The following is a 144,179-nucleotide window of genomic DNA, read 5'->3' as shown; positions in this document are numbered from 1 at the left end:
AAAAAAACAACAACATACATTTAAGCCAAGAGTTAGTTGTTTAATGGGGTCTTTAACCCTTTTTGTGTCATGAATTCCTCAGGTAGTCTCATGAAAACTGTAGATCCCTTCTCAGAATATTGTTTTTTAGATGCATAAAATAAAATACTTATAGAGAACAAAGGAAGAGAATAATCATTCTTTAAGCATCTACTATTTGCCAGACACTTTGCAGAGTACTTCATAAGTATTATCTCTTGATCCCCACAACAAAACGAGAGAAGTGCTATTATTATTTCCATTTTATAGTTGAGGAAAGTAAAGTAACTTCCCCAGGTTTCACAACTAGCAAATTTTTGAGATTAGATTTGAACTCATCTGCCCAACTCTAAGCCTAATACTCTATTTACTGTACCAGCTAGTTGCTTATAGGTTTACAGAGGAAGTCAGTTCTCCTGACATACAGTTTTTAAAGCTCATGAATCATAAAGAATCTCTACGAGGTACTTTCCCAAAAGGATAAAAGATAAAGGCACGGTCTACATGTTATTTGATATAGTGCTTGAAGTAATAACCATAGCAATATAAAAGAAAAAAAGAAGCCAAGAGGAGGAAGAAAACCCTATGTTATAATTGACATGAAAATTTACTTATTGAATTCTAGGAATTCAACCCAAGAATAATCAAAACATTAGTAAGCTCAGTAAAGTATCAGAATACAAATGAACTCACAGAAATCATCAATCTTTTTGTAATAGTAATACCAACAAAATCCAGCAGGAGAGTATAGAAAGAGAAAATGTATTCCAAATGACTACTCAAGCAGACTATTGAGATAATAAAATAAAGAGGAAAGTTAGGTGTTAATTTATCTGAAGCTAAATGGGTCTAGCCTGGCTTCGGGAAACTAGGACAGAATTTGCTCCTGATCTCAGATTTTAAGCTGAATTCTACTGGAACTTTATCTGAACTCACAGGATTTTGTGCAGCAATGATTGTAAGGATTGTAGATAGAAAGCATCAAGCCCAACTAGAAGGAGATCTCAAGCAATAAATATGTTCTGATTATTCTGAGAAACATTTGCAAAAGAGTTAGGCTTCTGTGGGCTGCATGAGGGCCATCTATATTGGACCCTGATCAATAAGAACTTGAATTTCCTTAAGGGGAGTCATGAGTGTTAGCACACAAAATATTAAAATGTTTTATGTGATTTCACGTGTATAACCTATATTAGATTGTTTACCATCCTGGGGAGGGAAGGATGGACCAAAGGAAGACATAGCATTAGGAATGCAAAACTTAAAAAAAAAAATTAAAATGGTTTTTACACGTAGTTGGGGGAAAATAAAATATTTTTATAAGTATAAAGTATGTATACCTATGTAATTCTTCCAGTTCTATGTAAAACAAATTTTTTACATTTGTTTTTTTAAAACTTTGAGTTCTAGATTCTCTCCCTTCCATCCCACTCCATTGAGAAGGCACATATGACGATATGCAAAAGACACATTGGAAAAGAAAACATACTCATCCTCCTAAAAAACCTGAAGAAAAATAAAGTTTTTAAAAAGTATGCTTCAATGTATTCAGGCATAATCAGCACTTTCTCTGGGGGGGGATATCATAATAAAATATTATTTAAAAAATTAAAATTAAGACTTGTGAACCCTGAAAAAAATACTATTTTACTTTTAAAGCCCTTTATAAGGGAAACTTACTCCTACCTTTCTAATCTCCTTATATCTCTCACCCCTCCCCACATATTCTGTGATCCTGTGATACTGGCTTTCTGGCTCTTCTTTCATACAAGCCCTTCCATGTATTTTCATTTCTGTCCTTTATGTTTTCCCTTCCTCATCTCTGTTTCATGATATCCCTGTATTTCCTCAAATACTAGCCAAAATCTCTCTCTCTTAATGTTGGTACCTTTCTTTGGGCAATCATTTACAATTTACCCTGTCCATTGCTTGTTTGTATGTGGTTTCCCTCATTAGAAGGTAAGCTCCTGGAGACTGAAGACTATGTTTTTGTTTTTGTTTTTGTTTTGTTGTTGTTTTTTGTTTGTTTGTTTGTTTGTTTTGTCGGGTTTTTTTTTTTTTTTAATTTGTATGCTCAGCACTCAGCACAGAGCCTGGCACCTAGTAGAAGATTATTAATTGCTCATTAGTTGACTTGACACTGTAGCTCTGACCCATCAGCACTGATCAGGGCAATTCTAAATATTGCCAGAATTACTATGAGCAGTGACCTGGGTCTCAATAGTCACACCCTGTGACAATCCATGGCAGAGAGGGAGACAGGAAACAGTGCTGACAGTAAATGTAGAAAGACATTTTCTTCTCTGCTTTGACAGTAAATCTGGAGAATTCAAGCTAGCCACTCTCAGACACTTGATGAATAGAAGGATCATTTATGAAAGAAACTCATTTCAAAGACGGGAATTGCTGTATGAGTGGGATGTGACATGTGCTCAAGGAGTAACAAATTTCTTCTATTGATCTTTTCATGAATCATCTTGAAAGTTTTCCCCTATTTGAGTGGAAAAACCTTGGGGATGATCTGAAGGAATTGTTAATTAGTGGAAAAATCATGGAGCCATATGTCTCTTCCACAATGGTTCCATATCACCATAACACAGAACAAGAGAACTAAAGTGGATCAATGCACTAAATTGTGAATATTAATTAATGAAATCAACATTGGATATTCCTTGGCTTCCCTCAACAGTCAACTCAAATCTCATCTTCTACCAAGAGACCTTTCCCACTCCAACCACTCCCAGCCACCACTAATTCCCTGTCTCTTACATCTATTTTGTTCTCATATCTTGGATATACATAATTATTTGAATATTGTCTCCTGCATTAATATGTAAAATCCTTAAAGACAGGAAACTTTTTTTGTCTCTGTATTCTCACCATTTAGCCCAGGGCGAGACTCATAGTAAGTAGTTATTGAATTATTTATTGTTGATGCTACTGAGAATCAATCTACAATCTTGATCTCCCTATTTGTTGAAGTTTAGGTAAGAATAACAGTTATCTTTGTACTTTGAAGACTTAGAAGATGGAAAAATCATAGAGACTCAGCCAGTGCATCTCAAAATTGAAGCTGGCTCTGAAGGCCTCTCATCTAGTATGGGCTAATAAATATTTAACAACCAACTCTTTGGGAGAGGAAAAAAACCCATTTTTAAGTTTAATCTTAATTATTACATCCAAGAACCAAAAATAGATTTTATGTTTTAGAATAAAATAAAAATAAATTTTATTTGTCAATAAATATGAATTGTATATGTCAAGGGGCATATAGAAATAAGATGTGGATTGAATTGGACCCTAGGACTAGAAATCCCTATCTCCTAGCCAATCAACAAAACAATAAACCAAGCCCTGATCTGTGGCATTTGCTGATTTCCAAGTTATAAATGTTCACACTGAAAGCTTAACAATCAGTTCTTTTAAACCAATTAGAACTGTTCCTGTCTCCATCTCAAAAAAACTGTAAAAAAGCAACTGATGACATGTTGCTCAAGTTCAGTGCCAAGAACTATAGTGGGATAATGTCTTGCTTTGGGGACATTCAGTGCAATAGCCCAATGGTAAGCCATTCTAACCCATATTGGTTGGTTGGTTGGTTGTCCTTCACTCTTAAAGAGGACTGAAATGGCATCCCTATGTTAGTCATGTTACAGAGTATCTGATTGTGGCCGATCCGATCAATATGAGTTTGGAATGCTCACCTGTAGATCAGGCACAAATAGTCCCTGTGAACACCTGGGATGGATTCTCTAAATTTGCCCATCTCACATTTCTTTTGAGTTATTTCAATTCTTTGCTCAGAGAGCACAGCACATTCTCTGACAAGGACGCATCATGCTGAGTTGTCGTGTGCCAGAGTCTCCCATATTACACAATCAATTCTGAAGTTAAGAGACCTTGAGTCCTGTTATCGGTTTTTCTGACCACCTTGTGAGTGATTGCTCTAGTAATTCTCCACAAAATCATCTTTTTGGCAAGTTTACATTTAATATTCAAACAACATGGCCAATCCATTGGAGTTGTGCTCTCTGCAGTAGAGTTAGAATGCTCATCAGTTCAATTCAAGAAAGAACCTCAGTTTCTGGTATCTCATCCCACCAAGTGATCTTCAGAATCTTCCTAAGACAATTCACATAGAAATGATTCCGTTTTCTGGCATGACACTGGTTTCACAAGCAAACAGTAAGGACAGCACAATTGTGCTGTAGACCTTCAGTTTGGTAGTCAGTCTCATACCTCTTCTCTCACACACTTCCTTTTGGAGCCTCCCAAATATTGAGCTAGCTCTGGTAACCTCATTATCAATGTGTACATCTTTGGGAAGTACACTGCCAAGGTAGGTGAATTTATCCACAGCATTCAAAACTTCTCCATTTGCAATACCTGATGGTTACATATATGTTGTGATCCTGGCTGGGTGGAGCACCTGTGTAAATAATTGAAAGCTGGAATAATTTGCCAATTTATAAATTCACTCCAGAGAGTGCTCAGGAAAATATAAAAACAATACATTGCAACTATCTCTTGCCCTTTGAGTAGTTAGTCAGACTTCCTGGTGAATGAGAGGAAATGATGGAGAATCAGACAAGTGGAATACATGAAGAAGAGCCCGTGCACTAGATAGTGATGGACTAACAGAACTAAACATGGAAGTACCCAGTATTGCAAGTGAGTGGGGAGAAATGAGTGATTTGATTAGTGGATACTTTCAAAAACACCTCTTGATTCAGAATTAAGATTCAGGACCAGCAAGGTAGTGGTGGAACCCATGGGTGAAAGGTAACCAGATGTTCTGAGATCCTAACAGAAAGGCAACTTGGCTTGGTTGACACCCATATTGCCCTCTGGTGTTGGACACAGAGTAGGTAAGAAAGAACGTGGACAAGAATTCCAAGATATGAGAAACTGTGGATATGTTTCAGACTGACCTGAGGGATGGAGTGCCCACATTGATGAGATCACAGATTCATTAAATTATCAGCATATTGAAATAAAAGAGCTATTTAAGATTTAACCCAATAGCTTAATGGTTCTGCCAAAGAAATGTTTCCCTCAAAGCTTCAAAAGGCAATTGTTTCTTAGTGTGGGGTTTGCCAGTATAGTTTGTGTGTGGTTTCCTCTGGGCCTGGTAATAAGGCTCCTTTGGAATGTGTGCAGAAAGCTGGGTTTGGAGTGTCACCAATCAGGCTAGAACTGGTTCAGTAGGAATACTGTTAGCTCTCCAAAGGAAGGTCCCAATGGATACTCTGGGTAATTGGACACATGCAAGTTGTTTATTTCATCCATAAAGAAATGACCTCTCTCTAAGGAGAATTATCATGTAAGAGAAAAAATTCTGCTCTTCATTTAATTCCTGACTATGCCAGCTATAGACTTAGTTCCTAGCATTTCAAATAAACAGTTCTATGTGTGCCCAGTCAACCTTGAAAGAAAGGAATTAGGAAAATGGAGGTGTTATTGAATCTAAAATAAATATGCATTTATGAGCACAAAAGTTCTCTCTTGAATCAAGAAGTGGCTTATCATAGAGTCACATAATTTTAGTTCTGAAAGGATCATTGAGATAATCCAGTATAACCCTTCCATTTCATAGATGAGGAAATGGTTATAGACTTATTTAAGCTTACATAACTAGGTGATGGAAGACTTTATTTCCTAGTCTCTCAGTTCATAGCTTTTTCTACTATGTGAGACAGTATATTGTGAAGAGTACTCTGCCTATATGATGATCAATTCTGATGGACGTGGCCATTTTCAACAATGAGATGAACCAAATCAGTTCCAAAAGAGCAGTAATGAACTGAACCAGCTACACTCAGCGAAAGAACTCTGGGAGATGACTATGAACCACTACATAGAATTCCCAATCCCTCTAATTTTGTCCACCTGCATTTTGGATTTCCTTCACAGGCTAATTGTACATTATTTCAAAGTCTGATTCTTTTTGTGCAGCAAAATAACTGTATGGACATGTATACAAATATTGTATTTAATTTATATTTTAACATATTTAATATGTATTGGTCAACCTGCCATCCTGGGGGAAGGGGTGGGGGGAAGGAGGGGAAAAATTGTAACAAAAGGTTTGGCTATTATCAATGCTGTAAAATTACCCATGCTCATATCTGGTAAATAAAAAGCTATTAAAAAAAGAGTACTCTGCTTGGAGTCACTGTATCAAGATATAAATCTAGATTTAGATACATAATAGATGAGAAAATTGAGAATCCAAAAGCTTAAAAGTTCCTTTCTAATAGTCACTCATTTATAAGATGGGAATAATAATAGTTCCACTACTTACTTGTGAGAATGTCTTGCAAACCACAAAATATCTTTTTAAAAAAAGAAAAGTGAGTTATTGTGTACATGTTAATTATATTTATAATTATCAATAAAGAATTATAAAGCAATAACTTTTAGGGTAATTAGAGAAGGCCTGATACATATGTAGGATTTAGATAGGGGAAAGGGAAATGATGAGCAAGAACATAGATGAAGGAATGAATATGACATGATTAGGAGAAAGTGGGAAAATTGATAAAAACAACTGGAAGATATATGTTTGGAAGTATTAGGCTGGATCCTAGAAATGAGGATAGATTACAAAGAACCTGAAAATAATGTAGAAATATAGATTTGATGAGACAAGCACAAAGCTACTATAATTGAACAAAAAATAGTGATATAATGATAAATGCAATATTTAAGGAAAATCAGATGAATAAGCTAGAAGAAATCCTGGAGTAAAAAATGTTAACTAGAAGGCTATTTCAGTGACTAAGATATGAAATGATTAGCATGATATTAAGATAATTAGCATGTTACTAATTGGAATAAAAAGCAATAGCTTTAGTTTTTCTTGGCTTCTTGGGGAAGAAATAGAACCAATGAATGAATATTATGGTTCCATTTTTGCTGACTATATGGAAAAATTTACTAGTAAATAGATTTACTAGTAAATAGTCCAAAATAGAGTGGGCTGTCTTTGAAGTAGCAAGTGTCATGTGACTAGATTTCTTTGAGAAAAGACCAAATGGTTAGGGATGCTTCAGAGAGGATTTGTATAGAAAATTCTTTCTGATCCTTTTTGGATACAAGATCTACTTTAAAGTACAAAATCGTAAGACTTCTCAATTGACTATAGCTAAAGTAGAATGAGTCACATATGACATATGTGCTTCACAAAAGTCACTTAATAAGAATTATTTGTTTAGAGTACTGTTGAGCAATTAGAACTGGCTGTTTTGATAAGATCTAAATCATTTCTTTCTGGAGCTCCTCCATACTTTTCTAATAATTTCCTAATGTTTATTGAATTGAATTGACTTCATCTGCAAATCTAATAAAAAAAAAACCCAAAACATCAAAGTACAAAAGTTAACAAAAATAAAAAATGATCGGGGTAAGAAAAGAAAAAAAGAACCTAATATAAAACAGCTTCTTGAAAGATGTGTTGTCCTTTGCAGCTGGTATATTAGAGCATTAACAGGCAGTTTTATCCCACATATCACCAAATACACAATTTCCTAGATAAGCTATGTATCCCATTGTGGGCTTTATTAAGGATATGCAAGTGAGAACTCTCCATTTTTTCTTATTAAAGTAAATTTTACTGATCTTTTGTTTTTGAATTACCTACATTTTCCTCTGTGTTTCTACCTCTTCTTCCTACTGGAGAGGCATCCCATCTCACACACACACACACACACACACATATGAAAAAAAGATAGGAAGAGACAAAAATCAGCCAAAAAAATCAATACATTCCCAATGTCAATGTTTTATACTCATGGACCCCCTAGCCTACCATTCTCTCATCCTCTGAAAAAGTATAGAAATAGATATTTTAGGACACATTTTAAAAATTGTAACATTCATTTTTTATAATAATAGCTTTTTATTTTTCAAAATACATGCAATAGTTTTCAACATTCACCCTTGCAAAACTTTGCGTTTCAATTCTTTTTTCTCTCCTTCCCCATCTTTTCCTAAACAGCAAGTAATCCAATATAAGTTAAACATATGCAATTTTTCTACCATACTGCCACATTTGTAAGTAACATTCAATTTTAATAATTATTTTTATAGTTTTTGTTTGTTAATATTGTTGTAGTCATTGAATATAAAAACTGGAACTCTCTTATTACAACATAGAGATCAGAAATTACCAAAAAAAATTTTTGCTAGGTTAAAGATGCTGAAGTCCTTTGCTTTTAGGAATGTATTATTCCACTCCTCTCTGCAGTTTCTGGTGGGTACAGAATAATCTTATATTAGTTCAATCTCCTTTTTTAGGTCTTTTTGGAAGGTCTTTCAGTCACTTATGAAAATTCATATTTGTCATTAGGATTGTTAAATTTTACCTTTTTATGATTTTGGAGTTTGATGGATAGAAATTTTTTTCTGGAGGTAATCTTTTGATTGGTGTTTTGTTTTCTGTATTCAAAAGTTTGGGGCAGTTTTCTTCTATTTCTTATATTACGGTGTTGAGGTTTTTGGTTTTTTACTTGTGTTCTTTCTGGGGCCACTAGATGGCGTAGCGGACAGAACACCAAGAAGACGAGTTCAAATGTTCTGCAAGGTCTATGATCATTAAAAAGTTCTCAAGATCAACATGCTTTGTTTGTCTAGATAGATTGTGTATTCTTTTAAAATTATTGCTTTTACATAATTTAACATATATTGGATTACTTGCCTCTAGGGGAGAGGGTAGAAGGAAGGGAGAGAAAAACATTTTGGAACACAAGGTTTTACAAGGATGAATGTTGAAAATTATCTCTGCATATATTTTGAAAATAAAAGGCTTTAAAGAAATACTGAGGAGGGGAAAGGGACCTGTATGTGCCAAAATGTTTGTAGCAGCTCTTTTCATAGTGGCTAGAAGCTGGAAGTTGAATGGATGTCCATCAATTGGAGAATGGTTGGGTAAATTATGGTATATGAAGGTTATGGAATATTATTGCTCTGTAAGAAATGACCAGCAGGAGGAATACAGAGAGGCCTGGAGAGACTTACATCAACTGATGCTGAGTGAAAAGAACAGAACCAGGAGATCTCTATACACTTCAACAACAATACTGTATTAATATGTATTCTGATGGAAGTGGAAATCTTCAACATAAAGAAGATCCAACTCACTTCCAGTTGATCAATGATGGACAGAAATAACTATACCCAGAGAAGGAACACTGGGAAGCGAATGTAAATTGTTAGCACTACTGTCTATCTACCCAGGTTACTTATACCTTTGGAAGCTAATAATTAACATGCAACAAGAAAATTGGATTTACACACATATATTGTATCTAGGTTATACTGTAACACATGTAAAATGTATGGGATTGCCTGTCATCGGGGGGAGGGAGTGGAGGTAGGGGGGGATAATTTGGAAAAATGAATACAAGGGATAATATTATTAAAAAATTACTCATGCATATATAATGTCAAAAAAATTATAAATAAAATTTAAAAAAAAGAAAAGAAAAGGCTTTAATAAAAAATATTGCACATGTTTAAAAATAAATTAAAATAAAATTATTGCTTCCTGGGGTTATATTCTTTTGCATAGTTATTCACTAGTTATATTTGCATTCTATCTGTAGTTTCCTCTTTTGTTTCTTGGGAGAGACTTGCCATTGTGAATTTTTCTGTTCTTCCCAGGATTTCTGCTGGAAAGCTCACGAATGCTTTCATTTGTTTCTATCTAAATACTTCTTAGAGCCCTTCCATGCTCTACAGAGTTCTTCAGGTGTTACTTCAATTTCCTTTGTTTTGCAATATTTATTTTGTTCTATTTACAGTCTTTTAGGTATCTTAGCAGCCCTTTTCTCTTTTCATTTTTGTTGATTTATCTATTTATTTCATAGGCTTTTAATTGAATTTTATTCCCCTTGAGATCTTTGGTGATTTTAATTTTTTCCTCCTGTATTCCTCCATCACTCTCTTTATGACTCATTTCCCCTTTGTCTATGGACTTCAAAACAGTCTTAGTCTTCTCATGAGGTGGAGAACTCCCTTTTCACTGGCCTCTGTCCTTGTAACTGCTCTCAATCATGTACCAATCTCCTTCCCTTTAGACGTGGTGCTGCCCTGCATGATGGCGCCATGCTCCAACTCCCTCGGTTCTTTAGTTCTCTAGCAGTTGGACTGCGCTGGCTAGGCTTTTTGCAGACTTGATTGGGGAAGATAGTGTACATTCTGGGCAGAGCTGGTGATCTCTATTGTAGCGGCTGCCTCAGAAAGAGTAAGATTCTGTATTCCACACAGAGCTGAGATCTCCTTTTTTCCTCAGAGAATGCTGGGATACGGGTAAGAATAATACTTGCCAGGAGAGACTGTACAGAAAAGGCTTGCAGATCACAAAACAAGTTTCTGAAAAATTGAAAATGAATAAACTATGAAAGTATAGAGTGAGCCGTCTGCAACATTTAACCATGTTAAATGGGAGATAACAAAAATATGATTGGAAAAGAAAATGAACTTTAGTCACATGACAAGGGCAAGGGATCACTCAAGGAATGGGCCAATATTGTCATAATGTCAGGTAGTTGTTGTGATGTTCAGTTGTGTTGGACTTTTTGAGTGTGATTTGCCATTTCCTTTACAGATGAATAAACTGAAGCAGAGTTAAGTGACTTGCTCAGGGTCACACAGCTAGTAAGTGTCTAAGACTGGATTTGAACTCAGAAGATTAGTCATCCTGACTCTAAGCCCAGCACTACATACCAGCTGAATGATGTGAGAAGAAAGCCAAAAAAACCTCAAGCACATTGTTTGGACCCCACTGTGGCAGCCAGGTGGTCCGGTGCACAGAGTGCCAGACCTGAGTTCAAATGTGGTCTCAGACACTCACTAGCTGTGCGACCCTGGGCAAGTTACTTAATCCTATTTGCTTCAGTTTCCTCCTTTGTAAAATGAACTGGGGAAGAAAATTGCAAAAACCACTCTGGTATCTTTTCCAGGAAAGTCACAAATGGGGTCACAGAATCAGACATGGCTTCAACAAATGACCAAATGAGAAAGGAGTCATATGGGATAGGAAGGGATGAATAGGCTGAGATCTGCATCAGTGGAGAAAAGATGAAATCAGTGAGATCATAGATACATTTGTGAATGTGAGTAAGAACAAGGTGACTCCAAAAAATAGGTTCTTGGTAGTAGTGCTTACTTGCTACACTGGAAAACATCAGTAGTTCCTCAGAATTAATATAATGCAGGAAGCACTGAAAAAGAAGAATGATCTACTTGTTTCATAATCTTGAAAAAATGTAAGTACTATTGTTACTAAGTTTTCTCTCTATATATATATCTGCTTCTGTCTATATATCTCTGTCTGTCTCTCCCCTTCCTTCCCTCCCTCCTCTTTTCCTTTCCTTCTTTTATCCTCTCTCTCCATCTTGTTTGTTATGCTACCTCCATTTTTTCTTATATCACTCAAGAATCAGCAAGAAAGATGTCAAAAGGAAGATAGTGTAGATTTTCTAATGGAAAAAAAGCACCTGAAATAGCTTAGATAAACTTTTAGATCTTACTACTACTAGGTAACAAGAGGTTTTCCTTGTCCCTGATATCTAGAACTAAAGGAACTGAGAATAGTTGGTTCAGGATTACAAAGCTAAATTTTTGTTCACTGTTATTGAAAGAGGAAATGTGCTATAGTGGATAGAAAGCTGGCCAGGAAGACCTGGGTCTGTGTCCTGCCTCTGACACATATTGGCTGTGTGATCACTTAACTCCTCAGTATCCTAGGCAACTCTCTACAGCAGGAAAGAAAGAAAGAAAGAAAGAAAGAAAGAAAGAAAGAAAGAAAGAAAGAAAGAAAGAAAGAAAGAAAGAAAGAAAGAAAGAAAGAAAGAAAGAAAGAAAGAAAGAAAGAAAGAAAGAAAGAAAGAAAGAAAGAAAGAAAGAAAGAAAGAAAGAAAGAAAGAAAGAAAGAAAGAAAGAAGTATGCTGGCCTGCATTAGTCAAATGCTTTCTGGGAAGGAGTTATATTGATACATTATCAATGTAATCAAAGTTCCAATCTCTTTCCCTATGTTATTGAGAAGTCCCTAATAAATATAAGCTTCCTTTACACAATTTTACTAGTCTTCTGAACTTAGAAGTATTTAGTTTTTACAACAGTGTTTCTTGGAAGACTGCATCTAACTCCTATGATCTCAAAGATCTTTTGTAAATCATAAATTTATTAAGTATAGAAAAGTAGAGAAATTTAACATATACATTAATCATGGAAAAGTCATTGGAAAAATGCTTGTAGACAAGTATATTAACTGTTATTTATCATAATAAGAGTTAATATAATTAGATAACTTCATTAGAAACTTTGCCTTAACAAATTACAATAGTAAATTACACAGGTCATCATTAAACAGAGAACACATATACAGAAGGGCTAAGATTTATGAGAGAAAATATACAAACATACACTCATGCACACTCAGATACACAGTATTGCATATAGATATGGAACCTTCAATTTTCACTGAAAATAACTTCTAGGAAGACAGGACAGAGCAACAATTCTCTTCCCTAGGATTCTATTGAACCATTCTTTCTGAAATATAGTAGACTATCTAGTTTAGAAGAAAAAGCAAGAAAGTTTCTGAAATTCACAGTCTCCTGAAAAAAATGAAAGAACCTCAAAAAAGGGGAGTGAGTCAGAAAGGAGTCAAACATATTTGAGCTTTTCTTCAAGACAAAGGAAGAAGAACCACAAGATTGACCCCAACCTCCTCCTCCAACAGACCATATCAACAAGAGAAAGAACAAATTTTTTTTAAAAAGCTCTGATTTACACTCACATATGCATATGTATATATATATATATATATATATATATATATATATATATATATATGTATGTGTAAATATATATATATATGTATGTGTAAATATATATATATGCAAATGTTCATGGGAATATATGTAGAGTTAATATATGTAGCTTAGGAGTATAATTGGGATATAGGGTTTTCAGGAAAAAGTTGTACCTCTGATGTGAAGATTGTCAAGGCTACTTGACAACTTTGGTTTCCACCTGATTAGCCCAACTCTCACTTGCTCTGAGAAGCTGTAACATGCATTTTAGCAGATAGACTAAACCAGGCTGAAGGTAACTAAGGGGTCTCAAACTCATTAGTGAATTAGGGAATGGTCTGGCCAAAGCATGTGAAGACTTCTCCAGGCATAATGGGCAGATAAGAACCATTTGTTCCACAGCCATTAAGGCTAAAGTAGGCATTGTGGAGTACATAGAGCTTGGTTAGACATCAAAAACTCCAGCATCTTCTACTGCATCCTGAGCCATCATTAGTTTTCTTGACTTTTGTCTTGCTATTGAACTTCAGCGATTGTGAAAAGAGACCCCTTTCTCTTTAAATGCCTTGGGACAACTTTGCCTCATTTAAATGCAGTTTATGAACTAGTCAAAAGATATCCCCCATACAATTTTACCACTTCTTTACCTCTCTCAAAGTTCTGTGGTGACAGGCAAGTGAGGATGCAGACACACTGGGAGTTGTAGCCACAACCTTGCTGGACTGAAGCAACCGTGGGATCTGCCAGTTCTTTGGGTGTCTGAGTTTTTTTTTTTTTATAAGGATCATACTACTCACTTTCTTTTTTTTTTTTTTTAATTAAATTTTTTATTTTATTTTATAATTATAACATTTTTTTGACAGTACATATGCATGGGTAATGTTTTACAACATTATCCCTTGCACTTACTTCTATTCAGATTTTTTCCCTTCCTCCCCCAACCCCCTCCCCCAGATGGCAAGCAGTCTTATATATGTTAAATATATTACAGTATAATTTAGATACAATATATGTGTGTAGAACCGAATTTTTTGTTGCACAGGAAGAATTGGATTCAGAAGGTAAAAATAACAGTTTACATTCATTTCCCAGTGTTCCTTTTCTGGATGTAGCTGGTTCTGTCCATCATTAATCAATTGGAATTGGATTAGCTCTTCTCTGTGTTGAAGAAATCCACTTCCATCAGCATACATCCTCGTACAGTATCATTGTTGAAGTGTATAATGATCTTCTGGTTCTGCTCATTTCACTCAGCACATACTACTCACTTTCTGAGGAAAGTGCCCTAAAAATTGTCTGCTTCATTCAACTCTGATGTGTTTATTGCAGTAGGTAGGTAATATCTCTTTGGTCAAAACACACACACACAAACACACACACACACACACACACACACACAAACAAACATACAACTTTTAAAAATTTTTTATTTTTTCAATTACATGCAAAGATAGTTTTCAACATTTATTTTTGTAACATTTTGAGTTCCAAGTTTTTTTCTTCCTCCCTCCTTTATTTCCCCCCTCCCCAAGACAGCAAGTAATCTAAAAATAGGTCATACATGTACAGTGATTTCTAGTATGTTTTTACATTTGCCATGTTGGGAAAGAAAAATCAGAACAAAAGGGAAAAATCACAAGAAAGAAAAAAAAGAAAAGAAAACCCCAAAAAATGGGAAAATAGGATGCTTCAATCTGCATTCAGTCTTTCATTTTTTCTCTAGATGTGGATGGCATTTTCCATCCCATTATTGGAATTGTCTTCGATCACCGTATTGCTAAGAAAACCTAAGTCTGTCATAGTTTATCATCACATAATCTTAGTTACTATGTACAATGTTCTCCTGGATCTTCTCATCTCACTCAGCATTAGTTCATGTAAGTTTTTCATGTAAGGCTTTTCTAAAATTAACCTGCTCATCATTTCTTATAGAACAATAGTATTACATTACATTCATATACCATAATTTATTCAGGCATTCCCCCAATTGATGGGCATCCACTCAGTCTCCAGTTCCTTGCCACTACAAAAAGAGATGCTACAAACATTTTAGTGCATGTGAGTTCTTTCCCCTCTTTTATGATTTCTTTGGGATACAGGCCCAGTAGAGACACTACTGGATCAAAGGGTATGCACAGTTTGATAGACCTTTGGGTATAGTTCCAAGCTGCTCTCCAGAACTCTTTAGTTCACAACTCCACCAGTAATGCATTAATGTCCCAGTTTTTCAATATCCCCTCCAACATTTATCATTTTTGGTCATCTTAGCTAATCTATTCACTTTTTTGTTGTTTGTTTGCATTTTGTTTTCTTTCTCATTTTTTCCTTTTTGATATGATTTGTCTTGTGCAACATAATATTTGTGAAAATATGTGTAGAAGAACAACATATATTGGATTATTTGATTCTAGGAGAGAAAATAGGGGGAAGGGAGGGAAAAAAATTGGGATACTAGTTTTTGCAAGGGGAATGTTGAAAATTATCCATGCATATGTTTTTTATTTTCATTTTTTATTATAGCTTTTTATATTCAAAACATATGCATGGGTAATTTTTCAACATTGACCCTTGCAAAAACTTCTGTTTCAACTTTTCCCCTCCTTCCCTTCAACCCCTTCCCCTAGATGGCAAGTAATCCCATACATGTTAAATATGTTAAAGTATATGTATCTTTGCATACATATTTATACAATTATCTTGTTGCACAAGAAAGATTGGATTTAGAAATAAGGTAAAAATAACCCGAAAAGAAAAAACAAAAATGCAAGCAAACAAAAACAAAAAGAGTGAAAATGTTATGTTGTGGTCCATACTCATTTCCCAGTGTTCTTTCTCTGGGTGTAGCTGGTTCTGTTCATTAAAGATTAATTAGAATTGATTTGGATCCTCTCATTGTTGAAGAGGGCCACGTCCATCAGAATCGATCAACATGTAGTATTGTTGTTAAAGTATATAATGATCTCCTGGTTCTGCTCATTTCATTTAGCATCAATTCATGTAAGTCTCTCTAAGCCTCTATGTATTCATCCTGCTGGTCATTTCTTATAGAACAATAATATTCCATAACATTCATATACCACAATTTATTCACTTGGTGGGCATCCCTTCAACTTTCAGTTTCTAGCCACTATGAAAAGGGCTGCCACATTTTTCATGCATATGTTTTGAAAATAAAAAAAAAACTTTAATAAAAAAGAAGGCAGATGAAATTCAGTTTTATGCTGATAATAACAACCTGAAGCAATTTTGTGATGCCCTGTTATGCTCTTTATGGGCCAAAGATATATGAAACATCTCAAGTACCCAGTGCTAATAGAACTGATTATTGATAAGGACATGATCCTGGAGAGTTGGGCTGAATGCTATTATGGTGTTTTCACCAAACTGTCATCAATCAACCTCTGAATTCCTAAGGTTGAAGTCAATCCTTCTTTAGCTGACTGAATACCATAACACTCCTCTCCTGTGGCAAGGTGTCTGGTGTTGATTCCATTCCAGATGGGATTTATAAGGCAGGAGGTCCACTGTTCATATAAAAGATGATGGAAATTTTCTGATTTATATGTCATGAGGAGATTAGCCCTCTAGAAGTTTAAAGATGTCTCAAGTGTCCATCTCAATAAAGGAAAAAGAAACAGATTGTCCTGTGACAATAATGGGGAGTGAAGGGAGGATCCTCTTTCTTAGTCATTGCTGGCAAGATTTTTTCCAGTCTTCCTTAATAGACTGATCTTTTACTTAGTGGTCATCTCTTGAGAGCTAATCTGGTTTTAGAAAGGGCCAAGGTATTGTTGATGTGATGCTTTATGCCTGATAGCTCCATGACAAATTCCAGCAGCAGAATAGTGGTGTGTATACAATCTTTGTAGAACTGACAAAGGTCTTTTGATGCTGTCAGTAGTGAAAGCTTGTGGAAAATCATAGAAAAATTTGATTGCTGGAGAAGCAATATTGTAATGATATTGTGTGTGAGTTTCATGAAGACATGCTTGCACAGGTTCTGGATAATGGATGCTGCTCTCCTAGTTACTAATGGAGTGAAGCAAGGCTGTGTGCTTGCTCTTGTGCTTTTCAACATGATGTTTTCAGAAATGTTGTCAGATGCCTTCAACAAGGATGAAAAAGCACATCAACATCAGCCATAGCATTGATGGTAAATTATTTAAACTTGAAAAGAATACAATCCAAGACTAAAATGAAGGGAGAACTGGTGCACGGGTTTTTTGTTTGTTGATTGATGGCGCAGCCTTTGAGGCTGAGATGCAACAAAGTGTGGAATGATTTTCTACTGCTTGTGCTAATTTTGTCCCAACAATTAACATCAAGAAAACACAGGTCCTCCATCAGCCAGCACTACTCCATCCATATGGGTAACCATCATTTATAGCAAATGGTAAAATTTTGAATGTTGTGGATAAGTTCACTTTCCTTGGCAGTATACTTTCCAGGGATATACAGATGGATGATGAGATTGACAAGTTACCTCAGTGTTTTGGGAGGCTCTAAAGGAAAGTGTGGAGGAGAAGAGATCTTAGATTACCTACAAAATTGAAGGTCTATAGAGCCATTGTGCTGACCTCATCATTGTAAGCCTGTCAAATCTGGACAGTATATTAGTGCCATGACAGAAAATTGAATCACTTCCATTTGAATCCTCTTAGGGAGATTATGAAGATCATCCAACAAGTTAAGGTACTGGACAGTAAGGATTCTTCCAAGCTGAACTGCCAAGTATTTAAACTCTACTATGGAGAGCACAACTCTGAAGGACTGGCTATGTTGTTTGAATCCCTTAAAGACTATTTTATGGGGAATTCACATAAATCGAGCACTCACATAGACACCAGAAGAAGCAATATTGAGACACTCTTAAGGTCTCTCTGAAGAACTCTGGAATCTGTTTAGAAACATGGAAGACATTAGCACAGGACCACCCAACAGTGCATGCCCATATCCAAGAAGATGTTGTGCCCTATGAGCAAAGCAGAATTAGAGTAGCTCAAAGAAAACATGCTAATTCAGAGACATCTCCACTCCAGTTAATCCAAATAGTACAGATGGATTATCCATGTATGACCTGTGGTAGAGCCTTCTGAATTTGTATAGATCTAATCAGTCAAAGTGGGGCACATAGAACCTTACCCTCAATACAGTAATGTCATTTTAGTCCTCTTTGAAAACAACAACAACAACAACAAAAATAGTTTAGTGGCTTGGCAGATATTGACAAATTGCCTCCTAGATTGGTTTGGATAATTCACAGTTCAACTGCAATACTTTAATATTCCTGTCCTCCTGAAGAATCTTCAACAATTGTCATTTTCTACTTAAAAAATAATTTTGGTGATATAATGTGTATGAAGCATATTTAGAGTTGTTTAATTGGCATTTTTCTTATTAAAGGTTTGATGTGTTTTTCCCATATGGTTATTGATAGCTTACATTTTTTTTTTCCTTGAGAAATGACAATTCAGGGGAGGTAGAGCCAAGATGGCAGAGAGTAGACAGGTATTTGTCTGAGCTCTTCTTGGCTTCCCTAAGAATAAACACCAGATCAAGTGTCTGAATAGATTTTGGAATGACAGAACCCACAAATATTTGGAGTGGAACAAATTTCCAGCAGAAGATATTTTGGAGAAACTTCAGGAAAAGACTGTCTCAAGCAGGTGAGGGGGATGTCCAGTGCAAGTAAATCACAGGGAGGACCAGGAGGGACAGGCCTCCATGCACCAGGGGAATCTAGTAGAAGGCACTTAGCCAAAATATAGCAGCATTGGCTACTCTGTCCTGGTTCAGAAGCCAGTGGGACCTCAGACTAGTTATGAAACCTCCAACACAAGTACAGAAGGCAAATAGTGAGCCCCTGAAGCCCAGCATAACATGTGGGATTTGGCTATGCCCAGCCAGCATGGGAAGGAAGCTGGCAGCATTACCCCAGGTCAGTGTGAGGCCATTGTTGCCTCTAGAGGAATCTTGAGACAATCTCTCCTTTGTCCCAAAAGCAGACCTCAACCTTTAAAAATGAGCAAAAATGCAAAAAGACTCTGACCACAGATAGATATTATGGAGACAGGAAAAAACAGATCTCCAACCCTGAGGACACTAAAGACAAAATGTCTCCATATGAAACCCCAAAGAGTGATATGAGTTGGTCTCGGACTCAAAAGGCCCTCTTTGAAGTATTTACAAAAGATCTTAAAAGAGAATTAGAAGACAAATGGGGAAAGGAAATGAGAGCTTTGAAAAAGGAAACACAGTTTTCTGAAAAAAAACAAAAACAAAAAAAACACTCCTTGAAAAAATAGATTTAGTAAAATGGAAAAAGAAAAAACTCATTGAAAAACAGAATTGGTGAAATGAAAACAGAGAATAACTCCCTAAAAATAGAATTGGTGAAATGAGGGGAAAAGTCCAATGAACAAAACAACTCATTTAAACATTCAATTGGCCAAATTCAAAAGGATATTTAAAAACTAACTGAAGAAAATGATTCACTCAAAATTAGATTTGACTAAATAGATATGAATAACTCAATGAAACATCAATAATTAGTCAAACAAAACAAACAAAAAGAAAAAAATAGAAGAAAATGTAAAATACCTCATTGGAAAAATAACTGATCTGGAAAATAGATTCAGGAGAAATATTCTAAGAATTATTGGGCTACCTGAATACCATGATGAAAAAAAAGAGTCTAGACAATATCTTTCAAGAAATCATTAAGTGAAACTGCCCCGATGTCCTAGAACTAGAGAGTAAAATGGCTATTGAAAGGATCCAGAGATCAGCTCCTAAAGAGACCCCAAAATGAAAACTTCAAGGAATAGTGTAGCTAAATTCCAGAATTATCAGATCAAGGAGAAAAGAAACAATTCAAATATCAAGGAGCCACAATCAAGATTATCCAGAACCTAGCAGTTTCCACTTTAAAAGATCAAAGGGCCTGGGAATATGATATTTTGGAGGGCAAAGGAGGTTGGACAGCAGCCAAGAATTAACTATCCAGGAAAACTAAGACTTATCTTTCAGGAGAAAAGATGAACATTCAATGAAATAGGGAATTTTCATTTATTTTTGATGAAAAGATCAGAGCTGAACAGAAAATTTGTTCTTCAAATACAGAGAAGCATAATAAGGTAAAAAGGGAAGAAGGAAAAAAAAAACTATTTTGTTTTTGTTTTTTTTTTTTTTTTTAAGGTTAAATTTTTACATCCCTATCAGGTTGAGGGCATATAATTGAGCAAAATAGTTTTAATAATTAACTTGACTTCTTTCACATTTGTTGTGAATTTTCCTTTAGCTATTTTTATATTGGCAATTTTATTTTCTTGTCTTTTAAAATTTGCTTAGCTAAGACTGGTTGTTAATTCATTGGAATTTTTTAAAAATATAGTTTTATGAATTCATTTTGTTAAAAAAGTTTGTTTTTATTGATTTTAATAATTTTGTATTCATTGAGGATTATTATTTGTTGTGTTTTTTTCTGATTTTTATTGCTGTATGTCCAGTTCATTGATGTGTTCTTTCTCTCTTTTGTTGATGGAAGTATTTAGAAATATAAATTTGCCCTTCAGGATTTTTTTTGACTAAATCCCAATTTTGGTATTTTGTCTTTTTATTGTTTTATTTATGACATTGTCTATAGAGCATGATTTTTTTCCTTGCCTCACCAATATTTTTGGATTAATTTATTTAGTCTCTTTTTAAGTTTGAATCACTTATTTAAAGGACATTAATTGATTGTGATTTTTTTCTGTGTTGTGGTTAGTAAAGGATACATTTAACATTTCTGCTTTTCAGAGTTTATGAAGATTTTATGACTTCACTATGATCAATTTTTGTAAATGCAAACGTGAGAAATATTCATATTCTTTTCAAAATTTCTATTCTATATTAACCACAGATCTATCATATCTTTTATAAAATTCTAAGTAGTACTCCTTTTTATTTGTATTTTTGTTTAATTTGTCTCCAACAATTTGAGTTTTACTGTCTTGTAATTTGACAGTTTTTTCTTACATAGATTCTGTCATTTAGTGTGTGTGTGTTTATATGTGTATATGTGTGTGCATGTATGGGTGCATGTGTATGTGTGTGTATGTAGATAGATAACTATATGATTTCTTTAAGGATTTTTGTTTCCTTGCTTATTCCTTTTAAACATGTCTATTTTTATTATTGTTTTGTCTGAAATCACGATTGCTTTTTTTAATCCATCTTTTTTTAGCTTGCCTGAAGCATAATATTAAGTTCCTACTATGTGTCTAAATTTAATTTTGTATGAATCTTTATGTTTCAAACATGCTTCTATATAAGAAATATATTGAGTTTTGCTTTCTATTCTATCTCATCTAATACTATACCTTTCTATTTTATGGATGATTTTATCCCATTCATGCCTATAGTTATGATTCCTAATTTTATATTTCCTTCCATTATATTCTCTTATGGGTTTTTCCTTTTTCTTTTCTCTTCTCCCCTTATATAGAAGAAAGTAGAGGAAAGAAGGAAATCTGACAGGTAAAGAAATCTGCAAATAAAGTGTCTTTTCCTATTTCTTTATCTCTCTTCTCTTTACCAAGTCTGGATATAACCTGATTGCTACTTCTTATACAATACTCTGTCTTTTTAACAATCCTTTTTATGAATAACTTTCAAAACTAAAATTTGTTTTTCTTCTGAATATTTATTTCTTAACTCTACTCTCCCTCTTATATTTCCTCTCTCTTTTGGTTCTGACAAATCATTATTGAGTTTAATGCATTTTTATATTACTCTTTTGTGAATGTCAGTCTGTTCAACCCTTCTTTATTTAGTTCGTGTGAGGTCTTGAAACAGCTATTCCCTTCAATTTTCCTCCATGTTTTCTCATACCCCATTGAAGTGAGATAATAAGCATCTCTTTCTTCTTTCACATTTCTCCTCTAGTGTATTACTTTTCACCTTACTTTTTCTTTTCTCTCAAAACTAACAAAACAGAAGAAAGCCACCCTCAGTGTTATTTGTCTAACTTCCATTTTGACCCTTAAAGACATTAGGATTCTGTAGAGGTAATTGTCTCTTCTCCTCTACTAGAACATATTTCCATTATTATTATTTTTTCACTTCCAATTATTCAACTGTATCTATCTAGTTTTCTCTAGTTATGGATTCGCATTTTAATGTACCCCCAACTCCAAGTACTATATATATTTTTTCATGGTAAGTTATTCTTACTTGTAAATATGTTGCTTTTTTTTTTTTTTTTTTTTTTTTGCCTTTTGTAATGTTGTATCATGAGATTTTCTCTCTTCTAATAATAGTTTCTATAGTTATGTATTAATACTGAAACTGTAGTTTGCTTTTGGCTACTTGTATAATTTCTTTGAAAACTCTGGTTTCAGGCTATGAACACCCTGAGTATTTTTAGTTTGGGAGTTTTTTCAGAAGGTAACGTTGATTCTTTCTGTTTTGCTTTGGGAAATAGGATGTTTAGATTTTTATTTTATTTTATTTTGGTGAAGGGGAAGAGTCCTGTCATGGTTTCCAGGAAGTCTTGATTCTTAGATTATCTCTCCTTGACATTTTTTTTTCTCCAGGAGAGAAAATCAATTGCATGCTATATGTTTTCCAAGTCAGTTATTTTTAATAGACACCTTACATTTTCTTCTATCATTTCAATCTTTTGACTTTGTTCTAAAACTTTTTGGCTTTTGGAGAATAAGTGTACCCTCAAAGTCACTGAGTCCTATTTGCTTCATTCAATCTTCAGAGTTCACTACATAAGTTAGATAGTTCATGTTCTGTTCAAAGCTATTTATTCTGCTTTCAATTTTTTTCCCCATTGAACTCTCCTTTTATTTGTAATTTCTTCTTCTCTCTTGCATCATTTCTCCTCTCTACTATTATGGTCTTTGCAAACAAGCCTTTTTTTTCTGCCAAAGTTCCTAATTTCTGCTAAGGCTCATAAATTATTATGAATACACTTTCATCTTAATTCATGTATGATTTTCCCTTTATAATAAGGATAGCATTTTTTTCTATGTATTTTACTTTCTCCTATTTACTGGGTTTGTTCTCAAGCCAATCCTTGGCTTCATCAATAGTTTGGATAGGACTAATTTGGATCTGCACGCTGTTGCCAACCTTGGTTTCTGTCTCAGCTCCTTAGTGGTCCTTGGTAAATTTTGACCTTAGATGAAATCTGTCTTCTTGTATGACCAATTGGAAGTTGGTTCCATCTCTTGCTGTGGCTCTGACTGGCCTCAGTGGCTTGCTGGTCTCAGACCTCCTGCTTACCCAGTCACTAAATTGGTCTTGTTACCTGCTGTGCTCTAAGGAGTGCATGGAAGAGCCGTGTCTCTCTTTGCAATGATCAACAGAGATAAATTCCAACCAGGTTTCTATTCTACCTTGTCTCTGTTGCCAACTGTAGAGTCTGGCTAAAGGACCTCAATTATTTGAGCTCACAATAGCTTACATTCCTCTCTTAGAGTGCTAGTTGGCTTCAAGTTTGTTAGAGAAAGCTTACAATGGCTTCCTAGAAAGAGTTAATCTCCTTGGTTCTGCTGGCCTCCATTTTCCTGGCACATGTCCCATAATTATGCCAGCCTTATTGGTGGAGAGATCCTTCTGCCCATTTTTTGTACATCTTTTTGTGCAATTCTGAATGGGATAATAAAGTATAAAGTATACTTCCTTTTTTCCCTTCAGTTTTTTTTTTTTTATCACTTTTTTACATTTACTTTCACTTTATCATATTTACTATGGTTTTTTTTTTTTTTTTTAAAGAGCTAGACTCTGTGTGACCTTTTACATTATCACCTTAATTAGAAATCTTCATCTTGATCTTAATTCCTGGCAAAATTCTTGAATGTGTCATTAAAAGAATAGCATGCAAGAACTAAGAAAGGGAAATGGTGATCTGAAATCCATCATAGCTTCTTCAAGAACAAGTCATCCCAAACTAACTTCGTTTCCTTTTTTAGATAGGGTTATAGGTTAGTAGACCAGAGAGATGCCTTAGTCAAAAGTTTATCTAAATTCCCACTAGATATTTCACAAACTTTCCTGTGGTATACCTGAGCACAAGACAAAGAGATGTGGACTGGATGATAGAACAATTATTCATCTTTCAAACTAGTTGAATGACTGGATTTGAAGGGTAATCATTAATGGCCTAATATCAATCTGGAACTTCTCTAGTTTATTTTCTCAGGCATCTGCACTAGGTTCTGTGATATGGAAAGCTTTGTTCACTGATTCAGATGGTTTAGACATAGACAAGATATTTACCAAGCTTGAGAATGATAATCAACAAAAATTTATTAATGACATGCTATTCACTATAGAAGAAAAAGCAAAAATGAAAATCTCTGCCCACAGTTTATACTTTGATGTGGTGATAACATTGTATATACATATAAATGTATTTTTTTAAAAAACAACCTACATTTGGTGGGGAAGGCACTCTCAGCTGAGTGGATCAATGAGTAGAAGATATTTGAGCTGACTTTAAAGGAAAAGGGATCACAAGAGGTACAGAAGAGGAAGAAGTCCATAATAATTTTGGTGAACAGATGAACAGGAATGAGAGATGGATTATTATGTGCAAGGAACAACAAAAAAGCAATTTGGCAGGACAATAGAGTATGTGAAGCAGAATACTGCCTAATAGGGTTAGTGAGAGTAAGTTGAAGGGATTTAAATACCAAACAGAGGAGTTTTTATTTCATCCTAGAAGTAATAGAGAGACCCTGAGTTTATTGAATTGGGCATTGATATGGTTAAACCTGTGCTTTAGGACTCTCATTTTGTCAGTTACATGGAGAATAATGGAAAGGTAGAAACTGAGAGTAGGAAGGCCAATTAGAAAACTATTGCAATAGTGCAGGTAAGTAGGGATGACAGATTGAACTGGAGTGAGCAAGTGATTAGAGAGAAGGGTGTGATTTATGGAGCTGGACTAGACAAGACTTGGCAGTTGATTGGATTTGTGGCATTAAAATAGAGTGAGGAATCAAATATGACTCTGGGGATAAAAACCTCAGTGAGTGAAAGCATGAGAGTACCTGTGAAAGAAATAAGGAAGTTTATAAGAGGGATAGATTTTGGGAGAAAAATAATTGAGCTCTGCTGTGAATACATATAATACCTGAAGTTTGAAATGTCCTAAATAATACAAAAGTGGGAGAAAATAGCCAACAATTTTGGGGGAAAATATATATATAAAGGTCAAAATGATGGCCTTGATCTAATAAGTTAGATTTTAATAGGGATAAATGGATTTATACTGGGCTCAAAAAAATTAGTTGCACAAGTAAGTATAGGCTAGGGATGGTATAGCAATCGGGGGTTCTCAAACTATGGCCTGAGGGTCAGATGTGGCCACTGAGGACATTTATGTGGCTTATGTGGTGCCAGGTTATGGCAAATGGGCTGAGGGGCGGAGACAAGAGTGTGAGGTTTTGTTTTTACTATACTCTGGCCCTCCAGCAGTCTGAGGGACAGTGAACTGGCTCCCTATTTTAAAAAGTTTGAAGACCATTAGACTATAGCTAAACAATAGTTCCTGTTTATTAGGCTCCATAGTCACATAGGTTTTAGATTTAAGTACTTTTATAATCAATTAATAAACATTTATTAACTACCTACTATGTGCCAGGCACTGGGCTAAGTCCTGGAAAAATTATTTTATCCTTACAATTTACCCTGAAGTAAATGTTATTATCTCCATTTAATGGATCAGGACACTAAAGTGACACAATAGTTAAGTGACAACTAGTAAAAGGCCATATTTGAACTCAAATTTCACAAACCCCAAATCTAGTGTTCTACTCAGTGAGCTTCCTAGCACCTCTGAATAATCATCTGAAATAGCCACTAATAAAAACTGATGAGAGGGACTTTAGGCTGGATAGAAGGGGAGTCCAAAACACAAACAAAAGAAACAATAGTCCCTCATTATTCTGCTCTGGTCAGACCTGTATTGAATTCTGGGAATCACATTTTCAGAAGGATGTTTGAAAAAGTGGAGTAAGTCCCAAGGAGGGCAAGAAAGGTTGTTAGGGGACTGAGGGAAATGCCCTTAGGTTGAAGGAATTGAAGGTGTTTAGCCAGCAGAAGAAAAAAAATTGTGAGGAAATAATTGTCTTCAAGTATTGAATTGGGGTAGATCAGTTTTGCTAGGCTAAAACATAGGCAGGACCAGGAGCAATGGGTGGAAGTTTAAAAGAGTAAAATTTGATAAAAAGAAAACCTTCTTAAGAAAGGTTCCCAAAATGGAAAATGGTGTCTTAGGACATATCATGAGTTCTCTGTAATTAAGAGTTGCATTGAAACTAGATCATCATTTCTTCTGGATCTTTTGGAGCAATTCTTGTTTAGGTACATGTTTAATTAGATGACAGTGAGAGATGCCTTCTACTTCTGGGATTTTATGAGCTTAGGATTGAATGATTATTTTTCCGAAGGCTATTCAGTAGTATTTGGGCTACCTGTAATTCATATAGTCACAGGATCATAAGATTTAGAGTGGATTTAGAAGGGAGCTTAGATCTTCTAATCCAGAGGCTCTTGTGACAGTCTGGTGCCTAGAGACTCCCTACTAATATAAGTTTTAAAATGCTTATAATACTATACATGAGATTTTAATGAAAACCCATTATATTGAAATTAGTCAACCCTTATTAAAAAAAAAGTTTATGAACTCCCCGTTAAGGAACCTCTGAGCTAGTCTTTTATACACAAGAAAACTTTAGACTAACTAGAGAGATTAAACACTTGACTTGTCCAAGGTCACATAGTTACTAAATTCAATATAAATTGCCTTTCAGAAGTAGGATCTATTTCTGGCACTTCTCATTTCTGTAAGATTACCGTCCACTATCATGTTCAGCCTCTATCAGATGAATCTATATGCTTAGGTGCGTTAGGATTTTGGCCTATCCACTGCTTACTTTTATTTAAGTTTAATGCCCTGATTCAAGGCTTACTATTTAGTAAGGGATCTCAAAGCTTGGTGGAAAGAAGTGAATAAATATTCCTGGATGATATAGTTAAGTGGCTAAATGATCAAACATATAGTGCTTTTGTCATGGTTTTTCCAAGAATATTTGTGAAAGGGCTGAATTGTCTTTATTTCTCATTAACAAAGGAGACTTTAGCTGGTATTGTTAAATACAGTAAGTCCCCAAATTAGGGAAATTAAACAGAGATCAGATTTAGGATAACAAGAAGGCTGGGTTATGTAGCAGGCCTTTCTTTTTTAAACTTCAAAAAAAAAAAAAAAAAAAAAGGAAGGGCCTGAGTTTTGATATGGATGATATCATAGCACCTGCCAATTACCTGCCAAATTCTTCTGTATAGAGTTAGAACTAATTGTTAGTTCTAATTCACTGAAATATGACAGCTGACCACTGTTGGCTGAATTTTAACACCTAAATTCATTTACTTATTAGTAAAGTTCAAAGACAGAATACATTTCCTAATAAAAATGACCAATCTAGAGTTTTTTGGGGTTTTTTTAAGTGAAGCCTTATATTTCAATCTTCAACAAATTACAATTAGAGAAAAACTTAGAAGTTTTTTCTCTTTCTACTTCTTTTTGAAGGGTCACACTCTTAAAGAAACACAAAAGAAATCTGATCATGGAATATACGTAGATCAGGAAGTGGAGAAGAAACTGTTTCTAAGCACCAGACAGCAAAGATGCAAGAACAGATGGCAAGATACTTAAGCTGGTTTGAGAATAAGACAAAGGTATTATCCAAATCAGGCCAGAAGTGGAGTTATATGTTACATATGTACCAGACACTATAGAAATGAGACTAAGACTCAGTGGCATAAAAGAAAATGATCTAAAGGATAAAATAGAATTGTGGATTTTAAGAAAAATGGGAAAATAACACTGACTCTAAGAAGGCAGAGAGAAGAGAAACAGAAAAACTGAAGGGGAAGGTTAGGCTAAAGACACTTAGGTTCACAATGATTCCTGTGTTGTAGGACTTAATAGAGGTTTTAAAAATAATATCAATTAAAGTGGAAAAATGTTAAAGCTCCTGAGTAGTACTGAGAAAAGGAGTAGCACGCCAGTGAAGTAGGGTCAGCTAAATAACTCTGGTTAAAAAAAAAAAAAAACTCTCTAAGAAGTCTTGGTGCTTGTGCAGCTAAATTAAATGTCTGAAAATATCTGGTGTTATTCCTTTGGTTCCAGGGCTTGAACCATTAGGCAACAAAGGTGCTATTTCTGGTACTGAGGCTTTGAATGTATCCAATCACACCTAACCTTTGATGCAGGACAACATTTCACAATCTGTTAAATTAGGGCAAATTTTTGGTGATTTTATTTTAAGCTAAGTATTGATTATGCATTTATTTTTGAAAAAATAAGTGAAATAAGAAACACTGTATTATAATTAGGTGTTACATCCTTCCTGTTGCCCATTAGTTAGAACTGTTAAAAGAGAATAGGCTCTCTTTTCAGTAAGTCACTGTATGATCATTTGTTAAGAATAGGAATGGAAGACCTCTTTCTGAGGTCTCTCTAAGTCAATGACAAGAATAATAAAAACCCATCTTTCAATAGGCCTTTATGTTTTACAAAACACTTTCCTCACAACTGTCTGAAATGGGTAGTATTACACAAATAATATTGTATCAGTTTTACAGAGAAGGAAGCTGAGGAGGCTCAGGGAGATGAAGTGACTTGATTATGTTTATAAAACTAGTTGACTGTCTGAATTAGGATCCAAATTTAGCTCTGCCGGTGTATACCTAAACTTTGATGTAGAATAAAATATTGAGACATATTTGTATTAATCTCACATTACGTCAAATTAAGATAAATTCCTAGTATTTTCATTTTAACCTGAGTATTGATTATGCTTTTATTTTTTACAAATAAATAGAATGAAAAACACTGTGTTAGTTATGTATATGTTGCATCCTCCTATTCAAATTGTAAACTTTATAAGAGCAAGATACCATGTCTAATTCAACTACTACATCTCTCCTACTACTGCAAAATTGTGGATCCTTAATAAGCACTGAAGTTTATTATTTAATGTCTCAATGAATTCTTTCTCTAATAATTACTTTCTTTAAATTATTTAGCAATTTCTAAATTACTCATTCAATTCAATAAGCATTAAGTGCCTTATGAGTGCAGAACACTGTTCTAAGGGCTGGAGGAGATACAAAATTTAGCAAAATTTTGCTCTTATGGAACTTATAGTTTTATGAGAGGGAGGAAAATAATTCAAATACAGATAAAAATAATAAAAAACAAAACAAGTGTATTAGATAGGGGGCAAAATAAAGTGCTTTGTGAGAATGATTTTAAAGACTAGAGTAGGGAGGGTCAAGGAAACAAATTTCACAGAGATAGTATTTGAGTTGCACTTTAAAAGAAGTAGAAATTCAAAACTTGAATAAGAAAAGACAAGAAATTACAGACATGGAACAGTTTGAGAAAAGTAAAGAGGCAAAAAAGTGCAAGACTGAGAAACAAAGAGTAGGTCAGACTGGTTGGAGAGTAAAGCAGGTGGAAGGATCTGCGTTTGAGGTTAGGCTATCACTACAGCATCTGGTGGTACAGAGTGATGGGACCAGACTATGGCTGGCCTCGATTGCCAGGAAAATGAACCCCAATATGGAAACAATGAGAATTGACCATAGAGAAGTGTTTGAAGGACCACATTTACATTAAGAAGATTAAATTGGCTGTAGTGTTAAGGATGGATCATATAGAATAGGAGGTGAAGGCAAGAGGAGTTATTAGAACACAATTTATATGATCAGATATGCAATTAAGTATAAATTATATTAGGGAGAGAATGGAAGCAAGAAAAACTGCTAGGAGACTATTACAATGGTCCAACAAAAGTCATCAATGGAGCATTTGCCTAATCAAGCAAATTGTCAGACTATTCTTTAATTACACTGATATGACACTTATGTGAACTAGAGTATAAATAATAAGAATATAAATATTTAGTATCTATGAATACAATATTTTTAATGAGAACACAGACTACATAAATTTTTTCAATGTAGTAACTGTGCGGAAATAAATCAGATTAAATACCAAAGAAATACATTGGGAACATCACAAACTAAATAATAATATATTAAGTAATTTAAAAAACAAGACTCAGAAGAAAATACCAATAAAAAACATAGTTTTAAACATGATGACAACTGCTTAAACAATTATTGATCTAATCAAGGACCTCTAAAATTACCACCCAAATGCACTACAATACTCTTTTATTTAGTTTACAGAAGGATTTTATCAGTACAGGTTGCAGAAAGAAAATGTTTAGTACTATTTACAATTTGTTTTAAAACTCTGCTCTATACAAATTTAATTCTGATCAGTATGAACAATACTTTTGTAGATCTACTGCATATAAAGCCTTTTCATCAAAGCAATAACAATGAATAAAATAACCTGATTACATTTAAATGATGTTGACCATCTGGAAACATTTACCTGTATGTTTAAGGGCTGTGGACACTTATTAAATACAGAACACAATGTCCGCCTGTGACTTTAATTTGTGTGAAAGCTAAAGCTATTTATATGGAATATTGTTCTATTATACTACACGCCAATCTATATTTAAATTCTATAGTTAAGTATTTTATAAGATTTTTATTAAATATATTCTACACATATTTGTAATTTCACCCAGGAAGAATTTCTTCCCAGTGAAAAAATATAAAATCTTTTATATTTTTACAGATTTAGATGAAACTAGCTCATGCTTTAGTGCTGTGCAAATTTCTTGAGCATATCAAGTTTTAAATTATTGGTATGAAACAAAAAAAATGGCATCCTTTTAAATCATGTATGCCTTAAAAATCAGCTTTTGATTTTAATACAATTGCAAGCACTAATACCAAATGCAGATTACATAAACAAAACTAGTACTATGTCAAAGAGGGTTTTTTTTTTTTTTAAATATTAAGAATTTGTTTGAAATGTCTAATGAGTAAGCATGACATTGGACACTAAGGTACAGATGAGAAAAAATTACTGGAAAAAAACCATCAATTTGCTGATATTCAAATACATAAAACTGATCAGTAGATGAGGTTTTCTAATAGTTATGCACAATAATAAAAGCCTATGGACTACAGGAAATTACCCCTCCCATATTAAGGCTAGAAAACACTCTTTGCCCTAATTGTGCTGTATGAACAAGCACTCGACTATTGTATGACCAAAGAGTGCACATCATTAATGAAAACAATTAAACAGCTCTCTGCAGAGTGCTTTAATTAACAGGCACATTGTTTTTTCATTTGTTGCAGTTAAAATAGAGTCACACTCAGTTTAGTAAATATCCTATGCCAGTGTTGCTACCAAGGTTAACTTTGGTAGAATTCACTGAACAGTTTAGTTTAATTTCCATTTTTCTCCTGCCCTTTCTCCTTAAAAAAAAAAAAAAAAAAAGTTGGCCATTTATGAACATTATTAATTGATGAATGTTTTTCCAGTATGGAATTTATAGTAGATTATTTCTAGGTGTCATGAACAGAGTTACAAATTCTGTTGATGAAAATAATGAAATAATGTCAACCAGTTTTAGTGCAAATTGCATTTAGAACACTTGATTTATTAGTTCTCTGGATGAAAATTTTTATGGCAGCAAAATGGTTTCTGCTGTGGAAGATAACATGTTATAACCTCTTCTCCTGGATTGACTGCATTCAAAAACCAATGAATTATAAGATTGCTCAACATAAAAATAACTAGAAATAAAAAGTCAAAGTGAAAATGTTCTTGAATCTCTTCTTGCAAGAGAAAATGCAACAACAGTGTTCATGTAATATTTTCAGTTCCATGGATTTACAGACTGTTCCTAAGCATGTCTGAAGCAATGTTGGATCTCTTCTATCCCAGCAGCATGAAAGACAAAGACTTATATGACACCACACTTAGCAGAAACATCAGCATTTTACAGGATCACACAACAATTGCTTTCTCCAGTCTTTTCACGGTTCCTCTGACCTGTGGAAAATAAACAAAAATAACAATTTATATGCTAGAAACTTTCTTTTTAAAGATCCTATTGAAGGAAAGTATAGAAATCAACCTAACACAACTTTTAAATTCCTTATTTATTTGTGTTAAGCAGGTAGGTGACACAGTAGCTAGTGTCAGGCCTGGAGTCATGAAGATATCTTTCTCAGTTTAAATCTAGCCTCAGCCATTTACTAGCTTTGTGATTTGAGGCAAATCACTTAATCCTGTTTGCTTTAGTTTCCTCAGTTGTAAAATGAGCAGGAGAAGAAAATGGCAAATCACTTTAGTACCTTTGCTAAGAAAACCCCAAATGCAATCACAAAGAGTCAGACATGACTAAAGATGAACAACAGTGATTTACATATGTTAAAGAATTATAATACATACTTTTAAAAACTATTAAATCCCAGAGTGGTTGATTATTTGTTTAATAAGAAACTTTCACAAACTGAAGATTTCCTGTGGAAAGTTGAAGAAAAGCCTTGACACATTTGAACGTTTGCTCATGTGCCTCTAGATGGACAGCTTACCTTGAGAGTTTGGTTCTGGTAATGTCTCTCTAGCCACCAAATGCATCACTGTTGTTTTGCCAAAAGGAAGTTTTAATGCTGTAGGAAATACAGTAATTTGTTAAAAAATACATCAACTTTTTTTTAGCTACAGAGAATTGAAATCATTTTTTAACTGGATTAGCACATTTTACTGAGCTTTAATAAGGTGACTACATCCACACAAAAAAAAATTTCATATTTTAAAAAATCACAATTTAAAAATGAAATATATCCTCATGACCAACAAATATATTAACTGACTCACTTGCTTATTCTTAACAAATATTTACTTAATACCTATTTGTGTACAAGGCATTGTATGAGCACCGTGTGGGTGTTTTGAAGAAGAGTAAGCCACTGGCCTTTTTTCCTGTGGAGCTGATAAGTCTATTCTTAAAAGGATGATATCTCATTATTTTGAAAATTATAAGGTGTCAAACAACAGTCTCACATGTTAATAATTCCATGCCTGATTTTCAAATTACAATACCTAGGTGATATCTATCTTTTGATAACTACTAGTTAATCTTGTGAGATTTTTACTTAAAAGAATTAAAAAAAAAAAAAAAAAAAACAAACAAACCAAACAACTATGGAATCATGTCATTTTTTTTTTATCATCAGCACCCTTACATTTACATAATGCTTTACATTAAAAAAAAAAACCAACTATTTATTTCAAATAAATTAGGGAAAATGTTGAGGCATTGTAATTGGGATATATTTGTTTCTCTGATCGTATGTTAAAAATGTGATACAATCAACTATACCAAACAAATTTCTAGAAACCAAAATAAAAATGATGCAGAAATTTCATTTTGAGCTTTCTTTCCTGCATTCTAATTTCTATATCAAGAAGACAACCATTTTTCTAAGAGGGTTAGTTTAAAAGAATTATTGTCTTGGCATTGTTCATAAAAACTTTTGCAGTTTCTTCAAGTTTCCAAAGAAAATTACTTTGTAATTCTGCGGACATGACAAACATCGAGTAAATCTGGCTTTCTTCACTGATGTTTCAACAGTCATAACACTTATTTAGTTCTACTACCATTCAGTTTCTGATTTCATTATCTATGAATAAGGTTAAAAATCATTATTCAGTAATAAAACTTGATTATCTGCTATTATGATCATTGGCTTATGGAATACAGAATTTAAAAAAAAAAAGCTCCAGTTTTCTTCAACATTTTTCATAAAGGTCAATGCCCATCTTGCTTAAGGGGAGAATTGTTTTAGATTTGTTTCTTTTTATACCCTTCAAATTTTGAACATGGGGCAATGATGACTTCAATGAAGTGAGAAAAAAAATTGTTCAAGGGAATCTAAATTAACTTCTTGTATTGCATTTGTATTGTGTCTTTCCTTCACTGGCAGGACTGGCCATTTTTTCATACCTTTTCTGGTGTTAGAGAGCTGCCTGGCACACTGAGAAGAAAGTGACTTGTTTAGTATTACAATAGCAGCATGTGTTGGAGGTAGGACATGACCCTTGCTCAGCTCATACTGACTCCTGGGATGGCTCCATACTCATATAAGCATGCCTCTGCGTATGTATGTGTGTGTGTGATAAAAACACATTTCGATGATCACAATTGTTTCACTTAACATCAAAATATAAATTGGACTTTCATTATATAACCTTTCCAAATTGTTTTTGAAAAAAAAACTGATATATTACTTCTACATCCTAACTGGATTAAAAATGAACTTGAATATAAAACCTATACTAACTATAATAGGCTGATCACTTGTAGATGAACTTTTTGGTAGTGGCGATGCATTAACAGAGAAATAAGAAATGAACCATAATATTCTATTATAAGCAGATTCTACATTATGATGGAAAGGCTTAGAATAACGATAGATTTAAAGCCTATTGAACTTAAGTTTGGGCCTGTACTTTTGAGTAAATTTGATTTCTTAAGGTTTTATACTTTTGTGCATGTTATAAATAAAGTAACCTTATCAATTTAGAATAGATTCTGTGTTTAAAACAGTTAAATCACTATGATGCTAAAGGTCGCAGAAAGAATAAAATAACTTTTTGGGACAAAATTATTATGTGATGTTGACATAATATATAGAATGAATTATGCTACAAGAATAATAATTCTAAGGAGGTCTTTGGAGATTACAGAAGGAGAGTAGAAATTCAGAAAGAACATTTGTATCACTGTCCACATAGTACTAATACTAGTAGGTGAAAAATAAAAATTTCTAGTAATCCACTTTTTAAAAAACAAATCTACACATTGCCAACAGTTTAATGTTTTTATTTTAATTGAATCAGTCAATTATATAAGTATTACATAGACAACCTCAGAAACTGAAGATAATCTTTCTCACTTGGGCCATAGTCTGGTTGCAGAGTTTTAATCAAAGAGTTTAAATAGGGCTTTTGCCCCAAGCATAAACAAATTCTGAAGATAACAAACTGTTAACACAGAACCAGGCATCACCTTTTCCCTCAGGCCAAGACAAGAAGGGCAGTGATATGGGGAAGACTGGCAGGCTGTCCCCAATCTTAGAGGTTTCACTGGGAAGTTGGGAAAAGGGGGAAGGAATATGAAGTTTTCCTATCTCCAACCCAGAGATTCCAATGGGTTCTCAAATATCCATTATCCTAAATATAAAGGTCTGCCCAAGCTGGGACTTATCTCTTATATAAGATGTTGGACAGGAGCCAGGACTAAAGGATCCCCTAATTAGCACCAGGATTGGGGGAGGAAGATCTTGTTATCATAAATTCCTAATTCTTCCCATGTTGAAGATAATCCTCCTGCTGCTGCACCTCCCTAAGTGTCAGAAGATGCAACAGGTGCTGGGATTTGGTTAGATAATTTACCTTCTTTCTACAGCAAAAGATTCTGCCTTTTTACCTAGAGTCAGGTCTCATTAGTTAATTCAATGGCCAGTCTAGGACATCAGGTACGGCAGGAGAAGGATCCAATACCACTATTCCTGTTTAAATGTCCAAGAAACAACACAGAGTACCAATATCTCCCTCTTTTTGCTAAAGGTAGGGCAAGGCTTAGTCTCAAGCAAAAAGCCAAGACCCTTTTGCCTACCCTGAGGAAAAAAAAGAGATGCAAATCAGTGCCCCATGTTTCATGGGCATTTAGACAGAGATAGTGGTAAAAGGAAAGGTGGGTAGGTAAAGAGAGGCAGTAGATCTTTCTCCTCCCATACCTGCTATTCTGGATTAGCCATGCATGGATTAATTAGCATTCAGTTAGCATTCAGTAATTATTTAATTCATTACTTATTACTGAGTTAAATAAAAATTTAATTATGTGATAATCATATAATAAATTTATTATTAATAAATACATTTATCATATTCATCACCTAAACAAACTTTTAATAAATAATTAGTGTTGGGTTGGGCATTCAGTAATTATTTAAAACAGGAAGAAATCTTTCCATTGCTCTCCTTTCTTTGACCAAAAGATATCTATAGTCCTTGTTTATATTTCTGAACACACTTCTTTCTCCAAATTATCCTTCTCAATTTCCTTTGCTCCAGACTCAAATCTATATACCCAGACTTCATACCTGTCCTGAGGGAAGACCAATTTTAATCAAAGAGTATGAGTGAGGGAGTACTGTCCATGAGACTGGAAAAACAAGTTGAGGCTAAGTTATAAAAGGCTCAAGAAAGCAAAAGGAGTTTTACCTTCTACCATTGAGGCAAGAGGAGGCTGCTGGACTTGCCTGAGTAGAAAGTCACATGGTCAGACCCATATTTAAGGAAAATTATTTTAGCACAAACATTTAAAGAAAAACTGGTGTGACCAGAGGAGGCAGGGACCAATTTAAAGGCTGTTTCGATAATCAAGGTGAGATATAATGAAGATATAAACTTCAGTTAAAGCTATATAAATGGAGAGAATGAGTCACAAGTGAGAAATAATGTAGAGATAGAAAAGACAATTTTGCAATTGAAGGAAGAATGAAGATTCAAAGGTAATGGCAGGGTTATGGGCCTGGAGAATCCAAAGATGGTGGTTCCTTTGACAGAAACAGGGAAATCTGCAAGAGGTGAGTGTTTAGGCATAAAGATCATGAGCTTGGTTTGGAACACATTAAATATAAGATGCCCATAGAACATCCAGTTTGAAAAATCTTTGGCAACTGGGCGGGGGGGGGGGTGGGGTGGGGGGGTGGGGGGGGGGGAGGAACTAAAGCTTGGGGGAGAGACCAAGGCTGAATATATAGAGACTACTGATCTGGAAATCATCTACATAGATGACAGTTAAACTGATGGGAGATAATGAATTAACTAAAAGAGTATGGCAGAAGTCAAGAAGACAACCTAGCCCAGAGCCTTGATATTGATGATGAGTCAATAGAGAAGAATAAGGGAAGATCAGTATGAGATTGAAGGAGAACCAAAAGAGTACCCAAAAGGTCCAACTTGGAAAAATGCAGGAAAAAATTCACATTGCTTCCCCCACCCCCCATCTTTCTACTAATCCATGCATATTGCAGATTTATGGCTGACTTGAGGGAGTTTAGAAGCATATCTTCTTTCCTAAATAATTCACTTTCTCAATTAAAATGTAAGCACATTGAAAAGTTAATTTTGTTCATTTTGTCTTTGCATCTTTGCTGCCTATCATGGTGCCTTGCACATAGTGAATTCATATATATATATATATATATATATATATATATATATATATACACACACACACACACACACACACATACCTTCTTATACATGGCTTATACATGTTTATATTCTTATGACATAGAAATCCTACAGCTAAAAACAAATTATCAATATGTCTAATATATTACTGGGAAGTAGCATCTTATCACCTACTATTCATGACTTTGAGAAAGTCAAAATACTTCTCAAAAGATCAGTTTTCTAATCCGTAAAATGAGAGAAATGGATGGATGATCACTAAGGTTCCTTCCAGCTCTAAAATTAAATTATTTGATGATTCCAATATTTAAAACAAAAAGAAAAAAGAAACTTAATTACAGAAAACTACCCACAAGGGGGCGCCCTTAAGCTGCATTTATATAAACATTTTTGCAAAAACCCATTTATTTTTATTCCTCACATGACTAGCAACTCTACTCTAGAGACAGATTAGCCTTACTTTATTGTTTCTTATCATATAACCACAATTATATTCCAACAAATTATCAAAAAATACTACAACAAAACCAGTTAGGCCTGAGAAACAATTAAAAAATGTGTTCCTCTCAAAGGACCATCTTCCAACTATGTCATAACAGCCTAACTACAACAGAAAAGAATCTGATTGGCCAATTCCAATGGAAAGAGAGAGCCATCTACATGCAAAAAAAGGACTGTTCGGACTGAATGTGGATCACAACAGATTTTTCACCTTTTTTGTTGCTGTTTGCTTATTTTTTGCTTTCTTTCTCGCTTTTTTTCCTTTTTTATCTGATTTTTCTTGTGTAGCATGATAAATGTAGAAATGTGTATAGAAGAAATGTACAGGTTTAACATATATTGGATTACTTGCTGTTTAAGGGAGGAAGTGGGGGGGAAAGGAAGGAAAAAAATTTGGAACGCAAGGTTTTATAAAGATGAATGCTGAAAACTATTTGCATATATTTTGAAAATAACAAGTTATTGTTTTGAAAAAATAAAAATAAAGAAAAGAGTCTGATTCATAAAAGATTTAATACTTTAGGTTTTATAAAATATTAAGAAGATAACCTAAAAGAACCCACAAACAAATCCTATTATTCAATAATTAATTCTTCCTACAAAAATGACTTTATTACCTCCTAGTGTCACATTTCCATGTAGAAATCGTCCTTGATAAATAAGTCGAAGAATGTTTGGACTGCTAACCTGTTCTTCTTCCCAGTCTGAAAAGAAATGAGACAATTAGTTATATCAATTCCAAAAGATAGGTAGGGAGTAATATATTTTTCTAATCTAGTCATAAGCTTGGCAAGATGCAACATTTGAAACTTAGCTTCATTTGAAACTCTGCAGTGACTATCATAATATTCTAGGAGTCACTCATATTCTTACTTGAAAAGGGGATTTAAGACAAATTTTAGCTTCAATGGAACAAATAGAAAATATTGAGATGGCAAAAGAGGGTTTATCAAAAAAAATTTTTTTTGATAATTACTTTAATTTACATCAACTGTATATAAGAGGTTAAGATTTAATGGTTTGAATTTTAAAAATTTATGTCTCTTTTGGTTGTCAATTCAATTCAACAGACACATATATGCTAATGCATTTATATACACACATACATAGGTAAATGCTTCCATGCTGTGTCCTTCTGTTCACAATTCAAAAAACCTCCAGAGATTTAACTTCTTGTAAGTCTGAGCATGCATGTTTCACCCAACACCAAACAAAAATTCCTCCTTGGATACCAATAGTAGTATGGAACATCTTTATTACCCTTTTAAATTGTGAGATATTTTTTAGAGGAAAGGGGTGGGGGTGAATGGAGAATATCTCTGGAATAAAGTGTCCAAAAACAACTAAGAACTGCAGTGAATTAGAAAAGAAAGCAAAAATTATGAATGTAAGTTAACTTTCCTTACCAGTCACTTAAACAAAAACAAAAACAAAAACAAACAAACAAAAAATACAGTAAAATATCAAGAATATAACTAATTTTACCATTAAGGAATGGTAAAAGATTTTGTTTAGATTAAGAATGGGGAACCTCTAAATATGGTAAATTTGCTAATACAAATTTAAATTAAAGTGTCTATTCCCCCTTTAGTTAATTTATTTAACAACTATTTAAATATACTAAGTACTGTACTAGGTCCTAGAGATCCAAAGAAAAACAAAATCATCTGTGCCTTATTGATGCACATTCTACTTACTGAAAGGAGACATCATGTACATAACTAAATAAACACAAAAATATACAAAATGCTGGAGAGAAAGGGGAAGGGAAGGAGACGAAGAAAGGAAAGAAGGACTAGTACAACTTTGGGGAAGGACCTCTCTTAGGAAATGACACTTGAGCTGAGCCTTGAAAGAAGTCAGGGATTCCATTAGGTAGGAGTGAGAGGATGTGTACCAGGTATGGGGTGGGGGGCAGTTTTTGTAAAAGAGTATAATGTTATGCAAAATGTAACATTAACAATAAAAGAAATATAGATAATCAGGACATTTTAGCTTAAACTCAGTAAATTGGAAAAGAGATGACAAAGGACAGAAATATTAAAGTCTAGAGGGGCTACAGGAAGACAAGCAAACTAGTACACTGATGATTGAAACAGGAATTGATCCAACCAATTTGGAAAACAATTTGGAATTATGTGAGAAAAGTAAATACATTGTATGACTCTCAGAGAGATCAAAGACATGGTAGGAAGGGAAGAGATGAAGAGAGTCCACAACATATAAAAATATTCATAGCAGCAGCATCTTTTAAAACAGAAAAATAAAGAAGGTATCCATTGATTATGATGTAGCTGAATAAATCGTGATACAGGAGCATAATGGAAAAATTACCACTGTAAGAAAAAAAAATGTATTTCTAATGGTTCTGAGCTTTTAAATAACTGATCTGGATTTTGACCTAAGAAAGTCAGTTTCTATTTTGTCCCATATAGATTTACTCTAGAAAATCTTCAAACATAAAGAAGGTATACCTCAAGTATAGGTTTTTAACATGGGTAAAAAGGATTCCCAGCTTCATACTAGAATATTATTGGGTGGCAATGCAGAATGATGCAGAAGAGACCAAAATAAAACAACACACACAAAAAGACCCTCCTCTACACATGCACACACGCACACACACAAACAAAACAAACACCCTCACAGAAGTCTACAGACAGACAGGAAATCTTCAGCTCTTTATTGGAGTTTATATGCAGACTCAGAAAGTAAAGCCAAGGACTTGCCCGAGCTCTGCCCCAAACTGCCCCTGAAGGGGCAGGTCAATTCTCCTTGAGCCTCTATAGATGTGGATCATAACATCTGAAGGAGTTGCAGGGCAGCCTTACTGACATGGGTGTTGCTTGTGGACTGGGAATGAGATAAACTGGAGGCAGAGGGAAGAGAGAGAGGTCAGACAACGAAGCTGTCTCTGTCTCCTTGTAGCATTATCATCCTCTCACATGAAGAGATCCATTCTACAGGTCTGAGTTAGACCTCCAGCAGCCACTGGCAGTATCACAAAAAAATTCCTTTAAATAATGACTCTAAACAAATTTTTAGAGCATCAGAACTCACAAAAAGATGGAGTTAAAAAATCTTCCAGCTGAAGACTACTTAAGAGGAGGACAACAAAGATCTGTTGCACCAAGGTGGAAGTATAGCACAGTCCTAGTCCCAGTCCCAGGAAACCTGAAGCAGGCCTTGGGGTCTGTGAATCAGTGAAAGCACTGGAGGTGTTCTCAGCCCAGGGGCACCACAGGCAACTTGGAAGGTCAGCAAAAAAGGTTTGTCTCACTAGGGTGAGAGGGGAATCCCAGCAAACCAGGAGAGGATCTTGAGAGCCATTAAGCTGGCAGTGGCCCCCGCTGGAGTAGCAGCAGCAGCTTCCAGGGACTCAGCCTATATATAAATCCTCAGAAGGAGGACTCTTTTACTAGCGCTGAGGAAGCACACTGTGGCTGTAGCACATTAGAACTTAGTAATACCCACAGTAGAGCAGGGACCTTCCTCACAATTCCAGGTCAAAAAGAGTGCTTGGGGTCACTCAAACACATTCTCTTCAGATCATAATCTCTTGGAAGAATTGAAAACTTACAGGCCCTTAAGGGGAAAACAGCTGCACAAAACCCCTGAAGGTTGGGACAATGTATTCTCCATCCTGGAAACAGAACCTTATTTTAACAAAGTGTTAAAAGCAGAGTAATAGGCTAGAAAATGAGCAGACAACAGAAAAAGTTTCTGATCTTTGAAAGTTATGGTGAAAAGGAAGAACAAAACACACATTCAGAAGAAGCTAACAAAGTCAAAACTCCTATATCCAAAGACTCCAAGAAAAATAAGAATTTGTCTCAAGTCATGGAAGAACTCAAAAGGGATTTTGAAATTAAGTAAGAGAGGTAGGAGAAAAATTGGGAAGATAAATGAGAGTGATACAAAAGAAAACAAAAAGCTAACGAGGAGAAGAATGCCCTAAAAAACAAAATTGGCCAAATGGGAGAGGAGATACAAAAGCTCATTGAGGAAAATAATTCCCTAAAAATTAGAATTGAGCAAATGGAAACTAATAACTTTATGAAGTCAAGAAACAATTAAACGAAACCAAAAGAATGAAAAAAAGAAACAATGTGAAATATCTCACTGGAAAAACAATTGGGTTGGAAAATAGATCCAGGGGAGGTAATTTGAAAATTATTGATTTACCTGAAAACCATGATTAAAAGAAGAGCCTAGACGTCATCTTTCAAGAAATTATCAAGGAAAACTGTCCTGATATTTTAGAACCAGAGGGTAAAATAGAAATTGAAAGAATCCACCAATCCCTTTCTGAAAGGGATTCCAAAATGAAAACTTCCAGGAATATTATAGCCAAATTCTGGAACTCTCAGATCAAGTAGAAAATACTGTAATCATCCAGAAAGAAATAATTAAGTGGAGCCACAGTCAGGATAATACAAGATTTAACCGCTTCTACATTAAAGGACCAGAGGGCTTGGAATATAATATTCCAAAGAGCAGTGGAGTCAAGATTACAATCAAGAATCACCTACCTAGAAAAATTGAATATAATCCTTTGGGGGAAAAGGCAATATAGAATGTGACAAATGCAAAAAGAGAGAAATAGATAATAGTAATAATTTTTGTTGTTCAGTTATTCCATTCATGTTTATTTGTGATTTAATTTGGATTTTATTGGGTTTCTGGATTTGTTTGTTTGTTTTTTGAGGGGAGCAGCAGGAGGGATTGGAGTTTGGTAAAATATCCTGAACTGGTTTGTCATGTCCTTTCCTAACTTATTTTACAGATGAAGAACATTAAAGTGTTTGAGGTGAGATCGGAACTTAGGAAGATAAGTAACCCTGACTCCAGACCTAACACTAGCGACCCAAAATATAATAATAATAGCTCACAATTATACAGTATAATTCACGACTCATATAGTTATTAGGGCCTCACAATGTCATTTGAGGTAAGTAGAAAGAAGTAATCTTTTCTTTCTTTGAAGAGAACATTTTTGCCTAGGATGAATCTGGATTAGAGAAAATTTCATAGAAGCTAGAACTTGAAATAAGTCTTGAAAGTTATCAATGGCAAGAGATTTAGGAAGAAGATGATGACATTTCAAACAAAAGTAAAAGTCTAGTCACAGCTGCTCCTTTGAATAAGAGGATACTGAAAAAGTTAAAGCTAGAAAGGCAGGTTTAGGACCAATCTGGGGAAACTTCTGAATTTCAGGCTATGTGTAAATTTTATCTTGTTAGGCAATATGGAGCCATGGAAGGTATCTAAAAAAGTTAATGCTTTGATCACAACTGTACTTTAGTAAAACTCCTTTAGCAGCAGAATGGATCAGAAGAAAGAAGATATCAAGTTGGTACAATAGGCTTGAAAAAAGCTAGGAAGGGTCTAGATGAACATTTCATAGGCTGAATAGACAAATATGTTAATCTGGATATTGGGATCAGGGAGAAGATTTGAGGAAATAATGTTGACACTAACAGAAATTTTAAAAAGTAAAAGACAAAAGCAGGTTTTTAGAGAAGATATTTAAATTCATTTAGGAATAAGTTACATACACATGTCCAAGCAATTATACAAGGAACCCTTGTGTTAAATGGCTGGACAGACTTTGAAAAGGATAGCACAGTATTTTCCTAAGTCTCTTCTTCATACTTTAAGTGATTCTTTTTTATTTAGTTTTCTTTTAATTTCCCTCAGCCTCATTCTTTCAAAACCTCATTGGCTCCAATTCTACATACTTTCCCAATCACATATATTCTCCTTCCCCAGCCTTTTGAAAGCTCCAGTCTTAAAATTGCTTTAGTGAGTAGCAAATTCTAACAGGTCCAGGCTCAGATAAAACTGCATGAATTCAGAGACCATCATTCATCTATAGATTACAGGAAGAGGGACAAAAGTAGTGATTAATTTTTATATACAGAAGTGATTCTGCATTAAAAGTTTCCCCCTTAAAATCCTATTTTTCAAGTTCAAAATTTCATAACTTATGAAACTAAAATAAATTAGCTTTAAAAAGTCAGTCTCTCATATAAAAAGGGCTTTAAAAAGTCCAGAAGAAAAGAGGCTATTCAGATTAGAGACACGTTACACAGAGAATTTCAGAAAGGTAAAGATCTTATACAGAAAAAGTTTAATAGAAAATGGAATTTTTGTGTCAAAGTAGGTTTTTTTTTAAGAAGTAGGTTGCTTCAAACTGGCTCTTTAAAAACACTAAAAAGAAACTAATATTCCTGATCTCATAACTATTCAGAGTAGAAAGGTCTTACTAACCTGTAATTATAAATGGCCTTTGTAAAAAGGAATTTGCTACAATTTTAAAAAACACATCCTGTTTGTATTTAAATTTTTTGCTGTTTTAGTATTTTTTGTTAAAGTGATAGCTATCTTTATGGCCTTATTTGCAGGGAGAGAAGAAAGGGGCACAGATGTACAGATTTAATAAATATTTATGTTTTCTTTAAATAGAAAATCCAGGTAGAATGCTAAAGGTTTCTTAGTTTATAGTTCTAAAGCTGAACTATATTGTTACTTATTCTAGTTATACTACTATAACCAATAACATCAACAAGACAAAGTAGAATTAAATAAAAATGACAAACTTCAAAGATCTGCTGGGACTTGCTTCAACTCCTAAAAATTTATTGGCTTTAGTTAGCCAGTAATTTAGGACCTCTGTCTAGGTTAAAGGCTGCAGCCTAAAACTGATTTTTATTATATAACAAAGTTACAGATACAATCAAGGTAAGAGAATTCCAAATAAAGGTTTTTTATAACCTCCATTTTTACTACTAATTACATTGTGAAGCTCTTAGCAGGGCTTATCAGAAAAGAGAAATTCTACAATTATAGCAAGTGGCCATCACTGTTATATCAGTTCCCTTAATGTGACAATACTCTTGAAAATGAACATAGAATCCTCTTACTTAGCACTGTAAAGAACTTTGGAAATCAGCTCCTCCAGCATAAGCCTTATGACCCTGCTTATTCTAAGTTACAAAAAACAAGTAACTTAATGACACATATCATGACAAAAGACTACTTACCCATTGGCCAATTGTCATACACATGCTTTGCAATATCTGCTGCTGAATCGTTAGGAGAAAACAGGAATTCTTTAGTTTTTCCACTCACTAAGATGAGTCGTAAATTTATCTGAAAGGGAAAAAAAACCAAAACTATTAAAAAAAAAAAATAAAGGCTTACTATTTTATAGGAAAGTAATTATGTAATGTCTTAATTTAATCATGTGATAAAATTTAGGTACTACAACCATTTTGTGACAATTTTTATTTACCAAAAGCAAAAAAACTGACATTTAAGACTTTTTTTAAAGAGCAAAATTATAGTATTCTTATTAGACTCATTTTAAATCTATTTCATAAAGTGATACATTTTAAAGGTATATATTTCTTTTCACATATCATATTTTAAAATTCACCTACCCTTCTAGAAAAAGAATTACTTCCCAAAAGATTTGATTTTTTTGATGCCATTTTACTCTTATCAGTAAATAAAACAATTCTATAAAGACTGTCAATCAATATTTTTTAATAGAATTTTTTTTTAACTAAAGCTTTTTTTTATTTTCAAAACATATGCATGGATAATTTTTCAACATTGACCCTTGGATAGTCTTCCAAATTTTCTCCTCCTTCCCCTCAACCCCACCCCAGATGGCAAGCAATCCAATATGTTATACATGTTAAAATATATGTTAAATCCAATATATGAAAATATATTTATAAAATTCTCTGCTGCACAAGAAAAATCAAATCAAAAAGGAAAGAAAATTAATAAGAAAACAAAATGCAAGCGAAAAACAACAAAAAGAGTGAGAATGTTATATTGTGTTCCACACTCAGTTCCCATGGTCCTCTCTCTGGCTGTAGATGACTCTCTTCATCACAAGATGACTGGAACTGGCATCAGTCATCTCACTGTTGAAAAGAGCTACATCCTTCATAGTTGATCATCACACAATCTTCTTGTTGCCATGTATAATGATCTCCTGGTTCTGCTTATTTCACTTAGCATCAGTTCATGTAAATCTCTCCAGGCCTTTCTGAAATCATCCTGCTGGTCATTTCTTATAGAACAAATCCATAGCATTCATATATCATAACTTATTTAGCCATTTTTCCAAATGATAGGTATCCATTCAGTTTCCAGTTTTTAGTCACTACTAAAAGGGCACATCTGGGTCCCTTTCCCTCCTATTAGATCACTTTGTCAATCAGTCTTAACACTACATTTTAGAAAGAGGCACATATACATATATAACTTAGAGATGAACCAATATAATTGGACATAGCTGAAAAAAGTTCCAAGTATTATTCAATTATAGATTCTATAAGAAGCATCTTTAGTCTGAATAGTTTTGTTACTTAAACAAACAAACAAAAAAAAACTAATTAGAACCATACTAATTAAATTATTAATATATTGCTTTCTCCTCAACAGTATGGGCAGTTATTTAATTATTTGGGGGAAGGGGGTAATAAAAAAGTTCACTGTGGAAGTCTTGAGGGATGGAAGAGGAGAATAATAGGATATAAAGACCGCAGTTTTAGCACATATTTTCAATTCACTGTACATTTATTTAACGAAAGAAATTAATTTACCAATTATCAGCCCCTCTTCCCTTGATCTGTAGAGAAAGAATGAAAAATGCTCTGAGATTTGACTAAACACTGAATTGAAAAACATTAATATAAAAGAAATCTAGAAATAAGGCAGATCACCAATATTTTATGTGGAAAAGTGCTATATAATGTTTGAGTTTGAATATTGAATAAACTGCTATCTACACAATTTATAATATAATGAGGCAATGAAATTCTTACTGAAAAGCACTTTTCATATACTTGTAGTTTTCCTAGAGACTTGCTAGTCTAGAATAGGCATTATAATCTCATTTCATATATGAGATCTGATGAAATATTATCTTAATGGTGTGACTGTAAAGGAGTAATATAACAATATTAAGTGATGAGAAAGGTAAATGTTGAAACAGTGAATAGAAAGCAGTCCCAGAATAGTATGACCTGGATTCAAATTCTGTCTCTGACATACTTTTAGTGTGTCCTAAGTAAAATTAACCGCTCAAAGTACTGGGCTATTAAGTTGCAGAAAAGGAGCTGAGCTACATAGATAAGAAGGAAAAAGTCATAAATATACTCTCAATTGCCTATTAAGTGATGTGGCTCACAGAATTAAGAGTCAACTGGGATCCAGTTAAATCCATATCCAAAAGGATTCCCAGGATAGCATACCTGAAAAGATTATCACTCAAACAAGTATTTTTTAGAGCCAACTATATTAGCTAGTATAGATATTGGACTAAATACTGGGCATACATATACAAATACAAAAATAAAATAGTCCTTCTACCCATAAGGAACTTATATAATATATGTGGACAAATTATATAATATATGTGGACAAGTTAAATAAAAGATAATTAGGGAAGGATAGAAAGGAAGGAAGCAATTAAACTAGGGAGAATATAGCCTTTGTTGATCTCAAGCTGGGAAGGTGGTGCTGGAACTGACCATTGAAAGAAATGAAGGATTCTAAAAGGTAGAAGTGAGAAGGAGTACTTTCCAACCACAGGAGATAGCTTGTAGGGAAATCAGTGACAGGAAATTGTTATACTATATGTGAAGGCCACAAGTAAGCCATTTTGGAGAGACCACAGAAAGATGGATTTTATTGACATGTAGAGGGTGGCTGAGAAGTAAGGAAGATTGGAAGTAGGAAGATCAATTACAAAACTTTTATGATAGTCCAGTTTTTAAAGTTAATTTGGGAACCAAGCCAGAGTGATTGTGATGAGAAAAGATGGGGGGGGGGGTGGCCAATGGCGGAGAAGTTGTATAGGTAGAACAATATTTGGCAACTGGTTAGGTATGAAGAGTGACTGAGAGTTAAAAATTTTAAGATCTTTAGATTAAAAAACTGCATCCAGAGGATAGCACCATCATATATAAACAGGAAAGTTATGAAAAGGGGAGATGCTTTTGGGGGGAAAGAATGATGATCTTAGTACAGGATATATTGAGTCTGAGGTGCCTATAGCATAGTTTTTCTTAAATTTGACATATTTACATGATATAAAGAAAAGAGATATAAATTAACATGCAAACTTCATACTACTTGAGGTGTAGAGAATAGAAGACTACATATTTTAAATAAAGAACAAAAAAAGAACCCATTAATGTGGTCATTTATTCATAATAAGGCTTGAGAAATTAAAGAAATTTGATTGGAATACATGTCCAATTTTCTCACTTGCCATCAAATTTTAGGATCTTATTGCTTCCTGGTTTTATTTTCTAAGCCCAAAAAATATTCCTTACAAAATAATCCACATCTTAAAATTCCACTGCTACCAAAATTATAAAGATATTTTAGAAATCTGACTAAAAGAAAACAATTTTGTTTGTTGCCAAACTTTCCTTCCACACTTAAAAAAAACAAAAACAAAAAAAAATAAACAACTTCATTCAGAATCTATCTTACTATCTGGGTTAATGTTTACAAAATTATTAGCATTTTATGTAACAAAACTGATCCATGATATATATATATATATTTTTTTTTACTTTATTAGCTTGACACCTCCCTTTCTACATTTCAAAATCAAGAATCCATTACAATTTAGATGGCATATCAGTCCAGGAGATCAAAAGTGGCTTTGGGCTAAACAATAAAATCCAGGACAGTTTACAAAAGCTTCAAAAATTACTCACTTAAAGATACAATTTGAGAGTAAGAAATAGGTCCTGGGGAAGGGGGAATAAATTAATTTCCAGTAGAGCTTACCATTCTGATGAGTATTAAATTGAAAATAGCTAAGTGGGAGAATTTTTTTCAGTCTGCATTTTCTACAGACTTCAAGCCTGCAATTTAAAATAAAACACAAATCCTAACTTGCTGAATGCAGATTGTGTACCAGCTGCCTGAAACATGTCAAGGCAATATTTCTTTCAGTTTCTTTGATCTCAAAAATGCAATTCCAAATGTGTCTGGAGAATAGAGAGAGTAGTTCTTTTAAAAATAGAGACACTTTATTCTTGTGTTCTTTGCCATTCTTCTTGTCTTTCACACAGAAAAAACACAGGTGAAGACATAAATTCAAAGAAATATTGAGAATTTTTTGCAATTTAATTGTAATAACAAAAATATCAACTTGTGGGTATATCGCTCTTAATAAGAAAAGGTTAAGCTCACTCCTGGGCTTATATCCCAAAGGGAAATTAGAAGGAAAAAAGACCTGTAATGCATAAAAACATTTGTGGCAGCTCTTTTTGTATTCCAATAGATTTGGGATGGAAAATGCCATCTGCGTCCAGAAAGAGATATTTGTGGCAACTAGAAACTGGAAACTGAATGGATGCCCATCAATTGGAGAATGGCTGAATAAATTGTGGTATATGAATATTATGGAATATTATTTTTCTGTAAGAAATGACCAGCAGGATGATTTCAGAAAGGCCTGGAGAGACTTGCATGAACTGATGCTGAGTGAGATGAGCAGAACCAGGAGATCATTATACACAGCAACAACAATACTGTATGAGAATCAATTCTGAAGGACGTGGCTCTCTTCAACAATGAGAGGATCTGAATCAATTCCAATTGATCAGTAATGAACAGAATCAGCTACACCCAGTGAAAGAATACTGGGAAATGAGTGTGGACCATACTATAGCATTTACAATCCTCTGTTGTTTGCTTGCATTTTTGTTTTTCTTCCCAGGTTATTTTTACCTTATTTCTAAATCTGATTTTTCTTGTGTAGCAAGATAACTGTATAAACATGTATCCATATATTGTATTTAACATATATTTTAGCATATTTAACATGTATGAGACTACCTGCCATCTAGGGGAGAGGGTGGAGGGAAGGAGGGGAAAAGTTGGAACAGTAGTTTTTGCAAGGCTCAGTGTTGAAAAATTACCCATGCATATGTTTTGTCAATAAAAAGGTATAATTTAAAAAAAAAAGAAAATGAAAAGGTTAAGCTCATTTATACCTATTGGTCCTTCACCCTTCACCTCAATCCAAAACCAGAAAACTAGAGTCCAATTTTCTTTTTTCTTTTTTCCCTGGGAGACAGTTGGATTCATGAATTCAATCCAATTATACATCCTCTTTGGAAAGTAACATGAATCAATCTATATAATAAAAGTATATTAATGGTACACTTAACACTGTACACCAGATAAGGCCAAAATGAGTTCATGACCTAGGCATAAAGAATGAGATTACAAATAAATTAGAAGAACATAGGATAGTTTACCTCTCAGACCTGTGGAAAAGGAAGGAATTTATGTCCAAAGAAGAACTAGAGATCACTATTGACCACAAAATAGAAAACTTTGATTATATCAAATTGAAACGTTTTTGTACAAACAAAACTAATGCAAACAAGATTAAAAGGGAAACAATAAACTTGGAAAACATTTTTACAGTCAAAGGTTCTGATAAAGGTCTCATTTGCAAAATATATAGAGAATTGACTCTAATTTATAAGAAATCAAGCCATTCTCCAATTGATAAATGGTCAAAGGATATGAACAGACAATTCTCAGGCTTAGAAATTGAAACTATTTCTAACCATTTGAAAAGATGCTCCATGTCATTATTAATCAGAGAAATACAAATTAATTAACTCTGAGATACCACTACACACCTCTCAGATTGACTAGAATGACAGGGAAAGACAAGGCAGAATGTTGGAGGGGATATGGGAAAATTGGGACACTGATACATTGTTGGTGGAATTGTGAATACATCCAGCCATTCTGGAGAGCAATTTGGAACTATGCTCAAAAAGTTATCAAACTGTGCATACCCTTTGACCCAGCAGTGTTTCTACTGGGCTTATATCCCAAGGAAATATTAAAGAAGGGAAAAGGACCTGTATGTGCAAGAATGTTTGTGGCAGCCCTTTTTGTAGTAGCCAGAAACTGAAAACTGAGTGGATGCCCCTTAATTGGAGAATGGCTGAATAAATTGTGGAATATGAATATTATGGAATATTATTGTTCTGTAAGAAATGATCAGCAGGTTGATTTCAGAAAGGCCTGGAGGGATTTACATGAACTGATGCTGAGTGAAATGAGCAGGACCAAGAGATCATTGTATACTTCAACAACAATACTGTATGATGATCAATTCTGATGGACGTGGCCATTTTCAATAATGAGACGAACCAAATCAGTTCCAATAGAGCACTAATGAACTGAACCAGCTACACCCAGCAAAAGAACTCTGGGAGATGACGACGAACCACTACATTGCTTACATTCAAAAGGTTGTCTTAATTTCAGGCCTAAAGTTGAAATTATTGTAGTATTTCAAAAAATAGATTTTAGAGGCAGCCAGGTAGTATAGTGGATACAGCACTCAGGAGGACCTGAGTTCAAATGTGATCTCAGACACTTAACACTTCCTAGCTGTGTGACCCTAGATTTTTTTAAGAGAGACAGAGATGATGGCAAAAATAAAATGAAATTAAAACAATAAATTACTAGAATCTAACCTGGAAAAAATATTGAAAGGAACAAATATTTTTATAATACAAAATTTATAACGGCTAAATGGTTGTCTTCTTATTGGTCACAGCTACATTTTTAATGTATTTTAATAAATACTTTCTCAGAATTGGATAAATTCTGTTATCAGAAAGTCTTTCCAATAAATTTATGCTATGTTGAATAGATGACACTTAGTCCTAGATGGGTTCTGAGGCCCTCCCCAAATCTGAGATTGAGATGATGCATTGGTTATTTAAAATATCCATTTAATGATAGGTATTTTCATTATTTTAGACCTTAGTCAAATTCAACATTCAAGTATTTTAAAGAGAATTTCAGCTTGTGAAAAGACAGCTGCTTTAATAGTGGGTTAAACATGAGAACATTATTTATAACTCAGTATGTGACACATTTGAATATACATGCTTGTCTAAAAATAAAAGTACCACACACTTGAGATGACTTTTTATTTTTAAATGTGGACTACAGATCCCTCTATATTGTACAATTCCTAGGGGATCCGATTTTTATGATCCAACTTCTGGATTTTAAATTATAGCTACTTTTTAGGCAACAGGGACTGCGAATGATGTAGAATAGTAGTATCAAACTCAAATAGAAAGAGGAGTCATTAATTCGTGCATCAGGACCCCTGTGGCTATATACTAACTTAGTAGTTTTAAAATGTAATATTATCATATTTTAATGTATTTTTTATTTATTAAATACCCATTAAAATTTAATCTAGTTCCTGCCTCTCTCAAAAGTATTACATTTGACACTTACAGTGTAGAATACCATGTTCCTTACTTGTAAGGGCCCTTTAAATGGGCGGACACAGTGCATCGGGAGATTGACGCCCAGAAATAATTTCTGTGGATATTAGGACTGCCCTTGGGCGGGATCCTGGCCATATTGAGATAGCTTCGTAATGGGTGACTCTCTCGCTGATTGGCTGTGTGTGTGACCTCACAGGCCCTATATAAGCCCACTGCAGGCAGCAACTGCCCTCTTTAACCTCCTGCTGTTCACCCTGGCTCACCAGCCTGGGTGGCCAAGCCAAGATGGGTAGCCGAAAGAGGTAAGGGTTTTGGTAGTGAACACATGGGTCTTCTGACCAGGTGTTCACTAGGGAACCAACAAGTCAGGGCATCAGTTAAGGCATTATGTGAGTAGGTATAATAAAGGCTTTTAAGATTACACGTGGTTGTTCTTGAGTGCGCTACCGGTTATTAAGCTATAGATTCAAGAGATTGTGGCCAGAGACCTTAGAAGGCCTCAGAGGAGGCGAGCCGGGTAGAGCTCACACTGCAAAGGACAGTGGTCAAAGGTACTCTGGTGGGTCTAGGACAGACTAGTAATTGTAACTGCCAGGATAGCACATTACACTTACTCTCTAAGAATTTTTGAAATAATGAGAACATTTTTGCTACATAAAATTTCAAAGTCTGGTATAAGAAACAGAATTTTGGCTGAATTTGGAGTCAGAGAACACTGTCACCTGCTTCTTACCAATGTGACTTGGGGCATTTCACTTAAACCCATCTAGGCCATTTTACAGATAAAGTGAGACCTAGTACTATTGGCCTAGAAGTTAAACAAGATAAAATGGCTTCTCAATCTATGATACAATGATTCCCGGTTTTAAACAGCTCTAGCTGAATCCTCTGCTTGGTAACCTAGCCTCCTCTACCTGCCCAGCCTTCCTCCCTTCCTCTCCCCTCCCTTAAGTACTCCATTGCAAAATAACACTAGTTTCTTCCCATAAGATGCTTGAACTTCTCATTCTGACCATTTTCACAGGCTGTTCTCTCCTTCAAGTCCTAGCTTAAAAATCCACTTTCTAGAGAACGCTTTCCCATTCTCTTATAATTTTAGTGCCTATTCAAGGAAATGGAAATTAAGTGGACGCCCATTAGTTGGAGAATGGCTGAATAAGTTATGGTATATGAATATAATGGAATATTATTGTTCTATAATAAATGATGAAGGCTGATTTCAGAAAAGCCTCAAAAGACTTTCATGAACTGATGCTGAGCGAAATGAGAAGAAACAGGAAAATCTTGGACTTAGCTCTTCTTAGCAATACCGTGATCCAAGACAATTCCAATAGATCTGGGATGGAAAATGCCATCTGCATCCAGATAATGAATGAGGGTCAAAACATAGTGGAAACACTTTTTTTTTGTTGTTGTTGTTTGCTTTTTTTTTCCTTATGGTTTTTCCCTTTTGTTCTGCTTTTTCATTCACATGATAATTGAGGTTTCCTGGCTCTCTTCAATAATGAGATGAATCAAATCAGTTCCAATAGTGCAGTAATGAATAGAACCAGCTTCACCCAACCAAAGAACTCTGGGAAATGACTGTGAACCACTACATAGAATTTCCAATCCCTCTTTTTTTGTCCGCCTGCATTTCTGATTTTCTTCACAGGTTAATTGTACATTATTTCAAAGTCTGATTCTTCTTGTGCAGCAAAATAACTGTATGGACATATATACATATATTGTATTTAACATATATTTTAACATATATTGGTCTACCTGCCATCTGGGGGAGGGGGCGGGGGAAAGAGGGGAAAAATTGGAATAAAAGGTTTTGCAATTGTCAATGCTGAAAAATTACCCATGTATCTATCCTATAAATAAAAAGTTATAATAATAATAAAGAAAAGAATTGAGCTATCAAAAGTGCTTAGATGGGCCTCTGAGATGTTCTCTTTAGGTTAACAGAATTTCTTTTCTTCATTATCTTACCTCACCATGTCCATCATCAATAAAATAAAACTTACTGAAATTGCCATAGCTGTAATATTATACACCTATTGTATATTATATATTGCAAGATCCAGAAGGCTAAGATTAACCCTAGTTTTCTAAAGGGTGTAAAATACTTCAACTTTTATACTACAATTTTCTTTAAAAATAACTGTCAGCTGTTTCTGATGTGAAATTATTCTAATAAAGTAGAAATACTTAATAAAAGTTGAGAAAGAGATTAAAAGAATTAGAGTAGGTAATGAGGAAACCAAACTATAATCTTTGCAGATGATATGATATACTTAGAGAACCCCAGAGATTCTACTAAAAAGCTATTAGAAATAATTCACAACTTTAGCAAAGTTGCAGGATACAATATAAATCCACATAAATCCTCAGTATTTTTTTTTTTACATCACCAACAAAATCCAACAGCAAGAGATACAAAGAGAAATTCCATTCAAAATAACTGTCGATAATATAAAATATTTGGGAATATATCTAGCAAAGGAAAGTCAGGAATTATGTGAGCAAAATTACAGAACACTTGCCACAAAAACAAAGTCAGATTTAAATAATTGGAAAGACATTAAGTGCTCTTGGATAGGCTGAGTGAATATAATAAAGATGACAATACTCCCTAAACTAATCTATTTATTTAGTGCTATACCAATCAGACTCCCAAGAAACTATTTTAATGACCTAGAAAAAATAACAACAAAATTCATATGGAAGAACAAAAAGTCAAGAATTTCAAGGGAATTAATGAAAAAAAAAAAATCAAATGAAGGTAGCCTAGCTGTACCTGATCTAAAACTATATCATAAAGCAGCAGTCACCAAAACCATTTGGTAGTGGCTAAGAAATAGACTAGTTGATCAGTGGAATAGGTTAGGTTCACAGGACAAAATAATGAATAACTACAGCAAACCCAAAGATCCCAACTTTTGGGATAAGAATTCATTATATGACAAAAACTGCTGGGAAAACTGGAAATTAGTATGGCAGAAATTAGGCATGGATCCACACTTAACACTGTACACCAAGATAAGATCAAAATGGGTCCACGATTTAGGCGTAAAGAATGAGATCACAAATAAATTAGAGGAATATAGGATAGTTTACCTCTCAGACCTGTGGAAAAGGAAGGAATTTATGTCCAAAGAAGAACTAGAGATCATTATTGATCACAAAATAGAAAATCTTGATTACATCAAATTAAAAAGCTTTTGTACAAACAAAACTAATGCAAACAAGATTAGAAGGGAAATAACAAACTGGGAAAACATTTTTACAGTTAAAGGTCTGATAAAGGACTCATGGTACTGATACCCAAACCAGGTAGGTTGAAAACAGAGAAAGAAAATTAAAACCAATCTCCCTAATGAATATTGATGCTAAAATCTTAAATAAAATATTAGCAAAAAGATTACAGAAAATCATCCCCAGGATAATATACCAAGTGGGATTTATACCAGGAATGCAGGGCTGGTTCAATATTAGGAAAACTATTAGCATAATTGACTATATCAATAACCAAATTAACAAAAAACCATATGATCATCTCAATAGATGCAGAAAAAAACATTTGACAAAATCCAACATCCATTCCCACTAAAAACACTTGAGAGTATAGGAACCAATGGACTATTCCTTAAAATAATCAGGAGCATAATGGAGATAAACTGGAACCTTTCCCAGTAAGATCAGGAGAGAAACAAGGTTGCCCACTATCACCATTACTATTCAATATTGTATTTGAAACGCTAGCCTCTGCAATAGGAGTTGAGAAAGAGATGAAAAGAATTAGAGTAGGTAATGAGGAAACCAAACTATCACTCTTTGCAGTTGATATCATGGTATACATAGAGAACTCCAGAGATTCTACTAAAAAGCCATTAAAGAAAACTACAGACCAATACCACTGTCATAAAAGGTTTAAATGAAATATTAGCACTACATTATAAATTATGATCAGATTGGGTTTAATTAAACCTTCTGAAATCCATGCTAACCCATGTTTATTTCCAGGCCTATACTACCACTAGAAGTACTGCTGTGGACATTTTTGGGTATCTGTTATATATATGTGTATGCTATAAACTTTTTTTTTTTAAATAACCTTCTTGGAGAAAATGCCCAGAAATAGAATGGTTTGGTCAAAGAGTATAATTAACTTAAGTCACTTTTTTTTGTAATTCCAAATTACTTTCCAGACTGGTTAGACACACTGATTAGTGTGTATTTTCCCAGAGTCCTTTTCAATATATTCTAATCTTTCTGGTCAATTTTTGGCTATTTGCAGGGTATATGAATTAAAACTTAGTAAGAGTCCTATGATCTCAAGGAAATTTTAATGTATATTTCTTTCATTATGAGTAATTTAGAGCACATTTCTGTATAGTCATTTGTAGTTTGAAAGTCTGTTGAAAATTGTTTGTTTCCTTTTACCATTTATTGGCAAATCCAGTCTCATATGTAAATTTTTTAATTTATCCTAGATATCAGATTTTTATCAGTGATATTTAATGCAAATATTTCCTCACTCCTACTATTGCAAAGCTTTTTAAAATGTGGCTCACAACTGGAAATGAATGTGGGGGTTACAAAATATAAGAAATGTTTGCTAATATACTATGTACCACGGATCACATAAAAAGTTCTTGGGTGAAAAGGGGTTGCGAGTACAAAAAGTTTTAAGTCCTGTGCTAGTGGACAGTCTCTCTTTAATAAATTATTTTTAATACATTGGGAGGGGGAGAATAAAAAAGAATCAGTAATTTAAAAGGACATGATTTCAGAGGGCATTTATCTTTTGCAGGCAATCTTCCAACATTCCAAAAAAAAAAAAAAAAGAGAGAAACAATGTTCATATCTTTAAAAGATCTTTTAAATCTATCTTGCATAGATAGCATTATTAAACACCTCCAGAAAATGACACCACACCACACTTGTAGATGTTACTCAATTTTTCAAAGAACTACTATTTCCAGTTATAACTAATGTACTTGAAAAGGAGAAAAGCATAAAGATGTTAATGAGAAAAAAGGCAAACATCAATTGAAATGATTTGAATCATTACACATTTAAAGTTTCCATTATTCAAGTATTATTAATGTAATTATTCCAAACTTAGGACTAATATATATATATATATTTCCCCCCCTACACAGTATATTATATTATAGGACATGGTCAACCCTCTCTCCTTTAAAAAGAGAATTACTTTTCTTTAGTTAACTCTTATTGAAGGATGATATAGCCAACTTTTTTATATAGAACAGTAGTTTCCACTGAAGTTCAAAAAGTCATCCTACTGAGCCTAAGGCCTGACACAAAGGGGTATGTGATCAATCACAGAGTGAGAAGATATAAACTATTTCCTTCCTTCCCACACAACTAATTATCACTTATACAACCACATCTACACCAATACTCCTTCCTTCAGCTTCTAACTTCTGAAACTGTCACAGGCCATTCAGGGGTAGTTAAAACCTAAACTAATATGCAGAGATCCCAATAAGAAAATGCTTTCCCTACATTTTTACCCCTAGATCATCCCACAAAGAACATGATCTATTCTTGGAGGCAGTGACCTGTGAGTAATAGGTCTGCCTCCCTCTTTTCCATTCTAGATGAAACACGTCACACAAGGTGAAAGCTAGCATGATGAATTGTGATCAGGATTGTAGATAATCATTTTATTAGCTTCCATCCAAATCCAGTTATCTTCCAACTTACCTATTACTATGCAAAGTACCACCATCTTTCTAGTAACCCAGTTTCTCATATCTCCATATCATCTTTGACTTCTCATTTTTCTGAATTTCCAACAAATTTCTTTTCTTTTTTTTTTTTTCTTCCTCAGGCAATAGGGGTTAAGTGACTTGCCCAGGGAAACACAGCTAGGAAGTGTTAAGTGTCTGAGATCAGATTTGAACTCGGGTCCTCCTGAATTCAGGGCTGATGCTCTATCCACTGTACCATCTAACTGCCCCCCTAACTTCCAAAGTTCAATAGCCTCCTAATTGATTTCCCTGGCGCAGGTCTTTCCCCATAGTTTTCATAATGATCTTACTATAACGCTGGTTTGATGATGCCATGGTTTTACTCCATAGTAATTCCCTATTGACTTTAGGGATCAAATAGTATTTCATTCCTCTTAATTTCTATTTTTAAGAGTTTTATAATGTACATAATTATTATCATTGTAGGAAATGTTTAATCTATAAAGAAATATACACATTTGAGGATACATAATGAATGTCTCAAATTTTTACTGATGGGATATAAAATCAAAAGTTTGGAGTCTAGAGATTTAAAAATAAAACGATTGAGAAATTCTGCTATGATAATACTAGAGGCTCTACTAATTCACCCCAGGTCTTCCATTTTAATTTACTATGCCAGATTTAGTCAAGTGATAGGTTGGAAGCCAAAATGATTGCGGGTTAAGAAATGTAGTGAAACAGCAACAATATTATGTGATGAGCAAGTTTTATGGATTTATTTTGAATTCAGGTCTTCAAAGTCCAGACCCAGAGGCCTTTATACTAGTCACACTATTATTTATTAATTATGAATTTTATATACCAAGTACAGAATGTGATCAAGAAATAAGCTTAAAATTTTAAGGCAATAAGTAAAATGCAACCTTTGACAGGTCAATGTAAAAATGGACAATGAATGAGACTATTTTGTTCAAAAAACATACTGAAAAAAAGTATAGTAATAATAAAAATAATGCAAATTAAAAAGTTAAACATGTACAGGGAAATCCATAACCTGCTATGTAAATAGCACATTACTAGGCTTAAATCAGTTCAAATCTGTAGGCCTAGAATAATTACATAATATTAAAATACTTTACATATATCACATAATCACTGAAAATTTTTCTGAAATTATGAGGAATGAACCTAAGGTATGGGTTCTTAATCTTTTTGTATGAGTCATGAAACCTATGGCAATCTAGGGAAGGTTGTGAATTCTTTCTCAGAATAGTATTTTAAAAAGCATAAAATAAAAACATAGGCCTACAAAGGAAACAATTTTGATTGAAATAAACATGTGCTTTTTTTTTTTTTCTATCCAAGTTCATAGACCTTGATTAAGATACTGTGGACAAATGTCTGGATTAAATGAAAAAGGTGAATAATGAAGAATCCTGACTCATAACTTACAGTTACTCTTTGGGGAAGTCAAGTTAACAAGAATTTATTAGATGCCTACTATAATGCAGGTACTGTATTAAGGAATGGAGAGACAAAGTCAAGAACAATCCCTGCTCTTAAGAAGCTCACAATAGTAGACAACACACAAAGATTGTACATTAAAGGAGCATTAAGGAGGAATCACATAAGGCTTAACATATTAGTACAGAAACTTGTGGACATTTAGGAAAGTATGATTAGTATATTAATCAAGAACAAGTCATAAAAACTAATCTAATTATATTGGTCAGGTGGTACAATAGACCCAGCACAAAATCTGCCTAAGATACTATTGTATTGTTTTCTCGGCCTGTGTCCTCATCTGTAATATGAGAATAATAGTACTTGCCTTCTAAGTTTGTTGTAAGGATAAAATAAGATGATTTTTTAAAGTTTTTTCAATGGTATTTTATTTTTCCAAACACATGCTAAGTTAGTTTTCAATATTCACTTGTGCAAAACCTTGTGTTCTAAATTTTTCTCTCTCCTTTCCCATCCCCTTCCTAAGCCAGCAAGCAATTAGGTTAAACATGTTCAATTCTTCTAAACATATTCCATATTTGTTATGCTGTGCAAGAAAAATCAAATCAGAAAGAAAAAAAAATGAGAAAAAAAGCAAACAGCAACAACAACACTCTCCCACTCCTCCCATCCCCAAAAGGGTGAAAATACTATGCTTTTGATCCACATTGATCCACAGTTTTCTCTCTGGGTGCATATGGCACTATCCATCCCAAGAATATTGGAATTGCCTTAAATAACTCCACTACTGAAAGGAGCCATTTCTATCACAGTTGATCATCACATAATTTTACTGTTATTATGTACATACAATGTTACCATGGTTCTGCTCACTTCTCTCAGTATCAGTTTATATAAATCTTTCAAGGCTTTTCTGAAATCATCTTCCTGATCATTTCTTATAGAACAAGAACATTCCATTACATTTTTATACCACAACTTATTCAACCATTCCCTAACTAATGGGCATTCACTCAGTTTCCACTTCCTTGCTATACCTTGCAGGTCCTTTTCCCAAAAAGAGATAAATCACTTGTCCAGAGTCACACAGCTAATGACTGAAGCTAAACTTGCAATCAATTCTTCTTGACTCCAAAGCCAGAGTTCTATCCACTGAAACACCAACTATCTCTAAAGAACACTAATTACTTTTTTGCTATTTGCACTTTCACCACCTCATTGAGCTTTATTTGGTAAACAATGGGAAGCCTTTGAATGATTTTTGAATTGTAGAAGGATGTATCATATTTTTGTAACAGAAAGAGCAATATAATAAAAGTTTGTGTAATTAGAGAAATCATAAAAGAAATCATTGTCATTATATATAATACACAAATCTTCCTCACAAATCTTAAGTTTCTTCCAATTAATTGTTTGGTCTTCTTGGGACACAAATATACCTGTATCTCCACTTATAAAAGCTTCCTGTTGCGTATGAGATAAATACTACATGACAAAGTGATAGGTGAGATCTTTTGCATTCTTATTCTACTCTATGTGGCCAGAATGATTCACATTTTTCCTTCTCCTGTCCTTTATGCTCAAATTAAATACAATTACTAAGCAATTGTTATTTTTGTTAGTCTTGCCTTGACTCCTTTAATTGAACTCTTCCAATTCTAGGAAATACCCTTGCCCTTGCATCTCTGCTTGCTGAAAGTCTAATTCTTCTTTAAAGTCTAGCTCAAATATTACAGTTTCCATGAAGCCAATATAAAATGATATTTGTAAAAACAATTGGCAAACTTTAAATCTTCATATAAATGCTAACTATTCTTTTCTTCTTTTTTGAGAGGGCAACTAGAAATTGCAAATAATAGGAATTATTTCCTTTTTTAAAATCTGATTTAAAAAGCACTGGAGTGCTTTGTATTTCCTTCTCGGGTTCATTTACAGATGAGGAAACTGAGGAAAACAGGGTTAAGTGACTTGCCAGAGCCACATAGCTAGTTGTGTCAGAATAGATCTGGAAGACTCCAGGCCAGACACTCCATCCACTGCGCCAGCTAGCTGCTTGATTACACAGCTAGATTAGATCCTAATTTCTTAAACAACTAAATGTGAGGATTGCAAAATTATGATGTATTATGAATGACTATTTGATATAGATATACCCTGGATTGTGTAAATCTTTCTCAGGCAAAAAAGGATCATGAGTGGAAAAAGTTTAAGAAGTCCTGGTAGCTCAAACACAAGATTTATATCCCAATATTCCTTACTCCAAAGAGAGCCCTCTCTCCAGTATACCTCAGTTGGATTCAGCCTACAGGTTTCAAATTGCCAAAAGCCTTCAAAGATTTATATAAACTGATACTGAGAGAAGTTCGAGCTCAGTAGGCAATTCAGTCTTGTTTATTCAAGGATAATTTTTATGGCAAACTTACTTATCCATTATGTGGACAATATTTCTAAAATTATTTATGTTCCACCTTTGTGTACAAATATTAACATACTTCAAGTGCAGAATGAAAAATGATTTGCTGATATTTAGAAAATACTGAAAAGAAATATTGTTTTTAGATAATGCTACAAAAATGCAATTCTACAACAAATTATTATATTTATTACAAATGCCATGCTACCACCCTGATTATGACAAACAGCTGCCTTAAAGAAGAGAGAAAGAGAATAGAGTTTAAAAACTATCCTATTCTTTCCAGTATTTGTCTGATAATTCATTGTGCAAAGATTATAGAAAAATCTCCTAGTTAAGAAGAGTACATTCTATCTCTCTATCAAGAAAACAATTGTTTCGAAGTTCCCATATTCTGTCTATTCAGCTGTAAAGAGACGTTTTTGCAACAAGCTAAAACTAGAAGACACTGTCACTTAGTGGTGCCACAGAAAGCTGTGACATCATATTTTTAAATATTGGCATTATTTGTAAATTAATCCATTTTGAATACTAATGAATATAAATAAAATTGTGTTTCATTAATTTCTTCACAGATAAGGTTGATGAGTTTTAATAAATAATCTATTAGTATATATGGAATGAATGTGACAAACTATAAAAACTGTAAAGAAATATATATCAAGAAAGAACTAGGTGAATAAGATGTTTTAATAATAGAAAAGCTAGACAGAATGTACATCAGTCATAATGACAAAATCCTGCACCAAAACATATTCTGTGAATTAAGGATATCACAGCTTTGTTAACCTACATTATTCTACCTAGATGCTAATCATTAAGAGATGAAAGCATCCTGCAATGCATTACCTTTTATAATAGCCTTGGAAAAAATAGGATGCCTTCATATAGTATCAATGAAACAATTTAGCATGAGGAATGCCAGTAGCTATGTTAGAAGGTAAAGACAGAGTAGAGCTAAGCAATACAAAGGCATAATTTAGAAAATGAAAAATAGTAAAAATTAAATATAATAACCTTTATTGGATAAGAAAGGAGAATCCAAATGAGAAAAGTAATTAATAGAAAAAAGATAATAATGCAATTATTTTGATTCAGTAATTAATTAAATTACTAAGTATTTCCTATGTGCAAAGCACTTTGAAAAAGCTGAATATTTCCTTGTCAGAGAAACAAAACTGAAACTAAAAGGTGTTTAGTACAGATGTTTAGTCAGAGCTGACATTTATAGCACTTTTAAGTTTGCATCTCCTATGATTTTCCCAACAACCCTACAAAGAAAGAACTATTGATATTATTACACTTGTTTTCCATGTAAGAAAGACAACTGGAGGGGGTGAAGTGTTTTGCCTAAATTTATAAAGCTGGTAAATTAACAGTGGGGATTTGACAACAGGTCTTTTTCACTGCCAAGCCAGGACTCTTTCTCTTTTCACCAATGTCTTCACATATAATGACTTCCCCCAAATTAAAAATGTAGAGCACAATGGATTTTGTATAATCTTTCAAAACCACTTTAAATCATAACAAATCAACTATTATATGTTAATATATATTAATAAATTTGGCAGTCCATTCTATTTGAATATCTTCATTTTAAAGTAACTTATAAAGTGCAGAGAAGTCAAAATCTAGAAGGAATAGTGAGTGACTTCTATCCCAGAATCAGTAAAGGTAAAAAAAAAAAAAAAATATTCTAAAGCCACCAATAGTTATCTGTAACAAGTACTTAACTGATGAGCTAGGAAAATCAATTAAGAGAATATAAGAAAGACTAGAGTACTTTTTCCAAAGGGAAATAAATCAGTTTGCTTGTAATATTTCAAAGTCTGGATTAAAATAGTATTTTTATGTCTCCAAATATATGAGTTTTGTATGAAACAATGACAGAACTGGTTTCTATCATTTATTATGTGATTTTCATAATATTGTCACATATAAATGTAACGAGTAGGAGCCCCTAGGTGGGGCAGTGGATAGAGCACCAGTCCTGAAGTCAGGAGGACCTGAGTTCAAATCTGCTCTCAGACATTTCACACTTCCTAGCTGTGTGACCTTGGGCAAGTCACATAATCCTCTGCGCCTCATCAAAGAAAATTAAAATAAAATAAATGTGGTGGATAAGAACAAAACTAAAGAATCACATCTAATGTTATAAAGCATTTTTGTATTATATATGTATATATGTGTGTATATTTATATACATATTTTAAAATATTCTTTATAAATTTCTGGATGAGGAAACCAAGGCAGAGCTTAACATCCCATTTCTCTAAAATGTATGGTCATATATATGAAAAACAACAGAAAATAGTGTTGTAATAAAGTAAATGAACAAAATAAAATCTAAAAGGCCAAACTTTAAATTTATCTTATATAACTTAAGGAAAAAGGAATGAGTGTTGGATTTCTGAGCATTTTTAAGAGTCTTTCCCATTAAAATTACTATTTTCCTTTCCTTTAATAGAAATATATTATTAATAATGTCCTTTGGCTATCAATTAAGATAACTGTTTTTAATGAGAATGGGGACTCGTGAATGGAATGTGGAAAAATTGGGAGGGGCTTTTTTGTTTTTTAGCTTCTAGGAAAGAATAAGGAAAGGGGGGGGGAAAGGTTAAGGAGTAGGCAAGAATGTGTAAGAAAGGGATTTCCTAAAGATGAAATCACATTTCAGAAGATTTACAAAGAAAATGAAGCACTGTGAGCACCATCCCACAATGGGGAAGGGGAAGAAAGTAAGTGAGGGAGAAGAGGGGCAGCAGGAAAGAAAGGAGCACTCAGACATGTGGTAGCCACTAGGTGGCACCATTGGGCAAGGACACAAGTCTCCTCGCTCCACTATCCTCCACTCAGTTGCTAAAGTGATCTTCCTTTTAAAGCAGAGGTGTATCCAAGTCACTCAGTAGCCTCCAGTGACTCCCCCTCCTTTCCATATTGAAATATAAAAGTCTTAAGTAACCTGTTCCCCACTTCCACGTGCCCAGCCTTCTATTTACCTCTCCTCCCTCCACCCCCTTTCCAGTATTCTGATACCTTAAACCACCTGATCCAGACACTGGCCTCCTTAAATAAAACAATCCAACTCAGGACTCCAGGTACTTTCACTAGCTGTCTCCTCCCCCTCCTCCCCCAAGTCTGGAATGTCTTCCTCACCTCCACATCCTGGCTTCTTCCATGGCTTCCCTCAAGTTCCAGCTAAAAGCCATCCTATGTTAAAGGAAGCTTTTCTCAATTCATTTTTATTTTAATCGTTTTCCCTGTTGATTATTTCCAAATTATCCTGAGTATAACTTGTTTGTGCAGTTGCTGGGATGTTGTCTCCCCTATTAGACAGTGAACTCCTTAAGAGCAGAGTCTCTCTTTTGCCTTTCTCTGTATTCCCAGCACCTGGCACTGTCCCTGGCCCATACTGTGGGATGCAGGTAAGAAAACCCCTTGTTTGGATGACAGCTGTCACAAGTTTCCTTAGGAATGGGGGAGGGAGATATTCTCTAGAAAACCTGAGTGAGCATTGGATTGACTCCAACTGCCTCAAGGTCCTTCCCAATGACATATCACAGTATGATCAAAACATTTAAACAACAGATCCTTATGTTCCTGGGGTTATTAGGCATGTATAAAAGAGTGGATCAAGAATTCAAATGCAGGTCCCACTGATTCTGACTTTTAGTATTCTTTCTATTGCCTCTTCATTTTTCCTTCTAAATTAATGTAACCTGAATTTGTAATTCATGTGGAAAATTTTATCATTGACTTTCTTTTTCCTTTATACACCTTTCCAAATATAATTATGGTAAAGTATTAAATGCTATCCTTTCATTTGTTGTTGTTCTTGTTGTTCAGTCATTTCAGTTATGTCCTATTCTTGGTGACCCTATTTGGGGATTTGTTGGCAAAGGTTGTTTTTCACATATTACAGTTGGGAAAACTGAGGCAAACAAGTGACTTGCCCAAGGTCACACAGCTTGTAAGTGTCTTGGGACTTGATGTGAACTGTCTTCCTGATTCCAGGCCCAACTGTCTTATACACTACACACCTAGTTGTTAAATGTTATGCTGTATACAAACATTATCTTTAAAAACATGGAAAAGCAGAATTGCAAAAAAATAAAAATGATTTCTTTTGAAAACACTGCACTTTGTTATTTGAAATAATCTTTATATTTGTAGCTGCTGGGAGGCCTAATTAATGTTATCTTTTTTTTTTTTTTAACTGCAAGCATACATCTAATAATCAGACATATGTTATAAACCATTCTATAGGTCCAGATATATGTGTATATGTGATTTTTTCTACTAACTCTGAAAAACTTTACATATAAAACATATACTCTCATTTAGATTCCTCTAGCTTATAACTTTTGAAGCTACTCATGCTAAAAAAAACATTATTATTATCACCCTTGTGCATCTGAGGTAGGTAAATTGAAGAGCCAAGATCAAACCTTTACTTTAGAAATATCTTGGCTGTTTATGGAATAAGAATTGGACATGAGAAAGACAAGAGTTGGAAAACCAAGTAAGAGGTTATTACAAAACACCAGTGTGATTGAAATGTTTGCTGAGAGAAATCTTGTTCTAAATCTTCCTAGTTCCTGTTCCTCCCCACTCCAATCCATATTTCACAGAACTGCCAAAGTGATTTTGTCAAAACCTAGTTCTGATCCCATCACTATCCCTTTGCAATAAGCTCTAGTGGCTCACTATTTTCTCAAAAACTTAAAATAAACTTTTTGTTTGATATTTAAAGCTTGCTCCCTTCCTATTTTTCCAGTCTACACTTTACTCCCCCTCTTTTGAGTTCTGTGTCTGAGGAATATTGATTGGCTTCTTGTTTTTTGCTTGCAGTCACTTACTAGTTGTGTGATCCAGGGAAAGTCACTTAATTTGTCTGCCTCAGTTTCTTCAACTGTAAAATGAAGATAATAATAGTACCTGTCTTAGGGTTGAAATAATATTTGTAAAGTATTTAGAATAGTGCCTAGCATGTAGTAAAAATTTAAGAAATGTTTCCTGCTCTTTATCCTCCTTTCTATCTATACCTTTCAATGGTTATTCCTTATGCCTGGAATACATTCCTTTATTACCTTTACCTCTTGGATTTCCTGATTAAATTCATGATTCAGCTACAGCATCACCTTTTTCATGAACTTTCTTGGTTCTAACATCTTGAAGGACACTCTCTTCCCTCAAAGTACCTAGTATTGTTCTATTTTATACATATTCCATATAATGCATGTAATTGTCTCTACCATTAGGATGAAAGTTTGTTGAGGTCATGAACTACTTTACTTTTGCCTTTATATCCCCAATATTTAGTACTGGTGCCTATTACCCAGTAAATCCTTAAACACTGATTGACTGATTTACTGACCAAGTTAGACACCATACCCCTATTAAAAATTAGAGACTAATATTTGAAATAATGGATTTCTATGAACTATCTTAATGAAGAGCTTCATCCTAAGTATATAGTATTGCCATAATCATCAGGTATAGTTATCCGTTATGATAAGCATTAAATTAAAACCAAGTTATCAAAAACTTTTAAACCAAGATTAAAAAAAAAATTAAAATTAAAAAAAATTGCAGTTAATCATACTGCAAATGTATTAATTTCTAATGGGGAAAAAAAGGTTTTTGGATCCATTCATAAAAATTATTTTGAATTTAAATTTATTTTAAAACATCATTTAACCTCTTATTTAAATTTTTCTTTTGTGAGTATATGTATATAGATTTACATATAAAATATATACATACTAAGAATTCTCCTATAGTGTGTACATAATAAAATAAATTTAAATATCGCTGCCTTGGACAAAAGAGTAGCTGTTGCTTATTACCTATACTTAACTTTTTAATTTGCAAAGTAAGAAGGATTACTCTATAAAACCTCCAATTCTAAATCTAGGATGCTATGAATTTTTCTCTTTGAAGATTCTTAAAACTTAGCATGATTATGAACTGGTTCTACAGAAGCCCTAACAGTTATACCAGAACTGCTTATTAATGGGTATTACCATTACATATTTAGAAACTTCAGGACATTTAGGTATACTTTTGGAAAGATCTGGGAATTCAAATGTATGGACATTCCCGCCACTAAAGAGAATCACAAAACATTCGAAGTTATTTGATGAAGGAAAAAAAAAAAAAAAATCAAATACCTTGCTGGCCAACCCTCTGGTAATAAGTGCTTGCACACTTAAGTAATAAGCTCTTCATATTGTGACAGGCCTAGACAGAGGCTCCTTCAGTTTTCGTCAAGACCAATTAGAACTTGGTTACCTACAATATGCTTATAAGTATGAGCTACCTCCATATCATAGTAAGACATCCAAGTGGTGCCTTTAATGACTTTAATGAATAGTTAGGTTCCATTAAATGGAAATTGGAAGACAGCATGGTAGAATGGATGGAGGACCAACACCTTGAAAGTAAGAAATGCAATGACAGGTTTAGGAGATAGCAGGTAGACAAGTTTGGCTGAAATAGAAAACATGAAGTGTAATGTAAAATAACTGTCAGGAGCACCTCAGTTTCCTCACCAATAAAATACTATATTGATGCTGATGGTCTCTGAGATATAAATATGAGTCATAAAACCAAAGATCTTACGATCCTACAGAGGACATTAAGTACCAATAAAAAAGCATTACATTACTTTTATACCATGTGAAGGATGGATTAGAGGGAAGAAATTAGAAAATGGAGTCAAATTAGTAAGCTATTATAGTAATACCGACAAAATGTGAACTACAGCAAAGGAGAAAGAGCAGCATGTGAGCAAAAAAGGGTTGGTACAAAGACAAAATTAACAAGACTTGTCCAGTTACTAGATATGAAAAATAAAGGAGAGAGAAAATTAAGGATGATTGGATTGAGAAACTGGTTGAAATGGTAGTATTCTTAATAGAAAATGACATGTTTGAAGCAAAGGTGAATTTATGAAGAAAAATAATGAATTCCAATTTGAATATACTGACTTCATGATGTCTCTAAGTGAATCAAGGAAGACCTATACAGCAAACTGTTCGTGATGAAGTAGTGAAACTAAAAGGAGAGATTAGGACTTAATTTATAGATTTCAGAATCAGAATTCACAATTCTCCCATTCTTAATTATTTCTCCCAAACCCAGTTTGAAAAAAGTTATGCTACAACAATCTTTCAAAACTAATCATTCTAACTGCTATCCTTTTGGTTAGCAACTCAAAAGTCTTTAATATTAGGTATGTGAATACTAGGTTTTATATTTTTAAAATATATTTAGAACAGATTCTACAGAAATCAAATAAGTGGTGCAATAATATCAGTCAGCTGTACTCTCAGAACACTGCTTTGTGTATAAAATCTAAAGTGCTACTTTGTGGTTCTCTTAAATTATTCAGGGATGAAAGTATCTTTTTAAAAAATGCAAACAACCAAATCACTCAGCTAGAATAAAGACCATAATTTCAGTCAGTCAAACTGAGTGAACATCCAACTTTTAAAGGGTACATCACAGCTTTACCTCAAATGACTTGTCAGCTTATTTTAAGGTCCTTCTGAAGGTGGAGGTAAATACAATTTATTAAGTGTTCTTGTGTTTATGCATCTTGTTAGTCACTATACAAAAGTTATAATAGGGTCCCTGTGATCTAGGCTTCTGCAATTAGATTCCAATATGAATTTGTTTCTTAAATCTTGACTGCCCATGAGAAAATGCACCAGTTAAAGTATGCTAACAATGAGGAAACCTGATCAGGTAAACGCCCTATAAATCCAAAAAGTCTGGTCAAACAGGACAGGGCTAAGTGCCAGGTAGGGCAGAACTAAGCTGCTCTAGTTTAAAAGGAAACTAATGCCCTCTGGTAGTCATTAACGTAACAACTGCAACTCTATTTGAAGACTAAAGATCAGCAATATGGAAAGAACCTGGAATCAGGAGGCCTGGTTTCTATTCTCTATGATGAACTGTGTGACCCTAGATAATTTATATAATTTCTCAGGATCTCAGTTTAATTATCTGTAAAATATGGAGTTTGGTCTAGAATCAACAGTTGCCAAATTTTTTGGTCTCAGGATCCCTTTAGCCCAAAAATAATTAAAAAGAACTTCAGTCAAAGAACTTTTGTTTATGTGGATATTCACTATTGATATTCATTGTAATAAAAAATTTAATGCCTAAATACTATTTTGAAAATAGTTTTGGCATCAGTGATCCCCTAAATGAGATGGGGTGGGGGAGGTGCTACTTGGACCACATTTTGATAACCACTGGACTAATAATTCCTAAAATTCCTAAGATTCTGACTCTTAGATACTACATTTTGAATCTTGCCTTGATAGCTATTTCATGGTGATCTACCTTGATTGTTCCACTACATAATGTGTTGCCCCACATACTAATTTTTTGGGGGGTGACCTGATCCAGTACTCTTAAAATGAGGTTTTCCTGGGTCAGCACCACCAACTGAACTAAAATGAAAAAACAATAATTAAAAAATAAAACTAGAGACGTGCTTCATTTTTATGAAGAGAAGTGATTTCATATTTTTGCTTATTATGGCACCATAACTGGAATTTTAAATTATTAATTCATGCCACTGAATTATTACAGTAGGAGCAAAAAAGAGAGACTTCTGGAGTTAGTACAGATGGCAATAAAATTAATAATGAAAATGCAGTTATGTGCTGAAAGGCTAAGGCATGGGTTACAGAATCTTTTTTACCTCTTACCACAAGGTGATTCGTATTCAGTTGTCATTCCTCAAAGGTGTCATAATTTAGGATTTAAAAAATGTAGAATAAAAATTAGGACTGGTCCTTTTCCTAAAAGACTACATAAAGTGTGTTTTTATTTTATCCATTGCCGGCATTTTAATTTGTTATTTATATTATTACTCAGTTGTTTAAGGTTGGTAAATCTTGCCTCCCTAAAACTATAACTTCCTTGAAGGCAAGAGCCCATAATCTTATTTTGGATTCCCTATGGAGCTCAACAGAGGAGTAAAAACTTTATGGACTTTTTTCTCCAAAAAGCTTATTACTTCATTCAAACTTTCACACAATTTGCCTCTAACTTGTTCATGTCAGAATCTCTATTTAAAGATGTCACCTAAGCCAGACATTTCTTCATTTCTCACCAGGCTGCCCAGCAGGACCCACACTAGTTGCTTCCTTTATCCCCTTTCAGCTTCCTTTTGTGTTCTGTTTTTCCCATTCAAATGTAAACTTCATGAAGGTAAGCTCTTTAAGGAACTTCAAGAGCAAGTGAGAAAGCATCCAGGTATGATTTATATTTTGCATGTCTACTCCAATAGTGGACTTCCAGGTCCTATTTTTGATGGTAATTCAAAGGCAGATAGCTTTCTAAACATGTTGGCCAATACTTCTTTATTTCAAGAAGCCCAAGAATCTCATTCTAAATATCATCAGGCTGCCCAAGCTTTATGTTTACAATTTGGAATAACAAGAGAAGAAACTAGGAGCATAGTAAAAGCCTGTATAGCTTGCCTTCCTTTCCATGCTCCTACACTCCTTCCAGGGAAGAACCCTCGTGGTTTGAGACCTAATGAAATTTGGCAAATGGATGTGACCCATTATAAATCTTTTGGTCGTCTATCTTTTATCCACATTGCGGTAGACACCTTTTCAGGATTCACTTCTACAATGCCAACAGCAAAAGAGACAGCCTGAGTGGTCACTGAATTCCTTATACAAGCATTTGCAATTTGGGTGTGCCACAAGCAATAAAAACAGACAATGGACCTGTATATACTTCTAAACATTTTGCACACTTTTGTGTACAGTATAAGATTTCATATACCACTGCCATACCTTTTAATCCTCAAGGCCAGGTAATAGTAGAGAGAAGAAACAGAGATATTAAGACACTCCTCCAAAAACAAAAGAAAGGGGGAGCCACGGGTAACCCTAGAGAACTTCTAAATTTATTCTCTATACCATTAATTTTTTAATTTTTGACAAAGATACACTGGCTCCGGCAAACAGGTTTTATAACCCACCTGAAGGACAGTGTCTAGTGCGAGCAGCTCCACTGTCTTTAAATAATTGCCAGGTCATGTGGAGAGACCCAGAAAGTAATGAATGGAAGGGACCAGATAGGTTAACTGATTGGGAGAGAGGGTTTGCTTCTCCACAGATGGAGAAGGAATCAGATGGATACCAACGAGCCATATTTGCCTTGTCCATCAGAGAGAGACAGAGCAGACCCTTGAAACGAAGGAGAAGACCCAAGAAACATTGGGGTTTCTGTGCTGTGCCCACCACTGAAAGAACCTGGCAGTTATGGCGTTTGACTCATGGACATCAAAAATTGCTAGACTTGAAAACTCTCAGGAATCATTGGATTCTCTGAGACATCATAAGACTATTGTAGGACTTGAACGTCCTCAAGAATCATTGGATTCTCTGAGGCATCATAAGACTGTTGCAGGACTTCAAAACCTGTAGGAATCATTGTATTCCCTAATATACAAAAAGACTGTTGCAGGACTTCAAAAACTTGTGGGGATCACTGGATTCCCTAAACGTGAAGCAATGGACTGGTTTGGTTTTGGACTATCTCTTGGTTGCTGAAGAAGGCGTATGTGTGACTGATGTTTACATGCCCTCCTTCTAGGACTTTTGGAAATCTTTTACAAAAACTATGTTGATTTATATTGTTTGTTATATCACTACTTGCATGTACAATTCATGTTTGTTACACCTCATCGAGCCTGCACTGACTGTGGGGAGAGTCAACCTTCAAACATGTTAATAGAGAATTGTCCAATTGGCAATTAGTCTCATGTGCTCTATTATCCAAGTGCATTTGCTAGTTCTAGCCCTTTATAGTAATCTGTCTTTCTTTTTGCTTTCATTTGTAGTCCCATTGCTTAGCACAGATAGACAAAAAGTTCATTTACTGACTGGCAAATAAAGGCAAAATCCCTCCCATGTACCTCTTAACAAGCAGTTAACCAGGCTCCCAAAACTTACAGCAACAAAGAAGTCACTCTTTATCAGTCAAAGCTGCCCGTTCCATTATTATATGAAATAAAATCTACTTCCTTAAAATTCTTATCCACTTTAGACTTCTATTGTAAAAAAAATAATAATAATGTCTTCATTCTTTTACATAAAAGACTTTGAAATATTTTAAGACATCTTTCACATGTCACACAGCTTTTCCTTCTCTAGAGAAGATTCACCAAGTACTTTTGACTATTTCTCATGATACTCTTGATCACTTCTCCAATTTTACCAATTTTTATTTTACCAATATCCTCTTAAAATAAAGAACCCAGAAATAGAATATTATTTCAGATATGATCTATTAGACTACAACTTAACTAGACATTAAAATTGTATTACTATGACCCAAGATAGCCAAATAAAGGCTTGTGGAATATGAAAATTCATTTAAATGCATATGGGACAGTCAATAATTAAGAATGCTAGTGAAATAAAGAAGAGAGTAACAGATTTGCAATTAGAAAAACATGGGCTCTTTATCATGTGGCAACTCACATATTACATGAGCCTCAATTTCTTCATCTATAAAATGGAAACAATTCCTGTCTTGAGTCTTTGAGGACTATGACAACTATGATGATGATGATGATGTTTTGTTTTCATTTGGATCTAATTCTTTGTGACCTCCTTTAGGGTTTTGTGGGGCAAAAATACTATAGGGGTTGCCATTTCTTTCTCCAGCTTATTTTACAGATGAGGAAACTGAAGCAATGGTGGGATAACTATAGATACTATTTATATCTACATAAATGTAATATTCCTTGTTTCTGCAAATAAAGTGGAAAATATTTCATTCATGTTCCTAAAATAAAGTATTTCTTAGACTTTAAATCTAGAACTGAAATCAACTAATTCAACCCTCTCATTTTACAGGTGAAGAAACTGAGGCCCAGAGATATGTCAGATAAAAATATCTAAGAAAACTTTTGGTATAAAGGGCTCTTTTTATTCAAGTTTATACTACTATAACTAAGCCACTTCAATTCTTAAAAAACCAATACAACTCTCAAGAGAAATTTTCATCATTATCAAAGTTTTCTGGGCAAAAATTCAATTCATCCATGAACAAAGTCTAGTGACTCAGACATTAAGCAATATTCAAAACACATTAACATGTAAACATAATACTAGAATAGTAGAACAGGCATAGTATGCAAATATTGAGATATTCCAGATCATTTTAGATTGTTCTAATTTAGTGAGAACATTATGAAAATCTTTAATGAGATATTCCTACAAGTACTAAACCAGCTGATCATCTTCACCTTCCTCCCTATGTGCGTCAATAAAATCATCAGGGGGCTATTTACTCTACAGAGGAAAAGAACATTACCATGATTACCTGATGCAGTCTCTCACAAATCACAGTAGATACAGAAGAAATGTCTCTAGAAAGATGAATTAGAATACAGGCCAGGTTTATTTAGATCAAAGGCCAAAAATGTTTCAAAGAAAAGCTTTCAAATTAAAATGCTCTATTCATTTAAGTATTCAACTATATTGATACTAAATGTCTTTAAAGAGTAACCTGTTTAAACTATGGATATTACTAGAAAATAACGCAAAGAAAAAAAGGGAAATAAATTTGTATGTAGTCTTATTAAGAAATAGTTAACAGGTAATTATAAAGTATACTTTTCTTGGGTAACTTGTAACAGAATAACAATAATAATGCATAATACTTGTGCATCCTTTTGAAATTCTAACTTTAGTAACTACATGTAAATAATGAAAATAAATATTTTTAAGACTAGAAGGACAAGAATTTCAAATACCTCAAAGGACCACACTTTTTAAGTAATGTAGTGTTGGGAAACCCATAAGGCAAAAAGAGAGAGAGACAGAGAGAGATAGGTTTAAATTTTAAGCTCAAAGTAAAATTATAATCAAATTTTGTACCAATTAATGTCTTGAATCCTTTTCAAAATCCCAATGTTTGAAGGAAAAAAAAGGATTACTTAAAACCACTCATCTACTAGGAAACACTTCAGCTACCTGAAAAATTTAAAAGAAAATTTTTTTAGAGATTCCCAAAATTTACATAGTACAAGTTTTATAAATTATGCTTTTGTATGTCATTTAATGATTTTAACATGTTGCACCCAATTTAAGAAATATCAGCATTTATATATCCAAATGAGTGTGTTATATTCCAATATCTTCAATATTGCAACTATTGCTCAAAACAATTTTTGGAACTCTTGTTTTGAAACTGCCTTTAAAGATAGTTTGGTAACTCAATACCTTAATTCAATGATGTGGATCTGTAATCAGGAAGACTTATCTTCCTGAATTCAAATCTGACCTCTGACACCTTTAATTAGAGGTGACTCTGGATAAGTTACTTCTCCCTGTTTGCCTCAGTTCCTCATCTGTAAAAAGAGCTGGCAAATGGCAAACCACTCCGATATCTTTGCCAAGAAAATCCAAATGGAATGATGAAAAGTCAAACATGACTGAACAATAATTAAAGAGTATAAAAATTTAGATTAGACAGTTTCAATCAGTATAACATTTGCTTAGTGTTTTTGAACAGACAGAGCACTGCATTAGACTCTAGAGAAATGCAAAGTTTAGATAAGACATGATTCCTATCCACAAAGCATTATAATATTGTATAGAAACAATTCTCATATATAATAATCACTTATCGCTATAGTACTTTAAGATTTAGAAAGTTATTTTCTCATGACCCTGTAAGGTTGGTAATATTAGTGTTATCTTAAAATACTTTAGAGCAATATTTATCTGAGTGTTAGCTATGCCACCTGTAAAATGGAGATAACTTGAAAGCAAAATTCAGCACAGGTTTCTTCATTTGTCAGTGTCTTCTGCTTAAGTTATATCATACTTACTTACCCAGACTGGCATAGATTCTCTCCCTAACAGAAGAGAAATTCCCAGAGAGACAGAGATTGTTTCATATTTGTCTTTGTAATCCCAGAATTTAGCACAGGGGCTGACATAATGTAGGTGCCTATTAAATGCTTGAATATACCATACCCATTTTCATAGATAAAATTAAGACGAGCCAGGAAAATAAAGTGATTTAGGCAGTATTATACTACTATCAAGTGTCATAACTAGAACATAAACAACTAAATCCAAGCCCTGTAAACATTCCAATCATGGTATATTGGAAAAATTTAAAAGAAAATTCTAAGTGAAATCTAGAGAAAAGGAAGTCACTTATTGGCTTGAAAGGGATTGAAAAAAAGGCTTCTGGAGGACTTTGAAAAGTAGATTGGCTTTAAAGGTTAGGTAGGAAGTTAACAAAAAGGGGAAGGAAAAATAGTTTAGCCACAGAGAAGAAAAGCCTGAGGAAGAGTATGGAGGTAGGAAAGCCCTTTGGGGCTGGAGAAAGCCTTCTGGCTGAAGGATAGTTTAGTGCTAACATTTAAGCTTCCTTTCAGATTTAATACCGTGATCCTCTCTGTTGTATTTCATATCACTGCTTTAGCCAAGTAAATCTCTCAAGCCATTGAATAAAGGCTTAACTACAAGGGAAAGAAGCTTGAACTTTTCTATGAAGACACAAGAGAGCTACTAGTGATTTGATTAAGCTTAGAAGGGACACAGCTATAGATGTCTAAGTGTGTGCAAGATTAGACTGTATATAGTATTAGAAATATAAAGATGGAGCAAATGGTGATGGGGTGATTCCTTAGAAGGCTGCTACAACAATCCAGGTAGATAATAAGTTGGTAATAAGGACTGGTGATAGCATTTAGAGAACAATGGAGTAAGGAAACTCTTAGGCATGTGAGCAACTCCTTTGGCTGAGTTTAACAGTAAATTGGTCAATGAAGGTGGAAATATCTGAATCATGAAAGTATAAATCTATCACAAACTAGCTTTGTGACCTTGGGAAAATCACCTAATTTTTTCTGGACCCAAAGTTTCCTTATCTATAAAATGAGGAAGCTGGATCATCTCAATAATTCGTTTTTCCAAATCTTAAAGAAATAGTACATCAAGGAATGAGAATTTTAATTCCTACCAAACAAACATGCCTAATAACATGCAGGCTATTATCTTAACTGTATTCTCATCAAGTCTTCAAGGAGACTTTTTTCCCAGTTCCAAATCTTTGGCTTCATAATAGGAGCCAAGGGACAAACAGGATTCACAAAATTACACAATCTCTGATTAAAAAAAGGACTCCAAAAGTCATTCTAGTCCAACTAGTACCTGAATAAGAATCCTCACAATGTATCCCTAACATGCTATAACAAAGTCTCCCTGGGAAGACTTCTGATGATGGAACTCTCATCATTTCCTCACATTAAACCATTGAGCATATTACTAAGTACTCTTACCAACTAGGATTGCCCTCCTCAGGACCTGGCTCTACTTCATTAATGTTGTTCCTAAAATGTTCTGAAAGCAATATGCCAGACATAGACTATAACTCTCCAAATCATTTCTAAGTAGTATAGTGACAAGATCAGAGTTCTAATTTACAAAGATTAATAAGGCAATACTACACTGGACAGGCTAAATTACTAAGGAGACACTAGAGGCAGAAAGACTAGTTTATAATACTCATATTCTTCTGTTTTAGAAATGAGAGATTCCTTAATGTACTTGAAAGAACCAGAAATTTAAATATCAAAACTGCCATTTGGAACCAAATCATGAGGCCAATTCAATTAGACCAAACAAGCAAAAACATCTATAAAAAGATAGAATGATTAAAAGGTATTTAATATCTCTGAAACACTGGTACTAAAATTTTATGTAGAACATATGTTCTATATATCAAAACAAGAATGTTTATAATTTTATAAGGACAATGAAAAAGAAAATATTTTCCCCAATAGTTCTCATCTTAGAACTATGTTTTTCTGAAAGAAAAATAAATTCTTAAATTTTACATAACAATTTAAATAGTTCCTTCATGTGTTTCTTAGAAAATATAAAGATTTCTAATTCTGGTGAAAACAATTCTAAAAATTTTAGCACAATTACCAAATATATTCACAGCATATTCTTCTCTTATTTCAAAATTATACATTCCTCATCTACATATTTTATAAATGAAATATACTATGCACTTTTCATGAAATTATTTAGCAATAAAAATTTTTACATTTGGTAGATATTAAAACAAAATCTTACAAATAATTCCATTATTAAATTGGGATAACTTGGAAAAATAGGGGCAGAGCCATTCTTCAATAAACATAATATACTCTCTTCATATAAAGGTGTGAGACTATTCATATAATTAGAGAATATTGTACCATAGTGGAAATGGACAGATTTCTTCTTTATTCTAGATGACTATCATCTTATATCCCTTAATACATGGGGATTGATTATCCTAATAGCTTTTATAGTACCATAGTTATTTCCACAGCAGACCACATGTTTATTAGTCACACTCAACAGACTGAAAGTACAGGGACTATAATATCCTGCTGCATTTATTAATTATTGATTTTTTAAAAGCATTTGACTCAGTAGGACAAAGTGCAATCTTAAAGCCTATTTTCAAATAAAGTATTATTTTGCATATATGTAGAATAAAAGTATACAATACTATACCAGATATATTGAAGGAGATAACTTAGTTCACAGAACCACTGACTGATATAGCAAATTCTGATAACATCTGCAATGCTGCGTTCATAACTTTCCTACCAATCTAGAGTATGGAGAGAAGCTTATAAAACATTATCTGTTCTCTTGGACCAAGACTGGCCATTAAAATTAATCTTTTTACTCATCTTACATTTGCATTTTTGTAGTTAATGTATAAACTGTTTTCTAGTTCTCCTTATTCGTCAACAGTTCATATAGAACTTTTCATGTTTCTCTCAAATTCTCATAAACAGTCATAAGATGGTCAAAAAAAGCAATAAAAGGACACTCTCAAGGTATCTATCTCTTAAGAATTTTAGAATTGATTGTAAGACCTAAAAGACTCTAGTACAGGACCTCCCCAGAATGGTATGCCCTCTATGAGTAAAATAGGATTGAATTATTTCAGAAAAAATGTGATATATGCAGAATTAGAGAAGGTAAGCAAGCCATGTGTTCACATGGACTATTTGTGTCTAACCTGTGGTGGAGCATTTAAAGCTCATATTGATCTGATCAGTCACAATTGGCAGACTGTAACTCGACTCTAACATAGTGATGTCATTTTGGTCCTCTTGAGAATGAAGGACAACCAACCAGCAACCAACTTCAAGAAGGAACTCCACTCATCAACCACAGGATTTACTTAAGCTACCTGAGTTTACTTAACCTCCCTGAATTATTTCACAATTTCTATTCTTCCTCAATACCTATCTTGACAGGTAAACTGGTAAAGCTTGATTAGTCTAATCTGCTAAGGAAGAAACAAGCATTTATTAAGCACCTATTATGTGCCAGTCAGTCTATGAAATACTTTACAAACAGTATTCATTTGATTCTCACAACAACTCTGGAAGATAGTAATATTATTAACTCCATTTTACAGCTGAGGAAACTGAGGCAATCAGAGGTTAAGTGACACACAGCTACTTAAGAATCTTCATCTGGATTTGAACTCATATCTTCATGACTCCAAGTCCGGTACACTCTCCACAAGTTACTTAAATGCTTTCTGAGTAAAACTATGCCAAACTGAGGTAAACTACTACTTTTCAACCTTTCAAACCAATCCTGATATCTAATCTATTGTGTGGCAGCAGGATACATAGTGAAATCATACAGAGAAGGGTCTATAAAGAATGCAGGGAGTCTAAGTGATTTCATTGACATAATGGTACCTCCCTCCCCAGCAACTTATGAAAAATTGCCCACTGAGGCCAGTAAATATGCCTTTCTTATCCTCTCACCTGTGAACTTTTTCCCTTTGGTCACCCACAATTCTCAACTTACTCTAGACATCCTACTCCACTACAAAAAAGGAAACTAGGTATTCTGATTAAAATATTTTACATGAAATTGGGAATGAGGTTTCTTTATATAATCAATAAGTTGAATGAACAAACAGTTTTATGTCATAAAGATAACATACATTAAAAGCATCCCATGGAAGAAGTACCTTTTTTTTTTTTTTAATACTTTATCCATACTTTTTATTAAAATGCAAAAAATTTTGGTTATATTCCTTCCATTTCCCAAACTCAACCAAAAAGGGGAAAATTAGCTTAAAACATATCATAAAACCCCAAGGTTTATTTTATAAGTTAAAAAGGCTATAAATTATATCTTTATTTCTAGGGGAAAAAAGAGTCTATCAAAATAAAGGATTCAATGCAGAAGTAGAGACCTTGGTCCATAAGAAAATCTTGATAGGAGCAGTTAAGAGTTATGAATATGCTTCCTGTGAGCAGGGATTGTTCCATCTTTTGTATTTGTATCCACAGTACCTAAATGCCTGACACATAAGAGGTGTTAAAACAAAAAATGTTCTTTGAAAATATAAGTCAAAACACCTATTTTTAAAGATTGTTTTCCCTATTTTGCTTTTGGTAGATTCATTTTGTTTCTTACTATATTCATTTATCCCTACACTAGGACCCAATTATGTCTTTCCTTTCCTTCCCCTCCCTGCACTGAGCCAAAAAATATATCCACTACTCTGGATTTGATACATTAAAAGACTCAAACCAAAAAAATCATCTGGAAATAATTTCTTAGAACCAGTCCAGTTTAAGTCAAATGAATCTGTTCTAATCTTTCAAAGAAGATAATTCAATATAAGATTTTTTTTTTTTAATGTCAAAGAACCTCAACCATAGCTGGTAAAACTGATTTTAAAGTTCCAAAGTAAATATATTTTTTTTAAGTTTCTATTTTTTAAAATTCCTATTTTGTGCAAAACTCAATACTATTGGTTTGTGTGTGAAGCCTTCTGAAATAACGAAATCTGTATTTCAAAATCAACCTTAAAAAGAAAAAATAAAAGTAAATAAGCTATTTTTGCTGCAGAAAGGACACTGCATTCTGTGAAAGACTAATAAAAACTTCATAGGACATGATAGTAGGCAGTAACTTAATTTGTACCTTCTACTATAAAGAATATCAAGGCTTAAAATGATTACTGAATGAATAAATGAAAAAGTATTTATTAAGCTTTTACTATGTGCCAAGCACACCGTTAAAGCCCTGGAGATAAAAAGAGAAGAATTAAGTCAGCTACTACCATTTTCTAATTGGGGGAAAAAGCACATGAGAGTTGGGAAGGCCCAGACAGTCCAATAGGTATATAAACAGTTCTGGCTCTTCCATATTTTCTGTGAAACCTCTTAACTTCCACACCTTTTTCCCTCTAGTCTTTATGTCTTTCCCTTTCTCTCTGTCAACTAGATATAGCTGGGAAGTAATTTTTTAAAAGTTTGTAACATTTATTCTAGTTGTATCTCATTCTTTTATATATATAATTTAGTAAGACATTTAAAGATATGAAACTGAATGTGGTCTACCAATTATTTTCTTTGTCGATTTATGGCCTTTGAATGGGGAAACTGTTCCATAGTATTACTCAAATTAAAAAGATGTAACTTCTTAAACTTAAAAAATTTCAGATGCTTGTGTACTGAACTGAATTACGAGAATATATTTTTGCCCTCTAAATCCAAATATGTTCTTCTACTTTATCTCCCACTAAAGCATCAAACAAAGCAGACAATTAATATTACATTCATTCAACATTTATCCAACACTTAATATGGGCAAGATACTATCCTAGGTGCTAAAGGGAATTAAAAATTGAATAAGAATAGGTCCCTGTCCATATAAAATGCATTCTCCAATAGAAGAGAGACATGTATACAAATAGATGCGATGCAAAACATTGTAGTAAGTTCAGGAGAAAAAACCAGGAAGAGAGGTCTTCTGTCTTCTCTCTTTCCTCCTCTCTCTCCCTCGTTCTGTTTCTGTCTCTTTCATAACACCAGCAGTTTCCCTGAAATCAATCAGATAATCATTCCTATCTCCTTCTAAATATCCTGAACTCTCTTCCTGGATGTCCCAAGTACTTCTGAGTCCTAGGAGGTGAGCTTTACCCTTATCTTACCCAGAACCAGACCTATACAATTTCTAATCCATGAACTCTACAATTCCTCTTCTAATTCCCCTTATGCAGGCTCCTCCCATTACAATGTAAGCTAGGATGTGACGAAGGAAGTATTTTTGTTGTACCAGAATACGTGATATATTCTGGCAGTCACCTTTAAGATCATTTTGTTAAAGCAAGCAGAACCAAAAAGCAACCCTCCGAGGTGGAATAGTCTAATAAAAACAATGCAACCCTTTGGGAGAAGCATCATAGTATAGAAGTAGTATAGGTTCAAAGTCAAAGTCCCTAACATAGTCAACTAATTAAGTGACATTCTCTGAGCCACACCTCTTTGGACCTTAGTGTACTTATGTATAAAAAGATTACACACACACACACACACACACACACACACACACACACACACACACACCCCAGAATCATTCCAAAGGTGTTACTTGGCCTAATAAAGAAAATGCATTTTACACTCTGGCAATGAACAACCTAAAATGATTTTTTATGTGAAGTATGTTTCAAGATGAAAGGCAGCACAGTGTTACTCAAAATATAGAATCTTATTAAGACACTTGAACCAGAATCCTGGCTCTTCTTATTGAATGGGACCAGGTGAAGATTTCTCAAAAAGTCTGAGAAGAATTAGATCAGGACTTAGGCCTAAGTCACATGATCCCTATTCCCAGAGGGTTGTATGATAGGAAAGGTCACACCCTAGGTCAAAACTCCAGGAAGTGACCTGACCCACAGAAAGTAAACAACATTGCTGACCATTGGTCAATGGCTTTTCAGTGCATCCAATGAAAACACTTGGGTCTTCTGCTTTTTAACCAAATTCATTATTTCTGGCTCATTGGGCCAGGCACAATGCTGAGGGATGGGAGCCTCTTAGGCCCTATGTCTGCTCAGTCTTTGTGCAAGGACCAAATAAATGCTTCCTCTTGGTATCTGAAGATGCCTCTGAGTAGTCAATTTGGGTAAGCTGGTCTAGCACCCGTCCCACACACTATTTACTATTTAAGATAATTAGAGGAAAAAAATCACTTAATTTCCCCTGGTCTCAAATTTTCTGGGTTGTAGAATGAAGAGTTTGAATTACATGCTTTCCTTCTAACTGTTCTATGCTTCTAGGTGTATGTGAAAACACAGAAAAAAGAAACAAATTTCATTTGACTCCTTTGTTAATTAGCAAGTGATTCCTAAAGATGTCATTATCCCTTCCTCCCCAATGACTATGTACAAGAAAGAAGATCTAGGGAGACTCGTAACAGGGAGATTCAGAAGCACTAACTCCAGAAATAAAAAAGTAGAGAGGGGGAGTTAGATGGAATTGACTCAAAACAAGAAGGAAAAGTTGAACTGGCATAAAAGCCAAGGAAGATAACAAAGACGAAGTTGAATTCTATATTCCAGTAAAAAAAGCAGAAATTATCACAATAAGTTTTTTTAAGGGATTTGGTCCTGATGGCAATTTTTTCATGCTTATTTGTCCTTATCTATTTTCAAGGTACTAACAGCAGGCAACAGCAATATCTAAAAGGGGTTTTAAACTTGCTTAGGAAGCAAAAGGGAAAGTAGTGAGTGTGTCTGGGCTTCACAGTGCATTTGGAAAAATAAGATATAAGAAGTCTGAGGACAGAGACTGATTCTATAAATCTAGCTAGCATTAGTACTTATTTATATACACTGTCTCTGATTAGAATATAAATTCAAGGGCAAGGACAGTTTGTTTTCCCTTGGTCTCATCGGGACTTTGCAAAGCACCCAATACGAAAAGTAGGTGCTTCTTAAGGGCCAGTTGGCCCCCTCCCCCTTTTTTAGAAGGGGAAGAAAGTTAGTAAATAGCTGGGGACTTCAAGTTTTACATAAGGGAAGCTCTTAGTAAAGAAATTCAACCAATATAAATCTGCAATTGTAGCCTTTGAGAATTGTGTGAGGCAATTTATAAGAATTAAAACCATTCTCCAATGATAAATGGTCAAAGGATATGAAGACAATTTTCAGATGAAGAAATTAAAACCATTTCTAATCATAAGAAAAGGTGTTCTAAATCACTATTGATCACAGACATGCAAATTAAGACAACTCTGAGATACCACTATACACCTCTTAGATTGGCTAAGATGACAATCTTATAATGACAAATATTGGAGGGGACGTGGGAAACGGGGACACATACATTGTTAGTGCAACTGTGAACAGATCCAGCCATTCTGGAGAGCAATTTGGAACTATCCTCAAAAAGTTATGAAACTGTGCATACCCTTTGATCCAGCACTGTTACTACTGGGTCTGTATCCTAAAGAGATCTTAAAGAAGGGAAAGGGACCTGTATGTGCAAAAATGTTTGTGGCAGCCCTCTTTGTAGTGGCTAGAAACTGGAAACTGAGTGGATGCTCCTCAATTGGAGAATGGCTGAATAAGTTATGGTATATGAATGCTATGGAATATTATTGTTCTGTAAGAAATGACCAACAGGATGATTTCAGAGAGGCCTTGAGAGACTTACATGAACTGATGCTGAGTGAAATGAGCAGAACTAGGAGATCATTGTACATGGCAACAGCACGATTATAGGACGATCAATTCTGATGAACATGAGTCTTTCCAATAATGAGATGACTGATACCACCAGTTCCAATGATCTTGTGACAAAGAGAGCCATTTACACCCAGAAAGAGGACTGTGGGAACTGAGGGTGGGTCACAACCTAACATTCTCACTCTTTTTGTTGTTGTTCGCTTGCATTTTATTTTCTTATTCATTTTTTTTCCTTTTTAATCTGATTTTGCTTGTGCAGAAAGAGAATTGTATAAATATGTTGACACATTTTAGCATATATTTAAACATGTATAACATATATTGGATTGCTTGCCATCTAGGGGAGGAGGTGGGGAAAGGGGAAAATCTGAAAAACAAGGTTGTGCAAGGTCACTGTTGACAAATTATCCATGCATATGTTTTGAAAAGAAAAAGTTAAAAAACAAATTTAAAAATAAAAATAAAATAAAGTGCAAAACTGGGGGGGAAAGGGGAGAGAATTGTGTGACACCCTGAAACATTAAGTTACTAGCCTGGGGCACCAAGCCAGAGAGGCAGGACCTGAAATCACTGTGTCCAGACTCTAAGGTGTACCCTCTATCCACTGTACAATGAAGTTTCTCATTTTACACAAATACAGTAGGCACTTAATAAATTCTACTGAAGTGGGAAAGCAGTTTGATAGCAAATGAAAAACAAGGGCACCAATTTAATGAGGCCCATATGGCAGAGAAAGGAATTGAAAGCAGAGCTGGACATACAGTAAGAGGCCTCTTAGGCCCACCACCCTTTTCCTGGTAGGCTAATCTCCAGAGAATCTGTTGATATGTTGATTACTATGTTCAATTTACAACTATGAACAACAATGATAAAACTCTCCCAAAGCATCAAGAGCCATGCTTGGCTTGATCACAGTCACTTCTTCTGAATGGATTAGGCAGAAAAATAAGAGAAAAGACGTAATTAGAGAGAGACAAAAGAAAAAATGGTCATATTTAAAACCAAGTCTCCAGCTCACAGATATACTTACAAGATTTCTAATTCATGATCAAGAAATTTAAGTTTATATTGACTAAGGAAGCCAAGAGCCTAGCACACACATCCTCATTATTCAGGAAGAGGCAGTTAATAAGATCTTCAAGGCCCTCACACCACAGGAATTCAGAGACACTTAGCATCAATTATTAAATAACTACTAATCTCTAACAGAGAAAAGGAAAAAAGGGAGCAAACTGTCTAGGTCAGATGACCAGTCACAAAAAATATTATCTTTTAAAAGCTCAATAAAGATGGTAGAAGTCAAATTATTTCCCATATTATAGTCATTACAACAGCCTGAAGGTATAGGCAAGAACAGTTTCTAAATCTTGAGACACATTCCATATCATTTCCAAAATATTTTATCATCTTAATCATAGAAATTCCTATATCTACACCATAGTGAACAATTATTACAAGTGTAGTTGTATACAGGAGCATGAATTTGATACTAATGGGCAAGAATAACAGTTTGTAAATTCTAACAGATTAGTAAGACTTCCTTCTTACAAAGTCTAGTCATTAAAGAAAAAAAAAAGGTAATTCTAAATACTTTGTTAGTTAACTGATAGGGGGTTTTGCTTTTGTATTCTCAATTTCTAACCTAGTACCTTTATATTGTTTTTCAAGGCTGGGAAGTTCCTACTGAAGAAAATGTATAGATCTACAGGATGAAACTAGAATATTTAATTCCAAAAGAATTCACAATATGTACTTTTAAGCTTTCATAAATTAGAATAAATTTGTAATTTCACCACAACCCATCTAGCACTTCTCAACCTGTACAACTTTCTTGTTCGTGTCATCCCCAAAAGCATGAATTCTAAATTTTCTGTAAAGGCTTATTTTAGTTCAGAGTACAAAAAGTTTTATTCCAAATCTTTTTGAAAAATTGTAGGAAAAGGACTATTCATTCAGGTCTCTAACAATTTCTCTGAATCAAAACTCATATAAAATTGATGACTTGGCTTTGAGAATGACAGAATGAGAATGAGAAGAATAGGAAGTATGAGAAAAGAGAAGATAAAGATATTCTGAAAGCTTGATTATTGTAGAGACTTAGATATTACTATTTATCAGGGGTTTTGCCTGGAACAAAGATGAAAAAATAGAAATCTGCCCACATTTCTAATATCAAACTATCTTCCCCATAAAAATCATTTAGACCTTAACATCACATTACTGATGAACAGAATGAGGAAAAGTTGCATAAGCATAACAACTGGAGAAGTAGAGTTATAAAATCACAATCAAAGCACACATTTACATAAACACTTACTATGTGCCAAGTGTTGTGCTACATCCTTTGTGATCATTATCTCATTTGATACTTACAACAACCCTGGGAGGTAGGTGCTATTATTATGTCCAATTTCCAGATGTGGAAACTGAAAAAGATTAAGTAAGCAGCCATATAGCTAATAGCTAATATTAGCCACATAGCTAATAAATGCCTCAAGCTAGACTTAATCTCAAGTCTTCCTGATTTCAAGCCTGGTGCTCTATACAATATACCACCTAGCTTGTATATAAATATATGATTTAAGGAGTGAACATCCTCTTCTAATCTTCTTAAAACCCCTTTACATCATTCTCTATTCTCTCCACTTTCCTCCAGTGGTCAATGGTCTCAAAAAAAATTTTTTTTTGTAAAGTACAAGGCAAGGTTCTCAGCTGGGAGGGTCAGAAACAGAAATCATGAGAGATTTGAAAGGATAAAAAAGTTTCAAAGAGTCACCATGGAGAGTAGATGAGTGAATTAATAAGGGAGATTTCAAAGGATTGCCTAATGATTGTGAAGCCCAGTGAAGGTCGCAGTGTTAAGTTGTAAACTATTAGATGTGTAAAAATTAAATAAATAAGGTTAAATTTGTAGTGGACTTAGAATGGCCCCATGATTTTCACCACGTATGTTCAATGCCATTTATATATATATATATGTAATTAATGTATGATTTTGTGTGCCCTGATTTTAGGGGAGTTTCTGTTCTAACAGTAAGTTAGTAGTCCTAAATCTTCTAGTTTTAGAATCTGCCTGAGAAAACCTCTACATTCAATCTTGTCTGACCACTCCTTAATCAGATTGCTTCTGGCCTCAGGAAATTCTCACAGCTCAAACTCCTGAGACAATAGTGAATAAAATCATTCCAATTTATTGCTGGTAATCTTGTCAGTAATAATCTGATCAAGTGAGAACCACTCCTTCTGGAGACCACTTCTTCCTGCCTATGAACCATAGAATTAGCATATCTATATACTGAAAGCTGTATAAAATAATCTTGCTTCTGTTTCTCTGCTGAATTCTCTTACAATTCAGCCTGCTTTGTAATAGATATTACCATTGCAATAAAACTTTGCCTCTTAACTAGGAGATAGATTCAAGCCTACAAATACTTTTGGATACCTTGCAATACCAGTCTAGGACCCCAAACTCTTGGGGTCACTCCTTTCCAACCCCAACGGTAGGGATTGTATAAGGCTGAACCTTGGCCAGGTGCAACTGGCAACAAGGATAACAAGATGGCACAGGGGGTACAGCACCAGGTTTGAAATCAGAAAAACCCGAGCTCAAATTTAACCTCAGACACTTTCGACTATATAATTAGCTAAATCAAAGGAGCTACTAAACCACTCCGGTATATTTGCCAAGAAAATCTCAAATGGGATCATGAAGAGTTGAACACAATTGAAATAACTGAACAACAAAAAATGGAAATATGATAAAGAGGACAGAAACTCAAGAGATTGCAGTGGAGAGTTAAACTGGTTCATCAAGGAGTCACAAGAAGGAGAAAAAATTGAAAATGGTTAATGCAGGGGAGATGGCCTAGGAGAAAATGAGAGGTAAAGGAGGTTGCAGTATAGATAAAGAGTAGGATTTGATGATCAGGACTCCTAGATGGTGCAATGTATAGCCCTGGAGTCAGGAATCCTGTGTTCAAATTCAGCCTCAGACATTTAATACCTTCTAGCTCTGTGACCCTGGGCAAGTAACTTAATTCCATTTGCCTCACCAAAAAAAAAAAAAAAAACCAACAACAAAAACAAAAATAGGATTTGGTAAGGGAAGGAAGAAGTAAAGATAAAAAAGCCAATAGATTATGGTTAAAGGGATGTCAAAATTCTTGAAAATGGAGGATGGCAAAATCAAGAGTATAACCATTTTTATATATAGCAGTGTAAGGGCCCTTTAAATGGGCGGACACAGTGCATCGGGAGATTGAGGCCCAGAAGTATTAGGACTGCCCTTGGGCGGGATCCTGGCCATATTGAGATAGTTTTGTAATGGGTGACTCTCTCGCTGATTGGCTGTGTGTGTGACCTCACAGGCCCTATATAAGCCCACTGCAGGCAGCAACTGCCCTCTTTAACCTCGTGCTGTTCACCCTGGCTCCTAGCCTGGGTGGCCAAGCCAAGATGGGTAGCCGAAAGAGGTAAGGATTTTGGTAGTGAACACATAGGTCTTCTGACCAGGTGTTCACTTGGGAACCAACAAGTCAGGGCATCAGTTAGGGCATTATGTGAGTAGGTATAATAAAGGCTTTTAAGATTACACGTGGTTGTTCTTGAGCGCGCTACCGGTTATTAAGCTATAGATTCAAGAGATTGTGGCCAGAGACCTTAGAAGGCCTCAGAGGAGGCGAGCTGGGTAGAGCTCACATTGCAAAGGACAGTGGTCAAAGGTACTCTGGTGGGTCTAGGACAGACTAGTAATTGTAACTGCCAGGAGAGCACATAACAAATGGCGCCCAACGTGGGGCACGCATCAGGAATTATCAGGTTTTGAAAATATTTAATATTCAGAATTAAGATTCTGAAAGATCCGGTAGAAACGCCACTTAAGAGGGAAGACAGAGAAGCAATATGGACCCAGTTAAATCTGGGATCAGACTCAAGGACACAGCTGAACATAATGCTTATTATATAAAGAGGTTAAAGAGCCAGATGGAAGATCTTTTAACAAAGATCACCACTGAAGAACAGCAGGAAGCTTGTAATCAAGCTCCCAGAAGGCTATCCCCACACCTATTAGATATAGCTCGGAGAGGGAGCAACCTAGAGCTAATGCGTATGTATGACAGTATAGAGTATAAAATGCCACAGCAAGAGTTGCTGGAATTGCAGGTTAAACTACAGATGGAGATAGAGAAAGAAGAAAAAGCTAGGTTACTACAGATAGAACAGGAAGAGTTCAAACCAGTGGCTGAAACTAAGGAAGGAAATAAACGAACCACATGGACTAAAGTTGTAGAAATTCTTCTTAGCATTTTGTTGGTTTACCTCCTGCATTGTTGTTTTAAGGAATGTATTGATTACTCTTCCTTTGAGAAGAAGTTTAGTTCTTTTTATGTGCAAAGCTCAGGTTTGATTTTAAATCAGCCTTTGGGGGATTTTCCAATTCTTCCCTCTGCCTCACCTTCTTGGGCCAAGGGAGTAGGGGGAGGAGGAAAAGGAAGGGCGATAATACCATCAGCACTGCCCATTAATCCATTCAAAACTCCTGTGTCTTCATTTCAAAGGACTGGAGTAGGCTTTATGGCCCAAGGCATAAAGGAATTGTGGGGTATTGAGTATAATCAGAAAAGTTTTAAAAATACAGTTCAGTTAATTTCTAAGAAACCTTACAGGGACAAGACCTTGCAGTTAGAGAGAGTGGAGTTTTATACTTTTAAAACTGCTAGGATCGTCTTTGGAGAGTTGGAACTCCTCTTTTCTTACCTCGTGGATTTTCCACTTCCACAGGTGAGCTTGATTTCCCAACCCCCTACGGGTACTTATAAAACAGTGTTTATGTTTAGAATGGGTTGGAAAATTGCTGTTTTAATCACTAGAATAAATAGACAGTGTGTGATCTTTGACCCAGGAGGAAAATATCAGATTTATTGATTCACACTCCTGGAGTACAATTCGGTATCAGAAACTCAAACTTTGATTTTTAGGCAAAAGAATTCAGGGATATAGCCGAGTGTTCTAGTAAAGTCATTACTGCACAGACTATCCCCAAGATCTTCTCTTCTAAACAAGAGAAGGGAATTTTGGGATATGTGATTGCTTACAATTTTTAAATTTTGATTTTACATTTTTAAACATTTTTGATTTTACATCTTCAAAGTATTTTGATTTTACATTTTAAAGTTATTTTGGTTTTACATTTTTAATCTATTTCGGTTTTACACTTTTAAATTATTTTGGTTTTACATTTTTAAATTCTTTGCATTTTACCTAGCAATGCACTTCGGGCATACACAGAAAGTGCAGCTAAGTGACAGACTGACTTTTGTCTGACTTGTTAATCTTTTTGACAACAACTTTGTTTCCACTGTGATGTGGAAAGGCCTGGATGGCATTTGGAAAGGCCCAAGTTGGGCCCCGAGTACATTCCTTCCTAGGTGCAGATCCAGCAGCAGAGTTCATCCCCACGAGAGACATTTGTAACCTGGGGATCCAAGAGAAGGACCAGACAACAGTCCAGAGAGACCAGCCAGATGTCAGCAGCCCTTCAGACGCTGATGGCAGCGATGCCCCTCCTGACCATGACACCAGAGACAGCAGACACGGTTCCAGTGTTGCAGCTGAAATGGACTGTTTTGGGTGATACGCAATATAAAGACTGTAAATGGACAATGGGCCTGCTTGCTTCTCCCGTGGCCACTTGCCATATGGTGGCCTGGGAAGAGGCTTTGCCCTATGCTTTCTATTGAAGGACTATGCTTTTAAATTAGTGGGTGAAAAACCAACACACCCACCTGCCATTGTTATTGAGACAATGTTACTGGACATGACTTTGCTTATGTGCACCTGTGATAAGCTAGAATTGTTCTAGAATTGTGAAAAAGTGCAATTGAGAATTGTGATAAGCTAGAATTGTTCTAGGATTGTGACAAGTGCAATTGAGAATTGTGATAAGCTAGAATTGTTCTAGAATTGTGAAAAGTGCAATAGAGAATTGTGATAAGCTAGAATTGCTCTAGGATTGTGAAAAGTGCAATAGAGAATTGTGATAAGCTAGAATTGTTCTAGAATTGTGAAAAGTGCAATTGAGAATTGTGATAAACTAGAATTGCTCTAGGATTGTGACAAGTGCAATTGAGAATTGTGATAAGCTAGAATTGTTCTAGGAGTGTGAAAAGTGCAACAGAAAATTGTAAGAAACTAGAATTGGTCTAGAACTGTGATAAATGTAACTAGAATTGTGACAACCTACCTACTAATATTTGTTAACTAGAATTGTGATGTTTTACCTTGTTGACTTCCCACCTCAGTGTTGACATCCTACCTCATTGGCATCCAACCTCTTTGGCCTATTATCTCGAGTATGACTTTGATGAATGGGTTGAACACTTGGGCCACTGTTGAGCCTGGTTCTCATTGTCATACTTCTGTTTACTGATTTGCTGCTTTGTACCTCCTTGGGCATAACACTCTGTCATCTCATGGATCAAGTGAACTATAGCTGGTGCTAAAAGTTTAGCTTGATGAGATGTGCGGTTCCCGCAAAACAAGAGAAAGGGAATTGTAAGGGCCCTTTAAATGGGCGGACACAGTGCATCGGGAGATTGAGGCCCAGAAGTATTAGGACTGCCCTTGGGCGGGATCCTGGCCATATTGAGATAGTTTTGTAATGGGTGACTCTCTCGCTGATTGGCTGTGTGTGTGACCTCACAGGCCCTATATAAGCCCACTGCAGGCAGCAACTGCCCTCTTTAACCTCGTGCTGTTCACCCTGGCTCCTAGCCTGGGTGGCCAAGCCAAGATGGGTAGCCGAAAGAGGTAAGGATTTTGGTAGTGAACACATAGGTCTTCTGACCAGGTGTTCACTTGGGAACCAACAAGTCAGGGCATCAGTTAGGGCATTATGTGAGTAGGTATAATAAAGGCTTTTAAGATTACACGTGGTTGTTCTTGAGCGCGCTACCGGTTATTAAGCTATAGATTCAAGAGATTGTGGCCAGAGACCTTAGAAGGCCTCAGAGGAGGCGAGCTGGGTAGAGCTCACATTGCAAAGGACAGTGGTCAAAGGTACTCTGGTGGGTCTAGGACAGACTAGTAATTGTAACTGCCAGGAGAGCACATAACATAGCAGAATTGAGACTGAATAAATGATGTGAAGTGAATGAGTTGAAGGGCTGAGTGGGAAGTTAACACATATTCTGAAGTTCCCTAGCATGAGAGAAGAAGAGTAGGAGTTGAGGAGGAAAGATTGTGATTCAAGTACCAAACTCCTCCTTGAGGAATGACCTGGAAGTCTATAGAAAACAACCATCAGGATTTTGATTGGGTGGTAGACATGAATAACATGGACCTCACAGGGGAAGAAGTCACTGAGTGATGAAGTAAGATGAGAACCTGAAAATGACAATAAGGAGAAAGGCATATTCTAACTTCCTTGCTTAGACTATTGAGCAGAGTAGAATGAGTGAAAATTCAGCCAGTATTAGAAAGGAGAACCAGAGAGGCTATACTGTGAGGGGAAGGGGAAGGTGGAAGAAGAGGAGAAAGCAAGTTTCAGTGACTGCAAGAAAAGGAGTAGAAGAAGAAAACATTTCAGATGAAGGAAAGAATGTTGCCTGTGGGAATAGGCATTCTAGAACTTCTCAATTTCTATTGAAGATACCACCATTCTATAATCTATCCATGTTTGCCTATCTTTGAGAAACTATTGTCCATATCCTATCAGTTTTTCATATTAGCATATCTAACATGTTTGGGGCTTTCCTCATCTTCTCTTAACATCAAAAGGATGCCAAGGGAGTGCACAGGCTATCCACTGATTACATGGCTGATTTATCCTTTTCATAATTGTGTTTTCTTGGATGACAGCCTTTAATACTGATTTATCTACATAAATCATTGTTTACAACTGTAACCTATTCACATCTGCCAACTATTTCTTAAGTGACCTTTGAGTGATCTGATCCTCAGCTACAATGCTTCAAATTCCTTAACTGTACATTCTTTACAATAGGGAATTTTAGTACATGTGCCACATATTTATACATATAGCATTTATTTTCACAAATATGCATGTGTCACATACATATTTGTGTAAGAGTTCCACAAAGAAATATCATTTTCTTAGCAAAAGTTATAAATAATAAAGTTAACTAATTTTAATGCCCTAGGAATCCATGTTTGTGTTAGTATATGCATTCTTAGTCTCTTTATAGTTGGTACACAACCAAAAATTTTTATCACTATGTTGCCAAACTAATGATGAGCTTTTTTAAAAATGTAAACAGATTGGTCCTGAGATGAGTCATATATGTTGTTGGACCATACCTCAAGCCTTTCATTCTGACAGAACCTGCCAAAACCTGTATTGCACTAACATATCTGATGTATGCAGGATCACCACTACACCACATAAGTCACTGAAATAGAATTTTAATGGAGGCAATTTAAGTCATCAAGAAAACAAAACATCATATTTCATATAGACTATAAAGAAAAAGTCATACATATAACACATGACTAGATGAGAGGAGAAATGGGATATTATACAAATTAATAATAGAAAACATTTATATTCAATATCAAGGAGCTACAGACATGCACAGCTTATATTGTTTTTTAAATCTAAATACTATACTACTGTAGACAACTAGGTAGTGCAGTGATCTGGTGCCAGGTCTGGAGTCAGGAAGACCTGAATTCAAACCCTGCCTCAAGCACTTACTAGCTGTGTGATCTTGAGCAAGTCATGAACCCTGTTTGCCTCAGTTTTCTCATATGTAAAATGAGCTAGAGAAGTAAATCATAAACCACTCCAGTATCTTTGCCAAGAAAATCCTAAACAGGGTCACAAAGAATGGAACACAAATGAAAGATGAATAACAAAATTATACAATTGACAGTATATGATTCATGTATTAGGTTATATGCTACAGATTAATTTCTTAGGAGCAAACAGTCTTTCTATAATATATGATGAAGATATTGAAATCATCCTTTGATGTATTCAGTGCTTTGTCTTTTCATTACACAAGTCAGTTATATGATAGCTTTGCAATGACTTTTGTATTCCCTGCTTTCTCAATAGATGGAGAAGGATTTGGATGGAGGAAAAGACTCTGAAACTGAAAACAAAACTTAATTTAAAAAAAAAAACAAAAACATACCACTGGAGGGCATGCTACCTAGCGATAAATTTCAGTTTAGTAATGCCAATGAAAATCTTTAAATTATTTCCCTAACCTCAATCTTCAGTTGTTGCTAGTCAAGATAATGTAATCCTACAAGTTAGTCAAAATTTAATTTATTAAACTGCATTTAAGTTCAAAGATATATTCACCAACAAATATCAACTCAAAAACTTCTGATAGATAACCTATTAGATAAAAGACTTTTTCTAAATTGTTTAAGCACTACATCTGGGGTCCTTTGTTTTATTCTTGAGTATGGCAATCAGCTTCCTTTCAGCATTTATGACAAACAGGTTGGGCTGGATGCTCAACTTTCACACACACAAAAAAAAGGAACAAATTTTGTCTCAGCGAATGTTTTTGCCCAATGAAAACTTACTGAAATTTAAAAGGCCAGATAATATTCCTTTACTGAATATTGTTGTTTGTCCTTCATTCTCAAAGATTACCAATGACATCACAAAAGTGAGATCTATAACTCCCATAAAGACTGAGCTGTTCTTGAAAAGTATGTAGAAAGAGAAGGAATTGTTGTCTTTTTTTTTGGGGGGGGGGGGGGAGGAAGAGGAGGAGAAGGAAGGGATTGAATTAGAATAATAATGCCAAAGAAAAGGAAAAAACCTACCAATGAAACATTTCATTGTTGAAACACAATGTAATAAAAAAAAATTTAAATAAACAGGAGATTCTAAAATTTAGAGAAAAACAAAGAAAAGTGAGGGAGAGCTTTGAAATAAACACAATGACCTGGGTATATAGTTTTTGAAATGGCAAGTTATATGCAGTAAGATTTGCAGTTTCTTTATCAGTTCTTTGTAAATAGAAATGTTCACATTTGCTTATCAGTCAACAACAACAAAAAAAATCAGACATCATAAAAAGTATATTGTATACAATTTCATAAACAGTTTTTGCAATTATTTAAAGATGTTTTATATTCCTTGATCTTCAATTAGCTGACTCAAAACTTCTTTTCAGTTAACTTCCCCTCTCCAACCTTATACATATTTATTATGTAAATGTTCTGTAAATCAATACTAAAATACACTAGGGAACTCCTCTTTAAAAGTAAACCCTCCTGGGCTGCAGGAAGACAAGCATACTAATATACTGTTGCTGGAGCTCTGAATTAGACTAATGCTCCGAAAAGCAATTTAAATATGTTTTTAAAATTATTAATATGTCCAAATCTTTTGATTGAGAGATTCTACCTCTCTAAGTATTTATGCCAAGAAAATCAAAAACAGAAAGGAAAATCTCACATATAACAAAAGATTCTTTTGTAGTACTTTTGTTGTAGCAAAGAACTAAGAGGAAAGGGCACCGTCCAAAACATGGATCAACAAACCATAGTACTAGGATACAATGGAATATTGCTGCACTTAAGGAGACAATGAATATGAAGAATTCAGAGAAAATAAGCAAAATTGCAAACAATGACAATATTGTAAATGGGGAAGAAAAAGAGATAGACAACCTGAATACTATATATTTATAAAGACTAATTTGGACCCTGGAGAATAAGTGAGAAAATGCTTCAATGAAGAATTAGAGAATTAATATTAGACATAGTTAATGTGTTAGGCTGTTTCCCCTTTTCCTTTTTTAAACAATATTTGTCACAAATAATGTGGATAGGAGAAGAAATTTTTTTGAGAATTAATGATATAAAAACAAGATATAAATTTTAAAATTAAATAATGATATCCCTACTTGAAAATCTCTGTATGAAGTAATTAATCTATTTTTGTAAAAGATTCGAAGAATATATCTCTTCAAACAAGTTACACCTCTTCAGTGTCAAGGTATGTTGCTGTTGACAATACTTTACCAATAAGTGCACCTATGGCTATCCCTAGCAACGATCATAATACGCAAGGAAGAAAGGAATTTCCAAGTCACTAATCAGATGATGAAATTTAAAGCTTAGATTAAGAGGAATAGAAAACTGATCAAAATGAACATATTATTGTAATTATACAGTATTGTAAAATTGTACACATTATTTATCCAACATAATCAGATGTTTAGATCATAGCAGAGAAATAGGGAGAAAAAAAAAAAGACATCTGATGTATAAAAGTATCAGTAAAACTATTTTAATTTAGTAAACCCAAGAAATGTCACAAGACCCATGAACTAAAATTTATGCAATTTACTAATAAGCATGGTTTCAATCTTCCCTCAGAGTCCATCTGTAGCCTTTGACACTATCAGCAGTCTTTTTGATACTTTCTTCTCGCTAGGTTTTTGTGACATTGCTTTCTTGGTTCTATCTAACTGTTCCTTTATAGTCTCTTTGGCAGGATATTCATCAAAGTTGTGAGGAGCTTACTCCAAAGTTCTGTCTTGGATCCTCTTCTTCCTCTACAATATTTCACTTGATAACCTTATTAGCTTCCATAGATTCAAGTATTATCCACATTCTGATTTTTAGATCTGTTTATCCAGCCCTAACCCTTCTCCTGACTGCCAGTCTCATATCTTCAAATAGCCTATTGAATATCTTGAACTACATGCTTCATGACACTTCTTAAAGTCAACATGTCCCAAAGTGAACTAATAATGCTCACCTTTTCCTAACTTCTCTATTATTATCAAAAATGAGGAATCCTCCACTCCTTAACTTTCTTTTGTCCCCCTCTCCCCCAAATTCAAATCCAATCTTTTTCCAAGTCCTGTTATTTCTTCTTTTGCAACATACTATGACACTGACAATCTTCCAAGGGTAAGATTGTAATAACCTTCTCAGTATATCCTTCACTTATTTGAATGAGGGATCTTCCTAAAGTATAGGTCTGACCACTTCATCCCCCTACTCAATAAACTTTAGTGGCTCTCTTATTACCTCTAAAATCAAAAATAAACTTCTCTGGTTCTTAAAGCCATTTATAATCTACCTGAGCCCCTTTCTCTCTTTCTAGTCTTCTTTCACTCTAATCCTTTACACATACTTGACAGTCCAGAAACGGTAGCTTTCCCTCCCCCTATCCCTTGAACAAGACACTTCATACATTTTCACTGGCTGGCTATCTCCCATGCCAGGGATGCTCTTCCTCTTCCTGCCCTTGCCTCCTGATTTCCTCTGTGCTAAAATCCCACCATCTACAAAAAGTCTTTCCCCTGTACTCTTTTTGTTTGTGCCCTCTGTTAGGGATTACTTCTAATTTGGCTTGTGTGTGTCTTGTAGGCAGTTTTTTATGTTCTCTCTCCAATGAGAACATGAATTCCTTGAAAGAAAGGGCTTTTTTTTAGCCTTCTTTATGGTCTCAGCACTTTGTACAATACCTGGCACACATTAGATCTTAATAATTGCTTGCTGACTTCATGATGGCACTATCTAACAATTCCCGCCTGGGTTCAACTACTAGCATCCATTTAAGAAAAAACTGACTAGAATTAGGAGTACAATCTATGACTGTGTAGTGTTAAGCTAAATGCATACATGAGAACTAAAAAGCAACCTCAGCTTCATTAGCACTTTACTTTAACCTAAAGAAACTAATTATAATAATAAAATATGAATTACAAAAATATGTAGCATCACAAAGCTTCTTAAACTGTGGGTTGTGATCCCTTTTGGGGTTGCAAAACTGAATGTGGAGTGTTGTGAAATTATTATCTATTATTAGTAAATGTTTGATTTGTAAACCTATTTAATATACCAAAATTTCTCTGCAAAAAGGAGTCACAAGCAAAACAAGTTTAAATCCTGGTATAAAACTTTCAGAATCATATTTAAATGATGTATAGAAATAATCTTTCGGTTGTTCTTCCTTTAAAATTATCACAGAAACTAAACTGTCCAAAACAGTAAAAATAGAAATATTTTAAAAATACTGTTTATGCTACTTAAAAAAAAAAATAGAAGATAGCAAGCTTCTCTTTATTTCTAATCGTGTCACTGCCACTTTTCCTAGGAATTATTATAATCCTATAATCTCTGTATTCAGATCCCTTTTGAAAATTATTAACATTTTAAATTCATTCCTTATCTATAATCCATTATACTAACTTTCATATAGCACTTATGTATATATAGGTGCTCAAGCCAACAGACAGTATTAAGTGGTAAATATCTAATCAATAATCTAGCACTAAATGTAAGGATACTATGCCAATCTTAAAACTGGGAAAATATAAAAGAAACCAGTTTGGTTTTTTCCTATCATAAATGATTATATGTGATACAGCAGACCTTCAAAGATCAAAAATATACCTAACTGGAATTTTATGCCTACTGCAAATAAGGAATATGAAGTAGATTTTAATTTCACAAAAGATGTTAAACTCTAAATAAAATCTGTCTTCATTTTAGTAGGGAGATCATTATTTACAATTGTTCAAACAAGCCAATTTCACAAGAAAAAAAGAAACCAGCTTTCATAATACAATGAAATAAAGCAAAAAAATAATAATCTGTTTTTATCATTGTCTCTCAAGTGATATTTTTAAAAATATATATCAAATTCATTTAGAAAAACAAATTTAATGACAATATTTTTAATCTCAAAAATCACTATACCAATGGTTAAGTGAAATGATTTGGTGACAGTCAGACACTTGTGTTCTAGTACTGGCTCTGCCTTTAACTTGTAGAGAATCTCTCTGGACTTTGGCTCATTCATCTGTAAAATAAAGAAGCTAGGATAGACAGAATCTATAGTGTATTCATGCCCTAACACCCTATTATTCTAAAGTATATTAAATTATCTTTTTTAAAAATCAACAATCAAAAGTTTATCTTTACAAAATTCAATGTTTTTATCCAAGTTTTAGCAAACTGCACACAAAACTCAATATAAACAGCAAGTTAACAACGTTAGTAAGTATTTACTATGTGCAGAGGTAAGGAAAAAACAAATTCAGAAGAGACAGTACAGTTCTTGATTTCTTAGAGCTTATAGTCTAATACCAATTAAAAACTGGAACTATCTGAACCAAATGTAATCTGAAGCTATCACATGTGATCCTCTAATACTACTAAACCTCATCTTACATTACTCCCTCTCCATATGGATTACATTCTAACTAAACTGTTCTATTCACACACTATTTCCACATATATTCCATTTTGTGCTGTCTTTGCTCATGTTTCCTATTTTTACTTTTTGAAATCCCTATAGTTTGTTGTTGAGTCATTTTTCAATTGCATTCAACCTTTTATCATTTGGAGTTTTCTTGGCAAAGATATTGGTTTACCATTTCCTTCTGCAGCTTGTTTTACAAATGAGGAAACTGAGGCAACACAACTACTATCTAAGACTGGATTTAATCTCTAGAAGATGAGTTTTCCTGAATCGAGGGCTGATATTCTACTCAGTACACCATCTAGCTGCTGGAAATCCTATTCATCTTTTACAACCTAAAGCAACAATTTATGTTTTCAATTAAATCTTTTCTATTACCATCCAGTTAATAAGGAGCTTTCCTCACTCTACCTCCCAAAACCTTATGTAGAATTTTAACACATTATTTTCTAATTTCTCTATTCCAAGGATTCTAATCTAAGCTCCACAGACAGATTTCAAGGAATCCTTGAACTCAGACGGGAGGGGGTAAAAATTACATCTTTACTTGTACTAACTTATAACTGAAATTTAGCATTTCCTTCAGTCAAAGGAATGGTTCTGATTTTTAAAAAGGATGTTAAAAACTTATACTTTTCTAGATGATAATTAGATGAGAAGCAAAACTGCCTTAGTCTTTAAAAATCTTTTCCATTCAAATCTTAATTTTTCTTTTGGCAAGGTAATTGGGCTTAAGTGACTTGCCTGTGGTCTCACAGTTAGGATATATTAAGTATCTGAGGCTCTATTTGAACTCAGGTCCTCTTGACTTCAGGGCCAGTGTTTTATCTACTATACTATCTAGCTGCCACCTCCCTCCTTCACCCACCCCCACACACACACACTCAAATCTATAATCTCATCAATGTACTTACTGAAAAATCACAACCTATCCATCTTTCCCATATCAAACCATTCTTTTTATATTTTCTATAATTCTTTACAGGTCAACCCAATTCAGCAGCTAGTTCACTGCATAAATGTCTGTAAAATGTTTGTGCAAATTGAATAATGTTTTTTTACTGGAAAATAACTTTATAATTCTAAAGTGGAAGACCCACTGTCACATGAGTTTAATAAATACACCAATTTTATATACATATATATATATATATATATATATATATATATATATATATATATATATATACACACACACACACACACATATGTATGTAGATGTATACATAAACACATATGTCCTATATACATAAGTTTTTACATATTGTTTCTCCCATTAGAATCTAGGCTCCTTAAGAGTCAGGACTGGTTCTACCTTTCTTTGTAACTATCACTTAGCATAGAAAGTACCAAAAATGCTTGAAGACTGATGCTTGATTATCTCCTTTACCAGCTATAAAGATTTCCCCACTCCTCACTGTTCCCATGTTCCAAACACATTTTATGATTTTATAAGCCCCATGTTCTGGAATAGACTTGTACAAGATGAGACTAAAAACTCATAGTCTCTAGCTACATAAATTAGGAAAGCTTTTTAGTTCTAGGAAGCTTCTTTCTTCTTGCCCCAGTCTCAGGGACCAGATTGCCAAATTCCTTTTTACTGACACCACCTGCAGCTTCTGACCAAGGTTTCTCCTCCAGCCCAACCACTAAACAAAATGTTATCTCCCACACATCTTTTAGAGGGTTTTTTGATGTGTGTGTGTGTGTGTGTGTGTTTTGGGGGGGGATAGGGGATAGCTTTTTGTATCCAAGAGGGAATATTATTAAAACATTCTCTCTTATAGCCCCTTCCTGCCAAGAACCACTTATTCTCCCTTCTCTTTCACTATCTCTCCCTCTCTCTCTTCTCTTTTTTTTTTTACTTAGATCCTGTGTGGAAAAATAAAGTCAAAGATACTTAACTGTATAGTGTATAGGTCTCACTATATGAAAGTACTAAATTAAAATTTACCTAAATTTCAGGAGATAATCAGGCTATTCGGCATTTCTACAGTGTAATTACAGATAGGAATAATCGTTCTCCATTAAATATTAAGATAGGTCAAGATATAAACGGATATATGTCTAAATACTGAAACAAGAACAAGAAACAATGATTTTGGGAGCTAGGTAAGCATTCATATTTTGGGATGAAGAAAGATCACTTATGGAATTTATCCTTACCTCTTTCCTCTACTTCCTGTTACCAATTAGGTCACAACAGATTCTATACTAACAACATAAGAATCAGAGACAGAGCAGGAATTTTATCGAGTAATCCAGCCAATGGAAGAGTATGAGAGAAGGAAATCCCAACACAGTACAGAGAAGGAAAAGAAATTCTTCTGTTAAAAACAAACTTCGGTGTCATAGATATAGCTATAGATGTAGAGAGATAAAAAAATAAGCCCAATATATTGGACATTAGGTACCAGTTAAACTAAGCCTAAAAAGGCATTCATAACCAAGTTGGCTTCAGTAATTCTCAAAGATCTTTTATTAAATTATAAGAAGCTATGATCTGCCTAGATGGCAGGAATATACATACTGATTAAATCCAAGTTACTGAAGTATTAAGAAATGCAAGATGAAAGGAATTCAATGTTCTAATAAGTTAAATCTGATTTTTAAAAAAAGAAACCAACTTTTGATAAAAATCAGCCTATTTTCCCATCAAAAATACAAACTATATCTTAACTATTCAAAATTCTGCTAGCAGACAACAAAAACTTCTAATAATAATGATAACAAGCCCCCAGAATCTCAAATATATTTAAATCTTAATCCTCATCCACTTATAGGAGCTTAGAACTTATTTCTTCTTATTTTTAATGCAAACTTAGTTATAATTTGAAGTCCACAGAAGATTCAGAAATAACAAATTTTATATGAGAGCTGCTACCATAGGAAAACATGCTAACAAAGCAGTAGAAGTAATGAATACCAAAGGAAGGGAAAGAAAAAAATTATAAAAAGAAGATTCATAATTTCAAAAAGCATGTATTCTGAAACCATTTTACATAGGAACAAATAATTCTATCCACTAACAGCCCTGAAGGTATAACATGTAACATACATATAACTGATCAGTAAAATAATTGATGTTCCTAATTATAATCCTGAATCATTAGGAAATTATGCCCAGTATAACTTTCTATACAAAATGTTGTTGTTGTTATTTTTTAAGTTGAGTACTTAAGTCTCTAGTTCTCTAAATAACTCAGCTATTTAAAATGACTAGAACCCAAAGAGAGCACTCTACTTAGATGTCTTGGATTCTAGTCTTCAGCTGCAATACTCACTAGTCATGCCACCATTAGCAATTTGCTTAAATTGAAACTGTTACTGAGGAATTAATTTAACGACTCTTTTACTTATAACAATCCAAAATATAGAAAATGTTCTTAAAACTTTAAACATTATGAAAAGATTAAAACTATAAGCAATTATATTAACAAATATTTATTAATGTTTATCTACCTATATTTATCGGCAGTGCTTAGTCTATCCTAAAACTTTAGAGCTTGAAATGGGGAGGGGAGAAGAAAAAAAAGGAACTTTTAGATCCCTCTTAATTAGCATGGCTAGTTGAGTATGTAAAAAATGTCCTATTCGACAGATCACAAGTTTTTAATACAAATGAACTGATATTTTCTTCATATATACTCTGGATGAACTGTTTTTAACTATGCTTTAGAAAAGAAATTTAAAAGATAATTAATGTCTAACAACATCCTATTTTAAATATATTTTAGGTTCAGATATTTTATCCAAAAAAATACTATTGATTTCAGATTTGTTCATTTACACAGTAATAACATTTTGTCCAGCAGAGGGCTCCAATTATTTCTTCTATATACAAAACAGAAATATAACCAAAATTGACAATTTTAAGAAATAAAAGCATAAGGCCCCAAATAGTACTATAAATTCAAATTAATCTCATATTATATCACTTCAGAGTTAACATGGAAAACAGAATTTTGTTACACTGCCTAGCTATTAATAACAAAAATGACACTATATGGAACTTTTCATTAAAGACATAAAAATAATTTCCCAGAATTCTTTCATCAATGCTCAGTTCCTCTTGTAGACAAAAAGGTATTATTTTACAGAAAGATCTTTAAGGGGACAGATTTGCATCATCTAATTCCCCCCTCCAAAAAATGGGATTGTAGTCCAGTGATCCACTCAATAATTGAAAAAGAGTGCACAAAACCATCTGCTTGAAAATACAAATAATTGTTTTGCTGGAGAACTCCCACCACTCCAGAAATATGGACTTTGTTCCTGTCTACACCACAGTCATTCTTTCTGACAGATAGTAAATAGTCTTATGCTGACAAGACCTACAGTCATCAAAATAATTCAAGCTATCATTAAGAACAACCAGAATGAAACATTAAATTCATTCACTAAGAACTGTTGTTTGGTTGAATTAAATAAAATATGGTATACTTTTATGATTCATTTCCAAAATTATTATATTGATTTTTATGTTTAATTCAAATTCTTTTCAAAAATAAGTTGCTTATGTTTGAAGAATTGCACATGTTTAACCTATCTATACTGGATTACTTGCTGTCTAAGAGAGGAAGATAGTGGGAAGGGAAGAGAAAATTTTTGAACAGTTTTTCAAGGGTGAAAGTTGAAAACTGTCTTTGCATGTATTTTGAAAATATAAAGCTATTATCAAAAATTTTTAAAAGCTACTTTGCCCACTTTTCAGCATTTAACTTAAAAGTGCTAGAACTTTCTTAATCAATGAAGCCAGTAACCAAAAACATTACATAAATATTGATAAAATTATAAAAGTAATTCTTATCAAATTAGCATAAAGATCCTAAAATCTGTTTGCATATGTAAAGTGGGAATAATTGAATACATTTTAAAGTTGTTTGTCATGAGATAAATGGCTTGAAATATTTCATATAATACTAAGATAAAATAGGTAGTGCCAATGATGTTAAAAGTGCCAAAACAACATTAAAAATGACCAGCCTCCTCCCCACCCCCAGTTATCCACAGGATCACAAATCTAGTTCTAGAAACCATCTCCAATTTGTGCTGGAAAATGGGTATACCATGGAGTGAGCCAAAAAAAATATTTTTTAAAAATTAAAACTAGATTAATCACAAAATTTTATAAAAATACAAAATCAAGACTTAAATGTATTTTAAAATCTCAAAGTTACAATTATAACTTTTAGAAGATCAGCAGATTTAACAATGACTACTGAACTTTAAGAATGAATTATCACTGATAGAAACAAAAAGCTCCATAGCTCCACCCTGTCCCCAAAAGTGTATTGTCTTAAACAATAAGCACTCACTACAATAATGTAAGAGAATAATAATAATGTTGCCTTAATATTAGAATTTTATATATTTGGAATTCTTGAAATTTGGCCAAATGAAACTGAAGTGTGCTAATTCACCTGTGTGATACATGCTTAAAAGCTTACTGGAATGTAGCATATACATACTAATCAATTTAGGAATTTTGTTGCAATAAAACAACTTAGCTTCTGAGGTATAGTTTTAGCTTTTAATTTTAGAGTCTCTAACAGAAAATGTGTGAAAACAGCTTCCATTGCTTTTGAATAATCAATGTAAATATAAACTGGGAGTAAATTATTCATCCAACAAGTCTAGCAAATCTGGAAGTAATCAACCTACAACTTCTAACCAATATTTACATATGATTTCAAAAAGTAACCTGGATTGTGAATCTTGGGCTAAAGTTAAATTAAATAATGCATTTAAATAATATACTATGTTTCTAACTACAAAGAGAATGTTAACAGCTTTCACTGACAGTAAAATCTCAAGATCCCTAAAAACAATTAGAAAAAAACTTCTGAACAAGTTAATTTGGGCTAGATCACAGTACCTATTCAGAAACATCTATATCAAGGTGTTATGTGCATATTACATAACACTGCTTTGCCCTGGTTGCACATTCCTTTTAATCAAAGGATCTCAAAGCACTAAAGAACACCAAGGCCTTACAATAATATCAATCTAAAGAAGATAAAATTGTACAGTTTAATTTACAAATGTTAAAAAACAGATGTAGCAATGCAGCAGAAAAGTAAATAAAAAACTTCATAGTGTTCCTTCCAAATTCCAGTACTTGATCTGTGGCTTCCATTCCCTATCTCTGACCAGAAAACAGTCATTTGTAACAGGGACAATATTGTACATGATGCTACGCACATTCCAGTTTTTCTCCAACTGAAATACCAGGCCTAGATAATAGAAACATTATTTTGCTTGCATGTTATTTCAATATAGCTTTTGGGACAAAAAATGTGGGGCTTTTAATACTAAATAACAGTATTATTAATAACAATAATATTAATGGTAATATTAAAGACAAATCTTTTAGCTGGAGTTCTAATACTCTCTGGACTATCAGATTACTCACCACTAAACAAGAGAAAAAAGCATTAAACAGCACTACCTAGAGACCCCTCTAGTCAACTTCAGGAGAGTGAAAGATAACATGCCCTGGCATCCTCAATTAGAGAAAATGGCTTTTGTCATCTGTGAGTTTAGGATGTGTGAATGGTGTTGGAAGAGAAATTAAAGGAGAATACAAGGACTTTTTTGAGAAGAAACTGTTTCCATCTGAGGTCAACTAAAGCAGGAATTTACATTTATTCTGCATTTATACATCAAATTAAATAAAAAAATCAAGATAAGAGTTCAACATGTCGACATGTTCTAAATAATTTTTTCTTTCCATTTAAAAAAACTGCCAATGCAGTTTATTGCTGTGTAATCATTTATCTCTTGGCTCTTCATTTTCTATACAATAAACAACTAAAAGCTACCATGTATCAAAAGGCAAGGTTATTAATGTCATCTATATTAACTATAAATCTATTTTAAATAGATGATTCATCTTTATGCTTTTTTACCATACTAGCCTTTATCATTTCAAGCGGCATATAATTTCACACCATAAACCCACATTGTAAGCTTACATTCTAATCAACAAAGTCACAAGCTTAACCTTTAAGATACAAAAGCATTAATAAAGAGTATTTTTGTTTCAAATATTAAACATATAACGAAATTCAATAATGTGTGATTTGTTTTTTAAGTCTAAGGATGTTAATAATATCTAACATTTGATACAGTTACAGGAAGTCGTGGAAAACTGATGCAAATTTCTAACATAATGATTGTCTTATTTGGTGAGATTTCCTTAATAACATTTTTCTTGTACAGACACATATTAGGCAGTAAACTGGGAGGGGGGGTGGAGGAGGAAGATAACTAACTACAACTATAATACAGATCATAATATAATTTTAACCAAGTAATAGTACTTCACCGTCCTTGGAAAATGTCAAGTTTGCAGCTACTGCATTAATGATCTTACTGTGTTATAAAGGCGAGATTTTTCTAAATGATCAATTTCTAAGCAGTACATGAAATAAACATCAATTCTCCAGTTCTACCTGGTATCATTGACAATTTCAGAAGCATTAAGGTAAAGAATTGTATCTTATAAAGAATTGTATCTTAATTGTATCTTGTTCTAGAGGAAATAGGAAGATCACTTATTTTCTACTAACACTCCTACTTCTCCAATTTTTTATGATTCTAACAAACAAAAACACCGGTAGAAAGGGGGGAAAATCATGGGCTGCAACTTTAGTGCTCTAAATCACCAGACGCTGTGATTTCCCAACTATTTTCATCAAATATCTCTTTTGCACTCAACACCCTTCCTTAAGTAAATAAAACCAAAATAACATCTTAAACAAATAACAATACATTCTTCACTTACCATATCAGCCGGAACATTACTGGACATCTTGCTGTTTGATAAATATCCTGATGAGTAAATAAAAATACAGAGATCTTCAAGCCACAGAAATAGCTCCTTTACCAATTTTGACTTAAAGTTGGCAATGTGCTTTCAAAAGAAACTTGTTATAAGAAAAAGATTGTTGGACTGCTTGAGGTTCTGATAAAAAAAAAAAAAAAGAAAGAAAGAAAGAAAACAAAATCCACAGGAATTGTCTCTGTGTCAAGAGCAAAACTCCAGAGATGGCAGCAGATCCCTGTCAGCAGCAGGAGCAGCAACAGTACCAACCGTGCCAGGTAGACCAAGCCGAATGAGACATGGACATGAAGTGGGGTGGGAGGGGGTTAAATCTTCCTTCCTCCTTTCCCAGCCCAGAGAATGATTCACAGTGGCTCCCGAGTCAAGTCCTCATTAAGCAGGAGAAAAAAATGTCCCGATGTGTACATAGATAACTATGCAGATACACATGCAGAGGAAGAAATAGCAGGAGAGCCGGACCAGTCCCAGAGCACCCAGAAACGCGCACAACTCCCGGACAGGGAGACTTGGAGATGGAAAAACCCTGGGGGTGGGGGGTGGGGTAGGGGAAGGTTGGAATATCTCGGGTTGGGGGCGAGGGAGAGACTCAGCAGCTCAACTTTCACTCCAGGGGCTAGAGGGATAGGGGTGGGGGTGGGGGATTCAGAAAGAACCTTTAACTTGTGAGTGGCAAAAACGAAAGCCCAGGGGGAGGAGAGAGGTGGGGGAGGGGAAAAGGTGGGAGCGAGGAGGGGGCCGGACCGAGCCGGACTGGGCCGGGCCGGGCGGGACAGGAAACCCCCGCACTCCCGGGAGGATTAAGCGGCCGTGGTGGTCGCCCACTGGCAGCAACAGCAGCAGCAGCCAAGCGGAGTCTTGGGAGTCATCGTCTCCTGCTTCTCAGGACTCTTTTCTTCTTTCTCTCTCTCTTTTCCGTGCACGTCTACTCTCCGCACCTCCCCCGTCCCTTCAGTCCTCAGTTAGGTGGATCAAGGCCGGACGCCGCTGGGAGCAGCACTTCTCCCCCCTCTACAGCCCGGTTCCGGTTTTTCTCTGCGCCGTCCTCCTCCTCCTCCTCCTCCCCCAGCTGCTGCTGCTGCTGCTGCGCCTCCACTTTTCAGCTCGAGACGCAGCAGCCACCTCCTGTCATCGCCTCTCAAACCAACATGGCGGCTCCGGCGGGCGGCGGCGGCGGCGGCGGCTGCCTGTTTCTAGAGTAGGGAACACCGAGAAGAGTTCTGCCGACCCACTCCGCCTCCCCTTCCCCTCCTCCCTCCCTCTGACTGCCCCCCCTCCCTCCCAACCACCAACACTGAGTGCGTCATGACGGAGACCACCCTCTAGCATCACGGGAATTGTAGTTCCCGTTCCGGAGGGGGCGCACTTGACGAAGTCTTCCTCGCCAGACTCACTAGCCACCCCTGACCCTAGCAGTGGCTATTAGGACAGAAAAGCTCCCTGCTTCTGGGACTGCTCAGCTGCTCGCTTTGGCCTTCGGGCGGCTCCCATGTTATTAAAACACCACCAGGAATAGCTAGCATTTAAGGTTTGCAACAACAACACTTATATAAAGCGTGCTATGTGCCATACCTTATGCTAAGCACATCATACAGGTAGGGTATTATCATCTTCATTTTACAAATGAAGCAACTGAGACAGACGGAGGTTCACCCGGTAACTGCGTGATGTCTCAGCTGAATGCAGGTCTTAAGTTCTGTGCTCTTTGCCACCTAACGACATTATAAAAAGCACGGTACTGTGAGCCTGGCAGTTTGTGTTATTACTTTCATTACAAAATTACATTTACTAAAATCTGCTTTTCCCTGTGAAATACCCACGTGCAATGCATGTACACTTTCAGTTAAAATGATGAGCAATGGGACCCAGCGGATTGGAGTTTGAATCCTGACAGAGAACTGTTTCCTTTGAGAGTTTAGGCAAGTCATTTAAACCCCTTTTGCTAAAGTGTTGGGGGTTTTGTGTTGTTGCTTTAGGTTTTTTTTTGTTTTGTTCTGTTTTGCTTTTTGATGTATAGATAAGGGAGTTGGACTTAGATGATCTCTCTGGGGTCTCTTCCAACAATCTATGATCTTGTGTACTCAATAGTCCAAAAAGAAAAATGGCATAATGCCTTATTTTATCTCGAAGCACTATTGTAGTCAGTGAATCATTTCCCCACTAATCATCCATATCTATTGCATTTCAAATATCAGAAGCAATCACTAATTTTTAATGTCCCTTACCAGTAATTTATCTCACAGTCCAGTTTATTTCTGATTAGAACAGAAAATATCAGCCTACTTAGATTAAATACCCTTTCTGCTTTAACAGATTGGCTAGAAATACACCAAACTTTCCCATGGGGTAGAGGCAGAAATGGAAACAGATGGATCAAGTTCCTACAGAAAACCAGTGGCAAAGAAAAAAAGGAGTGAGAAGGAGAGGAAAGTAAAATTAACTATTTACTAGACTTCGTGCATATTCCTGAGCCTATAGCCTGACAATATTCTTAAACTCCCCAGCCTCCTGTCAGTCAGCTCTTTCTTTCCATTACATTCCATCCCTTCCCTATCCAGATATTGAAGATTATTTAAAAGAAGTGTTCAGTTTGGTAATACATTCAGAAGGAATTCTTGGATTATAAAGCTCTTACTACAGGACCACCTCTACCCTTCCATTTAATCCAAGGCTGTGTTCACACTGACCACATTGACCAAAAGGAAATATAGAGTGGAAAGGGGTGTCGCATATCACAACCCAAGAAAATATGATTTTATTCTTTCCCTAACAGAGGTTTCCACTAGTCTATAAAGAGAAATAATGCTTAAAAACCAATTGCTATATGGTCTTATATCGTCTCATCCCTGCTTTTATCCCTAACACATCCTTAGATGTCCACATTCTCTTTTCTTCCAGACTCAGAATCATGACATCCAAAGGAATCTATTAAATGGTATCAGATCAGAATAGAACTAGAATGACCACAATTTCCTAACACTGCTGTTACAACATGATTCAAAGTTAATATTGTAGTTGCAAGCATCTGTACCATCTTGTCCTTGCTTTTAGTATTTTTGATAGGGGAAGTGGGGGAAAAATGAAGGAAGAAATGAAAAGGAGCCAATCTATCCATAGCCACACTCAGGAAAACTAGGCTCCTACATGTTCTCCAAACAGGCTTGTCTTTTCTTTCTTCCTGCTATCACTTCCACCTAGAAAGCTTCCTCTGTGACCATAATCCCACAAGAAACAAGACAGGAATTGGTACTAAAAGTTGAAAGATTGTGAGGGAAGGGGAAGAAGGAGTGACCTCTGTTTCATCTAATATCCAAAAAAGGAAGATTAGGGTTAAATGACAATGTGTAAAATTATTCTTTTATTTTTAGTAGAAAGCAGCATTGATCAATGAAAATGAAGCCCAATGAGGCTGATTGCATGAAGGGAAAATATTCTCACATTAATATGATTTAGTGTTAGATCCTTGGGAATAAAGACTGTTATTTTTTGGGTTGTTTGTAGTCTCAGCACCTAAAACAGTGCCTGAAATAGAAACATTAAATAAATGCCTGTTGATTCATTGATTGTGAAGTATTACCATAAATGCTTTTCCTAATTTAGGAGTATAAAATTTAGTGTTGGATGAAGTCTTGGACAAAGGGAGTCCATTGACTTGAATGAGGAAAATAAATTACAGTAGATCATTATTTCAATATAATTGACTTCCTTTGAAATCCCACAAGTTTCATTTTATGCATTTAAAAACATGATTCCAAAAAAAGGGTCCAGTCTTCATCAGAATGTCAGAGGTCCAAGACACACAGAAAAGTCGAAGAACTTTTCCTTTAAAGGCTATCTGTTCTACTCCTCTCCCCTCCGCTTTTTCCTTGTGAGAAAACAAATCCAAGTGTTCCCAGTCAATTTTATTCATCCTTTTACTACCCAGCTCAGTTCCTTTCTTCTCTTTAATATCTGTCTTACAAGGCAAGTCTATAGTGAATTCTCCTTTGGACCTTCCATAGTGGCAGCAGTTATTTGAGTCTCCAATAGGTCCAACATTAGACCGTTAGGGCTTTAGAGATTGAACAACCAGGCCAGCCACTTTGTTTTCTCAGAATTGGAGAGCAAGAATTTTGCATACAAAGGAATTAGAGGCAGAATGGTGACTAGAAACTAGGTTTCCGGACCCCTAACTCAATATTCTTTCTTTGTATCTATCTCTTTGACAATTAATGCTACTCTACCCTTTAAAACATTTTGTATTGCTATCTAGAACAGGTATTTATCTCCTTCAATGTTTTGCTTCCCTAAATAGATTGTAAGCTCCTTGAGGTCCTGGATTCTACAATATACTTCTTTGCATCTCCTACAGAACTTTAAAAACACACATTTAAAGCTGGAGGGGACTTTAAGGAAGACCTCTTTCATCTTCTCTTTTTATTGAGAAGGAAAAGTGAGCTCCAGAGAAGTGAAATTATTTGGTCAAAGGTTCTGAGCCTCAGCTGCAGTTTTTAAATTTATCTTCTTGGACTCCCAAGTAAGTGGCGCACTTTCAAAATACTCTCCTGAAGTACTTTGCATTTAGTAGGCATTCAATTAATAATTTTAATTGATTATGCAGTTAAGAGGCTCAGGACTTTCATATACAAACAATATGGTCTTACATGAATTTGGGATTTGGTCCCACCCACCAAAAAGGATCACTTTCCATTTCTTTGCCCAACTCTCTCTACCTGGAAATAATCCAGGAAAATTTTCAACATAATAGAGCTAATGTCTGAATTTCCCTAAATGTATCAGGATCCCCCAACCCTGGGGTAGAGGAGGCAAAAAAAGAAATATGCCTACTACCTTCTTCCTACATTCTAATGCAGAAACTCAAGGAAAAAAGAAAGAGGGAGAAGGGAACTATTTTGTCTGTTGAATCATTTCATATTTCACTTTTATTGACCACTGGGAGAATTTGGTCTTCCATCAAGTCAGTTCTGTTGGCTCTCATTCAGCAATTATCAAGGAGACTTCCGAGGTAGATCAGAAGGATTCCTGAAGTCTTCTCCACGAAGGTCTGGGTCCATAGTTACCCTTTAGGCAAAAATCAAACATTTAATGTGCCTTATTGCCCTGAAGCAGGGGTGGTCTCTAAGGACCTTCCGTCTGACTATAATTTTATGTACTCTTGTTAGAAAAAGGCTACAAAGATAAAAAGGATCCAGGAGTGTATGAAATAAGTTGCTTTGTTTATGGTTCTAAGGAAAGGGCAATCCACCTACAGGCAGTCCCTGGGTAGAACTGAATTTACAGACGCAGAAATGAGTCTTTTATTTCCTATCCTAAAGTACAAGGCCCATCCTCCCACTTGGCTGGAGATGATAAAGTTAACAAACTTGCTGGTCCTCTCACTGTATGTTCCTCCTTGACATGTTCCCCTTCCCTCATCATATAGTCCATGTTCAAAATGGCAGAAAATTCCTCCTTTGGGAAGCAGTTTATATTAATTAATACATTAAACATGTGCACTCAATGATTGCAGTTACACTTCATCCACTCCTTGTTTTGGGGTGATTTGTATCAGTTTATCAGTTCAGTGGCTCAATATCCTGTTTTGTATAACTCAGTCAGCTGACATGACCTTTCTCTTTGTCCCTGTATGGAAATACAGGTTGTTCACATTGTCTTAATATTATCTTTAGGCCCAGATATTATTGTGCTTTATCCAAAAAGAATGTTTGATTCTTACTTCAATTGTTCACTTATGTGAAGATTGGTGTATCTTATGTAAAGGCAGACAACTGTCATTAAATCTGGAGTTTTCTTTTGAAAATGCCATCTCTTCTACATATTCTACCGGTAACATCTTTTTGGACATATTTTCAGAACATACAGATGTTGGGTGGGCAGCTTAAGAATCTGTAGGCCACAAAAGTAGCACTGGGAAAGTTTATGTTTTTTTCATTTTCTCATCTCTCTATTGCTGCTATTCTCTCTCTCCTCCATTGCTTTATTTCAGACTCTAATCATAAGGAAAACCAATACTGGGTCCAAAGGTCAAAGGCTCACATACCTCTTTGATTGGGACTCTAGACTGAGGTTTGGCCAGGTTCAGCCCTAGGGGATCTTGGATTCCTTTTTTTCAATACTCTTCAATTCATTCAGTTCCTATACATTTAGAGATCACTTCTAGAGCCTCCCCAAATAATAGGTTGATAAAGAGTCTCACTGTACAATATGCATCCAGTATTATTTATTCTTATATACAAAAGGAACAAATGAAAAACAGTTAATTGGGAGGGGGGAGGTAGCTAGGTGGTGAAGTGAATAGAGCACTAAAGTCAGGAGGACTTGAGTTCAAATATGACCTCAGACACTTAATACTTCCTAGCTATGTGACCCTGGACAAGTCACTTAACCTCAATTGTCTGGGGAGGGGGGAGGAAGAAAGAAAGAAAAAAAAACCACACAGAGTTAACTTAAGAGCATAGATTTGACAAAAACAAATAAAAATTCAATAACAACATGGAACTATTTTTCTAATCTGAACCTCATCAGAACACAAAGTAGTATATAGAACAGCTAATTTAACATTTTATATATTTCACCTCGGCTTAGCACTGTCCAAACAACTCCCAATACATGTCTAAAATAGATAATCTTGGGCCAATCTTCCTGAAGGTAGACATCTCTGATTCAGACCAGGCTGGTCTACACTCACAAATCATTAGCTGGCTTAGACTCATAATATCACCTCTAATCATGAATATATTTGTCTTCAGGTTAAAAAAAAAAACACAAAAGAATGGGGCCAGAGACCCAGGCACATCTTGGAATAGTTGATTCTTGCCATGGATAAAGAAAATCTAGCCTTCTCCTACCCCTCACTTGGAAGTCTCAAAAACTACATGCCATCTGGAGATTGGAATCAAAGTTGGAATAAAACTATCATCAAATTGTGAATACATATAGATGTATTCAATGAAACATCTTTAATTGGTTCTATGAAAATACATCTTTAAGAGAAATGGCATAATCAAATCAGACAGTCAACAATTCAGTCAGTCAACAAACTATTATTAAGCACTTATTAGTTGTCAGGTAGTATTTGTGTTTTCTTGGTGTTAATTGTTAGGCAAAAAAAAATAGCACAAGCCACAGAGAATGTATATCCAAACTTTCTTGCTTCTCACCTTTGGCGGCTTCACTGAGTACACAATCATCTGTAAACAAAAAAAATCATACACTAACATTTCCTTGTGCTAATTTTGGCCTAACAATTAACACCAAGAAAACACAAGTACTCCATCATCCACATTAGAATTATCAGATACAGAAAATGGAGAAGTTTTGAATACTGTGGGTGGATAAGCTCATTTACCTTGGCAATCTACTTTCCAGTAGATTTCCACATTAATAACGAGGTTGACACGTATTGCCAGAGCTACCTCAGTGTTTAAGAAGTTCCAAAGAAATGTATGGAAGAAAAGAGGTATTATTAGACTACTGAATTGAAGATCTACAAAGCCAGTGTGCTGACCTCATTGTTGTATGCCTCTGAAACCTGGACAGTGTATCGATGCCATGCTAGGAAACTGAATTGCTTCCATTTGAATTGTCTTAGGATGATTTTGAAGCTCAACTGGCAGGATAAGATACAAGACAGTAAGGTCCTTTTTTGAACTAAACTGCCAAGGGTTCCAAACTTTACTATGTAGAGTGCAACATCCTTGGGCTGGCCACATTGTTCAAATGCCAAATGCATACTTGCCAAAAGGACTGTTTTATGGAGAACTCACACTAGGTGAGTACTCATGTGATGCAAACAACAACAATAGCAATAATATGAGGACACTTTCAGAATCCCTCTTAAGAACTTTAGAATTGATTGCATGACATGGGAGACACTGGCACAAGACTGCCCAGCATAGTGTGCCTTCTTCACAGAAGATGCTGTGCTCTATGAGCAAAGCAGAATTGAAGTAGGTGAGAAGAAACATGAGATGAGAATCCATCCCAAATGTTCACATGGAGTATTTGTGCCTGATCTATAATAAAGCATTCCTAGTTCATACTGTTCCTATCAGTCACAGTCAGACACACTGAAACTTAACTCTAACATAGTGATGTTTGGTCCTCTTCAAGAACAAAGAACAAACAACTGTTTATCAGGTATTGTGCTAAGTGCTAGGGATACAAAAAAAGGCAAAAAACAAACAAACAAACAAAAACTAATCTTTACCCTGAAGGAGCTCAAAGTTTAATAAAAATTAATATTGCATTAAAATTAAATTAAACTAAAAATGCAAAATAAAATTGTATACCCCCTCTATCTATGTATGTTTATCTGTCTGTCTATACACACATACATACATATATATGTTTGTGTATATGTGTGCATATATATGTATATGTATGAAATAATCAAAGAAAGAAGGTAGTAGCATTAAAGGTGATTAAGAAAGTCTTCTTGTAGAAGATGATATTTTAACTGACATCTGAAGAAAGTCAAAGAGTGTTCTAAGTACCTAGTAAAAATGTCTGGAGTTGGGAGATCAAGGGTCTTTATGAAAGGAAAAGGAAAAGGACAAATATTAGTTGGATCTCAGAACACATGGAAGTGAGTAAGATAGTAGAGAAATGGGTTATAAGGGCTTTGGTTGTTATACAGAAGATTTCATGTTTGATCCTGGAGGTGACAGAGAGCTTTTGAAGTTTATTGTAAAGAAGTGAATCATGATATACTTTAGGAAAATCAATTTGACAGCTGAGTGAAAGATGGACTGGACTAAGGAGATTCTTGATGCAAGACTTACAAGAAGGCTATTTTATTAGTATAGTCATAAGGTGATGAGGACCTGCTTCAGGGTGGTGGCAATAACACAGGAAAGAAGGAAAACATGTAAAGAAGATATCATGAAGGTGAAATTGATAGAATTTAGGAATGGATTGTGCTTATTAAGACCTGTGCTTTAGGAAAATAATTTTTCACTGCTCTCTGTGAATGATACTGCAACCTACTTGTACCTAACCATACATCTTTCCATTGTTATTTGATTCTTCCACAACTTTGATTTCTTAAGAGTTTATCTGTTCTAAAATTTATAAACATGTACCCATTATTATTTTATTTCTTTTTATTAAAGCTTTTTATTTTCAAAACATATGCATAAATAACTTTCAACATTCACCCTTGCAAAACCTTGTGTTCCAAATTTTTTCCTTCCTTTCCCCCCACCTCCTCCCCTAGATGGCAAATAATCCAATCTATGTTAAACATGAGCAATTCTATACACATTTCCACATTTATCAGATCAAAAAGGGAAAAAAAGAAATGAGAAAGAAAACAAAATATAAGCAAACAACAAAAAGAGTGAAAATTCTATATAATGTTCCATACTCAGTCCCCATAGTCCTCTCTCTGGGTGCAGATGGTTCTCTTCATCACAAGTGTATTGGAACTAGCCTGAATCATCTTATTGTTGAAAAGAGCTATGACCATCAGAGTTGATCATCGATATATCCATTATTTTTAACCACATACTATAACTAGGAGAATATTTGTATTTTTTTTTAACAATAAATCTTTGTTCTGGGAAGCAATTTGGTATCATTGAGAACATTATACAATATATCAAGTACAAACCAACCCACTCTCTTCATTCTACCCAATTCTGGGCCCAACCCATTGTCCATTTAAAGTGCCCGTCAAAAATATATATAAACTGACAGACTATCTCAATGGATTGCTTTCTGATAGCATGTCATCATCTCTACAGTAGGAATTTCATGCATTTAATTTTTCCTCAGTGGATTATTAGAAGGATCTCTTTTGAGTAATCATGGATCTTGTTGCTGTAATGTTTTGTGACTTGATGCAATCAATTTGTGGTTACTCTACCAAAAAAAAAAAAAAAAGTAACCCATGAAACTTATAAACATCATGGTAATATTGATGTAACTGAAAATATATATGCCTCCAGGAAACAAAAATTTTAGCTCTTTTGCAATCTATGTTTTTGTAGACTTGAGTCTATAATCAGGCTGGACTAGGAGAAGAGTGGCTGTGCTGTGAAGACATGAGACACTGAATCATCAAAAAGACCATGGCCTTTGATATCCAGCAGAATGGAGTGAAATGGGGAGAAGAGGGAAAGGAGAAGTGGTTGACTGGAAACAAGAAGGAGAAAAATATAGCAAAGTCCTGAGAATAGTATGGGAAGAGTAGTCAAATTTTTCCATTTCATGAATTCCTCTAGCTTAAATTCTACACAGAGCATTTCTTTTCTTACTGGAGGAAAGAAGGAAGGAAGTAAGAAAGGATGGAAGGAAAGAAGGAATGAAGATAAATTATCCATAGGTAGGGAAAATAAAAATACATACTCACAGTGGGGGAAGGGGAATCCATATTAGCAGTGGAAAAATACTGACCCCTGCAATCTTTGGAAGAGGAGAGTAATTGATTAAATTTGGGAGTCTTGGGATTCAGGATTCAAATACCATTACCACCATCCTTTCTTTAATAGGCAGAGGACCACAAAATCAGAGGGGAGTGACTTTAAATTTGTCAAGTTAGATTTAAAGTGTTAGAAATCTCATTAGAAATCTCATTTTTTTCCCCTGTTCTTTTCCTTTATGTTTTAAAAGAGTTAGGTGGAGCAACTAATTTTATACTTTTTGTTTGTGAATAGGGCTGCTACTGATAAGAGTAAGCACTATTTGGATAAAGTATTTCATATCTTTCTGTGATATTTAGTAACTCAAATAAAGAACAAAGACTTGTACTGGGGGTCAGGGTAGCTTTACAATGAGCTCCAAAGTTTGGCCTAAGGACATTAAAGTAGGGTACTAACCTTGGGGTGGAACTTAGTTATCATATAACTGGCATTGCTATTGTGAAATATCATTGGTTGGGAAAACCTTAGGAGAGCTTCACCTTTAACACAATTATAATTACTGGCTTAGATACTTTAATATTGCTAAAAATATCCATTTTCTTTTGTTGACATAGGTATCCCTGTACACTTTCTCAGAGGATCATAATTCTAAAGCTGAAAAGGAGTTTAGAGGTCATTTAATCCAACCCCTGATGTTACAGAGGAGAAATCAAGAGCCACGGAGATAGTAATTTATTCAAAGTCATAGGGTAGAATTATCCTCTTTTCAAAAATTCTGGCTCACATGCTGCCTTGTCTTCAGGTAATGAGGCTCTCAAAATGTAATTGTTTCTCAAACAACAGTCTGTAAACAGTCCCATAGTCTAGAAACCTTTTCAGTTTGGTAGGGTCTCTGTGCCATTTCTTTGAAGAACCCAGGGTCTCCTTCATGCCACCATGAAACATCAGTCAGGAAGCAGTAGACAATTGGTTTTGATTACCATCCCTTAATCATAGTAATCTCACTAAGTATAAAAGCATAAATCTCTTTCCTACAGTAAAACAAAAGAAATCATTTCTAATACATGTACCATACCCCAATCAATGAAAAGAGATTTCATTTAGACTTATTATTTATTTTTTATTTATTAGATCCAGTTCTTTCTGAACAGGGATGATACCTTTTGTTTCTTTTGAATGCCCATGCCTGCTTCAGTCCTCAGAACATAATAAATACTGAGTAAATTCCTGATGATTGATTGATCCATTATTATTCCAAACTGTCCAAGTAAACTGAATAGTACTTTGTTTTAATTCAATGAATAAGGTAGCAGTACTGTCTGATAATGAACAGATTTCTCATTATATGAAAGATAAGCAGAGAACAAGCAATCACTGAAAGATGTCTCCAAAGATTCCTATTTGCTCTATGCATTTGCTGTACAATCACTATACTATTTATTTACATTACAATGATCACAGCTGTAGAATGGTTGGGGCCTGACTATTGGAGCAGTCATCCCTGTCTCATTTCTGGAATCAGAAAGGCCTGTTTAGCAATACGCCTGAATATGTGAATATCCCTGAATTCCATGATTGTATTTCCGGACCTGGAACATCCAGTTAGCTCCAGCATGCTAAATGGAGGCTTCATTAGGAAGCACAGACTAACAGCTTCACAAGATAACAATGTAAAGAATTGATCATCCTCTTTAACTTGACATCAAGTCCCAACATGTCAGTCATTCTTTCTATCAGCTTCCTGCCTAATTTACATGTTTGTGATTCACATATATGCCTAACTGACTATAATGCCTTCTGGCTAGAGCTTTTGATGTTACAAAATCCTTAGTAACAGCATTTGACATAGGACTATTGATTTAGAAAATAGTCTTAACCCAATTTATATATGAACACATCTGCTTTAAAATCAAAGGGTGATTGTCTCCCTAAGTGACTTATTCTAGTGTTACTTTTTGATAAATGTTTTCTTTTTACCTGATGGTTCAGAACAACATAATTCTCACTATCTATTTTGTGGTAGCTCTATTGACTTTCTTTCTGGGTATGTGGCATATGTCTATAAACCCTGTCATTGGGACGGGTGAGACAATAATAGGCTAAGCCAATCAGGTGTCTACACCAATTTCAGCATTAATGTGAAGAGAACAGAGGAGCAGGGGAGAGAGGGAGGAATAGGTTGCCTATGGAGGGACATAATCTATGTTGGAAACAGAACAGGTCAAATCAGAATAGGATCAGACCCTGAATTTCTAGATTTGTGAGATAGGGAGACCCAGTCTTAAAACAAATCAAAACCAAGACTATTCGTCTTAGACAGAATTAACTCTGACTACCACACAGTAGCTCTATAGAAAGGGCATATAGTTTTGCTGAGATTTATGTAGACACACCAAACGATGAGATTCAGTAGTAGTTTACATGTGAAGATCTCATAATTGCCTTGACAAAAGGTATATTTATTTATGAGAAGAAGTTGCAGACAAAATAAAGAAGTACACCAGAAGTGGTAAATATAAAATAGATTTGGGAAAGAAAATATTTAGCAAGTAAAGTGCTTTTTTTTTTTTTTTTAAACAATTAACAATAGAAAAGACAAGCTCCCCAATGGGAATCTCAATTAACTAGGAGAAAGGGAATATACTACCAGGTAAGAATATGCCATTGGGGCTAAATCCACAGAGGAATTTAGCACCCTAAAAGAGTCAGTTAGTTGAAATAAGGAGAAAGACACCATGGAGGGGCGGGGGGAGTGGGTGAGGAGAAAGACACTGAGACAAGACCAGGGCGGAATAACCCAAGAGACATTCAGGAAAGATGGAATAGGCCATGGATGGATTTATAGGGGAAATTTAAACTGGGGATTTGACATCATAACTTAGCTTTCTGATTGGATACACTAAGGTAGGGTTACCCAAGACTTCCATGGTGGGGGGAAGGTAGAACTGTAAGTTAAAACTGATCCCCATCAGTGCCTTTGCCTCCTTGCCTCAGGGAGTAATCTTATATGTACTTCAGGTTTTCTCCACCAACCTCATCTAGTTACCCAGGACTTCATCACTGTTTTTCCAATAATGGGGATGGATTTGAGCAAATACAAAGCCTCTCCTCGATCAGACTTCCCTGTTTCAGACAAGGGCATCACTTATTCTTCCAATAATCCAGCTGTGCCACCTGGTTTGTTACTTTCCACCACTCATTCTCGCTCAGCCTATTTATCCAATCAACTGTCAGACCATATTGTTTCTACTTTCATAACAGCTTGTCCCATCACTCCTATTCTCACTTTACTACTACCCTCTTAACTATCCTATAACCTCTTTCCTAGACTATTGCAACAGCCTCCAACTTGGTTCCCCTGACTTAAGTATCTCTTACTCCAACTCATCATCCAGATAACTGTTACAGTGATTGAGTCCTTATCTCTTCTAGGATTAAAAATTGTAAAGCCTTTCATAATTGGATCCCAATCCCCATAGTAGATACTGTATATATGCTTATCTCCCACCATTTCCAACCTTATTCTATATTATCCTTCTTTCTGCACATTACAGTTCCAACAAATTGACTTTATTTATTTTCTTGATCCTTATACTAAATCTATCTCTATGCCTTTGTCCTGGATGTCACATCTCCTTTCCTCCCCTTTTTAGAATCCCTAATTTCTTTCAAGGTTTAGTTCAAGAGCCAACTCTTTCAAAAAGCTTTTCCTTATCCCTAAATTGTTAGTACTTTCCTCCCAAAATTATTTTATGCATTTTGTAAATATCTTTAGGTGTCCTAGAGTCTTCCAAAACTATTCTATAATCTCCTCAAAGGAAGGACTGTTTGACTTTTGTCTTTGAATTCCCAGCCCCCAGAAAGTAAGTGGGTACATAAGAATGATTGAGGATTGAGTAATCCACCTTTTGCTGTCTCTGAAACCAATTGCATATATTTATGTTGTTTGTTCTTCATTCTAGAAGAGGACTGTGGCTTCTGAGAGGTGATGCCATGAAATGCAAGTGAGTTGGAATTAAGTGAGGGGAATTTGTGCAAGGTCACCTGCTTCTCTTCAAAAAGTGAGTGGTCTGGGTGTCTTGGGGGGAGAGAGACATGATCATGCTAGAGGAAGATGATATCATGCTTCAGCCCCCCCAGCTATGGGCCTCAGGGTCTGCTTCTAGTTCCTAATCAAGGCTGTGTTCCTTCATCAGTCCCACATACACACATACACTTGGACATAGGTGCCTAGCTGCTTTACTTGCCAGTCCCCTTACTGTCAAGATTGAGAGGATGAGATATTAGAGTGCTGGTATTTGCTCTTTATAAGTATACTTTTTCTATAATCCTTGGGTATTTTCTAGAGGGTCCTTAGCCAAGGCTATTGTTAAATTCAAGGAGACCAGGCAGGTGTTACTATAAAGTGATACACCGGGCATCTGGAAAGCTCTTTTCCCTCTGTGTTCAGATATCTTCCCAACACATCCTGTCACAGGGTTGAAAATTCTAGATTCTAAATTCTAGATTTTTTTTTTTTTTTTTTGGTGAGTAAATGGATCAATGACCTTTACACTTTTTTTAAAGGTTAGCTAAAAAGCAAAGTGAAATGAAATTAATATGGAGATTTCAACTCATGACTTTTGGCCTCATGAGTATATTTTAAACAACTAAACAAATAATAATACCTTTTTAAAAATAGTTTATATTATATTCTAGGCACTGTGCTGAGCACTTTACACATCTTATCTTACTTGATTTTTTTTAATAACACTTGGAAGGTACAACTATTATCTTCATATTATATGTGGAAACCGAGAGAAATAAGTTATAAATAGCAGACAGGTCACACAATAAGTGTCTGAGGCTGTATTTGAATCCAGGTCTTACTGAAATGAACTTTTTAAAATTACTTACCTAAATCGGTCTTTCTTATTCCTGAACATTTACATTTAGCTAATAATTGTTTTAATCATTTGGTAACTTGAAATCAGGAATGTTCTAGAGTTAGCTTGGATTGGCTTGGGAGATCAATTGTTAAATTTTTAACATGAACATTTATACTTTGGAAATCAACAACTATTATAAAAAAAGACTTGATTTATTGTTTTGTCAGTTATCAAGATTCAAGAAAATGATGAAGAAATTTGTTAATGCAGTTTAAACTTTAAAATGTGTTGTACACACACACACACACACACACACACACATACATATACATATTGCCTAGAAGCCTGTTGTTAAACATTTACCAGGTATTACAAAGCCCTGCTTGAAATTATCTTTTAAAGTTATTCTTGTGGGTAAATAATGCTTTTCCAACAAAGTTCTAAATTCCTTTAGGGGTATGGGCAGGGCAGGGAATTGAGAGATTTATTTATATATATATATTTAAATTTCCACCCCTCAGTGTCAATATTAAATATACAGTAGAGAGAAGGAAAGGAATAACATAGCTAGCACCTACTAAGTGACAGGCTCTGTGATAAGCACTTTATAAATATTCTCTCATTTGATCTTCTCAACAACCCTGAGAAGTATTATTATCTCCATTTTGCAATTAAGAATTTTAAGCCAAACAGTGTTAAGTGATTTGCTCAGTGTTACACAATAGCAAGTGTCTGAGACTGGATTTTAATTCAAATCATCTTGACCATAGGGCCAGCACTCTCATCCACTGTATCACCTAGCTTTAGATACTCAATAAATGTTTGTTCAGTGAGTAGGATTGAATCAAGGCATCCTTTCTGATCTGTGGCTAACAATTTTATCCAAAGATCTTATTTAAAACTTTTAAGGAACTTGCTTAAGATAGCACTTTTCCTGTTCTTGCATTTTAAAGTGACATTAGCACAATCAGGAAATATAAACTGAATCATCATTATCCTGAATAAAAATAATGCCTTTTATCAAGCCATTCTCCAATTGATAAATGGTCAAAGGATATGAACAAACAATTTTCAGATGATGAAATTGAAACAATTTCTACTCATATGAAAGAGTGTTCCAAATCACTATTGATCAGAGAAATGCAAATTAAGACCACTCTGAGATACCACTACACACCTGTCAGATTGGCTAAGATGACAGGAACAAATAATGATGAATGTTGGAGGGGATGTGGGAAAACTGGGACACTGACGCATTGTTGGTGGAGTTGTGAAAGAATCCAACCATTCTGGAGAGCAATCTGGAATTATGCCCCAAAAGTTATCAAACTGTGCATACCCTTTGATCCAGCAGTATTTCTAGTGGGCTTATACCCCACAGAGGGGGAAAGGGACCTGCATGTGCCAAAATGTTTGTGGTAGCCCTCTTTGTAGTGGCTAGAAATTGGAAAATGAATGGATGCCCATCAATTGGAGAATGGCTGGGTAAATTATGGTATATGAATGTTATATTATTGTTCTGTAAGAAATGACCAACAGAATGAATGCAGAGAGGCTTGGAGAAACTTACATGAACTGATGCTGAGTGAAATGAGCAGAATCAGGAGATCATTATACACTTCAACAGCAATACTGTATGAGGATATATCCTGATGGAAGCGGATATCTTCGACAAAGCAAAGATCTAATTCAGTTCCAATTGATCAATGATGGACAGAATCAGCTACACCCAGAGAAGGAACACTCTTGAGTGTGAACTATTTGCATTTTTGTTTTTCTTCCCAGGCTATTTTTACCTTCTGAATCCAATTCTTCTTGTGCAACAAGAGAACTGTACTGTTCTGCACACATATATTGTATCTAGAATATACTATAACATATTTAACATGTATAAGACTGCCTGCCATCTAGGGGAGGGGGTGGAGGGAGGGAAGGGTAAAGTTGGAACAGAAGTGAGTGCAAGTTGTAAAAAAATTACCTATGCATATGTTCTGTCAATAAAAAGTTATAATAATAATAATAAAAATGACTTTTAGAGTGGGACTCCAGTATTCCCGGAGTCTGGTCAAACATTAACATATTGAGTGACCTTGAATAAACCAATTCATTTTGCTAGGCTTCCACTCCTATTCCTTATGTAGTCTATATATACTCTATGGTTCCTCTTCTCAACTCATCCCAAAATGCCAAGTTCCCTATACTAAATCTGGCTACTTCTCCCTCTCTAACAGCAAACAATATCTAAGATATCCCTGAGTGGTTGAAGTTCTCTAATATTACTCACTCCAACCCCCTAGCATTGATAGCAATCACCAAATTAATTCTTCAATATCATCTAACCAGTGCCAGTTATCTCAATATCATCTCTATAATTGATCAGTACCACATTATCATTTAATCAATTAACATCAATTGACTTTTACAAAAGGTATATTTTAAATATGTATTTTGAACACTATTTCCCCCAATTATGTGCCAAAACAATTTTAAACTTTTCAAGTCTTTACTTTTAAATTCTATCCCTTTTCCTTTCTTTTTCTCTCCTTCCCTTACTCCCCTCTCTCCCTTCCTAAGATAAAACGGATATTTATTGAGAAGACTTAGCAAGAACAAAAGTACAATCACATTCCTCCTGAACCAGGAACACATTCTTTCCTATACCACGCTTGTGCCTGGGAAAAGTGGACTTAAACAAAGTTGTTGGTATAAAACATTCTCTCTACCAAGGTTACTGCCAAATGCTGCCAAGGCAATAGACAAAAGTTGCTCTCTTGCTTGGAGTCACTTTGGGTATTACTCTTCTTCAACCTCGGTTGCCTACAAACACTGGCATGGTACAGCAATTTCTGGTGCCCTCATGGCAAGGTCACAACCTCGTTTGTCCTATCTCTAATACTTTTTCATCTGAGTCAGAATAAGAGCATATACAGCAAGAATAGAAGCAAGAGAAGAGATTTAATGTTGATTCAGAAGGGGAAATGGTCACCTGCTACCACCAATACCATTTTCTCCATAACTATAGGCTTACAATATCGTTATTGTCCCCTCACTCACCACAGCCAGAACAGAAAGAGAAACAATAGAAATAATTTAAGGTTGGTTGTTTGCATGCACCCTTCCAAATCTAAAATCAAAGGAAAATCCTGTATGTACTTAGAATAGTCAGGAATAGTCCCTTGGTGCATCAAGCTAACCGTGCACATAAAAGCTGGGTTTCTTTGGCCTATTTCCTATTATATTTAAATCAAAGGATTGGACTAGATGGACTCTAACATTCCTTGCTTTTCTAGACTGATGATATTCCTTTATGGGCAACAAAAAAATCAGTTGTTTGTTTGTGGGTGGGTGTGTAAAACCACCACTGACAACTGTATGAGGTGGGAAAAGAGCATCAAGGACCTTTAAATACAATAAGGATAAAACAGAAATACTTTTTAGATAATAATAATAATTATTATAGCTAGGACTGATCTAGTACTTTTATTGTTATTCTTCAGTTATCTCTTCAGGACACCATTTGTGATTTTCTTGGCAGAGTGTTTTGCCATTTACTTCTCCAACTCATTTTACAAATGAGGAAACTGAGTCAAGCCCAGAGGCTAAGTGATTTGCCCTGTCTCACAGCTAGTGAATATTTGAGGCAGAATTTGAACTCCAATCTTTCTGACCAAGTTTAGTGCTACTGTGAGAAGTATGAATGCATTGGAAATGATACTAAATGTTAATGATTTATTTACTAGCAAATTCTCCACTTTCCTGACCACAAAGGCACTAACCATGAACCCAATTAGCAGAGCTCCTTCCTGTGTTCTCTGCTGACAGTCTAAAAGGTTTAAGTCTACCTCTATACACTTCCTACAAAGAGTATATGAGAGAAAGTAGTCCTTATGGGAGAACTCAGATGAGCCCACATGCTGACACTGCTTTGACCTCCTCTGAACCACTTTTTCTGATTCACCAAAAGTACTTTAGGGACAGTTTATCTGGAAAAAGCGAATCTTTCTACCTTCCCATCTATACCTCATAGAAAGGACATTGGCTATCATAGCTCCTCTTTCCAATTCCTCATACATATCTCAAGCTGTGAAAAATCAAATAAATTGTTTTAATATTTCAATGGATTTAGCTTAAAATAAACTCTGCCCGACTTTATATTTCATTCCTTATAGTGGATCTTGCAAATCTTTTCCTCTCTTTAAGCTCCCTATCACTCTTACATCTTCCTACCCTTGTAGCAGATGATTTATTCTCCTGCTTAATTGCAAAATTGAGGCTTTATAGGATGGACACTCATTTTATTCTCCTCCTCAAAAACTTCACCATCATCATCTATGCTTTTTTTCTTTCTTTTAACTTCTTCCTTTAAGTCCTTTTAGTATTTCTTTTAGCTTCTTACTTTAGGTCCTTTAAAAAAAAAATTCCTATCCTATTTAGAGAGATAATCTCTAATTTTAAGTGTCTTGCTTAACTTAATGTCATAATAACATATATGAAATACACAAAATTCACAAAAAAGCATATTTTGAATTCAACCAAGAATTTATTGATTTCAACTTTTGTTGACAAAGTAAAGAAATGGGAGATATATTATATAGTAAGTTGAATTAATGTATGATTGAATAACAATATCCCAAAATAGCAAACAAACCTAAAGAACCTTGTTTAATGCAGCAAATCCATTCTACTAGAAGGTCTTTTGTGGTGGGCTCCAGGACTCAGCTCTCAGCTCCTGTATAGTCCTTAAGGTGGTGTAAGTAGTTAAGAGTTCTGGGTGTTAGAGTTCTGGGGCTAGAGTCAAGAATACCTGAGCCTCAGATATGTACAAGCTGTGTGACTGGAAGTCACTTAACCCCTGTTTACTTCAGTATTTTGATTTGTAAAATGTGGCTCATAATAGTATCTACCTGCCAGGGTCATTGTGAGGATCAAATGAAATAAAAATTGTAAATTGCTTAGCACAGTAGCTGGCACATAATAAGTGCTATTTCAATGCTAGTTTTTGAAATAATAATCATCATTATTATTATTAGCCTGAAATAAAGACATAGGAGACATACCTATAGAAATTTCAGATGGCAAAAATATGGATGATAGATTTAAGAAAGACAAATAGCTCAGCAAGAGCAGAGCTTCTCAACCTGGGACCCCATTCTGGGGTTCAACAAAGTTGAATGGGAAAATTTACATCTTTATTACCACTATCCTCCAATTGAAATTTGGATTATTTAAAATCATTATTCTAAAGTTTCATTGACTGACTAAAGAATCCAAGGCACAAAGTTTAAGAATCCCTGAATTACAGGAAACTTAACAGCAATAAATACAAATCAATTGACCAAGTATAACATGGGAAGACCTGATTTGACAATAGTTCATGTAACAAAGATGCAAGAGCTTTAACTTACCACAAACACTAGTCAATAAAATGAAAAAAAAATACAAACTTTTAATAAGCTATTATAATAAAGTTCAAAATGCTTATTTCTATGGAGAGTACAGTTGGCTGAATAGCATTCAAATTTTTGTGTTCCTTAGTACCTGATAAGGGCAGAGCTGAATCCTTCCCTAGTAGATGATTTAGGATGTAAACTTTTCTCTAGTCACTATTCCCTGTTCCCTTCCCAAAGTTTTAATAAGTCATCCCTTGTTATGGCAATTTATTCACTTTTCAGGAAAGGGGAAAATGTAATGGCCTTTTAAGACCAAATAGTCTCTCTTTCTGCTGTTTCATGGAATTTATGCCAGATGAAAAATTAGTACAATCACAATGGCTTAGAGCCCCCAGTTAGGAAAGTTCATAATATTCAGGCAGCTAGATGACATAGTCAATAGTGTGCTGGATCTTGAGTTAGAAAGATCCATCTTCCTGAGTTCAAATCTGGACTCAGATATTTACTAAGTCAATTAATCCTGTTTTCCTCAGTTTTCTCATCTGCCAAATGAGCTGGAAAAGGAAATGGCAAAGCACTCCAGTATTTTTGCCAAGAAAACCCCAAATGGGGCCAAGAAGAGTCAGACATGATTGAAAAATGACTGAACAACAACAAACAAATAACATTCAGGCAGACTTGGCTCTCTGCCCTAGGTAAAATTATGTTTACTTCTAGCCAAACCTTGTCATTTTTATGTTTGAAACAAAAATTGGGATACAGAAAATGTTTAAGTAAAAGAAATAGGCAGAATGCTCATTATTGTACATTAGGAAGGAAAGTTGGGGTAAGAAGACATCTTCTCTTAGCCTTTAAAAATATGGGTATAACCAGTAGCTTCAGGCTGCATATTCTGTTCCAAGATTCCTGTGGGATGCTGGTAGCCCTCTTTGAATTCACCCTTGTGTGCTGTAATTCAGATCTCCATTCATTTTTTCTTTTTGTCTGTTACTCCTATATAACCAATATTTTCCAATTTAGCTCATTATATTCCAGGAAGGATTAGAGATTCTGATACCTCACTGCTGCTGCTGTTCAGCTCTTAAATTGCCTACTCTTCCCTTTAGACTGTGTTTTGCAAACTATGGGTAGCCTTTTAAGAACTCTTGGGCTTAAGTCCATCTTTCAGCTCAAAGACTGAGACAGTCCTAAACATTTTTAAGGTTGGGAGGGGAATGCTTTCTCTTTTGACTACAAGTCAGTCCCAAGGTGCTAATGACCTCTCAACTCTTATTACACTATTAATGAAAGAAACACTTTCCTTTTCTGAAGAATATCAAGCAGCTGTCTATCTTCTTTAGTAGGTCCCATCTTTTCATTTAGACATATACCTATCTGTATATGATATGAATGAATAAGTTTAGGGGGCTACAATATACACATGATTCCTAGCTGCACCGAGTTTGTTATTCTCCTGCATTTTCAAAGAGGCAAAATGACATTACTACATTAGAATCAAGTTACAATGTGGCTGATAAGACCAATATGAGCTCAGAATGGTCTGTCCCAAGTCAGACACAAATATGGCACAGTAAATAGAGAACTGGTCTCAAGAACCAGAAAACCTATCTTCAAGTCCCACTTCTGACACAATGGTTCTGGGTAAAATACTTAACTTCTAAGAGTCTGAGACCAGATTTAAACGCAGGTCCTCCTGATTTCAGGGCTGTTTATATATATTTTGAAAATAAAAAGCTATTTAATTTTATTTAAAAAAAATAAATTATAGTTCTGTACCCTATTCCCATTAATAGAAGTATGGGGTCCAGATTAAAAAAAAAAAAAGTGGTAGTTGCTACTGTTTTATAGGTATAACCTGTGTCTAGTCCTTAGAGAGCAGCTAAGTGATGCAGTGGATAGAGTACCATGCCTGGAGTCAGGAAGATACAACTTCAGATTCTTAACTAGCTGTGTGACCCTAGGAGATTTGCTTAACTCCATTTGACTCAATTTCTTTATCTATAAAATGAGTTGGATAAGGAAATGGAAAACTACTCCAGTATCTCTGCCAGGAAAACCCCAAATGGGGTCATGAAGAGCCAGACACAACTGAATAACAACAACCATGCTGCCTCAGACCACATCTCTATTTATGTTCAATTATAGTTTACTGATGTTGATAGGAATATCAACAAATCAGAATGTGTCCAGATGAAGCCAATTGATATGATAAGGTTTCTGAATAACAATTTATACAAGGAAAAGTTGAGATATTTAACCTAGGGACAAGAAGAATGTGGAGTGATAAGATAACTATTTTCAGACTGTTAAAGAGTTGTCATATAGACAGTGGAAACAGATTTATTGTGAGTTATTCCAGGAAACCAAACCTAAGACAGGGCTGGAAATTACAAAAAGGGGAGATATCTAAACCTGAGTATTGGGAAGAACTTCTTTGAAAGAGAGAGGAAGGACAGTATGAAAGTAGGGTTTTTGTTTTGTTTTGTTTTGCTTTGTTTTTTTACCCAACAGAAATGCAGAATAGAGTCCTAGCATCCCAGATCTAGAGCTGAAAGAGGTCTCAGAAGCCTTCTAGTCCAACTCTTCACCTCCCACTGTATAGATGAGGAAACTCAGAACTAGGAAAGTTGTAACTTGCCTGAGGTCACAAAGAAAGGCAGGATTTAAACCTAGGTCTTCTGACTGCAGAACTATTTACCTTGAATAGTGCTAAGTTAATTAATTAGTCAATAAGAAAAACTCTTCTCTCCTGCCTTTCTGGTGTGTTCCAAATCTGTTTGAATTTGGTTGTTTTCCTTCATTTTTGAAGAAGATCAAAATGACAAGACTATGTTAGAGTCAAGTTACAGTGGGTCCAATTGGGACATATCAGACCAATATGAGCTAGGAATAGACCAGAGATTGGGTACAAATAATTCACCTGAACTTTTGGGGTAGATTCTCTAAATTGTGCAACACATTTCTTTTGAGCTAATTCAATTCTGCTCTGCTCATAGAGCACAACATCTCCTCTGATGAAGGCACGCCATGCTGAGTGGTCCTGTGCCAGTGTCTCCTATTTTACACAGTTTCAAAGTTCTCAGGAGACAGACCTTGAGAATGTCCTTTTATTGTTCTTTTCTGACCACCGTGTGAAAGCTTGCCCAGTGTGAGTTTTCCATAAAATAGTCTTTTTAACAAGCATACATTTGGCATTTGAACAATGTGTCTAGCCCAGTGTAGTTGCGCTCTCTGCAATAGAGTTTGAATTCATGGCAATTTAGTTTGAGAAAGGACCTTAGCATCTGGTATTTTTCTCCTGCCAGGTGATCTTCAGAATCTTCCTAAGACAATTCAAATGGAAGCCATTCAGTTTCCTGGCATAGTCCTGGCACACAGTCCAGGTTTCGCAGGTGTACAACAATGAGGTCAGCACAATGGCTCTGTAGTCTAATATCTCTCCTTTCCCACACCTTCCTTTGGAGCCTCCCAAACATTGAGCCAGCTCTGGCGATGAGTGACTCAATCTCATTATCAGTGTGGACATCCCTGGAAAGCACACTGCCAAGGTAAGCAAATATATCCCACAGCATTCAGAACTTCACCATTTACTGTAACTGATGGTTCCACATATGGATGGTATGTTGCTGGCTGATGAAGGAGATCTGTGTTTTCTTGGTGTTAAATTAAATTAGCACAAACAGCAGAAAACGGATCCATATTTTGCTGCGTCTCAGTTTCAGAGGCTGCATTGAGTGTACAATCATCTGCAAACAAGCAAATAAAAAACCATGCACCAATACTCCTTTCACTTTAGTCTTGACTTGTAGCCTTTTCTGTGGCACAGTTGGATAGAATATTTGGCCTGGAGTCAGAATGACTTCTCTGTCTGAGTTCAAATCTGGCCTTAGACACTTATGTAACCCTAAGCAAGTCACTTAACCCAGTTTGTCCCAGTTTCCTCATGATTTGGTGAAGGAAAAATGGCAAAGTATTTCAGTATCTTTGTCAAGAAAACCCCAAATGAGATCAGAAAGATTCAAACATGAATGAAAATGACCCAACCATTTGAATCACAAAACCAGAGGTTATTGAACCCAACCCTTGCATTTTGCATATGAGATAACTGAGGATTAGGGAGATTAACTGATTTGTACTGGGTTACATAATAGAACTCTCCCTCTCCTGCTTCCCCTTCCCACTTCATGCACATCTTAAAAATTAAATATATGTGTGTAAAATGTTGACAGCAATCCATTTTGTACTCAAATGACCATTTGTGAGGAAGGTTGAAGAAAGGATTTCTGATGGGATAGGAGTTTGGAGTAGATAGATTTAGTATTATATATACCTTAAATGTCCTCTAGTCCTATCCTTTTGAAAATGCTAAGGTGGCTTCCAATCATAAATTTCTGACTTTATGATCTTGATACAAGTTTTAGTAATAACGATTGTTAAAAGGATTGCTTTTTGATCTTTTGGTTAAGACTAAGTGTCATGTAGTCTCTACAGAAAATCCTTCAGGGATGACAAGACAACAAATCATGTGGATTAGTGAGTACATGCAGTCCATAGTTTAAAGCAGATTGTGTTCCAAAAGGGACATTTCTGAGTTGGTTGCCTGGAACTCTCAGTATTTTCCCATAGAAACAATGTGATATATGATGATTTAGGTGCCCTGGCCAGCTTATAAGCTTACTTAACCCATAAAGAAACCTGAAATAGTACTTTACTAATTTTACTAGGGAAATTGCATGTCCACTTAGAACATGGTCTCTCTAAGTGAATATATTCTGATTTTTTAGGGATGGTAAGATTAAAGGTTTATAGTGTGAAATCATTAACTCAACTTCCTTATTTTATAGATGATGACATTGAGACCCAAAGAGATTACGTGATTTAATCTAAGGTCACACAGCCACTTAGTAGCAGAGTCTCTTTTTTAAGTGATAAGCACCTTTAACTTTTGCACTGTCCATACCTGCACGAGGGAAAGTAACATTTTACATTAATTACTCCCTAGGGGTTCAGATTTGAGGAACAAAGAGGCAGTTGCCCCCATGAGGAATGAGTCATTGATCTCAGGTTTCTTCATTTATGAGAATGGATTCCGTCATTGGGAAGTCATATCTATAAAAATATTAATATTATGGAAAAAGAAATTTGTACTCCTTCAATTCATATGGCTATAAGCAAAAGTGTCTTTTAAAAAATGAATTCTTATCCAAAACTGAATAACAATCTCCATTGTTGTATAACAAAAATCTAAAAAAATAAGGCATGAAAGCAATCACCAAACCACACATTTCAAATTTATTAACATTTTGATCAAAAGAAAATATACACATTTAGCAAAATAACAATAGTTTTTTATTTGATCTATCCCCCTTTTTAAAATTTTTTAAAATTAATTTTTATAATTATAACATTTTGTTTGACAGTACATATTCATAGGTAATTTTTTTTTTACAACATTATCCGTTGTACTCCCTTCTGTTCCAAATTTTTCCCCTCCTTCCCTCCACCCCCTCCCCTAGATGGCAGGCATTCCCATACATATTAAATATTTTATAGTATATCCTCGATGATCTATCCCCCTTTTACATTCTGTTTTCCTCTTATTCTGTCAATAAGACCTTTTTGCTTTTATTTTTACATGAGACTTATTAAAGAGTGTCCTGTTCTGATTTTGTTTCTTAATCAGAATTGTTTCATGCACATTTTCCACATTTCTATTTATTCCATATATTTGCCCTTTTTCTGGCACAGTAATAATTTCTAGTACTTTTCTGCTTTAAAGTTCATAAAAATACTTTCCTCACAGTTATTATGAGGCAGGTGAGATACTACAAATACTAATATACTAGTTTTACAAATGAGGAAACTGAGGCCCAGAAAGATTAAATAATTTACAGATCACATAACTTAGAAGTCTGAGAAACAGAATGTGAAATCATGTTTACACTTCCATAAGCATCATGTCTCCATTATACCATGTAATCTTTCATTCTATTGCATTCTTGCATTATCTATGTAGGCACTCACCAAATGACTCAGATCTATCTGGACTTCTTGGTTAGTGTGATTCTTGACCATATCTTTCCATGCATTCTCCACAGAGATTCTACCCAAGGCATAGGAGGCATTCCTTTTTTTTTTCTTCCCAAGTCTTTTGGTAGATATCCACATATCACAATAGATGATATATGGTACAGCAAATAGAATTGTATACTTTTTTTTTAATTGAAGCTTTTTATTTTCTAAACATATGCAAGAGTAATTTTTCATCACTGATTCTTGCAAAACCTTGTATTCCAATTTCCCCATGCTCCCTCCACTCCCTCTCCTAGATGGCAAGTAATCCAATATATGTTAAACATGGTAAAAATATATATAAATCCAATATTGGCATATGTATTTACATAATTATCTTGCTGCCCAAGAAGAATTAGATCAAAAAGTGAGAAAGAAAATTCAAGCAAACATCAACAAAAGAAATGAAAATGTTATTAAGATAATTTACCTCTCAGACTTGTGGAGGAGGAAGGAATTTGTAACCAAAGGAGAACTAGAGATCATTATTGATCACAAAATAGAAAATTTTGATTACATCAAATTAAAAAGCTTTTGTACAAACAAAATTAATGCAAACAAGATTAGAAGGGAAGTAACAAATTGGGAAAATATCTTTACAATTAAAGGTTCTGATAAAGACTTCATTTCCAAAATATATACAGAACTGACTCTAATTTATAAGAAATCAAACCATTCTCCAATTGATAAATGGTCAAAGGATATGAACAGACAATTCTCAGATGATGAAATTGAAACTATTTTCACTCATATGAAAGTGTTCCAAATCACCATTGATCAGAGAAATGCAAATTAAGACAACTCTGAGATAACACTACACACCTGTCAGATTGGCTAAGATGACAGGAACAAATAACAATGAATGTTAAAGGGGATGCCAGAAAATTGAGACACTGGTGGAGTTATGAAAGAATCTAATCATTCTGGAGAGCAATTTGGAATTATGTCCAAAATGTTATCAAACTGTGCATACCCTTTGATCCAACAGTATTACTACTGGGCTTATATCCCAAAGAGACACTAAAGAGGGGAAGGGACCTGTATGTGCCAAAATGTTTGTGGCAGCCCTTTTTGTAGTGGCTGGAAACTGGAAGATGAATGGATGTCCATCAATTGGAGAATGGTTGGGTAAACTAATATATGAATGTGGTAGAATATTATTGTTCTGTAAGAAATGACCAGCAGGATGAATACAGAGAGGCTTGGAGAGACTTACATGGACTGATGCTGAGTGAAACGAGCAGAGCCAGGAGATCATTATACACTTCAACAATGATACTGTATGAAGATGTATTCTGATGGAAGTAGATATCTTCAATATAGAGAAGATCTAATCCAGTTCCAGTTGATCAATGATAGACAGAATCAGCTACACTCAGAGAAGGAACCCTGGGAAATGAGTGTAAACTGTTTGCACTATTGTCTTTCTTCCCAGGTTACTTTTTCCTTCTGAATCCAATTCTTCCTGTGCAACAAGAAATTCGATTGTGCACACATATATTGCATCTAGGATATACTATAAGTTATTTAATTTGTATGGGACTGCCTGTCATCTGGGGAGGAGGTAGAGGGAAGGAAGGGAAAATTCAGAACAGAAGTGAGTACAAGGGATAATGTTGTAAAAAAAAAATTACCTATGCATATGTACTATCAAAAAATTATAATTATAAAATTAATTTTAAAATTATTTTTTAAAAAGAAATGAAAATGTTATGTTGTGATCCACACTCAGTCTCCCACAGTCGTCTCTCTGGTGATAGATGGCTCTCTTCTTCACAAGAGTGTTGGAACTCATCTGAATCTTCTCATTGTTGAGAAGAGCCACATTCTTCAGAATTGATCATCATGTAATCTTGTTGTTGCCATGTATAATGATCTCCTGGTTCTGCCCATTTCCCTTAGCATCAGTTCATATAAGTCTCTCTAGGCTTTTCTGAAATCATCCTGTTGGTCATTTCTTACAGAACAATAATATTCCATAACATTCATATCCCATAATTTATTCAGCCATTCTCCAATTGATGGGCATCCACTCAATTTCCAGTTTCTTACTACTACAAAAAGGGCTGCCACAAACATTTTTGCACATGTGGGTCCCTTTCCCTCCTTCAAGATCTCTTTGGGATATAAGCCCAGTAGAGACACTACTGGATCAAAGGGTACGCACATTTTGATAGTCCTTTGGGCATAATTCCAAATTGCTCTCCAAATGGTTGGATCACTTCACAACTCCACCAACAATGTATCAGTGTCCCAGTTTTCCCACATCCCCTCCAACATTATCGTCATTGTAATTTCCTGTCATTTTAGCCAATCTGAGAGATGTGTAGTAGTATCTCAGAGTTGTCTTAATTTGCATTTCTCTGATCAATATGATTTAGAGCACCTTTTTATATGACTAGAAATGGTTTTAATTTCTTCATCTGAAAATTTCCTGTTCCTATATCCTTTGATCATTTATTAATTGGAGAATGGCTTGATAGAACTGTGTACTTGACATCAAGAAGATTTGGTTCAAATCCTATCTCAGATACTTACTATCTATGAGATCCCTAACTAATGCATTTAACTTCTTTAGGTCTCTTATAAAATGAGAGGGTTACAACTGGTCAGTGGTCAAAAGATATGAATAGGCAGTTTTCAGAGCTTCATCAATAATCACTTTAAAATGCTCCAAATCACTAATTCTTAGAGAAATTCCAATTAAAACAATTTTGAGATTCTGCCCCAAGTACATAAGACTGGCAAAATTAACCAAAAAATGGAAAATGATAAATACTGGAGGAGTTGTGGGAAAACAGGTACATTAATGCACTATTAGTGTATCTGTGAATTGGTCCAGCCTTTCTGAAAGACAAGTTGGTGATATGCCCAAAAAGCTATTAAACTGTGCACAACAATACCACAACTAGGTCTATCCCACAAAGAGATCAAAGAAAGAGAAAAAGGGCCTATATGTATAAAAATATTTATAGCAATTCTTTTTAAGGAGATTTGGAAACTGATAAATGAGGACAGGTTAAATAAGTTATGGCATTTGTATGTGATACAATATTATTACACTATAAGTAATGATGAAGGGGATGCCTTCAAAGAAACATGGAAAGTCTTATGTAAATTAATAGAGATGAATAAAACCAAAAGAACAATTTATGCAGTAAAGGTAATATTGTAAAGACAAACAACTTCCAAAGACTTATAAATGTCTGATAAACAATAATCAACTGCAACTCCATAAGAATTAAGATGAAATATCTTACCAGTTTCCTGAGAGGTGATGAGCTCAGAAAACAGACATTTTTTTCTTGACATGACCACTGTAAGAATTTGTTTTGCTTCATTACATATATTTATAATGAGTCTTTTTTCCTTGTACTCCAATTGTGGTGTAAAAGAAAAAGAATAAAATAAATATAATAATAAAAGTTAATTAAAAATAATAATGGGAGAGGGTTGGATTTGATGACCTCTAAATTCTCTTTCAGTTTTAAAACTATGATCCATCTTCTGTCTGTTACCCTTTTCTTTCACTATGTGAATGGTCGACCTCTTTTTCTAGTCATACATTTTCTTGATGATGACTTTTATGGCACTGATATGGAAGCTCTTCTTGGCAATATTCTGCAGACTACTTACATGCTCCAAATTAATAGCCAATTATTGATCTAACAAGTCTAATAAATACAGAAACAATCAATTAGCTACTTCTAACCAATATTTAATCATGAGTTATTTTAAAAGAGTGGTTTAGGTTAAAAATTCTGGACTAATTTCAAATTAAGAAATATACTTGCTAAGTAATATTTCAATGTTCCTAACAGCAAATGATGTCTTAACAACTGTAAATGACACAGTAAAATCTCAAGACTCCAAAAAAAGTTAAAATAGCTATAAAAATAGACATGACAGCCCAATGCTGATATCATTCTACATGGTGGTCTTCATGCCTTGACTAGGGTACATTGGCAACCTCTGAACTAGAGCTAGTATTTATTCTTTCCTGAACAGACACTGACCAAATCCTCTTCTTGCTCATTATTGCTATCAATCTCTCTTCACACTGTTCACTCTCCTGAATAATTAATTTATACAAAGCTAGTTGTCTATCTATGCTCCTCTCCCTATGTCCAGTAGGTTGGGTATTATTTTATTACCTTATTACTTTACAACCTTGATGCTTCCTATCTCATTACACATTCTACCTAGAATATAAACTGGGTAAAGATAGGGATTATTTTTTATTTTATCTTTGTATCCTTAGCATTCAGCACAATTTGCATAACTACCAGGTGCTTTTTATATTGGGTTGGACTAAAGGATAATTAGTAGCAATGAACAACCATTACTCTTACTTCCCCAAGTTTATAACTATTTTTCCTATTTCTGTCCCAGTGAATAAATTTACAATCTAGACTTTCTCTTATCTCCTATTACATCTATGATATAATGAAAATGGAAGCTGGCCACTTGAATTACTGTTTCAGGGAGTTCTGGGGAATGTCTAGATTTTGGATAAGAAATATGTAATACTGAGTTTACTTTCCAAGTCCTATGATACCTTATTTTATATTTTAGTGGATTCAAATACCAGGTGCTATCTGAATGAACAAAATGAATCTCATCAAAGCTTAGGAAAGTTTTTGTTCAGGTAAGTGCATATGATGTAAACAGACCTAGTCAAGCTAGCCTAATTCCAGGATAAAGATATCTATATTGTGCCTACTAGGTCTACCCTACTTAAAGCTTTCCATACTGCTTGCTCTTCAACTTGTATCACTGCCAGCCTGCCAAGGTGGATAAATGGTACATCTCTGAATTACTTACCAAGATAAGGACAAGATTTTACATGTGACCTGAAATGAAGATATTTCCAGAATCTATTGACAATCTTTTTAAAGCCTTGAAATGGGGCAAAAGAGAGAGGATTGTGATTGCAGAGAGATATGTGAATATCTTGTGTCCCCAGAATCATTCTTTTTCTACTTTACTCCATGATTCTCAATCCAAACATCTAAGACTGAGAGAAGGTATATGTCTCTAACTAATAGTATCAGCTGTGGTGCTATAACTTCCTTTACATTTAAAAAATGTCAATACTTATGTCACAGAAATCAAAACATCATAGGATAAACAATAACAAATTAATTTATAGGTACAGGAAGAACTTTACTAATAGAATGTATCAGTATTGCTAGGACATTGGACTAGCATTGACCTGGCCTATATGACATGGTTATATCATAAACCTAGAGGATAGTGTCTAAATTTAGTGCAAAATATTATGTTCTGTTTATCCCTGACACTGATTTTCACAATATAAAACATTTGTAATTTCATATTAATATAATTGAAACCCACATAATTGAAAATGGAAGCACTGAATTTATTGGATTCAATCCTCACTGCTTGTCACTAATCATACTCTGGCTTCTGCCACCACTCAGGGTTTCTTCTAGTAACATTAAAATATGGCTTATGTCTAGGTCTCTATGACAAAGAAAAGCTCTCATGTCAAAAATGAGACTACTATATTGTTGAATATAAGAAACTTTTTTGTCAAAAGTATTTTCTTTTTCCTAATACAAGATAGTTTTCAACTTTCATTTTTGTAAGATTTTATGTTCCAAATTTTTTCTCCATCCTTCTCTTACCTCCACCTCCCCAAGACAGCAAGCAATATGATCCCCATATATATATATATTTATATATACATACACATATGTAATATATACATGTACAATATTTTAAAACACATGTTCATGTTATGCAAGAAAAATCAGACCAAAAGGGGGAAAAAAGCCACAAGAATGAAAAAAACAAACCAAAAAAAGTTAAAAATACTATGCTTTGATCTATATTTAGTCTCCATAGCTCTCTCTCTGGATGCGAATGGCATTTTCGATTCCAAGGTTATTGGAATTGTTTTGGATCACCACATTGCTGAGAAAAGTTAAGTCAATTATAGTTGATCATCAGATAATCTAGCTGTTACTATATAGAGTGTTCTCCTTGTTCTTCTCATTTCATTCAGTATCAGTTCATGGAAGTTTTTCCAGACTTTCCTGAATTCAGTCTATTCATCATTTCTTATATAATAATAATATTCCATTATATTAAATACCATAACTTATTTAGCCATTCTCCAACTGATGAGCATCCACTCAGTTTCCACTTTCTTGCCACTACAACAAGAGCAGCTGGAAAAATTTTTACACATGTGGGTCCTTTTCTCTCTTTTATGATCTCAGAGATACTTGTAAAATGAATTTGCTGAAAGACTCATCTAATCCAACTCATATCTGAGTCATACTCAGATTATAGGATTCAGTGATGGCAAGGAACTAAACATCATCTAATTTTCCCTAAAGAAACTGAGACCCAGTGGAATTGAGTGATTTGCCCAAGATCACACAGCTTTAAAATATTAGAGCCAGGTTGCAGACCATCATTCCACCTGGAATTTCCTTGCCTCTGCCTCAGAGGAAGTCCTATAGTTAGTGATTTTCAACTCATCCAAGTCTTTTTGATATTCTGCTGTCCCCATTATATATGGGTAGCCTGGGGTATCATCAGGGTAAGGGTAAAGATAAGACAAGGTGCCCCTTCTAGTAGTTCTCTCTCCCACTCCTCTGGTCCTGATCTAGCAAATTTGTCCAAAAGGGGAATGAGTTTATTCTGGCATCCCCTATTTTTTTTTTTTTTTTTTATTAACCCACACAGGCTCCTAGGGATCACTGGGTAGCGCTCACTTTCCAAATGCTAACAAACCTTCCCTTTATATAATATATGGGAAAATTGTGTTGGGAATTGAATATAAGTTTATATGCCTTAATTTGAAGAATTTAATTTATTTTTTGTTTTGAAAACTAGTATAGCATTTGCATTTTTTCCCAATCCAGCAGTACCTTTAACATGATTTTTCACTAGTGGCTGAGCTATGACAAATGTCAGTTCTTTTGGTAACTTTTAGTAACTCTCTGAGGTGGTTAATTTTTTTATTTTTTATTTTTTTAATTTTTTTTTTATTAATTCAGGGTTAGTAACATTAGTTCATTGAGGATAGATAGGTGTTTACTTATTCTTCATTTATAGAACCCAGCTCTGCTCTGGACTTTCCTGACTTTTTACCTCTCTCCCTTTAGCTATTTCTTCTCATTGATGAGTTTCTATCTAGAACCTCCATTTGAGAAAATGCCCAGGCCAGCTATACTCACTACTAATACAGCTCCCTTCCTGACTCTCTGAGATTTGACAACTTTACCTGTTAGGGAATGCCACTAAGCTCCCAAAGCTCCTATGAACTTACTTGCTGGTATATCCTAAGGTGCCTTAGACTTTGCCATCTGTCCTTTTATTGCACTTCTGTGGGGTCTTTCAATCCGCTCTACAGTGAATTCTTTTTTATGTGTTGTCTCTGCCCCCATCATGCCTTTATCCCCTTAGAAGGAAACTCCTTAAGATCAGGTTCTATCTCTTTTTTTAAATTATTAATTTGTATTTTCAGTACTTAGCATAGTGTTTAGCACATGATAAACACTTAATAAATCCTTTTTCATCTATCCACTGAGGAAATGATATAGGAGTATATTGACTTCCCTCATTAGAATATAAGGCCTTTGAAAGTAGACTTTCTTTTTGCTTGAATTTGTATCCTGAGCATTTAACTCAATGCATGGCACATAGTAAAAGCTTAATAACATTTTATCTATCTGTCTATCTTTCTGTTATGGATCATTATAGGATTTTAGGAATAAAGGATGATTTTAATAATTCACTTAAACATTTAGTCTATCATATGGATAGAGATGTACAAGATTATGAATAATAGAGTTTCAAGAAGCTACCAGTTCATCTGAGAAGATAAAATTTATAAATGGGAAACAAGGAGCAAGTTTAAGAAAATTACAATGTATGTTGAAAGGACTGTATTTGGTCCTTCTTTATTTCCATTATTTAGGTGTTACCCTCTTAGAATTCTCCTCAGACCCCCTGTTTGGGAAATAGTGTGTTCAGTGACACATTTGATCCATCTTATGTAAGCAAGGGAAGTTTGATCATTGGGGAATTACTGTAGTTTCTGACTTGTAAACAAATCTTGTCTATGACTCCTGGGTATACCCCACGTCTGACAGATTCAGCTCTCTATGGGGATTTAGAAAGGAATTTCCTATTTTCTCTTTATATGCTTACAGAAAAAAGGCTTTTCATGATATTTCCTTTCCTCTTTTTCCTATTACCCCACCTCCCTTCCAGATCCTTAATCCAAATGACATTAAAATAGGTGAGAGGACATTTCCATAGAATTCAAATTCCACATAAGAGCCACTAAGGAGGCAATATTACCTGTTTTGAAGAGATACAAAAGCTTTGAATAAGAATTGTGCTTTACCACCTCTGAACAGAATTGAATCTTGATAAGAATCTGAGAAGGGAATAGGCAGACTTACATAGATAATTTTCTGTAGTAGATCACTTTTTTTTTTTTTTTTTTTTTTATCATTGCACAATTGACTGAAAGGTGTAGCTTGTTAGGGATAGTCATTTTGATCTCACACATGGCTTGTGGTCTAGGTCCCCTTTGAGTCCCTCTTGACAAGTTCCCTCCCCATCCTAGAGCAACAAGGAGCTTAGAAACTGTCAGGTAGAAATGTAACAAATCTTTCTAATTATGGCTTACCAAATACTGCTGTCATTGTACAGAGGAGGAATAGCAAGAGGAATATCATTTTGACTTCCCTGCCTTCCTTTAAGACTTAACTCAAGGGGCAGCTGGGTGGCACAGTAGATAGAGCACAATCCCTGGAGTCAGGAGGACCTGAGTTCAGATTTGACCTCAGACAGTACCTGTGTAACCTTGGCAAATCATTTAACCCTGCTTCCTTGGTTTCCTCATCTTTTAAAATGAGCTGGAGAAGGAAATTGCAAACCACTTCAGCATCTTCCAAGAAAACCTCAAATGGGATCATAAGGAATCAGATATGATTGAAAAATAATAACTGAAGTTTACATCTCACAGAGGAATGAATAGGAAAATATAATAACTTTTAAATAAATGACTAATGCTGCAGGCTCTTGAATTCTCCCTCACATATGTTATTTCTCATTTTAACTCCCTTCTATTTTTTTCCATACACAAAATCATTCTTTCTACTAATTCTTCTCATTCAAAAATTTGAGTTCTTGAAATTCTTTCTACACCCAGGACTAGTTTCTACTTACAAATATTTATTCATTTATTTATTTACCATGTTTACACGAAAGCAGTTTGGAACACATATCCTAGTGCTTCCTAAATAGGTCCAGGGCATAATTAACAACTGTGGGCAAGCGCATGATTCATATGCAAAGTTGTACTGCTTTTGATAGTAAATCCAGACTAGATATGGAGAACATGATAGATATAGGGAGAATACAATATGCCTTTATGTTTATTGATTTTTAAAAAATTTGATAGCGGAGTAAGATGTAGCCTTCAAGGTTTTCTTCTAAGTCTCCCATGCTTATATTAGAATCATACAGTGTTCATGTATAAATATAATCACTGAGATAATTTTGTTCAATGATCTGATTTTTCAAAATCAAATGAGAAATATTCTTACCAGTTTCTGTTATTGCGAAGGAGGATGTTTTATAGAGACTAAAAGGGTGTTTTCTATGGATGATGAGATTCTCAATTTGCTTTTATGACAATATGCTTAGATGACATTGTGCTAATTGTATAAGCTCTAGAATAATTCATTGTCAATCCACATAGAAAAGAAAAAAATAGATGAAAAATACCAATCACGCAGGGATACATGTAGTTGAATGAGCATCAAGTTTGTCACTCAGTGTATATAGACATACACATATAGCTACATATATACACATATATGCATATTGTATATTTACATGAATTGTATGCTTATATATTCGAGTGTGTATATATATAGCACTTGGATAAGAATTTCGAAAGAAACCATATGGATCAGTTACAATCTGTACTACTGAGAAACTGTACACCTCAATAAAATCCAGATTCTATTGAAGCATTAAAGGAAAAGAACTGAAATTCCAAATCCTTGAGTTTAGTCTGAAAGTTAAATACATTTGAAATTTAAGTAGATTCCAAACTTGACACAAAGAATTCATCTTTGCTTGGTGAAAGTATAGCCTGACTCTTTATGATATAGAAGCAGGAGACTAGTGGGTTAGAATATTGTGTACATCGTCAGATGTGGCTACTGCACTAGATGTTTTTGCTTAATCATTTTCCTTTGTCACAAGGGAGAGTTTAGTCTGGAGGGGTTTGTGTGAAATTGCTGTGATGTGAAGACAAATGGTATCAATAAAATATAGTTTTAAAAGAACATAGAAGAAAATCCACTAAGC

At 34.7% G+C, this 144,179-nt stretch overlaps 1 protein-coding gene across 2 annotated transcripts; it reads right to left on the bottom strand.

Annotated features, from left to right (window-relative positions):
• Positions 1-29,817: 29,817 nt before the first annotated feature.
• Positions 29,818-108,390, bottom strand: UBL3 (ubiquitin like 3). 2 transcript variants are annotated; one of them, XM_074303558.1, is made up of 6 exons: positions 108,250-108,383; positions 107,058-108,052; positions 44,605-44,713; positions 38,176-38,262; positions 32,383-32,460; positions 29,818-31,837 (listed from the first exon to the last, which is right to left on the bottom strand). In XM_074303558.1, the coding sequence occupies exons 2-6, from the start codon at positions 107,082-107,084 to the stop codon at positions 31,785-31,787; spliced, it is 354 nt and encodes a 117-aa protein (XP_074159659.1). In that variant the 5' UTR covers positions 107,085-108,052; positions 108,250-108,383; the 3' UTR covers positions 29,818-31,784. The 2 variants fall into 2 exon arrangements, with proteins under 2 accessions (XP_074159659.1, XP_074159658.1); XM_074303557.1 differs by having other exon boundaries at positions 107,058-108,390.
• Positions 108,391-144,179: the final 35,789 nt, after the last annotated feature.

Source organism: Sminthopsis crassicaudata, chromosome 3 (assembly GCF_048593235.1).
Source record: "Sminthopsis crassicaudata isolate SCR6 chromosome 3, ASM4859323v1, whole genome shotgun sequence".
Taxonomy (NCBI): Eukaryota; Metazoa; Chordata; class Mammalia; order Dasyuromorphia; family Dasyuridae; genus Sminthopsis; species Sminthopsis crassicaudata.
Note: the sequence above shows the minus strand (reverse complement) of the source record. Positions and strands in the feature narration are given on the sequence as shown.

Excerpts from the sequence above, each read along its gene's own strand:
- UBL3 (XM_074303557.1), bottom strand. The coding sequence starts at position 107,084 with ATGTCCAGTAATGTTCCGGCTGATATG. Across the intron at positions 44,714-107,057 it reads GTAATGTTCCGGCTGATATG|ATAAATTTACGACTCATCTT; the intron begins GTAAGTGAAGAA and ends TTTCCCTTTCAG. Across the intron at positions 38,263-44,604 it reads GTATGACAATTGGCCAATGG|ACTGGGAAGAAGAACAGGTT; the intron begins GTAAGTAGTCTT and ends ATTTCTTTTCAG.